Here is a 144,179-nt window from a genome sequence, read left to right on the forward strand (position 1 = left end):
TCCTCCAGTACATCTGGGAGATTGTTTGTGTCTTCCTTAGTGAAGACAGATCCGAAGTACCTATTCAACTCTTCTGCCATTTCCTTGTTGCCCATAATAATTTCACCCGTGTCTGCCTTCAAGGGACCCACATTTGACTTTACTACTCTTTTTCCCTTAACATATCTAAAGAAGCTTTTACTGTCCTTCTTTATATTCCTGGCCAGCTTCCCCTCGTACTTCATCTTTTCAGCCCGCATTGCCCGTTTTGTTTCCTTCTGTTGTCCTATGAAAGTTTCCCAATCCTCTGGCTTCCGGCTACTCTTTGCTGTGTTATACATCTTTTCTTTTAGTTTTATTCTATTCCTAACTTCTCTTGTCAGCCACGGTTGCCTCCTACTCCCCTTAGAATCTTACTTCCTTTTTGGAATGAAATGAAACGTCTTCCGGATTATGCCCAGAAATTCCTGCCATTGCTGTTCCACCGTCATTCCTGCTAGGATCCCCTTCCAGCCTACTTTGGCCAGCTCCTCCCTCATGCCTTCATAGTCCCCTTTGTTCAACTGCATCACTGACACTTCCGATTTAACATTCTCCTTCTCAAATTGCAGATTAAAACTAATCATATTATGATCAATATCAATATTGCAACCGTACAGAATTTGCCCCCACGTAGGTCTTCTTGCTGCCCGAGACCATTGTGGGGGCAAATTGTGAGACTCTGAATGAAAACTGGGTTTGTATAATGTAATCATAACAAGCCTGACCCAAAACTCCTTAGAAAAATGTAAACTAAAAGTTATTGCACAAGTTTTACTGACTGTCATGACTGAACCTCTTACATTTAAAATGAAATAATTTTGAAAATCAATTATTATCTAACTTTTTGCCTAACTCTTTATCTGCCTTAGTCCTATTTTAGTTTCTCTAATCAGCTATGCAATTGGTGCTGGATTTTTATCTGTTACCCTTATTAAATGTTGGTCCATCTTTTGATTATTTTTTCATTGCAGGAAGGAGAGCAGACGTTGAATAGAGAAAATACTGTGGTCGAAGATAGACACTAAAAGCTGGAATAACTCAACGGGACAGGCAGCATCTCTGGAGAGAAGGAATGGGTGATGTTTTGGGACCTGCTGAGTTACTCCAGCTTTTTGTGTCTATCTTCGGTTTAAACCAGCATCTGCAGTTGCTTCTTGCACAAATATGGTGGTCGGATGCTTTCCCATAAGTATTCAATTCCAAATTAACATAGACGCTGTTACTTATCAGTGTGGAAACATGGAGCTTAAGTGAATCAAATAATCAAATTACACAAATCAAAAATGAACAATGTTCCAGTTTATTGAATTACTGTGAGAAATGACAAATAATCTATTATTATAACATAATTTTAACAAATCAATATAAAAGATGACTAGAACTTCAACATTATTTGCAAGTCTTAAAAAGTTTAATTTAAAACTTGCAAGACTGAACTTTCCTTAATTCAGACAGTTTACCACAGTCAATTGCAGCTTGTTTGATCCCAATGTCGTTTGGTATTAATGAAATTAATAATCTATTTTAATTGATACAGCTGTTTCAAGCTGCAGTATTCAAATGGTATCTTGATGGTGTGAATCGGGATGCAACTGATTACTCTTTTTGGAAGGAAACAAGAGCAGCTTTCAGATCACATGGATAAACCTTAATTTACAAGAACAGATTTAACAATAAAGTTAGCATCAGACTTAAATCGCTCAATTATACACAGGTTCAGGAAGTGCAATATTTGGGTTTAGAGTAATGGCTTGTGTACAAAGAAAGTTAAAGCTGAATTTGTTTTCTTTATCCATGTAAGTAAATCCCATGGAATTAATTCATATTTTGGCTCAACCAAGCCTTTACTTCTTAATGAATCTGTTTTTCACACTCGGGGCAGGAAGGACTATACATTTACTTATTAAATGGAGAAATGTAATAGGTAAGAAAATGCTGTCTTATATACAGGAGACTGATAAAGAAAACCATTGATTGCATTTAGAAATTTTAATCCATGGGCTAATGAGTTTCCATATCAATGAAATTGTTCTATATGATTTTGCATCTCACCCAGATATGTGGCCTGGGAAATGAAAAAAATCTTATCTTGATATCTCAGTCCAGGAAATGTATTGGACACTTATTAATGACTTGGTTTTTCTTGCAGTTGAAGAGTTCTTCTAACTACAAAGGTGTGAGGTTCCCTATTTCAATTTGCAGAGGTTCAATCTTCCTTTTGTGCATTCACTGTAGGATGTGCATGTTTCAGGCACTAGAACTATGTGTGCAGTGAAATGGAGAATATGTCAGGCTTTTTTCCACCAACTACCAAATGTGAAGGGATGTCAGGAAGTGTCAGCGTTTGACTTGAAATCTATAACCATGTACTGTACGACAATGAGGATTACTTCTGTTAAAAATGATCAATGGAGCCACCTGATTGAGTTACAAGGCAATACAAAGTTTCAGTTCTTCAGATATTATCATATGAAGGCCACAGCACTGTCCCATACGCCAGCACCAAAAGCATGAGAATGGAGTGCCATTGATACTTCGATTTTCACAGCTTTTTGACGTGAGATGGAAATATTGCAGGGACACATTGTGCAAATGTGTTTTTTGTGAATGTAGGTAACCACTGAAGAATGGCACAGAGAAACAACCATGAATGATGCATTAGAAATATTCAGCACTGCACAAAGTTCCATACGGAAACACGCTGGTTTCTTGTCCCTAGGGCTTCTTGTGTGTTTCAACTGTCTGAAAGTGGTCTGACATCTTCAAAGGTGTATCTGGGTCATTTGGGTGCTTCCTGTCATGGGTCTGCTCGTTCTTGCCTCTTGTCCACGGGGGGGATTTTAAATGCGTTCCATGCGAAATAATTGGATACATCAATGGTTGGTTCAGTTCTACAAAACAAGATGGAACAATGAATGCATGATGGGCTTTAAGGACTCCAATAACCTCCAATCTTAGTTATTGCCACCAAAGTATATTTCAAATATAGAGTACAGCTTGTAAGGTTTGGAGAGGGCACTTTATTTTGCCTCGCTGAGAAGGATTCTAGTATTAGAAATATGTTGCTGGTGGGATTGCTGTGAGAAGTATTGTTTCCTTCCAGTCAAATGTAAGCTGGACCTACAGACCACAGAAACATGGTAAGTCTGCTTGTCCATAACTATGGGCCAATACTGTCTTACAAATTAAACAGGAGTTGTACTAATGTCATTCAGACAGCGGATTTGCCATTAAATATGCAATACCTTATCCAATATGAGACTATTTGCAGGCCTGGGACTCAGTTTTGCTAGGTCAGCTAACGATGGAAATCAGTTATTCTGTACCAATCTCTTAAGAAGAAGCCTGTTCTTTCTGGCTGAAAGAAAGGAACATGCTGTTCAAAATATAATTGTTGTAAACCTCAATCTTGGCACTTTAATTGATATTCTTTCAAAATAAATTATATTTCTGGATGTCTTAGTAAAGCTCAAGGGTTTAAAAACTGCAAGGCACCATTCTTTATTCAATGACTGGGGATTCAGCCTTTATTTGGCCATGAAGTTTGAATGTGATCAGAGATTTATTCATTGTCAAATGATCAGATTGGACGGATGTCAAACACCATGTGGTTCAATTGCCAAGGGGTTCGGACGATGGGACTTTGACCCGAAATGTCCACTTTTCTTTTCCCACAGATGCTGTCTGACCTATCGCATGTTTCCAGCACCGTCAGCTTTTATTTCATATTTCCAGCATCTGCACTTTTTTTAAGATAGACACAAAATGCTGGAGTAACTCAGTGGGTCAGGCAGCATCTCTGGAGAAAATTGATAGCTGACATTTTGGATTGAGTCCCTTTTTCAGATTGAATTTATAGAAAAAATCAAAATTCTTCATTTAATGCATTTATGTCATTTGTAAATGAAATTAAATCCTTTTCACCTTCAGCAGAAGGTCTCCTTGTGAGGGTTTACGCTCAACAACAATGATGTATTGGGAAAGCACTTTCAATGGAGCAAAGCATTGCTTGGAACATCGCAAGAGCTTAGGCAAACATAACTTTACACTAAGACACATAACAAAAGTTAGGTCAGTAATCAAATATAAGCAACGCTGCATTCTCTTGGGAGAAAAAGAATGAGAGATCTAGCAGATTGTCTCCAATCTCGCAAATTCTCTGGTTAAAGCAGTGACATTAGACTGTATATGTAAACGGAGTGGAGGTGGACGGAGGTGAAACCTGTTGTTTCTGTCCACTTTGACTAATGTTCAATCATTACATAGGAGGGAAATATTTTAAGTGCGATGCAGATAATATGATTTCCCCTCCCCTCTTGCCAAAATATGACAGGAATTAATGTGAACAACCAGCTTGTGATCACTGCAGATACATTTTACAATATTAGCTCACTAAACCGTGGGAAAAACAGTGCAGCTGTTTCCTCAAAGGGAAAAAAGTGCATTGTACTGAAACAACGTTTTTTTTCCCTGACACAAAGTGAGTTTGTGCACATTTTTGTTTATGTGCAGAAATAAAAATGACAGCATAGCAGGATGTGGCCCACAGTGTTTATTCTCCACACTGCCATTCTAATCCTCCTGGTTGCCCTGATCACATACGTATCTGTTTATTTAACATTCCCTCCACCACCGTTCCAATGGATCGGCTTATATTCACATGGAATTTAGAAGGATGAGAGGAGATCTTATAGAAACATATCAAAATTCTTAAGGGATTGGACAGGCTAGATGCAGGAAAAATGTTCCCCATGTTGGGGGAATCCAGAACCAGGGGTCACAGTTTAAGAATAAAGGGTAGGCCATTTAAGACTGATGAGCAAAAACTTTTTCACCCAGAGAGTTGTGAATCTGTGGAATTCTCTGCCACAGAAGGCAGTGGAGGCCAATTCACTGGGTGTTTTCAAGACCGAGTTAGATTTAGCTCTTAGGGCTAAGGGAATCAAGGGATATGGGGAGAAAGCTGGAACGGGTCACTGATTTAGGATGATCAGCCATGATCATATTGAATGGCGGTGCTGGCTCAAAGGGCCGAATGGCCTACTCCTGCACCTATTTCCTATGTTTCTAACCTTATTTCAACTCTTGATTTGATCTGCGGATCAAGCTTTATTTCTGCAGACATGTGTCCCCCTCCTTTGTGCCTTTCATTATTTACATTGTTTTTAAAAGTATTGTACAAACAACATCAAAATAAATATTTAATGAACGTGGTGGTACTTTATTCAAACAAAATATATTTATATTTTCCAATCTGAATCTAATAAAATATCTTTTAAAATGGAAATAAATTTAACAAGTGATGTGCTCATGATTTGAAAGATGATCAGTGCCTCCTTAACAAGGGCAGTTAGAGTCTGGTAAAAAATGGCCAAATCCAAAAACGATTAAATGAATTTTGCTAAGGTTTGCATTCTGCATAAATTTAAAACAATTTACGATCAGAATAGTGGCTTGTCACATGCAAATGTGTCATGTATGCAGTTTATTTGATTAATTCCAGAATACTTCTGTTCTCCATACTATTTGAAGGCTTTGGCACAACATCAGTCAAAATTCTAGTCTCCTTCATTCCAGAAAAAGGTTGCTCTTTAATTTTAGTGGACAAAAATCTGATCCCAAATTTGCTTTCTACCTTCTGTCATTTTCATCTGAAAGATGCTCATCTTTGCAGCGTTTCCTTTAGGTGTGTCTCACACAAACTCAGTCTCCACACACCTGCGAATTTGAGAGCACAAAATCTTTCTGGAAACAAGGACTGATTTGAATACATGGAATAGAAGTAGAATGAGGGACACAAAGGCATAAACAGAAGCCTGGGAAAGAGATCAAATCATTTTCCAGCATCTGATTTACAATATGTCGATTATAGGCCACCTTATTGAACTTTAAATTTTAATATCCTTTCATCTGAAATCTTTGTTCTTTTAGTTTGCTTCTTTGTTTAGGTTGTATTCTACCTTTAAGTGAGTCATCAAATATACAATCAATAGGTTTCATATTGATTTTGCTCTTCATTTTTACAATCTAGAGGCAAGAGGCAAGATCAGAGTTAGTCTTCGTCTCAGCCAATCCTCCCTGACACTGACCTGCGGATGAATCATGTGGTTGACTCTCGTCATCAGAATCGGCAAAAACCTCGGCGAGCTCTTGATCGGACATGTCAGTGAGTTCAGTCAGATCCATGAGGTCAAAGTGCACCTCGAGCGACGAGACACTGCTGAGCGGCTCTGTGAATACAAATGCAGACAAGTAGAAGCTTGATATCCAAGGGGACATCAGCAGTCACGCTCCGACTGTTTCTCAATCTATAAAACATGAACTACAAAATGCAAGACCAGTGAGAAAGCTTGTACACTTTTTCCACGCCGTTACCCCGAACAGGATGCTGCACAGAATGATACGTTGCACCGTGAAACAGAAGCTTGTTTTATAAACAGAATCTGCTTGTTACCTTGTAATATTTCACACGACTGTTTTAGAAAGATTGCACTTCAGTGTGGTGGGAGACGTGGAAAATAATATTTATCTTCCTGCGTCAGCTTTCCGCCAGGCTGCTTGTAATAGAACATAGATGGGTGACCCCATATCTTCAGGATAAATGAAGCCTCTCAGCCCATCACGCTCAGTATTTCATGGGGAACGACAAGTGAGGCCGTGCGGTCTTTTGTCAAGAAATGGTTCATCTTGAGGGAATGGTGGATTAGGCGAGAGTGCTTGATGCTAGCCTGGCCCTCACAGATGGCTGTCTGTGGAGTGGTTGTGAGGGCTTTGCACTCTTACCACTTCTCCTCTGTCCAGTCACCTAAATCACTTTCAGATTCTCTATGGTGACTTTTGTCATGGAACCAAATATGTGCGGACGGATTGATGAGAGATCATTAATGAGTTGATCCTTCACTCCGGAAAAGATGGAATTAGAACATTAGAAACAAAAGTTGGACCTGCTATTTGACCTCTCATGCCTGCTCCACCATTCACTGTAATGGCTGATCAATTACTTCTGCACCACTTTCCTGCACTCACCACTCCCACATCTTTGATTTCCTTAATATCTTAAAAAATAACAGTCTCTCTTGAATATATTCAAAGATTAAAAATGAGGAAATTTCTTCTCAATTCTGTTCTGAATTCCAAATTATTATTATGAAATTAGAGGAAACATATCCGACACCTTCACATCCAAGCCCATGAATATTGTACATGCTGCAAGGTGATTTATTATTCTTCTAGACTCAAGACTGTGCAGTTATGTTTTCTTTTTTCCTCACATTTGCCCATCTCTTGAAATGGGGTATTTAAGGTCAAATGTTATTTTCGTAATGGTAGATCTTTCATTTAAGTTGGTGTAGCACTTTGTCTAGCTTGAGTAGACGAGGATTGTTTGACTGGCCATACATAGTGAGGGAATTGTCACATTAGTAACAAGAGCTACTACATTACAAAGTGAAGTCCGTTGACTAAGGAAAGGCTATGATGCATTCATAGGTCGTTCATAAGTGATAGGAGCAGAATTAGGCCAGTTGGCCCATCAAGTCTACTCTGCCATTCAATCTCTCCCTCTTAACCCCATTCTCCTGCCTTCTCCCCTTGGGTAAGGGATAATAAGAAATTAAATAATGTTTTTAGACAATCTTCAGCAGTTTTAGTATAAAATAGAAAATGAATGAAGAACATACCCCAAAAATTAAAATATTATATTAAAGTTTACATAGAAAAATGTAGAATTGTGGAGATGATCACCATTCATTGCTTAAAATGGCAGCAGTCTGTGGAATTCTCTGCCTCAGAGGGCAGTGGAGGCAGGTTCTCTGGATGCTTTCAAGAGAGAGCTCTTAAAGAGAGCGGAGTCGGGGGATATGGGGTGAAGGCAGGAACGGGGTACTGATTGGGGATGATCAGCCATGATCACATTGAATGGCGGTGCTGGCTCGAAGGGCCGAATGGCTTACTCCTGCACCTATTGTCTATTGTCAGCGAGACATGGGTGTCATGGTACACCAGTCATTGAAAGTAGGCATGCAGGTGCAGCAGGCAGTGAAGAAAGCGAATGGTATGTTAGCTTTCATAGCAAAAGGATTTGAGTATAGGAGCAGGGAGGTTCTACTGCAGTTGTACAGGGTCTTAGTGAGACCACACCTGGAGTATTGCGTACAGTTTTGGTCTCCAAATCTGAGGAAGGACATTATTGCCATAGAGGGAGTGCAGAGAAGGTTCACCAGACTGATTCCTGGGATGTCAGGACTGTCATGAAACAAGACTGGATAGACTTGGTTTATTCGCTCTAGAATTTAGGAGATTAAGAGGGGATCTTATAGAAACTTACAAAATTCTTAAGGGGTTGGACAGGCTAGATGCAGGAAGATTGTTCCCGATGTTGGGGAAGTCCAGGACAAGGGGTCACAGCTTAAGGATAAGGGGGAAATCCTTTAAAACCGAGATGAGAAAAACTTTTTTCACACAGAGAGTGGTGAATCTCTGGAACTCTCTGCCACGGAGGGTAGTTGAGGCCAGTTCATTGGCTATATTTAAGAAGGAGTTAGATGTGGCCCTTGTGGCTAAGGGGATCAGAGGGTATGGAGAGAAGGCAGGTACGGGATACTGAGTTGGATGATCAGCCATGATCATATTGAATGGCGGTGCAGGCTCGAAGGGCCGAATGGCCTACTCCTGCACCTAATTTCTATATTTCTATGTTTCTAAGCTTGTGAAGGGAGGGACTGCATCTGCTGGCTTACACTGAAGATAGGCACAAAATGCTGGAGTAACTCAGCTGGACAGGCAGCATCACTGGAGAGAAGGAATGGGTGACGTATGAAGGAAGGAACTGCAGATGCTGGTAGGGTCGCGACACGAAACGTCACCCATTCCTCCTCTCCACAGATGCTGCCTGTCCCGCTGAATTACTCCAGCATTTTGTGTCTAGCAATGAAGCTTGTAGTGATTTATTTAAGAACAAGAATTGGAATGTATATTTGAGCTATTTGGTTATGATGCCCCGATGATGAAAATGCCACAACGTTTTATGTCCTTTTACATCTATCGACAAAATGAACATTTTGTTTTGGCATTTAACTGTGTAAGGCAAAGATGAAACTTCAAGAGTTTCCAGTGACCATTTGACCATATATATCATTAAAGTTGACATTTTGTAATGGATGCAGTTTGAAAACACAATGAACGTATCGGATTTTAGAGCTTTTGTTTTAACAGTGTTCAACATGTTGGAGAAGACTGTGAGAGCTCAGTTGCTGCGTATATTCAACAATGAAATCAAACGATTTTTGGATATTAAGTGAATCATGGATATATGGGATTAGTGGAGAATATGGTGCTGTTAATGGCTGAATGGACATGAAGGGCTAATTGGCTACTGCTTCAACTCAAACAGTTGAAAAATCACTTAAAAGTCACTTGAGCAAAAGATTTCCAGAGCTATGGGAAATGAATAGGAATATTTAAGTCTTGTTTAAGTCTTGATGTGGGCATTATGGACTGTGTAGCTACTTGCACTTGTATAAACCTAGAGCGGACAAAAGGTGAACAGGATAGATGGTTTCCTTTTACCAATGTTCCTCTCACTATAAGCCTGGCCAATCAATCTCTGATCGCGTGTTGTTTACAACAGTGAAGAAAGCTATGCTCACAGTTTGGAAAAGTGAGTAAAGGATGCAATGCCTCAACTCATATACAATGTAAAAGAGCCTTCATTAATATTTTGCATTGGAACCGGAAAGACACTGCAAGACATTTGGACATTTGATTCCTCTTACAATGAATCAGATTCATGATATAATGGCAATGTTTCAGGTGCATAGAACATGTTCGTTAATATATGACAGTAGTTAATACCTACGTCTTCTTTCCAACACCTGCAGTAATCCTGATGTGGAAATTGGGATTCCATCCTCATTCACGGGGGGGATGTGAGATTCGGACTGTCCGCAATCCTTTGGCTTCTTTGGACTCTGTTTATATTTGTCATACTCTCCTAAATTGGGGGTGAAATATACATTAATTTATTTATTTTTTGTCATAAAAAATAATTTTAAGGAGGACAATTAAAAATAATTTTAAGGGAGAGGGGGGAGAACAAAGGAGGACCTGGAACAGGGTACTTTGTAACTTTGGCAGCGCCCTTTTCGTGGTGACTATGTGCATACCTTGGGTACACAAGCAAAGAATTTCACTGTGACTTGTCACATCTGACAATAAAGAAATCAATTCAATAATTCATCCATCACTCAAACAGTTAATTCTGTTATTTCTGTTTCACCAAGTGTTAATATTTATCATATTTTATCAATGTTAAAAATATTCATTGAATTCATTGATATATTCCTATCTAAGACAGATACACACTCAAATGTACCAGTTTCATTAAATTTGGGTGTGTTTGCCTGTGTCTGGTACCGGCCGAGGAAAGCCTTCACACAATATAGTTATTGGCATCATACGGCAAAATGAATTTTCAATAGGTTAAAATTAGCATTTGTGATGAAAGCAAACCTTTAATGCTTTGGGTCATTGCTTTGCAAGACGGACAGCAGATTCCGGCACCCACACATGCAGAGTTAAACACAAAAATAAGTTAACTGCTGTCAATGACATCCTGCTTCTCAACATGATGTACTGTTGCAGTTTGCAATGCAAGCAACGGGCAATGTTTGTGCACATTTCATGCAAGAGAAACAGCAAAATACTAAGCTTTGTTTGATCAGTTGTAATTGAGTTTTTAAACAGAATATTAATTCACAATCACTATTCATCTTTGTGCTCCTGCAAAGTTAATGTTACATCTAAAGCTCCATCTTAACTTAAAAAAAATTCTAATTCAAAAAAAGTTTATTCATGTTACATCATCACTTATTTCAGTCCTGTGCATGAGTCCAAATCTATACTTTGTTTTTTGTACAATGAACAAAAGATGATTTATGATCCCAGTTACTTCCCAGTTTGTTGTCCATGAAGTTACTCGGTTTGAAACCCGTATCGTTCCTTGATTCCGCAAGTCTCCTTTGGCTGGAAATATATTCAAAGTCTTGTTGAGATTGAGAAAATCAGTGCCTGGTGCACCCTAATCTTTGTGGGAAATATAATCAAGGTCGCCTCTTCTTGCTAATCACAAAGTCTGGCCTGAAATATATTGGCATGTGTAGTGCACACACAGTTACATAGTTCACAAATGTGCCTGCAATTATAGAGGGCAAGTATACGTTAAAAGATAAGAATTTTGGAAAAGGAAAGAAGTGATAGGAGCAGAATTATGCCATTCGGCCCATCTAGTCTATCTCCGCCACTCAATCTTGGCTGATCTATCTTTCCCTCTTTAGCTCATTCTCCTGCCTTCTCCCCATAACCCCTGACACCCATACTAATCAAGAATCTGTATATCTCTGCCCTAAAAAAAATCCATTAGCTTGGCCTCCAGTATTCTGTGGCAATGAATTCCACAGATTCGCCACCCGATTAGTACGGGTGTCAGGGATTATGGAGAGAATGGGTTAAAGAGGGAAAGATAGATCAACCATGATTGAGTGGTGGAGTAGACTTGATGGGCCGAATGGCCTAATTCTGCCCCGATCACATGAACTTTCCTTTGCTCTTCCAAAACTCTTATCTTTTAAATTATACTAGCCTCAGATTCACCACCCTCTGACTGAAGAAATTCCTCCTCATCTCCTTCCTAAAGGAATGTCCTTTAATTCTGAGGCTATGACATATGGTCCTAGAATCTCCCAAAAAATGGAAAAGTGTAATTGCATCCATGTTCCTGTGGGTATGAGTGCAGTGTTTGTGGGAAAAATATAGAGAGTTCATAAATCTCATTGTGCAAATTATGAGTATAAAGCAACTGTTGGTGAACTTTTCCCTGTCTGATATGGGACAATTAATTTCTCAGCCAGTATTCATTAAATATTGATAACTGCTTTGGCAGGGAGAGCAAAATGATATATTGCCAAAATTATACAACATGGCATGAAGAAAACGATCAAACTGAATCTTCACCTATTTCAGTGATGATACATTCAATAAAAGATTCCATAAGATTCACGGGGGTTTTCATTTAAGATAAAGAAAAATAAACAAAATCCACCAAACAAATCAAAAAAGCAGCATTTATAAAATACTAAAAAGTCAAACTCATTTTCTTTGCAATAATAATTCTATTGGAAATTAAGATTCATCGGATGTTATTAATGCTGAATTCTGCTGTCATGCGCAAAAATTTCCTTCAAGAGTGACTAAAAGCATAAGATTAAACAACTACAGTGACTGATCATTCACCTCTAACAAATCAAGCTGCGTTTATGGTCATATAAACCTGTATGGTGGGGTAAAGGTTTAGTTTAGTGATACAGCACGGAAACAGGCCCATCGGCCCACTGAGTCCACACCAACCAGCGATCCCCGCACAGTAACACTACCCTACACACGCTCCTACCAAGCCAATTTACCTGCAAACCTGTACGTCTTTGGAGTGTGGGAGGGAACCAAAGATCTTGGAAAAAAAATCCATGCGGTCACAGGGAGAACGTACAAACTACGTAGAGTCAGCACCCGTAGTCGGGATCGAACCCGCGTCTCCGGCAGCAACTCTACCGTTGTGCCACGGTAAAATGAAAAACATGCTTGCAGCAGCATCACAGGCACAAAGGCACAAAACATAAATTATACATACATTACACAGAATTCTGTAAGGTAGCATAAAGAAAGAAGACTGTGCAAAAAGCAAGACATCAGCGGCAAACGCAATTACATTTGTCCAAGTATAACAACTCTGAGCTTGCTTCAGATTTTAATGAAACTATCATCAGGGTAAGTAAAACCAGATTCATTGAAAAGCATATAATCCTGAACATAATCCGGTGTCACATCTGGTTATTTATTTGTTAAATCTAGAACTAACTTTGTGATAGTAAATACTGCAAATGTACATAAGGTTTGACAGCATTTCTGTAAAGATAAGACGCATGTAGACATTTTTATTTTTGCTCGTTATGAAATTAAATCAGATAATTTTGATGGTATGGAGAGACTTTTATACTTGTGTTATTTAATAATAATATATATATGAAAACCAGGCTTGTGTAAATATGCATTAATGGAGTTTTTGTTTCCCTGTTGTACAGTCATCATGTTTTTTTAAATGACACACTTTGCTTATCCAAGGCCAGATGTTGAGAGCTGGGATAATAATGGAATTTAAAGATGGCTAGATTTCTAATCCTGGTTATTAGTTCTGTTTTTGCAATTCTCCACATGAGCACACACTTAAAGTCATTGACCTTGAACAGATCAAGTTGAGTTATTGTCAGAAGCACAACCACAGGTAAAGGAAAAATGAAAATCATGCTTGAAGCAGCATCACAAAAACAAAATCACACGTAAATGACTCAAAATTCTGTAAGTCGGCAAAAGGAGAGATGACGGCAAAAGCCAAAACATTAGCGCAAAATTACAAATTTTAAAAAAACACAAGTCCATAGTGTTCTGTTGTCGAGGTAGGTTGCGGGCTGTGAAAGTTTGTTCAAGAACCTTTCCGTTGTAGGAAAGTAACAATAATTCTCGGCAGAAATGCCTGGATTTTCTGGGTTTATCGCTGGTGTACAATGTCTGCCAGCAGCCATCACAGCTGTGGATCAGAGTGCAAGAAATGGCAACAATCTAGCCCAGTAGTCTGTCCTCCCATGGATTACTGGGATGGCTGAGATGCCACACTCTGAGTGAACCGATGTGGCAGAAATCTAGCACCTTTTCAAAGTCATAACGGGTTTGCCCTTCCATCCTTGTGCCCACTGAATGTCCTTACTGCCTTCTGCCAGCCAGGCCTGGCTTTTTCCAACCCTGCTTAAATATTGCTATTCAAATTGGACTTCAAAGTTGCCCCAAAACCATTGGTGCACAGAAAGTCCGCTGCATTCCAACAGCTATGCCATTGGCCTTGGCGAAGAACTATGGGGAAGGCTAATTCAGTAAAAGCTTTAAGGGAATGTGGGTTTAATTATCATGGGTATGCCTTGCAATTACCTCCTGTCGAAATTTAGTTGGAAATATTTGGTTTAAATGACTTAATTTTGTTTAAAATGGGAAGTGCAAGAAATACTAAGTAAGTAATGCCCCTGTCCCACTTAGGAAACCTGAACAGAAACCTCTGTAGACTTTGCGCCCCACCCAAGGTTTCCGTGCGGTTCCCGGAGGTTGCAGGTGGTTGCCGGAGGTTGCAGGTAGTGGAAGCAGGTAGGGAGACTGACAAAAATCTCCGGGAACCTCCGGGAAACCTTGGGTGGGGCGCAAAGTCTCCAGAGGTTTCCGTTCAGATTTCCTAAGTGGGACATAAGGCAGCTCTGTGGTGATAAGAACACGAAACATATCAGTTTGAGGATTACTCATCAGGTTGCTAATATGACACCCCCACTAAATTTCCCCTTTTTATTAAATCTGTCTTTGAGCAAAGGACCGCATAAGTGTGATAGTTCATGTTGGCATCCGAGTTGGCGGTGTGGTTTTCATCAAGGATGCTATTAGCCTATTGTAATTGTCCACTCGTTACACTGACATTGCATTGAACTATTCATGTCTATTCCGCAATTATTGTGGTTATATACAACACAGGAACTGGACCTTTGTCCCCACAATGTCTGTGCCGAACATGATGCCAAAACCAACTCTTATCTAACTGTTTGCAATCCATGTCTCTCCATTCCCTGTATATCCATGTGCCGTTCCAAAATGTTACTATTGCATCTGCTTCCACCACCACCCCCGGCAGCATGTTCCTGGCACCCATCACACTCTGTAAAAAAACTTGCCCCCGCACATGTTCCATAAACTTTGCCCATCTCACCTCAAAGATATGATATTTATAACCTGGGAAAAAGGTTCTGACTGTCTACCCTATCTATGCCTCTCATAACTGTATATATTTCTATTAGGTCCCCCCTCAACCTCCAGCATTCTGGATAAAAAACCCAGGTCTGTCCAAATCTCCTTGCAAGTTAATGCCTTCTAATCTAGGTATCATTCTGCTAAACCTCCTCTTTACTCTTCCCAAAGCCTTCACATCCTTCCTGTATTGGGGAGATGAGAACTGTACGCAATACTCTAAATGCTGCCGAACCAAGGTGCTATAATTCTGCATCTGACTCTTACATTTAATGCTTCAACCAGTGAAGGCAAGCAAACCTTATGCCTTCTTTACCACTCTTTACTTTAGACTTCAGAGATACAGCGTGGAAATGGGCTCTTTGGCCCACCGTCACGTCAACCAGCGATCACCCCCATACACTAGCACGATCCTACACACTAGGGACAATTTACAATTTTTACCAAAGCCAATTAACCTGCAAACCTGCATGTTTTTGGAGTGTGGGAGCAAATCGGTGACTATGTTGAAGACTTCGGGAAAATTGGACACCGAATAGTGGAGAGTGAAGATGACCTCCTTCGATCTCCTTTGACTAAGTTGAAGACTATCTATGATTACCTTCGACTACCCTCGATTATCTTTGATTGCCTTCGGTTACCTACGAATAACATGCCGACCTACTACGACCTACGTCGACTAAAAAAGTATCGATTTTTTCCATGGCGACCTTTTTTTACTCGCTGGCATTTTTCAGCATGCTAAAAAATTACTGCGACCTAGCTGAGGCCTCGAGTACGCGGGGACTACTCTCGAGCATGAAGTAGAGTTACAAAGACCTCCTAGGACCTCGTGTCGACCATGCTGCGAGTGTGAGTCGAGGGCAAAGTCTTCTAAACTCACCAATTAGGTCGCCGCAGTGGGACAGGAGGCCCTTTAGTACAAACAGCACCTGTAGTCAGGATCAAGCCTGGGGCTCTGGCACTGTCTTCTTCTTCTTCTTGCGTGTGGCGTGCACAGCCTAAAGTTGTAAGACAACTTGTTCTGTTTGATCTTCTGTTTGTGCATGCCAGGTTGATTGCATTCATCGAAACAGGGTGGACCACGTGAAGGTTGCAATCTCCCCCCCCCCCCCTCTGGTGCTGTAAGGCAACAACTCTTCCCCTGTACCCTGTCAGTGTAATGTAGGTGCCACTCTATCTACTGGTGTTTCAGGGAGTTATGGATTTGGGCCCCAAGATCCCTCTATACATCAATGCTGTTAAGGGTCTTGCCATTATTTGTATATTTTCCCCTTACATTCGACCTCCGAAGGTGCAATACCTCGCACTTGCTCAGATTGAACTCCATCTGCCTTTCTCCGCCCATTTCTGTGGCTGATCTAAACCCCGTTGTATATTTTCAAAGCCTTCTTCACAGTCCATGACTCCAGCAATCTTAGAGCCTTCTGCAAACCAAACCATCTACGCTTATGTCCAAGTCAGTTATAAATATCACAAACAACAGTGGTCCTAGCACAGACCCCTCCACTGGTCGCACACCTCCAGCCTGAATATCGTCCTTCCACCGCAACCCTGCAAATACCTTTTGGAGGCTATATTGGTGCAGTCCTGGTAACCACAATATGGAAAGGATATGGTAGTACAGTAACAAACACTCCGACATTGCCACTACCATTGTCTTTCTGCATGATAGAAATCAGGTTTCCTTTGATTTATTGACTAATTACTACTCCAACCTCAACCTGTTCCCCTGCAAGCCAGGGCCCACAGTGACACCACATTAGGATGGTGCATGGAATTTTCAGTTCCCACTGTGACTGCATGGGCTTCCCTTGAGCATCTGGCTTCCACATCCCAATCTAGAAGCAGTTTGGCAGATTAATTGTACAAAGTACAGATAGACTGTGGGAGGTAGTTGATGAAACTGTGGGGATGAATGGAATTAGTGTAGATAGGTGTTAATGATCATGATACATTCAGTGGGCTCTATAGATAGGCAATCTATAAGCATTGCCTCTGTGCAGGATTGACCTAGTAACAATCCACTAAGAAGCTAATTGTTGGGAATTCCATACTTTGTTGGTCAGCTGTCCATTCCTTGCTCCATAATAAATAATCATTTTATATTTCTTCTACACAACTTAAATGTTTCAACTAGAGAATGAATTTGTGATAATGATGTCCTGTGTCATAGCATAACTGCAGAGGAGAATGGGTAATTCACTAGCCACAGAAGTGGATCTGCAATTACACATTATAATCATTTCATTCTTTTAAATCCCTACTCCTACAGCAACATTTCTTAGTTTAACTCTGCTCACATTATTCCCTTTATCATGTATCTGCAATCAGTGAATGGCTCAATTCAATTAAATATTAACCCAAGCCTTAAGAATTATCTCATTGGTGTAATATGCTTGCTGAAACAAATCTACTTAGAAAAGGCTTGTGATGTCCGAGTGAAGTAGATGACCAAGTCCATTATCTTGCAGCAGGTATTTTACCACCAATCATTATACAAGGGGCACTGGCACATGCAGGGCACTCAATAAACTGAAGGCCCATATCACTACAATTATTCTCCTTTCTGACCTCAAATCCATTTCCAGCCTGGATTAAAATCCAGTTTGGATTTAAATCCTACATATATACCAAAGATTTAGATTTTGAATCATGTCTACAGTAATTCATTTTCTCCAAATAGGCCTGACATTCATAATTTGTGCTTCAATCAAGTTATAATACATTTAATTCAATTAAACTCATTCGATCAGTACTGCTCTAACATTCAACCACATTGTAAAATGTATTTTGATGATTTGAAAAGTGTCCCTTAATCTTATTAGCCTGACTTACTTTGAATATAGTGGTTTTAGCTGATATAAATTAATCCTATTCATGATACCCTTAATGTTTGAAAAAGCAAATTTATTTAAAGTATTAAATATTTATAACCGATAGCCCATTTCCAGTAATCTTTCAATAATGCATTTAATCATGTCTTGCAAATACCCTATTTGAATGTGAAAAATGTGTTTATTACTTTCCAAATTCCAATGCGTTACCTCAGGATTATATCCCAACACTTTGCCTTTTCGGCCCATAATGTTTTCGATCAAATATATATTTTAATGGCAACAATGAAGAGGTCAAGAGAGATGCTGAAAGTGTCGAGCCTCTACTGGAGCGCTGAAATCCAGACTACAATTCATCTGCATTTTGATGAATAATTTAAGGTAATAACCAGAAGCTTCTCGTGATAACTTGCGAAGACTGACAGAAGCTCGGATCACGCAGTTTATCTTTTACTGTCAGCTTTGGCCGAGTAGTATCCAACTGGGAGAATGACCAAGGAAATTACTGACAAATATTAGTGGAAGAGGAATAATTATGAATAAAACTTTTTCTAATGCTTCTTTCAAATTGATTCCAAAAATGTGATACACCACTTAGCACACTTGACTTTATAAAACATTTCATATATGCTGTCATATTGTAAGATACAGCACTTTTGGTTACAGTTATTGTTTGGCTGGTAACTAACTATTGTGTTTGAGAATGCAGCCAAACACAAAAGGGGCCACAGTTTAAGAATAAGGGATTAGCCATTTAGAATGGAGACGAGGAAACACTTTTTCTCACAGAGAGTGGTGAGTCTGTGGAATTCTCTGCCTCAGAGGGCGGTGGAGGCAGGTTCTCTGGATGCTTTCAAGAGAGAGCTAGATAGGGCTTAAAAATAGCAGTCAGGGGATATGGGGAGAAGGCAGGAACAGGGTATTGATTGGGGGTGATCAGCCATGATCACATTGAATGGCGGTGATGGCTCGAAGGGCCGAATGGCCTACTCCGCATCTATTGGCTATTGTCTAAAAGCAATACATTTCAGAACCACATCCCATTATCAACAAAGTATTAGTTAATTTTACTGTACTATATTTCTTAATAAACCACAATTTGTATTATCTTAGCCTAAAGGCTTCACAAGCCTTTTGAAGAAGGGTCTCGACCCAAAACCTCACCCATTCCTCTCCAGAGATGCTGCCTGTTCCGCTGAGTTACTCCAGCATTTTGTGTCTAATTTAGGCTGCACTGCATGGTTTAACGAAGGTGTTTAACCTTATGTTGCCTCATTCATTATTTGGAATTCCAGCAACAACTCAAGCTACCAAATGAATTAAGTCCAATCTTGCCGGTGAGGTCAGGTTGAGGTACTCATTTTCTACAGGACTTGCTTGGACCAGCAGGGATGAATGCTTACAGTGCTGTGAAGTAAAATTCTCCCTTTATATTTTCACAGAGCTTGATTTATATGAATCTATAGAATATGATAGATACTTATTTCTACTGAAAGCGCTAAATAAATCAAGTTGCCCTGACTTCCCTTCCTGATACCGTGGGTCTCCATATATATATTCCTTGCATATCAGTTGCTCCCGTGAGGGAGTCAAGCTTGTGAGAGTCAATGCATTATTTCTTCTCTCTGCCATGATGTGGAAGAGAGGGACCTGATTAAACCCAGTCTTCCCTCACTTTCCCTGCTGCTGCGATTAACATTACTCTACAGCGATGCACTATTGACAACGTGTTTTCCTTCTATAGGTCCTATTGTAGAGATAATGGGTTAAAATGCAACTAATAATTTAGCAAGTGCGCGAGTCAGGCAGAAAAGAGATCTCGGAAAAGGTTTGTACTCATTATGGTTTTTATTGCTTAAAAAGGGAAACAATTAGCCTTGTTGCTTCTGACTTCAAAGGATGGAAAAAATAAATCTGTAGGATAAATAAAGTGCTCGGTTCCTGAAATGCACCTGCCTGGAAACGAGTAAAAATAGAAATGGGTTCAGCTGGCGCGCCCCATCTGGTTAAACAGTCTGAGCTATTTGTATTCGTAGCTCACGTGAAAAGGGACAAAGTACAAGAAGATTACTGGTGTCCTCAGCTTCACGGAGAGGGAAAGTATGCGAATCAAGATAACATGTCCCCTCACCCACTGGTTTTGTGATTCTGTCAAATATCAATGCGGTTTTTGAACAAAAACAATATATTTTAACCCGCATTAAACATGAAAGTAAACATGAAGATACAAGGCAAACGACGTATAACGCGTACATACTTCTCCAAGGCGTATCAGTTCCAAATTGTGGGAAATCAGTAGTAAAATGGATGGTTCAATATGTAGATGGTTTCGGATGAGATCCGTATAAAGGCAATTTTCTCTGCTTGAAAAAATAAATCTTACACAATATGGATGATCTTGATATTTTGAAATTAATATTGAACGTAATGTCAGACAAGGAATGTAGAGAGAGTAAGTTTACGATAGTTTGTAGCTGATGAACAGATATATCCTCCCTACATCCAGGTCGCACTATCCATCACTTCAACTATTTCACAAATACACACATTCCTCATGTATCTAAAACAAATCAATTACAGAAATAAGGCATGATGTACACGTTCGAAAGTGCAGATTAAGAATCCTTGAGTTGCAACGGGTTAATTCTGTAAAATTCTGTAAGATTTCGCTTACCCTGAGCTACTGCCCCTCCTTGTTTCTCCATCCAGACAGTTTGAATCGATTCCGCCTTCCCGCAAACTCCACACCATCAGAGGGGAAGAGAAAAAGGTGGAGAGAGGTGAACGTGTAAAAAGAAACGGCCCGTAGCGCCAGAAATTAACACCGCCTTGCTTTCAAAGCCGGCATCCAGCACTCACTCAAAAACAATGCGATGCAAATATATCACATTGCAAATTGGGAGATTACAGTGCAAAGTAAGCATTGCATTGCAAATGAGGATACGAGACTGCACCGTCTGGCAGACAGCCCAGATTGGGAAACTATGTGGGGTGTACCATTCAGCACGCTATCTCATTCAATGGCTCCATGAATCAGCACATAATCCGTAATCACATTCTCCAAAAAAAAACCAGAGCGACTCTTTAATTATGCAGCGCAGAGGGAGAGTAGCAGAGCGAGAGAGAGAGAAAAATGTTTATCCAGCAGACTTTCAACAGAAAACTAAAAAGCTACCTCAATAATCCATGTGGACTACACCATCTTTCGTTGTATTGTCCCACGGGGATTTTTGTTAAAAAACGTCTCTCCAGTGTTTTTGAGTTTTCTCCGACTGAAATATTTCAATGGAGCGTGTGAGCCGAGGTCAGCCCTTTATTCACCGTTAAACCTCACCGCAGGTAAAACTTAGCATGTGAGCGGCAAATAAAACATTAATAAAAATTAAATATTGACCATCTATCAAAGTCGGTGCTATAACGTTGAAGGAGTGGGAGAGAGAGAGAGAGAGATGGTGAGAGGGCGGAGAAAATGTAGAATGCAACACTATTTTTGTGAAATGTGAGATAAGTGTTTGGTTTACCTATAATGAATAGACCCGCCTGCTCTATATTTGGCCTGGTACACGGACATATTTAGATATAAGCCAGTTGTTGACCCAAAGGTACATAGATAGATAGATACTTTATTGTCACGTGTACCATGAAGGTACAGTGGCATTTTTTGTTTTTTGGATACACAGCACGCAAAAGAGTCGCCACAAGGCGCAGACAAAGTTACAAAGTACTACCCTTCAAATATTGTTGGTCCCTCCCCCCCCCACCCACCACGGTAATAATAATGAGCCATTATTATTAAAATACAAGTGACTTTGCAAGTATTTTCAATTTTTATTTATTTAGCATAGTAAAACATGCCAACTTTTGAGGAGCAGTAGAAAATAAAATTTGACGGACTCTGCATAATCGGGCAGATGAACCAAACATGGCCGAGGGGATGAGGTTTTGGGTGCATACATACCAAAGGGGTTAGGAACAGACAGAGAGATTTAGGGACATAATTCCAAAACTTAGGTCATGGCAGCTGAAGGCACAGCTGTTAATGGAGTGTCCGAATTAGCTATTGAGGGGAAGGGGTTAATCCACAGATGGATTTGATGACAAGGATACGTATTTTAAAAATTAAGCATTGTTTAATTATAAGTTAATTTAGGTCAGAAAACACATGAGTGATAAGCGAAGAGGGTTTGGTGTGAACAGGGACTTGGTGTGGGGCAGAAGTTTTAAGACATCAAGCTTAGGCCAAATGGATCTAGCAATTGAAAGCTCTGGAATTGTCAAGTTTCGAGGTGAGAAGACCTGGTCCTGAGTTCCTATAATTTTTCCCATACCAGACAGTAGCCAACTATTGCTATAAATGTAGCAATCCCAAACATGGTATTTGTTCAGTGTGACAATGAAACGCCAAATATTGATAAATAACAGAGCGCACACGTAAACAATTAATTGACAGCCCCACTAAATCTGGAAAAAAAAATCTGATTTTGGTGAAAAGTCTGAGCAAGTCATCAGTATCTGGGTAAAGTACTGGGCCAGGCCAGGCCGAAACAAACCTAAATTTGAATGTTTTATCAGAAATAGACACCAATGGTGACCCAAACTCATCATAAATGGTAAAATGCCACTGGACTCAGATCCATGGGCCATGCTCTAGAATAAACTGAGACCAGGGTAAAAACAATGGATATTACAGATGGAAATATACACTCTAATTGATTGTGTAAGGAAAACAATTGAGAATATTGGAACAGCTCAGCGGATCAAGCAGCATCTGAGGAGGTGATAATGCAGATCTGTTCATGACAATGTATATTCCTTCTCCCCTCACTTTCATACTTCATTTCACAAATGTCACAACGGTATTATTGCAGAGATAGTTTTCCATTGTTACATTGGTGTTTGAAATATAACACTTCAGAGTAAAGGTTAATGAAATGAATGTTTTCAATGGCAAATGTGTTAATCAAATGAGGTATTGCATATGTGCAGGAAGGAACTGCTGATGCTGGTTTAAACCGAAGAAAGATACAAAAAGCCGGAGTAACTAAATGGGTCAGACAGAATCTCTGGAGAGAAGGAATGGGTGACGTGTGTAGGAAGGAATGGGTGACCTTTCGGGTTAAGACCCTTCTTCAGACAGTCTGAAGAAGGGTCTCGACCCGAAATGTCACCCATTCTTTTTTTTCAGAGATGCTGTCTGACCCGCTGAGTTACTCCAGCATGTTTTGTCTATCTGAGGTATTAGATAGCCGTGCAAAGTTGGAATCAAACATGAAACTTAGATTAAACTTAAAATATATTTTTTCCTACTAAATGTATTACAAACATTTCCTTCAATTTATTTCTTACATCTTTTTATTGATTTTATTTCATCTTCTAATCATCAAGCTGACTTGTTTGCTTGGGTCACGTTAGACTATTCTTATGTAAAATAACATTCATAAATAATAAATAGATAAGGTATTATTTATCAAAATAAAATGAAAAATATCACTTTTATTTAATATGTCTTCTGGACTGCTTGTCCTAGGGACCAACCTTTTTTTGCTGAAAGCTAAAGAGCCCTCAGGGCCGCAGCAAACACAGTTTAGATTCAAGTAAGAGGTCCAATGATATTATTCATGGGAGAACCAGACACTTGCACTGATCTCCTAGCCACCAATTTATTCCTTAGAATTAGAAATCAAATCTAAGGAATAATTTCCTTTCCTTGCACAAATTTCCTTGTGCAAGGAGATAAACATTTCCTAGCACAAATTGGCTGCACGATAGTCGAATACTTGGTTACCTTGCGAATGTATTTGCTAATCTTGAGAAGATTAAAAGACATCAGAGAAAGTACTTTCTTGCTAATTTCAAAGTCACATCAATACCATTTTTCGAAAGGTATTTATTTGTAATGATCGCTTGCAACAGCAAAACTGCCAATAATGAAGAATGGACCATACTGTAATCTCACAATTACGATCAGAAAGAAGGCCAGGAACTTCTAAAGCCATACCTCCAAATTCAAGAACCGTTTCTTCCCAGCAACTATCAGGCTCGTGAGCCTTGCGCACACTAACCACGACCTCAGCCAATATCATCCAATATATGTGGACTTTGTTTCGGTTGCACTACGGTTACCCAATATTACTTATTATTCATTAATGTTATTATTGATTATTGTATGTTTATTTATGCGTTATTGCATTAATGGGACATTTAAGCTGCAGCAAGTAAGAATTTAATTGTTCCATTGTTAGTATGAATATATTAAGTAATCACTCAACTTGATTATTGACTTAATTCTTGATTATGGTAAACTCATGTTGCATTCCTTGTAGATAAATATATCCTTCCTCAGATATATTTCTCCAGATATGTCTTACTACAGGTATACATGGCTATGGTGAATTTCTAATTCCCTTAGAGCCATACAGCACAGTAACAGGCTCTTCCGCCTACCATGTCCACCTAGAGTAATACATTTACCAGCATTGTGTACATGGGCTTTTACATCTTGGCTATTCAGGTGCTTCTCCAAATACTTATTAAATATTGTGAGAGTACCTGCCTCCGCTACTTTCTCAGGTATTGCGTTCCAGATTGCAATAATTTACAGCTGGATACCAAAAGAATATGCAGCATTATTTATTTTTATACTACTTAGTATTCATGATTAGAGACCCCTATTAATCTATGTGCCAAATCTCTAATGTGATTTTTCTCAGAAGCAGCTGTACCACAATTCTTGTTGATAATTCAATTACATTAAGATTGATGAACTCACATCATACATAGTATAATTAGTATAAAAAGAAATGCAACTGTTCCTTTGAGGTCATGTCCTACATAATTTTCGAATCATTTATTGCAACGTGAGCCCTGAATTTGCTGTGTTAATTTCTGCTTCCACAATCCCAGTCTGCATTAACCTTATAGCGAATACACTAATCTATAAAATTTACTCCATAATGTGACGTGAAAGATATCCCAGTGTAGTTCTAGTAATCAGTAACTTCAAATATCCTACAATTTTAACTTGTAACAAATTGAACAGGACAGTATGATGGTTTGTGTGTATTTGGGCTGTGTGGTGATCTGGATATATACTATAGTCCAGAACCAGTGGCACAATTATGCTGGATAATAAGATTGGATATGCAAATGAAAGCCGTTTAATTGAAGTGAAAATGTTATTGGCCAGAGGTGTAATGTAAAGTCTAGCTATTTACTACAGATTCGGATCCTGCAGATGTGGATGTATATGGCAATGTACATGCATGAGTTCATCACTACACCAATTTAATTTGTACATTAATACGCTATATATTAATACAAATTGTACAAAGCCCTATTCATATAGCCAAATCAATATGAATTGTGGTTTAGATACTAATGCAATAGCTTGGGCACTATTATTTGAACACAGCAATTTGCTAATGGATAAAATCACAACATAATTTGAGAATTCCGTGGGAGTCTTACTTGAATCTGTGAAAGCACTTCTACCTCTGAATCAGAAGGTAGTGGGTTCAAACTCTCCTCAAGGACTTGGATAATATAGGCTGACACCTCGAAGCAATAATGAGTGTGCTCTGATTTTCAAACGGAAGGCTAAACCAAACATCTGTCCACCATCGCATATGGGACTTTCAAAGAACAGGCACAGTCACAATGGTTTGAATGGCCTGCTTCTGTTCACTGAAATTGTATAATAATGGCAACAGCATGTGACAAAGTAAAGCTGTTCATTGATTTTAGAATGGTTTGGATAATCCTGAGATTGAGAATTACATCCTATATATATGTTTTGCTTCTTACAAAGAACAGTAATGTTAATAAAATAAAATGGCAGTGAAAGTTAAAACTGAGCTAATGTTTAATGAGCATTTTGATGACTGTATTTCCAACTGGCATTAGTTTGATCCCAGTATTATATTTTAAAAAAGCATAAGTACCCATTTAAACATCTATGCACGAAAGTTGATTGTGAATCCATCAAGGCAAAATAAATGTTATTTGATGTCTAATAGATATAATTTTTGCAGGTACGATCATGATCCTAAGATACACCACTGACACAATCTGGTATGGGCTATCCTTGTGTTGAGCCTTGTTTTAATTTTTAAATGAACATATTTTCCAGCAGTTGTTTTCTCAATATGTATTTAGTGAAATGGTGTATTTAAAGCACATCAATGTTGAGTTGTTACAAATAATATAAAGCCTACAAAATCTAAAAGTATTTAAAAAGATATGTTAACTCAATGCTTGGAAAGATGAGATATGATTGGTAAAAAAAAAAACCCTAAATTATAGGAAGATTTGTTTTCAAGTTAATTTGAAGCCTTGTCTAAATTGTCAGCTTTGTACTGGGCTTGTGGGAGATGTATTCCAGCTGCCCTGAATTGGAATTGCATGCTGACAATTAAGCTGTCTGCTGTTGCAGGCAGCTGCTGTCTCACATCACCTCACAATAGAAAGGAAACAGTGCATGTCTGGTTTCCTCTGTTCACAGTGTGTGCATCCTTAAAGAGGTTGTGCCTCAGGATTTTCAATGGTGGGGCTTTCTAATCTTAGCCAATTCATCTGAAGACAGTGTAAAATGGGAGGCGACATGCTTCTGGAGAGAAAATCAGAAGCAGGTCACCTCACATGGAAAATGTATTTATGAAGAAGAAGCAGAATTAAGCAAAATGTTTAAATGGATACATTCGAGCCCAACAATTTTTTTGGACCTCACTTATTCCGTTCTTTATTATTTTAAAGAGTTTATTCCAGTACAGATTAATGGCTCTAATTCACAATTACTGTCTTGCTTAAGATCTTGGGGTAGAGTGGGTGTTTGGGGAGTCTGGTGTTAACCTGGGTCTCAACCTGCTCCTGGAGACTACACGCGCGAACACAGCTTGCAGCGTCAAGGAGCAGTGGAGTAACGGTGGAGGATGCCTACTTGGCCAGGCTGACCCTGCATCACCACCAGGATAACTGACTATGTACTTAATCTGGGATTGTGTTTATGTGTAGATATGATTTACCAAACTACAGGCAAAAAAAGAATTTCACTGTCCCTTGGTACATGTGATAATAACGAACCATTGAACCATTGGGTATGTAACTGAGATTATCAATGAGTATCTACATGTAAATGATTAGCATTGAAGATATTTAACAAGAATTTCCAGAGTTGTATAATCTTATAGAAGAAAGAGGGTAATGGTGGATGCCCTGGGACTGCTTGGAGTTGGTAGACTGGGTGAGGTTCAAAGACTCAGCAATGGACCTGAATGAATACACCACAGCTGTTACCAACTTCAAAATGAAATGTGTGGAGGAGTTTGTTCCCAAGAAAACCATCCAAGTGTTCCCCAACCTTGGATGAACCAGGGTGTCCACATTCTTCTGAGGACCAGATCTCGGGCAGTCAAGTCTGGCGATGCAGAAACATGCAGGAAGCACAGATACGACCTTGTTAAGGCCATCAAACAGGCTAAATAGGATTTTTGCTCTAAACGATGTGATGAGGAATGTGGAGGAGTCACTGTGGTGGATGTTTATGTTAAAATGTATTTTGTGTGTTCTGCTGCTTTTTATTAGTATGAATGTATGGCAAATCGAATTGTTGCAAAACATACTTGGCTAATAAAGTATGATTATGAGTATTCAACAGCTATGGCAGGGCTTGCTATCACTTCCTACAATGTAAAACGGGGCAGCTCAAGCGACAGTGAAGTATCATTCCCAGACGAGCTCAATGTGTTCTACGCACGCTCTGATATAGAGAACACTGATTGTCCTACCCTGGCCCCGTAGCCCTCGATGGGTTATACAATCACAGTCACAGAGGCTGACATCAAAAGATTCCTCACGAAGGTGAATCCACGGAAAGTGTCCGGACCTGATGGTATACCTGGCTGCATTCTTAAAACCTGTGTAGACCAACTGGCTGGAATTTTTGCATTCATCTTCAACCTCTCATTACTTAGGTGTGACTTTTCCACCGGTTTTAAAATTGCATCAATAATACCCGTGCCCAAGAAGAATAAAGTGGCATGCCCTACTGATTGGTAGCACTCATGTCCATGTGTTGAAGTGCCTTGTGAGGTTGGTTATGGCGCATATCAACTCCTACAAGAATATGGACCCACTACAATTTGCCTACCACCACAACAGGGCAAGGAAGATACAATCTCACTGGCTCTCCACTCTGCACTGGACCACTTGGACAATAAAAGCAAATACGTCAGGCTGTTGTTTATAGACTACAGGTCGGCATTCAATACCATCATCCCCGCCAAACTGGTTACCAAGCTCACGGAACTGGGTCTATGCGCATCCCTCTGCAACTCGATCCTTGACTTCCTCATCAACAGACCACAATCAATATGAATTGGTAGTAACACTTCCTCCTTGAAAACCATCCACACAGGAGCTGCTCAAGGCTGCGTGCTCACCCCCCTGCTCTACACACATGACCGTGTAGCCGGACAGAGTTCCAACTCCATCTTCAAGTTTGCCGATGACACCATCATTATTGGACGAATTACAGATGACAAGTGAGAATATAGGAGGCAGATCAATTGACTGACCAAAAGATGCCAGAACAGCAACCTTGTTCTCCACATCAGTAAAACCAAGGAACTGATTGTTGACTTTGGAAGAGGAAGGTCAAGGATCTATACACCTGTCTTCATCGACAGGATGTTGGTGTAGAATAAACAGTTTTGAATTTCTGGGCGTGCATATCTCTGTAGATCTGTCCTGCATCCAGCACATTAATGCAATCATAAAGAAAGCTCATCAACGCCTCTACTTCCTTAGACAACTGGGGAGATTCAGTATGTCATGAATACTGTGGACATTTACAGCTGTACAGTAGAGAACATATTGACTGGTTGCATCACGGCCTGGTTTGATAACTTGAACGTCTAAGAACAAAGGTTGCAAAATTTGGTGAACACTGCCCAGTCCATCACGAGTACTTGCCTCCACACCAACGAAGGGATTCATAGGATCCTCAAAAAGATAGTCAATCTCATCAGAGACACACAACACCCAGGCCACTCTCTCATTTCAGTCCATCGGGAAGAAGGTACAGGAGCCTGAAAATTGTAATATCCAGGTTCAGGAACGACTTCTTCCCAACAACCATCTGGCTACAACCTCCAAATAGACACCAGGGAAACCCTTCTGCAGTTAACATAAAGCAACATCTCCTCTATTTAAGAAAGAACTGCAGATGCTGGAAAAATCGAAGGTAGTCAAAAATGCTGGAGAAACTCAGCAGGTGAGGCCGCATCTATGGAGCGAAGGAATAGGTGACGTTTCGGGTCGAGACCCTTGGCAGAATGAGAAATTATCTTATTAAACATACAATTTTTTTAATGGAGATGGCAGCGCAGATGCCCTGATGGGTTGTTGATAAGCTGTGATCATGGTGTCAAAATAGAGGAATGGCCATTCTGGAACAAAACTAGAAATTTCTTCAACCAAAGGCTGGAAACTCCTAGAAATATTTTCTCCAGTTCAGTGACTGAGCTTATTCAAGACAGAGATCAATAGATTTTTGGATATTAAGGAAATCAATACAAGCATGGAATAGGGAAGTGGTGTTCAAATAAAACACCACGGCCACAATGTGTGGCAGAGGAGAATGGAGAGGTTGGAGGGGATGAATAACTCACTCCTGCTTCCATTTACTTAATTAATACACCAATGGCATTTATTATGTTAGTTAAAGTTCAGCACTGTTTTCATCACACTGTAAACAAACAGTATGATGCATCCAGATGTGTTTGTGGATCAGAGGCAAGCATCATAGGAAGGAACGGCAGATGCTGGTTTAAAGCGAAGATAGACATAAAATCCTGGAGTAACTCAGCGGGACAGGCAGCATCTCTGGAGAGAAGGAATGGGTGACACTCAAGACACACAACTACATGAAAGTTAACATAAACATCCACCACAGCAGATTCCCTACATTCCTCACTGTGATGGAAGGCAATAAAGTCAAAGTCTAACTGTTGGACTAAATGACCTACTTTGAGGAACATTGGTGTCACAGTCTTTCAGTCCTTGAAAACTTCCAAGATTATCACAAAGAGCCTCTGAATTATTTTCAAGCACAACTGATCCATGATTAATCAAATGTTCCAATATCTTCTCCCCTGCTTTGGCTGGAGCCAGCAATATTTTATCACCTTTTCTCACGTTCAAGCAAGCAAGTTTTTCCACATATGTGATTCATCCGATTTGCATGTGACCTTATTTTGACAGTGGAGGATGCACGGGACAGAAAGGTTAATATGGGAGCTGCCCAAGCTTCCAGGGACAACCTGATGAATCCATTGAAATAAAAAATTTGTTGAAGGGCCTGAGTCATGGTAAATTTGTCAATACATTACAGCATTTTTAAATAGAAACCTAAACATCATGTTCAGTGCCCTCCATGGGGTGGGAGATTGCAACCTTCACATGGTCCACCCTGTTTCGACTAATGCAATCAACTCGACGTGCACAAACAAATAGATCAAATAGTACAAGTTGACCCCACAACTTTAGGCTAAGCACGAAGAAGAAATGTCCTCCATAATGTTTGGGACAAAGACCCATCATTTATTTATTTGTCTCTGTACTCCACAATTTGAGATTTGTAATAGAAAAAAAATCACATGTGGTTAAAGTGCACATTGTCAGATTTTATTAAAGGGTATTTTTATACATTTTGGTTTCACCATGTAGAAATTACAGCTGTGTTTATACATAGTCAATTCAATTCAATTCAATTCAATTCAATTCAATTCAGTTCAATTTATTTGTCATTTGGACCCCTTGAGGTCCAAACGAAATGTCGTTTCTGCAGCCATACATTACAAAACAAAAAAGACCCGAGACACAACACAGTTTACACAAACATCCATCACATCGCTGTGATGGAAGGCAAAAAAACTTATCTCTCCACTGCACTCTCCCCCCCGATGTCAGAGTCAGAGTCAAAGTCAAAGCCCCCGGCTGGCGATGGCGATTGTCCTGCGGCCATTAAAGCCACGCCGGGTGATGCAAGGTTGCGCACCGGGTCTAGTTGTTAGAGCCCCCGGCGTGCGCTCGCAAAGTCCCGCAGCCATTCCAAGCCGCGCGGGGCGATGGTGTAAGGCCCCGCTCAGGTGCTCTTCAACCCCGCAACTCGGGCGGGAGAAATCGCCGTTGCGGAAGCCCCGAAAAGCGGTCACCCACCAGGGACCCGCGGGCTCCCGGTGCCGCCGTCCGCCAAACCCGCAGTTGCAGCCTCCGAAACTCCGGGGGTCGGGCGGCAGCAGCGCTCCACCACAGCTCCACCCGCTCCGGACTCGGCCAGCTCCGTGACGGTGAGTAGTCGGCAGCTCCGCAGCTGGAACCCCAGTCCCCCCCCCCATTTCAGGGCACCATAATGTTTGGGACACATGGCTTCACAGGTGTTTGTAATTGCTCAGGTGTGTTTAAATGCCTCCTTAATGCAGGCATAAGAGAGCTCTCAGCACCTAGTCTTTCCTCCAGTCTTTCCATCACCTTTGGACCCTTTTAGTACTGTTTATCAACATGAGGACCAAAGTTGTGCCAATGATAGTCAAAGAAGCCATTATGAGACTGAGAAACAAGAATAAAACTGTTAGAGACATCAGCCAAACCTTAGGCTTACCAAAATCAACTGTTTGGAACATAATTAAGAAGAAAGAGAGCACTGGTGAGCCTACTAATCGCAAAGGGACAGGCAGGCCAAGGAAGACCTCCACAGCTGATGACAGAATAATTCTGTCAATAATAAAGAAAATTCCCCAAACACCTGTCCCACACGTCAGAAACACTCTTCATGAGTCAGGTGTGGATTTATCAGTGATTTAGATGTTTTGAATAGGGAATGAATAATGGACAAAAACATCGAAGAGAACTCTCCTGTTATCTTTCAAAATCAGCCTGGATCTCCTAAGTACATCTGAGAGAACTGATCATCCTGCAATATCACTTACATAATCACAATGTTCAATACTACTACTGCAACAGGAGTGTCAACCTCGATTTTTGTGCTCAGGTTCAGAAATGGAACACAGAACCTCTGACGAAGAGACTCGGTTCTACAATCCACTGAAGGTAGAACATCTGTCACATTAGCATTTAGCTGGGGGAGATAGCAATTATTTTTGATTTGCAACAACAGTTTAATAATTGTGAATCTAAAGAACAGTTGTAACTATCTACACAATAGCTGATTACGTTATTTTTGAATGGAGCATCAACCTTGTTTTTCTTTCAGGTCGAGAAAAATAATTAACATTGGACCATTGCAGGCTCCACCTTTCCAGAGTCATTGATGCTGACTCTGTGCCTTCTGTTCTGTGCCTTCTGTTCTGTACCTTCACATACCTCCAGTGTCCACCTTCCTGATTCCCAGTCTGATGAAGGGTTTCGACCCGAAACGTCACCAATTCCTTTTCTCCATAGATGCTGTCTGATCCGCTGAGTTACTCCAGCAATTTGTGTCTATCCAGGTCCCGCTGAGTTTATTTTAGTTTAGAGATACAACGCGGAAACAGGCCCTTCGGCCCACCGAGTCCGCACCGACCAACGATCCCCGCGCATCAACACTATATCAAGCCAATTAGCCTACAAACCTGCACGTCTTTGGAGTGTGGGAGGAAATCGAAGATCTCGGAGAAAACCCACGCAGTCACAGGGAGAACATACAAACTCCGTACAGACAGCACCTGCAGTCAGGGTCTAACCTGGGTCTCTGGCGCTGTAAGGCAGCAACCCTACAGCTGTGTCACCAACAGTGTTTTAATATTGTTTTATTTAATATCTATTAAAACAAATTCTAGTGAGTTACAGAAGTTAGCCTGCTGAATTCTAAGAATTGTGAGGGATGAGAAAGATTTACTGGCAGTAATACCTGGCATACCCTATGATGCTCAGCAGACTTTTAAAGGCTTCAACTAAAAACATTGTCACAAGCTTTTCAAATGTAATCAGAGGCAATCTAATGCTTTTACTATATACAGTACCTTGCAGACTACATGAATGATATCATCTATCAGTCTGTTGGAGGTATATAATTTTTATTCTTAAGTGTTTCTGGTTTGTACTATGCTCTAACGATTGCATCTGCTGACAGTCTGTTATGCTCAACATATAAGAAAGACCAGCCACAGTTGCAAAACCTCAAATCCCTTTACCTGCTGAGATCAGTGGGGAATGTGATTCACTACAGCTCCCGGGAAAGACAATATCACTCAGTGCACTAATACAAATGTCAGCTATTGACTAGGCAGTGGAGCTAATGTTTCCCTGTGGCATACTGTAAGATGCAAAACATTGAGGTCCTCCGAATGGAACCAGCCTTCCCTCCTGCCCCTTCAACACCCCCTTCTCTACTGTTGGGTTAGGGAGATCCAAGATTTAGACCTAGTGACAATGAAGAAATCTATACTATTACTAAAAGTCTCATCTTGACCACTTCCGGCCTACGTTGTAAATCAATTTGAGCAAAAATGATACTCTATATTGCTATGATTTTTCGCCATCTTACTCACCGTTCTCCTCTCCTCCAAGCGTCCCAAGGCTTTTTCCGATTGGTGAAATAATAGAAACGTTATGAATATTTTAAAAATCGTGGGGTCAGCAGATTGGTCTTCTCGCCTGTCAGTCACCATGATGAAGGTAACGTCCCTTCCTAGGGGACAGGAGAATAAAGCCCCAGAGGCCGGACATGAGTCAGTCAGTCCGGAAGACCGTGAATGAGAGTTGAGTCCAGAGCTGTGAGTCTACACCGTGAGTGAACTGAATTGTGAGTGCACCGTGAGTGAACTGAACTGTGAGACTGCACCGTGAGTGAACTGAACTGTGAGTCTGTGCTGTGAGTGAACTGAACTGTGAGTCTGCGCCGTGAGTGAACTGAACTGTGAGTTTGCACCGTGAGTGAACTGAACTGTGAGTCTGCGCCATGAGTGAACTGAACTGTGAGTTTGCACCATGCTGATAGAACTGAACTGTGAGTCTGCGCCGTGCTGCGTCCAGAGGCCACGCTCATTCCGGAAGTCCCGCTCAGTCCAGAGGCCGCGCTCAGCCACGTGAGTAGATTCAAGAGAGTTTTACTATCAGATATATGTTCCGTGTAGGTGTGTGTGTATGTGTGAGTGATGGAGGGTGTGAGTTATGGAGGGTGTGAGTGATGGAGGGTGTGAGTTATGGAGGGTGTGAGTCATGGAGGGTGTGAGTGTGTGTGAGGGAGGGTGTGTGTGTGAGATGGAGGGTGTGTGTGTGAGATGGAGGGTGTGTGTGTGTGAGATGGAGGGTGTGTGTGTGATGGAGGGTGTGTGTGAGATGGAGGGTGTGTGTGTGTGATGGAGGGTGTGTGTGTGATGGAGGTGTGTGTGTGATGGAGGGTGTGTGTGAGATGGAGGGTGTGTGTGATGGAGGGTGTGTGTGTGATAGAGGGTGTGTGCGCGATGGAGGGTTTGTGTGTGTGATGGAGGGTGTGTGTGAGCCTACCAGCCATGAGTGAACTGCCAGCCCACCAGCCGTGAGTGAGTGAACTGCCAGCCCACCAGCCGTGAGTGAGCCAACTGCCAGCCCACCAGCCGTGAGTGAGTGAATTGTCAGTGCACCAGCCGAGACTGACTGAACTGCGAGTCCAATAATCCATTCGGCCCACAATGTCCATACTAGCCCTCTGGAAACCAATCCCTTCGGCCCACAACACTCATATTAGTGCTGCAGAAAGCCCCCACCCCACTGGCCACCAATATTGGAATTGGTGGAGAGGTGGAATATTGTGTTGGGGGACCAGCCCTCCCGTGTGAACATGGGACCCAACGGGTCCCACTTAGTCTAGTAGTAATATATTTCCAATTCAATACAGTGGAAAGAATTGTTGTGAATCCATTGATCTTCTGTCTAATCAGCTCCACATGTCATGCCCCACAATACGAGTGACATGAGAAGTGAACTGGTGATTTATTGATATTATTGGACTATTGTTTGTTTTTATGTGTACGTATGTGCGTAAATATGTACTGTATATACACACACTGACCTTTTTTTCTCATTTATTTATCGTCAGAAAGATTTTTGAACCTGAGGGGCAACGTTTCACGTAAAGGGTGGTGGATAGGGAATAACCTGCCAGAGGAAGTAGTTGCAAGGGAACAGGTTCAAGGATCTAACTGGTAAAACAGAACAATGGCTCACTCGTCCGTTTAGATATAAATGAGTTTTATTGGCAAGAGAGAACAAAAACAATACTTGTGTAGGAAAGAACTGCAGATGTTGGTAGGCACAAAATGCTGGAGTAACTCAGCGGGACAGGCAGCATCTCTGGAGAGAAGGAATGCGTGACGTTTTGGGTTGAGATCCTTCTTCAGACAATACTTGTCTTGGTATGAGCGGGGCCCATTTTACAACAGCACATCTCTCTCTCTCTCTCTCTCTCTCTGCATCTGTCCATCGCGCTGATCGTGAGTCAGCCCATCGGTGAACCGCTCTCGCATATGAAGCAGGTTATGTCTTCCTGGCTCCTGCCTTTATACAGGTACGAAATCAGCTGTTGAAATCACTGCCGGTAAGTCATATCCAATAGTGCTGCTCCCAAATTCAAACGAATGGCAGGGGACTGCATCCGAGCGAGGCCCCTCCCCTCTTTGGGAACAAAGCGCTATCAGCCGCAGACTGGCGCGTAAAGCAATACACAACGCAATAGACTTGGCACGTAAAGGTAATACACAGCTGTAATTTCTACATGGTGAAACCAAAATGTATAAAAATACCATTTCATAAAATGTGCCAATGTACACTTTTACCACATGTGTTTTTTTTCTATTACAAATCTTAAATTGTGGAGTACAGAGGCAAATAAATAAATGATGGGTCTTTGTCCCAAACATTATGGAGGGCACTGTATATATTAAAAGCATTAGATTGCCTCTGATTACATTTGAAAAGCTTGGGACAATGTTTTCAGTTGAAGCCTTTGAAAGTCTGCTGAGTATCATAGAGTATGCCAGGTGTTACTGCAACTGAATCTTTCTCATCCCTCACAATTCTTAGAATTCAGCAAGCTAACCTATAACTCACTAGAATTCAGGCTGATTTTGAAAGAGAGCAGGGGAGTTCACTCTGGTGTTTTGCCCATTATTCATTCCCTATACAAAACATCTCTATCACTGACAAGTGGTCTTTATCCCAGTGGTGTTTGTGGGACATTGCTTGCAAATTGGCTGCTGCATTTAGGTTTATTATTGTCATGTGTAACGAGGTACAGTGAAAAGCTTTGTTTTCAATGCCATTCCATCAGGTCAACTAATATACAGTATTGTGTAATAAAGCCAAACTCGAAGACCAATGGGTAGAGCAAAGGGCAAGATACTGAAAAGGCATCATGCAGCGTGCTGGTCAACGGGTCAAGCAGCATCTCTGGATGAACCCTTCTACAGCGTTCAGGATATCGTTCTCAGAGTATATATAGTTTCCAACATTAAACGAGTCATCGTAGGTATGTTACAATACTTACCTTCAGCGGCGCTGCAATTCTGCCACTGGCCGTGTGCGCGATTTTGGCATTTGAGGGGGTGAGGGGGTTAAAACACGTTTTTTTTCCGACCTGGTCCTGAATTATATTTTGTTGGAGTGCAAGACTTAGACTTTGGGAGACTAAGACTTTGCCTCCATCACAGTGAGGATGTGCTTGGTGAACTCACTGTTGTGGATGTTTAATTTGTGTTTATTGTATGTTTTGTTTTTATTGGTTCTGTGTATGACTGCAGGCAACATAATTTCGTTCAGACCGAAAGGTATGAAAGACAATAAAGGAATCTAATCTAAGATGTTGCTAAAGAATCGTTCCGACGGCCGTTCTGTGTGTTTTAAAAAAAAATTCGCCCGACAAGTTAATCGCTGGAGTGATTTTAAAATCAGTTTCTGAAGCCGTCAATGTCGACAACGGCGCCGGATTTTATGTAGGGGACAGGTAAAAGAAAGTAGTTTATTTTTATGTATAAAAGTGTTTCTTAAGATGTATTTAATTCACATTTTAAGTTGCGAAACGTTGATTTAGCCCCCGAACGAACCGGCAGTGTATTTGCTGCCGATATGGGGGACTTAATCACAGCAACCTCAACGTTCCAAATGGTCCCGTTCCAGAAATTCCCACTTGCAAGCTGATTTAAATGGCCATTAATTTACAGGTATTAAACATTAAATTCCTTCCATTTGGCCTATAAACCCATGACAATGAGATTTTAAAATTATGTTATATTCTGAATTCTTGTGTGAATGTTATTTGGACACTTAGGCTATTTAAAAATGTTAATCTATTCTTAAGAAATGGATAGATGTTTAGATCTAGTAATTGAATTTTGTAATTAGCTACAATTAGGTAACTAACTATATGCTTTAATTTCAAGTCATCTAAGTAAGATTTTTTAATATTTGTTTCAGAATGCTTCAATCTATAATAACTGAAAATTTATTTCAGTTCTCTTAAATTTTAAGAAAGTTATGGGCTTTTAAATGTTCTCGATCACAGCTTTTGCGTTAAGTCAATGAAAAAGCAACAGGGAACAAGATGCCAATTTCCGAGTATGAAAATGGCCATAACTTTTTTAATACTGAAGATATGAAAATTAATTAGGTGTCTTTTTATTCGATATCTGATGGAATAAATTGCAGACTTGATTTATAAATCTGCCCCGCACGGCCCGTTTTTACCTTCTCCCAAAAATCCACAAACCCGGCTCTCCCGGCAGACCCATTGTCTCTGCGTGTTCGTGCCCCACTGAACTCATCTCCACATACCTTGACTCCATCCTATCCCCCTTGGTCAAATCCCTCCCCACCTATGTTCTAGACACCTCAGACATTCTCCGCCGCCTCCACGCATTCCACTCTCTGGGCCCTCACCCCCTCATCTTCACCATGGATGTCCGGTCACTCTACACCTCCATCCCCCACCACGATGGCCTCAGAGCCCTCCGGTTCTTCCTCGACCAGAGGAGCAACCTATACCCAGCCACTGACACTCTCCTCCGCTTAGCGGAGTTGGTCCTCACCCTCAATAACTTTACATTTGACTCCTCCCATTTCCTCCAAACACAAGGCGTAGCTATGGGCACACGCATGGGCCCGAGCTACGCTTGCCTCTTTGTCGGGTACGTTGAACAATCCTTGTTCGAGGCGTACCAGGGCCCCATCCCCGACCTCTACCTCCGCTACATTGACGACTGCTTTGGTGCCACCTCCTGCACCCACACACAACTGACTGACTTCATCCACTTCACCACCAACTTCCATCCGGCACTCCAATACACCTGGACGATTTCCGACACTTCCCTACCATTCCTTGACCTCACCATCTCCATCGCAGGGGACAGACTCCTGACCGACATACATTACAAACCCACTGACTCACAAGGCTATCTGGACTACACGTCTTCCCACCCTGCCCCCTGCAAAGACTCCATCCCCTACTCCCAATTCCTCCGCCTACGCCGCATCTGTTCCCAGGACGAGACATTTCATACCAGGGCATCGGAAATGTCCTCGTTCTTCAGGGAACGGGGATTCCCCTCCGCCACCATAGATGAGGCTCACACCAGGGTCTCATCCATACCCCGCAACACTGCTCTCTCTCCCCATCCCCGCACACGCAACAAGGGCAGAGTCCCTCTGGTCCTCACCTTTCACCCCACCAGCCGGCAAATACAACACATAATCCTCCGCCATTTCCGCCACCTCCAACGTGACCCCACCACTCGCCACATCTTCCCATCTCCCCCAATGTCTGCCTTCCGCAAAGACCGCTCCCTCCGCAACTCCCTCGTCAATTCTTCCCTTCCCTCCCGCACCACCCCCTCCTCGGGCACTTTCCGTTGCAACCGCAAGAAATGCAACACCTGTCCCTTCACCTCCCCCCTCGACTCCATTCAAGGTCCCAAGCAGTCGTTCCAGGTACGACAAAGGTTCACCTGTATCTCCTCCAACCTCATCTACTGCATCCGCTGCTCTAGATGTCAGCTCATTTACATCGGTGAGACCAAGCGTAGGTTGGGCGATCGTTTCGCCGAACACCTCCGCTCAGTCCGCAATAACCTACCTGACCTCCCGGTGGCTCAGCACTTCAACTCCCCCTCCCATTCCCAATCCAACCTCTCTGTCCTGGGTCTCCTCCATTGCCAGAGTGAGCAACAGCGGAAATTGGAGGAACAGCACCTCATATTCCGTCTGGGGTCCTTGCGTCCTTATGGCATTAACATTGAATTCTCCGAATTTGGCTAGCCTGTGCTGTCTCCTCCCCTTCCTTCACCCTCTAGCTGTCTCCTCCCACCCTCCCATCCGCCCGCCCTCGGGCTCCTCCTCCTCCTCCCCTTTTCCTTCTATCTTTCCCCACCCCCCACCAGTCTGAAGAAGGGTTTCGGCCCGAAACGTCGCCTATTTCCTTCGCTCCATAGATGCTGCTGCACCCGCTAAGTTTCCCCAGCAATTGTGTGTACCTTCTCGTTCCACTGTCAGCAGTCTATGCGTCATCACGCTCCCCCCCCCCCCCCCCCCGTGTCAGGAATGTACTGCGTCATCACGCCCCCCCCCCGTGTCAGGAATGTAATGCGTCATCACGCTCCCCCCCCATGTCAGGAATGTACTGCGTCATCACGTCCCCTCTCCCCCCCACGGGTGACAGTAGTCTACTACGTCATCACGTTGTCCCCCACTGGGCCCGCCGCCTCACGCCTGTCTCCATGGTGCTGCGGGTAAACACACGGCGGCGGCGGCGACATGGTGAGTGGCGGCCGTTGTTTATCCGGGAGGGAATGCCGCAGATCGGCACCCAGCCCCCCCCCTCCCCCTCCCCCGGGGGCACCGAGTCCCGCTGGGGTTCGCCTGCCCACCGGCCACCCACAACAAAACTGACCGTCTGCGAGGCATCCCATCGAGAGGACATTCACAGGCCTGCCTGCCTGGGCTGTTGTGCCCCCGCCCCGTGGCCACACATTCACCACACATTCCAGCAGACTGCATGTGGAGGAAGCGACTGCAGATGCCGGTTTACACCGAAGGGAGACACAAAATGCTGGAGTAACTCAGCGGGATAGGCAGCATCTCTGGAGAGAAGGGATGGGTGACATTTCGGGTCGAGACCCTTCATACTGAGGGCCAGGAGATAGGGAGACACAGAGATATGGAAGGATAAGGTGTGAAAAGGGCATCAAAGGAGACAGTTACCAAGGAAATGTAGAATGGTTCTGAAGGGTCTCGATCCGAAACATCACCCGCCAGAGATGCTGTCTGTTCCACTGAGCTAATCCAGCTTTTTTGTGTCTGTCTAAGGTTCGTTGTTAGCTGGGGAAGGTGACAACGAGACATACAAACAATACAATTAATCGGGAGTACATGTAAACTCGTCGGAGAACTAAGAAGCGGGATGGACGGAGAGAGAGGGGATGTAAAGGTTACTTGAAGTTAGAGAGATCAAAAGTAATACCGTTGGGGTGTAAGCTGCCCAAGCGAAATATGAGGTGCTGTTCCTCCAATTTGTGTTGGACAGTAGAGGAGGCCCAGGACAGAAAGGTCAGTGTGGGAATGGGAGGATGAGTTAAAGTGTTTAGCAACCGGGAGATCGCCTCGGCCTAGGAGAACTGAGCGGAGGTGTTCAGTCAAATGATCGCTGAGCCTCCGCCTGGTCTCGCCATTATATTGGAGTCCACACCTGGAACAGCGGTACAGTATCTGAGGTTGGACTTGGAGGAGGTGCAAGTGACCGTCTGCCTCATGTGAAAGGACTGTCAGGGTCCTTGGAAGAAGTCGAGGGAGAAGGTAGAGGGACAGGTATATCTCCTGCGGTTAAAGGGGAAAGTACTTGGGGAGGGGGTGGTTTGGATGGGAAGAGATAAGTTAACCAGGGAGTTGCGGAGGGAATGGTCTCTGCGGAAAGCGAAAAGGGGTGGGGATGGGAAGATGTGGCTAGTGGTGGGATCCCTTTGGAGGTGGCGACTGGTCCTGCTTCCCTTTCCTTCAGGCATTCAGGGCAAAGGTCCTGTACTAACCCTTAACCCAGTTGAAGATTTGAGTGAGAAAGGGCGAGTGGCTGATCGGAGATTTCCTCTGTCTTTAACAAACATGGTCTTCCCCCTGCTGTTGTGAATGGATCCCTCACCCGTTTACCGCTATGTTCTGCAGCTCTGCTCTGCTCCTCCAGAGGGAACAAGGATAGAGATTCCCTGGTCTTCTCCTTTCACCCCACCAGCATCCACATCCAACTAATAACTTCCCAACATTTCTGCCGCCTGCAATATGATCCCACTAGTTACATCTTCCTGTCCTCGCCCCTTTCCGCTTTCTGTTGAGACCTTTCCCTCCACAACTCCTTGGCTTCCCATCCAAACCACCCCTTCCCCAGGTACTTTCCCCTACAATGAAAGGAGGTATATATAACACCTGTGATTCCTCCCTTACCTCCATCCAGGGACTCCAGCAGGCCTACAGAAGGTAGTTGAGGCCAGTTCATTGGCTATATTTAAGAGGGAGTTAGATGTGGCCCTTGCGGCTAAAGGGATCAGGGGGTATGGAGAGAAGGCAGGTACAGGATATTGAGTTGGATGATCAGCCATGATCATATTGAATGGCGGTGCAGGCTCGAAGGGCCGAATGGCCTACTCCTGCACCTATTTTCTATGTTTCTATGTTTCTATGTTTCAAGGTGAGACATGCTAAATTTAATGCTCCCGACGTGACCTCCATAACATCGGTGAGACAAATTGTGGACTAGGTGACTATCTCTCGGAAAACCTGTGCTTGATCTGCCTAGGCTGGCTGGATCTCCTGGTTTCTACCCATTTTAATCCCCATCCCATTACCATACTGACCTTTCTGTCCTGGGCCTCCTCCATTGCCAGAATGAGGCCACATGCAAACAACATGTGGACACATGAGGGGCAGCACCTCACATTCCACGTGGATAGCTTACAGCTTAGCAGTATGAACATTGAATTTTCAAATTTTCCAAATTGGGGAACACCCCACCCCATTCTTACCCTTCTCTGTCTCCCCTGTCCTACTTCCTGATCACGGTGCACTCCCATTGTCCCACTAACCCACTCTCCTCCCCACCCCACCCCACCCCATCCCCTTCCACCTATATCCCTACCTCTTTTTTTTCCTTTGGTCCTCTTTTGTCATCCATTTTATCTCTCGCCTTTGCCTACCATCTGCCTATCAACCCCTCCCCACCTGCTCACCAGTATCCAACTATGAATTGCCAGGCTTTGTCGCTCCTCCAACTACCTTTCTTACTCCCACTACAATAGGTCTGAAGAAGGCCCCTGACCCAAAACATTGCCTATCCATGTCCTCTAGAGATGTGCCTGACTAGGTTACTCCAGCACTTTGTGTTGAACCTGGTTGGAATTACCTGCCACGACTTGGATCACGGATGTGGTTGTTCATGAGAAAGCACAGTATATTCTCAGTCTTTAAGTGAATTATATAAATTTGACCTGAAAGTTTTGGCATACTTAATTGCTCACATCAAAACAAATTGTAATGCTTATGAAACTTCCCCTTTAAACAGGCACCAAAAAAGAAGAAAGGAAAAGCAGGCAAGAAAGCAAAAACGCCAACGGTTATCGATGGCATTTCCACAGAGGATATGCCAAAGGAGCAGGTAATATTCTTATGTTCTGTGAAATTAAGATTCATTTGAATCGTACCCGTTGCGCAATCAATTTGTTGTTAAATCACATGTTGGTAGTTTGAGTCCAATCTTAGAAGGTAGGATTAAATTTGTTGAAAAGCATTTTGAAAAAGGGGATGAGGAGTGATTTGAAAACAAGAACACTAATTTATTGTCCCTTTCTTGAAAGGCAGTGAGATCAGATTCAATGTTAACGTTCGACGGTGATTTGGATGAATAATTGAAAAGGAGTGATTTGAAAGACCATGGATTAGAGCATGGGAGGGCCACTAATTAAATAACTGTTTCAAGGAGGAGGCTTCGGAATGATAAAGCAGGGTTGCCACAATTATTTATTTTCACAGTAAATAGTTCAAGTGTGCCAGTGGTTAGAATAACAATTTTTTGACTATTCGCAGTTGGAAGAACATATTGTGCGGCTACGTGAAGAGCTTGACAGAGAACGTGAAGAACGGAATTACTTTCAGCTCGAGCGTGATAAAATCCATACATTTTGGGAGATCACAAAGCGGCAGCTAGAGGAGAGGAAGTCAGAATTGAGGAACAAAGACCGAGAAATGGAAGATGCAGAGGAACGGCACCAGGTGGAAATTAAGGTAAGGGGAGGAATTCAACAAAATCATTGGAAAATTAACATGCAGAGATAAGAAGACTTATCACCCCACCAACCTCCACATCCAACAAATCATGGAGGCTGATGATTCCAGACTTGTTTTGACCTTTACAGTAATTAGATCACAGCAATTCTGTGGATAGACACAAAATGCTGGAGTAACTAAACGGGACAGGCAGCATCTCTGGAGAGAAGGAATGGGTAACTTTTGGGTCGAGACCCTTCTTCAGACAACAGCATTTTGTGTCTACCTTTGATTTAAACCAGCATCTGCAGTTCTTTCCTACACAGCAATTCTGTATTTAACTCTATTCGTGGGTCCTTGTGTTTTGTGTATCCTTGACCAACAAAAAAGTAATACATTTCTCAAGTTTTGAACATTTTAATTCAGTAGGTTTCTTTTTTTGTGGGAGGAAGCAAATATATTATTCCATGACCAATTATATGAAAAGGCGTTGCCTTGTAATGGCACATCTCATTGGAAAATTCCAGGATTCATCCAGGAGAAAAATAAATCTTCTATTTTTGCTAATCACTAATTCTTTTTTATTTAACATATCAATTGGAGAACCTACAAGGATTCCTTTCCAAGTATAATATATCTTTTTGAAATTTGATGCCCAACACTTAATATAAAGTCCAAACTGGCTGTTTACAATACCTTACTTTGAATTCCATCTCTCAGTAGTTAATATTTCATTTTCTGCTTTGTTACGTTTTGAATATTAATTTTCAATCATTGGCCACAATGACTGTAAGGATCAGTTTTGTATCTGTTTTGTAAGTATCAGTTTTGTAACAAAGTTTCTAAGTATTTTTTTAACAGTTTGGAGTTCAATGTTTGATTCCTCCATCAGCATCAGTAATGTATAAGGTGAAAAGTTAAGACACCAGTGCACATTTTCAAAGAACACCACTTGCCACACATTAGCAACTGCAGAGAGTTTATTTTTATTGCTGTGCCTTGTATCCAATCTCCTAGCTATATACCAATCTATTTAGTCATAGAGTGATACAGCGTGGAAACTGGCCCTTCAGCCCAACTTGCCCACACTGGCCAATATATCCCAGCTACACTAGTCCCACCTGCCTGCGTTTCGTCCATATCCCTCCAAACTTGTCCTATCCATGTACCTGTCTAACTGTTTCTTAAACGTTGGGATAGTCCCAGCCTCAACTAGCTCCTCTGGCAGCTTGTTCCATACACCCACCACCCTTTGTGTGAACAATTTACCCCTTAGATTCCTATTAAATCTTTTCCTCTTCACCTTGAACCTATGTCCGCTGGTCCTCGATCCCCCTACTCTGGGGGATTGTCAGAGTTGTACAGCACAGAAGCAAGCCCTTTGTCCACCACTTCCATGTTGATCTTTTACCCATCCATATTAATCCAATTTGCCTGCATTGGGACCATTTCCTTCTATGCTTTGTTTATTTAAGTGTCTCTCAAAATGTCTTCTAATTGCATGATTGTATCTGGCTGTACCACCTCTGGTGACGAGGTCCAAATATTAACCAGGCTCTGTGCAAAAAAACTATCCTCTCAAATCTCCTTTATAGCTCCTTCCTCTCACCTTATATCTATGTCCCCTTGTTTATGATACACCTACCATTGGAAAAGATTCTGACTATCCTAACAATGCCTCATATCAATCTTATATACTACAACAGCACCCCTCAGTCTTCTTTGTCCAGGAAAACAAACTCAGACCATCTAATCTCGCCCCATAACTAAATGAGGCAACATCCTAGTGAATTTCCTCTGCACTCTGAATCACAACCACAGCTATTTCTTCCCTCCATAGATGCTGTCTGCCCCGCTGAGTTACTCCAGCTTTTTGTGTCTATCTTCGGTTTAAACCAGCATCTGCAGTTCCTTCTTACACACAGCTTACCTGTCGCGTGGTGACCAGAACGGCACACAATACTCCAAGTGTGCTCTAACCAGTCTTTTGTAAAGTTTCAATACACTGTTCCAACTTTTACATTCTATGCCTAACCTATGAAAGGAAACATGCGTTCTATCGTTTTGCCACTTTCAGGGTACATTTCACCGTCGACATTCGTTAATGCCCAATTAATTACTGTATAAGTCGTAAAGCTATTACTTCATTCTTATCAGGATTAAATTCCACCTGCTATTGCTCCTTCCAAATTGCTGTCTGATTTATACCCTGCTGTAGCCCTAGACAACCTTTCCCATTATCCACAACACAACCAACCTTCACATAATTGGCAAATTTATTGTTCAAATCTCCTATTCAAATCAAAGTCATTAATATAGAGCACAAGCCCCAGGAGTCCCAGTAATGATCCCTCCGGTACTGGAATGTATATGGGATGGTTTTTTAAACCAATATGTAGAAGAACTGACTATATGACAGGCCATCCTAGTCTGGGTATTGTGTAATGAGGAAGAATTAGTTAGCAATCTTGTTGTGCAAGCCAACAGTGACCATAATATGATGGAATTCTGCATTAGGATGGAAAGCGACATGGTTAATTCAGAGACTAGGGTCCTGAACTTAAAGTAAGGAGACTTTGAAGGTAAGAGACGAGAATTGGCTAGGATAGACTGGCAAATTATACTTAAAGGGTCGACGGTGGAGATGCAATGGCAAAGATTTATAGACCGCATGGAAGAACTCAAGAAATTGTTCATCCCTTTCTGGCGAAGAAATAAAACGGGGAAGGCGGCTCAACCGTGGCTAACGAGGGAAATCAAGGACAGTGTTAAATCCAAGGAAAAGGCATATAAATTGGCCAGAGGAAGCAGCAAACCGGAGAACTGGGGGAAATTTAGAACTCAAGAGAGGAGGACAAAGGAGTTAATTAAGAGGGGGGAAAAGAGCACGAAAGAAAGCTTGTGGGGAATATAAAAACTGACTGAAAGCTCGTTTAGATATGTAAAAAGGAAAAGATTAGTGGTCAAATGTAGGTCCCTTACAATCAGAGACAAGTGAATTTATAATGGGAAACAAGGAAATGGCAGTTTGTGTCTTGCTCAGACTTGAAGACAGAACCAATCTCCCAGAAATACTAGGGAACTGAGGATCTAGTGGGAGGGAGGAACTGAAGGGAATCCACATTAGTCAGGAAATAGTGTTAGGTAAACTGTTGGGACTGAAGGCAGATAAATTCCCAGGGCCTGATGGTCTGCATCCCAGAGTACTCAAGGAGGTGGCCCTAGAAATCGTGGATGCATTGGTGATAATTTTCTAATGTTCTCTTGACTCTGGATCAGTTCCTGTGGACTGGAGGGTAGCCAATGTAACCCCACTTTTTAAGAAAGGAGGGAGAGAGAAAACTGGGAATTATAGACCAGTTAGCCTTACATCGGTAGTGGGGAAGATGCTTGAATCGATTGTTAAAGATGTTATAACAATGCATTTGGAAATCAGTGACAGGATCGGTCAAAGTCAACATGGATTTATGAAGGGGAAATCATGCTTGACTAATCTTCTGGAGTTTTTTGAGGATGTAACAAGTAGAATAGATAAGGGAGAGCCTGTGGATGTGGTGTATCTGGACTTTCAAAAAGCCTTTGACAAGGTCCCACACAAGAGATTAGTGTGCAAAATTAGAGCAAATGGTATTGGCGATAGGGTATTGATATGGATAGAGAACTGGTTGGCAGGCAGGAAGCAAAGAGTAGGAATCAATGAGCCCTTTTCAGAATGGCAGGCAGTGACTAGTGGGGTACCGCAAGGCTCGGTGCTGGGATCCCAGTTATTTGCAATATATATTAACGATTTAGATGAGGGAATTAAATGTGACATCTCCAAGTTTACAGATGACACAAAGCTAGGTGGCAGTGTGAGCTGCGATGAGGATGCTAGGAGGCTGCAGGGTGACTTGGATAGGTTGGGTGTGGGCAGATGCATGACAGATGCAGTATAATGTTGATAAATGCGAGGTTATCCACTTTGGTGACAAGAACCGGAAGGCAGATTATTATCTGAATGGTGTCAGATTAGGAAAAGGGAGGTGCAACGAGACCTGGGTATGTTTGTACATCAGTCACTGAAAGTAAGCATGCAGGTACAGCAGGCAGTGAAGAAAGCTAATGGCATGTTGGCCTTTATTGCGAGAGGATTTGAGTTTTGGACCAAGGAGGTCCTACTGCAGTTGTACAGGGCCATGGTGAGACCGCACCTGGAGTATTGTGTGCAATTCTGGTCTCCTAATTTGAAGAAAGACATTATTGCTATTGAGGGAGTGCAGCGTAGGTTCACCAGGTTAATTCCCGGGATGGCTGGACTCACATATGATGAAAGAATGGGTCGACTGGGCTTGTATTCACTGGAATTTAGAAGGATGAGTGGGGATCTTAGAGAAACATATAAAATTCTTAAAGTATTGGACAGGCTAGATGCAGGAAAAATGTTCCTGATGTTGGGAATCCGGTACCAGGGGTCACAGTTTAACAATAAAGGGTAGGCCATTTAGGACTGAGATGAGGAAAAACCTCTTCACCAAGAGAGTTGTGAATCTGTGGAATTGTTTGCCACAGAAGGCAGTGGAGGCCAATTCACTGGATGTTTTCAAGAGAGAGTTAGATTTAGCTCTTAGGGCTAAAGGAAGTAAGGGATATGGGGAGAAAGCAGGAACGGGGTATTGATTTTAGATGATCATCCATGATCATATTGAATGGCAGTGCTGGCTCGAAGGGCCGAATGGCCTACTCTTGCAGCTATTTTTCTATGTTTCTATGCTACACCACTACCCTCTGTCTCCTCTCAACTCTAGCGTGTTTGTCGGCAGTAATAGATTACTGTGGTAGATTAGCTAGTAGTGTAGTGGCCCATCCATCACGTCCACATTGACTGTTCGTACATGGTCAAATATTTAGACTCCCTCTTGTGGATTAGAGATTCTAGTTTCATCCCACATTTCACTTGAGGGCCTGAACTGTAGGGAGAGATTGGGCAGGCGATGATTTTATTCCTTGGCGAGCAAGAGGATGAGGGATGATATTGTCAAGGTGTATAAGATCATGAGGGAAATAGATAGGATAAATGCACAGTCTTTTTTCCTAGAGTGGGGGAATCAAGAACCAAGGGACGTAGGTTTAATGTGAGAGGGAATGATTTGATGGAAACCTGAGGGGCAACTTTATCACATAAAAGGTGGTGAGTATTTGGAACAAGCTGCCAGAGGGGGTAGTTGAGACAGGTATTATAGCAACATTTTATAGACATTGGGACAGGTACATTGATAGGAAAGGTTTAGAGGGATATGGGCCAAACGCAGACAGGTGGGACTAGTGTAGATGCGGGATCTTGGTCGGCATGGGCATATTCGGCCGAAGGGGCTGTTTCCATGCTGTATGACTCTGACTGTATGACACATTCAATGTCAAACCTGTGGTTTAACCTTCAGTTTAACCTATGCTTAACTTGGATTCATCTGCTTCTTTAAAGTACACTGGCATTTGAAAATTTCTAGCGCAAAGACACACTTCTTGAATCCCAAGGCTAGTAAAAAGCATTGACTGATTCATCTGCAATTTCCTCACCTATTTCCACGTTCTGGAGTGGAAACTAAAGAGTACTGAATATTTGTCTATCTTATCTCCAGTTATTTTGTCTATCATCTCCTTGTTATATTAAATTCATTAAGTTCTCTTTGAGATTTTTGAGGTACAGTTGTACTAGTGGTACTATGACTCCTTTTCTGCCACTTAACTTTATTAATTACTGTGGCCAATTAGAAATGTTCATTTTCTTAATATTCAACATAGCCATGCTATCATTAATGAACCTATATTGCCATTTGTCATTGGTAGACAAAAGTGCTGGAGAATCTCAGCGGGTGCAGCAGCATCTATGGAGCGAAGGAAATAGGCAACGTTTCGGGCCGAAACCCTTCTTCAGACATTTGATGTTGCTTTTGAATTTATTTTTCAAATTCCTTTCTTAATCTTTTATTAGCTTCTTTGTAGCAGTTTTTTTAATGCTTCCCCTTTTCGCTGGATTCCATTTTTCCCGGGATCCTTACAAGATATAACCCCTTTTTATAGTTGATTTTTTAGTTGTTAACTCCGATAATGTGCAATCCAACTCTCTTTGGAAATCATAAGGGTTTACCATCTGGCTCCCAGGTGATGTTTCGTATTCTCCTTTTCAACTCAGCTGGGCATCAGTTCCTGGGCTCCTTCCCAATTCACTGGGCTCCAGTTCCTCTCCCCTTTCCCGATTCTCTGGAACCCCAGTTCCCGTGCTCTCTTGTGACTCTCTGAAGCCCCGGTTCCTAGATTCCCTCCAACTTATAGGGACCTTGGTTCATGCACTCCCTTCTGACACACTTGGTCCCCTAATTCCCATGCTCCCTTCCACCTCACTGTCCTGCTTTCTTAAAACAGCCCAGAATCCTGTTTTTCACACTGGTTTTAAACATTGTGGGATCACTGGAAAATGTAACATTTAAAAATAAATATATGACAATGTGAGGTATTAATAGGAATACCATCCAATAGTCCAAAAAATATACTCTGCATGCATCATTGAAGTCCAGAGCATATCAGATTGGGGTGGAATGAGTGGATACTTTGCTTTTGAGTAATGAACTTGCTTGCTCACCGGAGGAGGCGCTGTCCTGAACGGCGGCCTGTCCTGCAGCTGTCCGTTTTTTTCCCCTTCTTTTTTATTATTTTTAGTACGTTGAGCATGTAGTCAGGGGGCCTAATCTTTTTATGTGTGGGGGGTGGTGGGGGGGAAGGGGGAAACTGCTTTTCGAGTCCCTACCTGGTCGGAGGGGTTGCCTTCCTCCGAGCAGCGACTTCGATCTGTCCTTGCGGCCTACCAGCGGGTCCTGGAGCGACGTTTCCCTGAGGGGACCTGGCCAGAACATCGGCTTTGGCGGCGGCGCAGAACATCGGCTTTGGCGGCGGCGCAGAACATCGGCTTTGGCGGCGGCGCAGCGCTGGAGCGCTATTGCGGAGCGGGCGATGCCTTTCCTGGGTCGCCGCGCTGGGACTCCGGTATGCTGGGACCGCCGATAAGAACATTGTGGAGCCGCGGTTCTGTGGAGCGGCCAGCTGCGACGTTGAACTTTACATCCCGGAGCCTGGGATCTCTCACCGAGATCGCCAGTGTGCAGAGCTCCGTCCGGCGCGGTCTGTTGGCTTGGAAGCCGCGGTCTCCGGTGGGAAGGCGGCCGTTCCTGGCACCCCAAGCCGCTGGGGTTCTCCTGACGCCGGAGTAACATCACCTGGCGAGAACATTGGGCGCCGTGGCGGCGACTGTGGAGGCCTCAATAGGCCCGACTTTGGGTGGACAAGAGGATGGGGACTGGACTTTGTGCCTTCCCCCACAGTGGGAATCACTGTGGGGGGATGTTTTTGTGTTGAACTTCTTTTTGAATGCTATGTTGTATTTTTATTAGTGTGCTGCAAGGACATCAGAATTTCCCCTGAATAAGGGGATTAATAAAGTTTAATCTAATCTAATCTAATCTAAATCTAATCTTATATTATGTCAAATATGAAGTTTAATACCTTCTATTGTTTTTCTTTTGGTTGTTCTACACAATTTATTTTCTTTAGGTTCTATACGTTAGGCAACACAATTTATTTATCATTACTTTCTAGTTTTGTATTCTTAAATTGTTATCCACAATTTGCAATCTTCCTTCTCCATCGAATGTCAATTTCTATCAAATTGACACTGTTTGTAATTCACTTATTGTAAATTGTTTTAGTAATTTGTCATTCATCATTAAATCCAGTATGGTCTACTTCCTTAGCAATTCAGAAGCAAATGTTTTAAAATTTCACAAATACATTCTATAAATGTTACAACTTCAGATGTTCCATATCTCCCAGTCATTGTGCACGTTAAAGTCTCTTGTAGATAAATTGTTTCTTTTACCTGCTTCCACATTCTCGGTGCGTATATATCTTCCAATGTCATCACTATTTTGAGACGGGCTGTTGACAGCTTTTGGAGGCAGGTCTTGCACTATTGCAGTTCTTTATCCACTTTGATTTTACTATAATAATCCTGATTGAATTTAAAATCTTTGTCAGAAGATTAAAAAAACAACATGACACTCTTTAAGCAAATATTTAATTGTAAATAGCTTGTTTCAATTTACACTTTACATAAAGATCTAAGCAAGCATAGAGTCCACCGCAACATAATTTGATTTCTCATTCTTTACTGTTGCAAATATCTTGCAGGTTTGGTGAATCAGAATTTACCAAGTACTTGTTCTATAAATCCCACATCATTTTGCCTTCTTGAGAACAGATAGTTCAACCACTCCTTGGACAGTGAAGGTCCCTGGGGTCTTTGCTGCATTTTGTTTTGAAGAACACTTTCATTATAATGTAAATAATTTTCAAATAATAGGAACTTATTTTATTAAAAGTAAATAGTTGATTTAACTTTTCTATATATGACATTCCTATATATGCTCCATATCCAGAAGTAGGCACTGTTTTTTGCTGTTTTTTTTAAACTTATGCTCTAGGACCTTGAACAGTGGTGGAAAAATATCCACGAATATTGACAAAAATAGCGAGCTTATAACTTCAAAATATTTCCAGTACATGAGATTTCTAACAATGGTTTTTTTTTCCCAATAGGTCTACAAGCAGAAAGTCAAACATCTTTTATATGAACACCAGAATAATCTTGCTGAGTTGAAGGCAGAAAATACAGTCACCATGAAATTGGAACAAAAAGAGCATCGTGACCAGGAGCATTTCATAGTTAGTAATACAAAAAACCTCAAACTGGAACTGAAGGAACAGGAGCTCTCTAATGAAAACATGGTGAAAACCTTGAAACTGGTACGTGTTTATAGAGTTAAAGGTTAAGTCAGCATTATATATTTACTGCAATTATATCTAGAAATGTATAGATGATATCGTCAAGATTATCTATCTGCATTTCAGATGGGTATTTGGAAGCACACAACGTCCAAACCAGTAAATAAAATGGATAGTTGTTGAACTATTGGTCAATGTGGAGACGTTGGTGAAATGTATTTTAATATGATATTTCAGAATGAACAATATTGTATTTGATTGTTCTATGTCACTTTGAGGATAAAAAAATTTCCAAGATGTCTAACATCCAAGATGTTTTCTAAGCTGGAGACTACAACATTTTGGCAAATATTAAGAAATTTGATTGAACTAAGTACCATTGTTCTGCAGAAAATCTGCAGAGAATTTGAGACCCAGGCCAAATGTAAGTGTATCAAATGCAAATTTGAGTTTAGGCAATATTTGGTTCAATAAAATTTGGAATGCATCATTCGAATATTAATAAGCTATCCCTTTGGTTATCCCAGCCATCAGAGCACTGGCATTTATGCTTGCACTTTGGCTCAAAACAGCCTTTAAGGCACCACAAGTTTACCTCGGTAGCCCTATTACTAGTGACCCATCGCCGCTAACCTGCGATCCCTGCACACTTACACTATCCTACATACACTAGGAACAATTTACATTTTGCAGAAGTCAATTAACTTACAAACCTGTATGTCTTTGGAGTGTGGGAGGAAACTGGAGATCCGGGAAAAAAAGCACCAGGTCGTGGGGATAATGTACAAACTACATACAGACAAGCACCTGTAGTCAGGATCAAACCCGGGCCTCTGGCGCTGTTAGGCAGCAACTCTACTGCTGCTCCACTGTGCCGCCATGGACATTGAACTGGCAAATTCTTTGGTCAAGCATTTGAGGAATGGTTTCTGACTGTGGCCTTATAAGTAAGTCTGAGTAAGAAGGAGAGCAGTGTGCATGTTTGGCCTGCTGCTGGTTGAGAGCATCATGGTGAGTGGAAGTGGTCCACTGGCTGTAGGTTGGGCACTAAAGTTGTACATACAGTGCCCTTCATAATGTTAAAGTGCACATTGTCAGATTTTAATAAAGGCCATTTTTATACATTTTGGTTTCACCATGTAGTAATTACAGCAGTGTTTATACATAGTCCCCCCATTTCAGGCACCATAATGTTTGGGACACAGAAATGTAATGTAAATGAAATTAATCTTGTTTAGTATTTTGTTGCATATCCTTTGCATGCAATGACTGATTGAAGTCTGCGATTCATGGACATCACCAGTTGCTGGGTGTCATCCCTGGTGATGCTCTGTCAGGCCTGTACTGCAGCCATCTTCAGCTTATGCTTACTTTGGTGGCTAGTACCCTTCAGTTTTCTCTTCAGCATATAAAAAACATGATTAATTGGGTTCAGATCGGGCGATTGACTTGACCACTCGAGAATTCATCATTTTTTAGCTTTGAAAAACTCCTTTGTTGCTTTAGCAGTATGTTTGGGATCATTGTCTTGCTGTAGAATGAACCGCCGGCCAATGAGTTTTGAGGTATTTGTTTGAACTTGAGCAGATAGGATGCGTCTATACACTTCAGAATTAATTATGCTACTACCATCAGCAGTTGTATCATCAATGAAGATAAGTGAGCCAGTACCTTCAGCAGCCATACAAGCCCAGGCCATAACACCCCCACCACTGTGTTTCACAGATGAGGTGGTATGCTTTGGATCTTGGGCAGTTCCTTCTCTCCTCCATACTTTGCTCTTGCCATCACTCTGATATAAGTTAATCTTCGTCTCATCTGTCCACAAGACCTTTTTCCAGAACTGTGGTTGCTCTTTTAAGTACTGCTTGGCAAACTGAAACTGGCAATCCTATTTTTGCGGCTAACCAGTGGTTTGCATCTTGCAGTGTAACCTCTATTTCTGTTCATGAAGTCTTCTATGAAATCCACACCTGACTCCTGAAGAGTGTTTCTGACCTGTCGGACAGGTGTTTGGAGATTTTTCTTTATTATAGAGAGAATTCTTCTGTCTTCAGCTGTGGAGATCTTCATTGGCCTGTCAGTCCATTTGCGATTAGTAAGCTCACCAGTGCTCTCTTCTTAATGATGTTCCAAACAGCCTAAGGTTTGGCCGATGTCGCTAACAGTTTTATTCTTGTTTCTCACTCATAATGGCTTCTTTGACTTTCATTGGCACAACTTTGGTCCTCATGTTGATAAACAGCAATAAAAGTTTCCAAAGGTGATGGAAAGACTGGGTGCTGAACTCTTTTATACCTGCATTAAGGAGGCAATTAAACACACCTGAGCAACTACAAACACCTGTGAAGCCACGTGTCCCAAACATTATTGTGCCTTGAAATGGGGGGACTATGTATAAACACAGCTGTAATTTCTTCATGGTGAAATCAAAATGGAAAAAAATACCCTTTAATAAAATCTGACAATGTGCACTTTAACTACATGTGATTTGTTCTATTTCAAATCTCAAATTGTTGAGTACAGAGGCAAATAAATAAATGATGAGTCTTTGTCCCAAACATTATGGAGGGCACTGTAGCTTTCAATTATTGATAAAATGAGAAACTGACTTTTGAATTGTGGAATAAACGTAAAAATGCTAGAACTCCATCATTAAATGTTAGTTATTCACTATTGCTTGACATTTGTTTCATGTTCACAAACAGAAAACTGATGAAGAAATCACAAGATTGTGGAATGACTTTGAGAAACAAACAGAAGGTTGGTTTGGTTTATCTTAAAATGAAACCCAGGTTGATCACATTGAACAGTTTAGGTCTTGTAAAATACAAAAGGCCATTGCGTTCTAATTTGTCAATATAAGAGAAGGAGTTATGATTGCTCAATCTAATTGCCTAGATGAAACGATGAGGGAATAAATAAGCAGCAGTCAAACTTTTAAAACATGTTAGTAAATTGTGTGCATTGGAATAAGACATTTAAGTGAATTTGTGAGACCTTCTCTCCAGTGAAAATTGGTAACAGTGTTTGGTGCATTCTAGCCACCAGATTGGATGGTTGTTGTTAATTTCCTTAAAGTTATTGCTGTGGTGCCAGAAGCACCATCCAAGGCAGGCTGTGGACCATTTTACATGATTATTAGAATCTTATGATAGGCAAAAGACCATTGAATTATTATTTTAGTAGTTGTTTGAGACATAAAAATGCATCAGTCATTATCTGTGGTGGTTCAGTTGGAGCAGTCCAAAATGAATCTCCTTTCATTCCCAATAATGGACACTATTTTATCCATCCACTAAATCTATCCATGCCAACCTGAAATGTCCTGCTCTCATCAGCATTGCTCATCAACTGATCATCTTCTGGATCAACTGATCAACTTTAGGCTAAACTACTGAAATGACAATTATGGTATTTTGCCTAATCATTTTTGCTTGGTTGCATGAGGTTTAGATTCATATTTAATAGCAGACTGAGTTATAAATATTACTCCCACATCATTTAAGGTATGTAGCTGGGTGAACAATTTCAATTTGGTTGGGTATTAGAGTAACAGTTTGTTTGTTATAAATGTATTGAATTAATCTGATGTGTAAATTCCAATCTTTGTCTGTTCCTTTTTCTTTCTCCCCTCTTTCTGTAAAATGTTTTAAATGGGAACAGAATATTGCACTTTTCTTCCTGATTGCTCTCTGTGGAAATTCCTGGTTGGAAATGGCTACACAATGAGTCTTCTGCCATCTCTATTACTGGATTCTAGTGATCCCTTGGAACTGATATCTGACCGTGAGCAGCATCAGAAAATGACAGAGATCCCTAGTTTTTGTGGGCAGATCTCTTTGAGGTCAGAGGCATGAACCATTGCATTTGTCAATGACTTCTTCTTCTTCTTGCGTAAGGCGTGCACAGCCTAAAGTTGTAGGACAACATGTTCTATTTGATCTTATTTGATTGTGCACGGCAGGTTGATTGCATTCGTCGAAACAGGGCGGACCACGTGAAGGTTGCAATCTCCCACCCCAATGCCAATGACTGTATGAATGTGAGAGGTTTTCTTGTTAAAGAAATTCAATATTGTCCAACCATGTCTAAGATGATTTCCACATTAAGTTAATTTACTATACCTTGCTGAAACCTACTACTCTTTAAATACTACTTACTTACTTACTGCCGATTATGCCTCCTGGCATGCAGGGCAGCACGAAGGTCCTCCACTCCTGTCTGTTCTGGGCTAGCTTCTGGACATTACCCCAGGTCAGGTATTCATCCTAGCATCTGTCAATGGCCCTGGAAGTCCATCACGCCCAGTAGTGTTGATTCCTTCAGTTGCTGCTTCCGTAACATATTTGTTTTACGAGACAGGGTTGTTAGCCCTGTGCTCAACCTCTAACCTGGAGGACCAGTGGATCGCTCTTCGTCTCACCTCTACCCTTCGACCTGTCCAGCATGGGAGACCCTAACAGGAGACAAATCTCCCGGTGGCATAGCTCTAGGGGTCACTGAGACCCCGACCACGACAAGGTTGCAATCCAACGGGGAGACTCTTTAATAGGGGTACATAATATGTAAACTATGATATGAACTTTTGTCTTTCAAGCATTTTTTCAAATATATTGCTTTTGGGACTTTTAGAATTTAAAAGGTAATGGGTCTTGCCCTGCTGTCAGAAATATGGTGGGGTGAGCCTTCACACAGCTGGTAACTTGAATATATGATCACATCTCTTACTCCAAAAATGGGGTGATTGTGATGGCTGGCCTGTGATAATCGAGCCCAGTGAACACTGCAAAATTTAAACTAGTAACTTGCCTCTCTAAAAGGAATTGAGACCAGTCTACTGTGTTCGGTTTTGGTCACCCTGCTACAGAAAAGTTGGCATTAAACTGGAAAGGACGCAGAGAAGATTTATGAGGATGCTGCCAGGACTCGATGGTCTGTGTTATAGTGAGAGGTTGGCATGCTAGGACCATTCTCGGAGCACCAGAGGCTGAGGAATGATCTTATAGAGGTGTATAAAATCATGAGGGGAATAGACAGAGTGAATGCGTCATGTCTTTTTCCCAGTGTAGGGAAATTAAGTACTGGAGGGCAGTGATTTAAGGTGAGAGGGAAAAGATTTAAAGTGAAATTGAGGGGGAAATATTTCACACTGAGGATCATGGGTACATTGAACGAGCCGCTAGAGACGGGTTGAATAACAATATTTTTAAAACATTTTTGTCCAAAGTAAAATTTAATTAGGATTAAAAATATATACAGAACATAAAATGTACAAAACCTCTTTACATGTTCTTAGTGACTATACTTTCAATAGTGTTTGGACTTATAGACAATAGAGAATAAGTGCAGGAATAGGCCATTCGGCCCCTTGAGCCAGCACGGCAGTTCAGTGTGATCATGGCTGATCATCCACAATCAGTACCCCGTTACTGCCTTCTCCCCATATCCTTTGATTCCGCTATCTTTAAGAGCTCTCTGTCTAGCTCTCTCTTGAAAGCATCAAGAGAACCAGCCTCTGAGGCAGACAATTCCACAGACTCACAACTCTCTGTGTGAAAAAGTTTCTCTTCATCTCCGTTCTAAATGGCTTACCCCTTATTCTTAAACTGTGGCCCCTGGTTCTGGACTCCCCCAACATCGGGAACATGTTTCCTGCCTCTAGCGAGTCCAAACCCTTAATAGTCTTATATGTCTCAATACGATTCCCTCTCATCCTTCTAAATTCCAGGGTGTATAAGCCCAGATGCTCCATTCTACCAATGTATGACAGTCCCGCCATCCCGGGAATTAACCTGGTGAACCTGCGCTGCACTCCCTAATAGCAAGAAAGTCCTTCCTCAAATTGGGAGACTAAAACTGCACACAATACTCCAGGTGTGATCTCACTAGGGCCCTGTACAACTGCAGAAGGACCTCTTTGCTCCTATACTCAACTCCTTGCGTATGGTGTGCACAGCCTAAAGTTGTAGGAGAACTTGTTCTATTTGATCTTATTTGATTGTGCACACCAGGTTGATTGCATTTGTCAAAACAGGGTGGACCACGTGAAGGTTGCAATTTCCCACCTCCTCAACTCCTCTTGTTATGAAGGCCAACATGCCATTTGCTTTCTTCACTGCCTGCTGTACCTGCATGCTTGCTTTAATTGACTGATGAACAAGGACCCCCAGATCCTATTGTACTTCCCCTTTTCCCAACTTCACTCCATTTAAATAATAATCTGCCTTCCTGCTTTTGCCACCAAAGTAGATAACCTCACATTTATCCACATTAAATTGCATCTGCCAACTCACCCGACCTGTCCAAGTCACCCTGCATCCACTTATCTTTAAACAATACCCCCTTACCACTCATGAGGCCGCCCGGGTGATATCCCTTCCCTTCTTTGAGGGGTATCCAGACTGTCCTTCATTGTTCATCCCGGGGGAGCCTGGGCTGCACCAAGCTTCAGTGAATCCCTCAGCACGTACTCCTGCAGTCTGGAATAGGCCAGTCAGCAACATTCCATGACAGACATCTCGCTGTTCTGAAAGGCCCACAAGCTTTGGAAATTCCCAAAAGCATCTTTCACTGAGTTATTGATCTTGCAGCAGTACTTGATGTCCGTCCCCGAATGTGTCCCTGAGAACAACCCGTAAATTGGAGAGTCCTCTGTTACGGAGCTGTTCAGGATGAACCTTAAAAAGGACCCTTGCATCATGCTCCAAGCTCTCTTTGCAAATCTACACTATGAAAAGGTGCGCAACTATTTCCTCTCCATAGCAGCCATCCCGAAGGGCAGCATGTAAGACTCCAACGATACAGGAAGGATCTGACTGGGAGGCCCCCTTTCACCACCTAACAAGCAAGATCTTGGTGCTTGTTGGTGAGTTCTGCTAATGAGCCATTTCAGTCTGCTCAGGGAATCACATGGCAGGATTGAGTCCTTGTCCCCCAGTTCCTATAGGATGTTCCATTCTGACCACTGCCTGATGGATTTGTGGCCAAAGGTGTGGGTCTGGAAGAACTTTTCCTTCATGGACAAATGGTGCAGCAATGTCCAGCTGACTGGCACATAGCGCAGCAGCAGAGCCAGACCCATCCTTCGCAACACAGGGGACACTTTGAACCTCAGCAGGTAATGACACTTGGTGCCCATCTACTTTGGCTCTACACGCAGCCTGATGCAGCCACGCATGAAGGTGGCCATCAGGATGAGGATGACGTTGGGCATGCTTTTGCCCCCATTGTCTGAACAGGCACATGGGTAGGAAAAGTTTATAGGAATATGGGCCACACCTGGACAAATAAGATTAGTTTGGTTGGGCATCTTGGTCAGCATGGACGAGTTGGAATGAAGATCCTGTTTCCATGCCCTATGACAAGGTTTTACCAGAACTTATAAAGACAATTGCTGCTGGTATTGTAAGGAAATTGGATGCCTCTAATCTTATCATAATGGTGACACTTAGAGAGGATCTGTCCAACTCTCACTCTCCTGCACCTCAGCAACTCTGGGCTCTCAGATCTGATGTTTGTAATTGAATTCTAAATTTTCTGGTGAAAAATAATTGAGGGTTTTCTTTCGGTTTGGATAATATGACAATTTATTTCATTTACTGTGAGAAAATCTTTTAAACTATAATTTCATATTAGACATCGAAGCAAAGTACCAGAAGAAGATGGATGTGCTGCGTGAAGAGATGGAATTGAGAAGAAAAACGGAAATTCATGAGATTGAAGAGAGAAAGAATAGTCAGATCAACGCACTGATGAAAAACCATGAAAAAGCTTTCAGTGATATCAAAAATTACTACAATGACATCACTCTTAACAACCTGGCACTCATCAATTCATTGAAGGTTAGGATGTTCCACATCATTAAACTATCTGTCCTGTGGATGATTGTATATTGGTATAATTAAATTCATAATGGTATGACGTGTTGTTGAGTGATATAAAAATTGAATTTCTACAAGAGAACTAACTGCATGAGTTTGTATATTCTCTTATTGACTTGGATCTGTGTTCAATTCAAGTTCTTTTTGAAGTAAAATCTACTTTGTAAGTATCTACAAGAAAATAATGTGCATACTTTGGACACAATTTTTATTAATCAGGTTTCTAAGTCATTATTCTGTTCCTAGTGGTTGAATTTGCATTGGAAACAATAACACATGAGAAATCGTGAGCTTCTTCCTCAGGGTGGCGTTGAGGAATGTCAAGCACCAATTGAAGGATTCTGATCTATGCATTTGTGCTTGAAGCATTTTTCAATACTAAGCCCTCTTTGAACATTGAAAAAAATGTAGATTTTCCCAAGGAACATATTTCATCTCTGGACCATATAATGTAGCAATGTTACAAAATTTTGAGATTTTAAAAATCAAGTCTGCAATTTATCTCATCAGATAAAGCATAAAAAGAAGTTTAATTTGACACCTAATTCACTTTCATATATATCTTCAGTATTAAAAAGGTTATGGCCATTAATTAGCATCTTGTTCCCTATTGCTTTTCCATTGACTTAACTCAAAAGCCGTGATCGAGGACAAAGCCCATAACTTTCTTAAAAATTAAAAGAACTGAATGAAATTTTCAGATTATAGATTGAAGCATTCTGAAACAAATATGAAACAATCTTACTTGGATGACCTGAAATTAAAGCATATAATTAGTTAGTTACCTAATTGTAGCTAATTACAAAGTTCAATTACTAGAACTAAACATCTATCCATTTCTTAAGAAAAGGTTAACATTTTTAAATAGCCTGTGTCCAAATAACATTCACACAAGAATTCACAATATACATGATTTTTAAATCTCATTGTTATGAATTTATAGGCCAAATGGAAGGAATTTAGTGTGTAATTCCCGTAAATTAATGGCCGTTTAAATCATCTTGCGAGTGGGATTTTGTGGAACGCGATTGTTTGGAACGTTGCGGTTTGCGGTGAATTTAAACCCCATATCGGCAGGAAAAACACTGCCCGTTCGTATGGGGCCTAAATCACCTTTTCACAACATACAATTTGTATTAAAGTAATCCTAAGAAGCAAGTTTATATGTAAAATAAACGGCTTACCTTTATTTGTCCTGTACGGGAGATCTGTCCCATTGACGGCGTTAGAAGTCGAATTTTATTTTACTCCGGCAATTAAATTGTCCAGCGATGTTTTTAAAAAACTTCAGTGAATGGATGTCGGAGCGATTTTTCTGCAGCAGCTGAACCTTTGGTTTAGATGCTGGAAAATCGAAGGTAGACAAAAATGCTGGAGAAACTCAGCGGGTGCAGCAGCATCTATGGAGCGAAGAAAATAGGCAACGTTTCGGGCTGAAACCCTTCTTCAGCATCTGCAGTTCCTTCCAACAGTATGTTATGTCTTGTGTGTGATTTATAGCTCTACCAGCGACTCCACTGTGTCTTTTTTTAGTGTGAAGAGTAATTTTTTTAATTGTAAATGTACATTATGTGAGAGCTAGCTTGCATGTTTGAAGTTTTTAAAAAGATCCTCAAATGATACTGCTGTTGCTAGCAAGGTCATGATTTAATGGCAACCCCTAATTGCCATTGAGGAGATGGCAATGAACCACAGCACTATCTGTGGTGCACATATTCTTACAATGCCATTAGGCAAACATTTTCAGAATTTTTACCCAAAGACAATAAAGGAATATGTTGGACCTGAATGAAATGAGTAAGATATTATCATTTTCTTAATTACATGTAAGACCCTCATAGTCCTATACTTTATAATAGATATTAATGTTCATTTGAATAGAAAATAGTAAGTTATGTTGAAGATAGACACAAAAAGCTGGAGTAACTCGGCAGGACCTTTCTTTCTCTCCGGAGATGCTGCCTGTCTCACTGAGTTACTCCAGCTTTTTGTGTCTATCTTCAGTTTAAACCAGCATCTGCAGTTCCTTCCAACAGTATGTTATGTCTTGTGTGTGATTTACAGCGAATAAAATAGCTGTTTGCTGTTGATTTTGAGAGAGTACCTATTGGGGAGTAATGATCGTCAGATTTTGCTCTAATTCCTCAGGAACAAGTGGAAGAAATGAAAGCAAAAGAAGAACGAATGGAGAATGAAATGGCGGATCTTCGTTTTCAGAACAAGCGTCTGACAGAGCCTCTGGATAAAGCGCGGGACGAGGTTGCAAGACTTACTAAACTTTTGGCCAACTATGAGCAGGATAAATCTTTTCTTACAGTAAGTATCTTGATAACTAGGCAATTTGATCACTAGATTGTCACTTTTTTGTGCTTACTGATTTAGTAATGTAATTTTGTTTATGATACCAATATTTTTTTAAACCAATATTAATTTTCTTTGGTGTAAATGCTGATCTCTGTTATAAAGTATTGTAATTTAATATTTCTCATGCTGCTGTACTAAATCTATAGCCCATTATCACAGTGGAGCGGAGTGTGAAGAAGAGTCTCAACCCAAAACGTCACCCATTCCTTCTCTCCAGAGATGCTGCCTGTCCCGCTGAGTTACTCCAACATTTTGTGTCTACAGCCCATTATCATAGTATCAATGAACATAAATATCACATCAAAAACAAATGCAGAATTATTTTCAGTGTCTTTCCTAATTTTCAATTTATAATTTTAGCTGTTGATAACGGAACATGCTATTAATTGTGAAATTCTTGGAAGTATTCCAAGTCTATATGTGTAAAAGATCACAGTGCCACCGTTTATTTTCTGTGGATTGTTGTGGGTTTTATCCCCAAGGCTGATAATTATTGACCATTATGGCTATACTAATAATATGGTGGAGGGCAATGAGAGAGTGAAGTCTGTGTGGAAAATACAGTGCATTCAGAAAGTGTTCAGACCCCTTCACTTTTTCCACATTTTGTTACGTTACACCCTTATTCTAAAATGGATTAAAAAAAAATTTAAATCATCAATCTACCCACAATAACCCATAATAAAAAAGCAAAAACAGGCGTTAGAAATTTTCGCTAAGTAATTAAAAAGAAATAACTGAAATATCACATGACCTTTCAGAGTATTCAGACCTTTTACTCAGTACCTTTTACTGAGGCACCTTTGGCAGCGATCACAGCATCAAGTCTTCTTGGGTATGACGCAACAAGCTTGGCACACCTGTATTTGGGTAATTTCTCCCATTCTTCTCTGCAGATTCTCTCAAGCTCTGTCAGGTTGAATGGGGAGCGTCGATGCACAGCTATTTTCAGGTCCCTCCAAAGATGTTCAATTGGGTTCAAGTCCGGGCTCTGGCTGGGCCACTCAAGGACATTCACAGACTTGTCACGAAGCCACTCCTGCTTGTCTTGGCTGTGTGCTTAGGGTCGTTGTCCTGTTGGAAGATGAACCTCCGCCCCAGTCTGAGGTCCAGAAAGCTCTGGAGCAGGTTTTCATCAAGGATCTCTCTGTACTTTGCTCGGTTCATCTTTCTCTCAATCCTGACTAGTCTCCCAGTTCCTGCCGCTGAAAAACATCCCCACAGCATGATGCTGCCACCACCATGCTTCACCGTAGGTATGGTATTGGCTAGGTGATGAGCGGTGCCTGGTTTACTCCAGACGTGACGCTTGGCATTCAGGCCAAAGAGTTCAATCTTGGTTTTATTAGACCGGAGAATCCTTTAGGTGCTTTTTGACAAACTCCAAGCGGGCTGTCTTGTGCCTTTTACTGAGGAATGGCTTCTGTCTGGCCACTCTACCATAAAGGTCTGATTGATGAGTGTTGCAGATATAGTTGTCCTCCTGGAAGGTTCTCCCATCTCCACAGAGGAACTCTGGAGTTCTGTCAGAGTGACCATCGGGTTCTTGATCATCTCTCAATCTTGATCATCTATCAATCTTTATCCCCTGTACCCGACTCCCCAACATCTACTCCACCACCTACCAAGGCCCCTCCTTTCAACATCTCCACTGACCTCCTTACCCCTCCTCCACACTGCTTCCTCTCCCAGTTTGACCTGGTCACCCCTATTGAAATCTCCAAACTCATCAGCTCTTCCAAACCCACTACCTGCTCCCTCGACCCTCTCCCCACTCCCCTGCTGAAGTCCTGCCTCCCCGTTCTCTGCCCCTACCTCACTAATCTCTTCAACTCCTCATTGTCCCAAGGAATTGTCCCCTCCGCTTTCAAAACTGCTGCTGTTACACCAATCTTAAAGAAACCTGGTCTTGATCCCTCCTCTCTCATTAACTACCGCCCAATCTCAAACCTCCCCTTTCTTTCAAAAACCCTGGAGCGTATCATTGCGTCGCAACTTCATTCACACCTCCTTGCGTATAACCTACTTGAACCCCTCCAATCTGGCTTTCGCCCCCTCCATAGCACAGAAACTGCTCTCCTCAAAGTCCTCAACGACCTCCTCACCTCTGCTGACACTGGTTCCCTCAACATCCTCATCCTCCTCGACCTGAGCGCAGCCTTCGATACAGTGAACCATAACATCCTGCTCACCAGACTCAAAGACCTCGGCATTGAAGGCTCTGCACTCAGCTGGCTCCGTTCCTACCTTTCCAACAGATCCCACTTCATCTCTCTCCACAACCACACCTCTGCTACAGCCACAGTCACTCAAGGCGTTCCCCAAGGCTCCGTACTCGGCCCCCTCCTCTTCATCATCTACATCCTCCCCCTTGGTCAGATACTCCGCCACTTCAACCTGGACTTCCACGGTTACGCTGATGACACCCAGATCTACCTCGGCACCAAATCCCCCCACAACCCCCCCCCTCTCCCATATCAACTCCTGTTTGTCAGCTATAAAAACCTGGATGCAACATAATTTCCTCAAACTCAACAGCGATAAGACAGAATTCCTCCTCATAGGCTCCAAAGCCACACTCAGCAAAATCAATAACCCCACTCTCACCATCGACGGCACCACTGTCTCCCCATCTCCCCAGGCCCGCAACCTTGGCGTGATCTTTAATTCCACCCTCTCCCTTGAGCCTCACATCCGCCATGTCATTAAAACCTCCTTCTTTCATCTCCGCAACATCGCCAAACTCAGACCCTCTCTCACACCTCCCGCTGCTGAAAGACTCATCCATACCTTCATCTCCTCCCGACTGGACTACTGCAACTCACTTCTCCTTGGCATCAGCTCCACCTACATCAACCGACTCCAACTGGTCCAGAACGCAGCCGCCCGACTCATCACCCACACCAAATCCTGGCATCACATCACTCCAGTCCTCAAACAACTTCACTGGCTTCCCATCTCCCACCGGATCAACTACAAAATCCTGATCCTCACCTACAAAGCCCTCCACCATCTGGCCCCCCCATATCTCACTGACCTCCTCTCCCCCTACCAACCCTCATGGTCCCTCAGATCCACATCAGCCGGTCTCCTCTCCATCCACAAGTCCAACCTCCGCAGTTTTGGGGACAGAGCCTTCTCCAGGGCAGCTCCCAGGCTCTGGAACTCCCTCCCCCAACTGATCCGCAATTCCGTGTCCCTCACCATCTTCCAGTCCCGCCTCAAGACCCATCTCTTCACCTCTGCCTATCCTTAGCCCCACGTCCCCCACCCTTTTCATCTGTGCATTAATTGCCTCATATTGTGTTTTGTATTGAATTCTGTCTTTACTTTGTGTACTAGTCATGTCTCTACTATTTATTTCATTCCCCTTACATGTTTTTCCTCTACCTGCTAAATTTTTGTAAGGTGTCCTTGAGACTCTTGAAAGGCGCCCATAAATAAAATTTATTATTATTATTATTATTATTATCTCCCTGACCAAGGCCCTTCTCCCCCCATTGCTCAGTTTGGCTGGGCGGCCAGCTCTATTAAGAGTCCTGGTGGTTCCAAAGTTCTTCCATTTAAGAATGACGGAGGCCACTGTGCTCTTCGGGACGTGCAATGCTGCAGAAATTGTTTTATACCCTTCTCCAGATCTGTGTCTAGACACAATCCTGTCTCGGAGGTCTGCGGACATTTCCTTCGTCTTCATGGCTTGGTTTTTGCTCTGAGATGCACTGTCAACTGCAGGACCTTATATAGACGGGTGTGTGCTTTTGCAAATCATGTCCAATCAATTTAATTTACCACAGGTGGACTACACAATCAAGTTGTAGAAACATCTCAAGGATAATCAATGGAAACAGGATAAGCTCAATTTTGAGTGTCATAGTAAATAGTCTGAATACTTATGTAAATGTGATATTTCAGTTATTTGTTTTTAATTACTTTGCAAAAATTTCTAAACGTGTTTTCGCTTCATTCTGGGGTATTGTGTGTCGATTGATGATTTTTTTTTAAAGTGGAAAAAGTGAAGGGGTCTGAATACTTTCTGAATCACTTTATATTCCCTCAAAGCTGTTGTGTAAAGAGTTTCAAGATTCTGATATCACAACTCTGACTTTGGATCATTACTTGTATTAGAAACATAGAAACATAGAAATTAGGTGCAGGAGTAGGCCATTCGGCCCTTCGAGCCTGCACCGCCATTCAATATGATCATGGCTGATCATCCAACTCAGTATCCCGTACCTGCCTTCTCTCCATACCCTCTGATCCCCTTAGCCACAAGGGCCACATCTAACTCCCTCTTAAATATAGCCAATGAACTGGCCTCGACTACCCTCTGTGGCAGGGAGTTCCAGAGATTCACCACTCTCTGTGTGAAAAAAGTTCTTCTCATCTCAGTTTTAAAGGATTTCCCCCTTATCCTTAAGCTGTGACCCCTTGTCCTGGACTTCCCCAACATCGGGAGCAATCTTCCTGCATCTAGCCTGTCCAACCCCTTAAGAATTTTGTAAGTTTCTATAAGATCCCCTCTCAATCTCCTAAATTCTAGAGAGTATAAACCAAGTCTATCCAGTCTTTCTTCATAAGACAGTCCTGACATCCCAGGAATCAGTCTGGTGAACCTTCTCTGCACTCCCTCTATGGCAATAATGTCCTTCCTCAGATTTGGAGACCAAAACTGTACGCAATACTCCAGGTGTGGTCTCACCAAGACCCTGTACAACTGCAGTAGAACCTCCCTGCTCCTATACTCAAATCCTTTTGCTATGAAAGCTAACATACCATTCGCTTTCTTCACTGCCTGCTGCACCTGCATGCCCACTTTCAATGACTGGTGTACCATGACACCCAGGTCTCGCTGCATCTCCCCTTTTCCTAGTTGGCCACCATTTAGATAATAAATATTCTCCTGGTGTTTTTCCACCTTTTGGATGGCGAGTAAGAGGTGAGCCACTTACAGAAAATTCTACCTCCTCAGAGGTGCATGGTGCAAACATGATGTTGATGTGATTTGTCCTGAGCTTCTGGTGACCCTCATGACCTTAGTGGGACAGAACCTGATGATGACAATATAGTTAGACTGTCACTAGAGCCATACAGCATGGAAACAGGCCCAACTTGCCCCTGCCAACTAAGATGCCCATCTAAGCTAGTTCCATTTTGTCTGCGTTTGGCCTATAAAACCTTTCTTATCCACATACCAGTCCAAGTGTCTTAAATGCTGTTATAGTATTGCCACTTGGTGGTTCAACAACTCCCTCTGTTCACTAATCATCTTATTGTACCATGGGTTCCTGTTTGAAAATGAAGGTGTTGAAAATGATTTGTGAATTGGACGTTATAAAAGTTATAGTTTATCGGCACTTTGCAGTTGTGGCACTTGGGTATTTGACTGGAGCAAGTGTTTACTTTATAGAAATAGTTCCTTATTTTTACTTAAAATACCAATCTATTTCTACATACAACAATTTAATTAGTGCCATGTTTCGAAAACATTTGAGCATTAATTGCTTCAAGTAGAAACAAATTATCGATCGGCTGAACAGTTTCTCAGTTATGGGTGGATTATCAGATATAATATCCCAAAGTCATACAGTTCCATCTTGTGGTTGAAAAATTGTGCACATTTGCCAATGAAACACTTCTGCCCAGTTACTAAAATATTTGAGCCCTGGTTGGTCTATCTCTTGATTTCAAGGGAAAAGTGCCACTGGTAAAGCATGCACCATTTAACAGTTCAATCAATTGATTTTCTTTTTTCCAGCGAGCTAGAGCGAAGCTTAAAATGATGGACAAAGATATGAAGCAGTTCCGGTGGGAACATGAAGTACTGGAGCAGCGTTTTGGCAAGGTTGGTTACCGTAAAATTATTTATTGAAATCTGGCTAATAACTGAAGCACTGCAATAGTCTTGCATACCAGATCTGATTAAAGATCAACATGTTGCCAACATAAACAAATCTCATCTGCCTGCACATGGTCCATATCCCTCCATTACCTGCATATCCATATGTCTGTCTAAAAGCCTCCTAAACATTACTATCGCATCTGCCTCCACCATCAACCCTAGCAGCATGTTCCAGGCACCCAAGACCTTCTGCATATAAATAAATAACAACTTATCCCGCATATCTCCTTTCAACTTTGCCCCCCTCACCATAAAGGTGTGCTCTCTAGTCTTTGAGATTTCCACCATGGGGGTAAAAAGGTTCTGACTGTACAATGCCTCTCATATTTTTATATACATCTATCAGATCTGCCCTCAACCTTTGGCATTCCAGAGAAAACAATCCACATTTGGCCAACCTCTCCTTATAGCTAATACCCACTACTCCAGACATCATTCTGGTAAATCTCTTCGGCACCCCCTCCTAAGCCTCCACATCCTTTGACCAGAAATGCATGCAATATTCTAAATGTGTCCTACCAACATTAACACATTCTGACTCTTGTACTCAATGTGCTGTCCAATGAAGAGAAGCATACCACATGCCTTCTTTGCCACTCTACCTACTTGTGTTGAAACATTCATGGAGCTATGGACTTGGACCCAAAAACTCTTTATATGTCCATGCTGTTCATTGTATAATTTCCCATTGCATGAAACCTTCCAAAGTATAACACCCCACACTTCCTTGGATTAAATTCCATTTCTCTACTATTTTTTTGGAGATGATCTACCTTCAACAGTACACTCTGACAACCATTATAATGTGATACCAATCAGAAATCCCTTCTTGGGAAATTGCAGTGGAAATGGCTGTTGTGCAGGTAACAATACCAGAGCACAGGAACGGGAATCATTTAAGTTCCTCGAACCTCCTCCATGTCCTGGCCCAATTAGCTCATGGTTATTCTGAACCTGAGCTGTATTTATTCCTCTTAACTCCATGTCACATAATACCCCAACAGAACAAATTAGACTTTAGTAAATCAACCCGAGTCTGCTGGGTTCTAATTACATATAGTGGGATTGCAGTCTGGCAGTAAAAGAATTATAAAAGTCCTTGGCCTGGAGTCCTTTCATGCTGGGCTACTTCTTCATTCAATAAATGCATTTTATAAAATAAATGCATTTAATGCATATCAGCCAGAATTTATACCCATATTCGGTACTTTATTTAGAACCTGGCTATCCAACCTGAGCTTGATGGGTTCCATCTATTTGAGTTTGGTTTGGGATTCAACAACATCATAAATCATTGGCTTAGGTTGAGTTCAGTCCGGCTAGTTTTGAGTTGTGTTGTAATGCTAGACACAAGCAGATCCCATTGTCGGTCTGAGTGAAGTGAAAGGTGAATTTAAAGATTATTGTTATTAGTAATAATAATGTATGCACCAGACGTGTGCCAAAGTAAACTAATCTCCTCTGCCTGCATGTGATCCAAACTCCTGCATATTAATGTGCCAATGTAAAAGCCTCTTAAAAGCCAGAATGCTATTAGTTTATTATTGTCATGTGTACCGAGATATAGTGGAAAAACTGTTTTACTTGCTGTCTAGTCAAATCATACCATACATGAGTACAATGAAACCATACAGCTACTGAATACAACACCTACAGTAACAGATAACGTGATTTTTATAGAGAACAAATCAATTCAAACAAGGGAAAAATACATTTTGACATGTTAATGCATATCTCCCAGAATGTATTCTGTTTTATTCTGTTTTATCCTTATTCTGTTTTAATATGTTTTGTTGAGGTTCAAGAAGAGCGGGATCAGCTGTACAACAAATTTGAGAAAGCTATTCAGGAAGTTCAGCAGAAGACGGGTTTGAAGAATACAATCCTTGAGCAGAAACTTTGTGTCCTGTCCGACTGCTTGGAAAAGAAAGAAGCACAACTGAATGAGGTCCTCGCTGCTTCCAATCTGGACCCAACTGCGCTCACGATGATCACTCGCAAGCTGGAGGTACTACAAATCTCTCTCATTTACTTCTGTATTTGGGTAAATGGACAATTAGTTTGGAGATACAGCATGGAAACAGGCCCTTCGGCCCTCCGAGTCCACGCCAACCAGCGATCCCCGCACATTAACACTACCCAACACACACTAGGGACAATTTATCATTATACCCAGCCAATTAACTTACAAACCAATACGTGTTTGGAGTGTGGGAGGAAACGGAATATCTTGGAGAAAACCCACGCGGTCATGGGGAGAACATAAACTCCATACAGACAGCACCCAAAGTCGAGATCGAACCCGGGTTTCTGCCGCTTTACAGCAGCAACTCTACCGCTGCGCCACCATGCCGCCTGGCTTGTCTGACTGGTACATTCCTTAATGCCTCCTTAAATTAGTTATAAAACATAATACTAGAACCTTTGCCATGATTCCATGAATAAATGGAGGATAAACACGGCATGGTGGTGTAGAGGTAGAGTTACTGCCTTATAGCGCCAGAGACTTGGTTTCGATCCTGACAATGGGTGCTGTCTATACGGAGTTTGTACGTTCTCTCTGTGATCGCGTGGGTTTTCTCCGAGATCTTCGGTTTCCTCCCACACTCCAATGACGTACAGGTTTGTAGGTTAATTGGCTTGGTGTAAATGTAAAATTGTCCCTATTGTGTGTAGGGTAGTGTCAATGTGCGGGGATCGTGGTCGGTGCGGACTCGGTGGGCCGAAGGGCCTGTTTCCGCGGTGTATCTCTAAACTAAAAAACTAAACTAAGTAAGCAAAATTCTTTGTGAGATGTCAACATATTAACATCATATTAAAGCAGAATATTGCAAATACTATAAATCTGAAATGGAAATAGAAAAAGCTGGTAACACCCATCAGGTCAGGCAGCATCTGTGGGGAGAAAAACAGAGTATATGTTTCAAGTTTTTTTTTTTTTTTTAATTTTTTTTTTTTAATTTGTTTATTTTATTAGAAGTTAATACAGTACAAAACAATACAGTGGAACCTATTTTTAGGTGCCAACTATGTCATACCGTAATCCATTCTATGTGCAACCTCTAGTTTTATGTTATGAGAATGAAGTAAGCAAGACAAGAAAAAGAAAACAATAGAAAGGGGAAAAAGTGGAAAAATAGACGGTAGAGAGTAGAAAAACATGAAGTGTGTATATAAAAAATAAATAAATAAATAAATAAAAGTGGGAAGTAGAAATAGAAGAGAAGGCCCCTTAAAAGAGAATTTTTCAAATCTGTATTCGGAGATGTAGATCTATCCACGTCATGAACTGAAATCAGCAATCCTTATGGTACCGCTGCATCACATGATTCCAAAAAGTCGATGAAAGGAGACCAACTCCTTAAGAATTGGTCATATTTATCTATTAGTAGGAGTCTCATTTCTTCAAGGCGTGCTATGTCCATCATATTCCTAATCCACATTTTAACAGTCGGTATGGTTGTATTTTTCCAAAATTTAAGTATCAATTTCTTTCCAATTATTAACCCATAATTAAAAAAAACATTTTGGTCTTATTTAAATTGGTATCTTCTCCTATTATTCCAAATATAATCCATTCCATTTTGGGTTCTATTCTTGACCTGAAAAGCTTTGTAAATATATCAAATATATCACTCCAAAATTTATTCAACTTTGTACATCCTACAAATGAATGTGTTATATTAGCGTTTTGAAATAAACATTTATCGCATCTGGGAGAGACGTTTGGATAAAATTTATTCAACCTCGTTTTTGAATAATATAGTCTATGTAATAATTTGAATTGAATTAAATTATGTCTTGCATTAATAGAACAGTTATGTGTATTCATCAAATACTTTTCCCATCTATCCTTCGAGATCTTTATCATTAGCTCATGTTCCCAATCTTCCCTTAGTGCTTCTGTTGAGGGTGATTCTCTATATAATATATTATTATAAAAGTATGATATTAATTTTTGTGAATCAGCCTTAATATTCATTGCTTCTTCTAAAGGGTCTAAAAATATAGTTTGAAATCTATGTGTATATTTCTTCATAAAGTCACATACCTGTATATATTTAAAATATTGATTATCCTTCAATTTGAATTTGAATTTTAATTGTTGAAATGATGACAGTTTGCCCAATTCATACATATCCCCTACTTTCCTAATCCCCAGTCTATCCCATTGTTGATATGTGTTGTCGATGAGAGAAGGTTTGAATGCGGGGTTGTTCAATAGTGGGGTTAGTACTGATAAATTATTTAATTTCAAGGATACTTTTATTTGTTTCCAAATTCTTATTATATTGTGAATAATTGGGTTCTTCTTATATATTATACTATTCAATTTTATGTTTCAAGTTAATGACCTTGTTTCTGTACTTGGTAAGATTGGGAATGAAAAGGTTTTAAGATATAAAGAAAGGCAGGAAGTAAAATTGGATGGATGGCTGGATAGATACTTGACAAAGGGATAATAGTCCTTTGTGCTCTTTTCTTTATTAAGAAATGTAGAAACAAAAGAAGCAATGTCATTTCAACTTGAAAAAAGACGTATGCATTTATTAGATGTTATATCTTAGTGCATTATGCATATTTGTTCTTAAGATAAAATCGTATCCTCACACAAACAGAAAGAGGTCATCAGGTGGACATTAAGTGCGCATAGTTTGCTTAGAATCGCTCAATCTACATCCTGCAAGTAAATAAAGATTGCTGAGAAATCAAATACTGCCAAAGGCGTATGCACAGTACATTCAGGTTAGGTATTTGAATAAGTAGGTGAATTGGAAAATGCATCTTAAGGAACAGTAAGGGTTAAGATAGAAATAAGGCAGACAACATTCTGGTCAGTGTTAATTGGATGCGAAGCAAGAAAACCTAAAACACTAGTTATGATTAGCTAATTTACCTTAAGTTTAGCTCTTATTGTCCCTTATGAACAAGTGGATTTCATGGATAATAGGTATTTATGGAAATACTGCTTATTTTGTGACTGAAACATCTTTGTTAATATTTATAGTCGCTTTTTTAGCTTTTGAAACTTATGTCGAGCTACTTCACTTGTTTGGTTCTTTCTCAGGATGTTCTGGATTCTAAGAACAATGTAATCAAGGATTTGCAATATGAACTGGCTCGGGTTTGTAAGGTAAGTTATAAATGAAATGTAACACCATGTTCAACAATTGAATTAATCTCAGCATGCCAGTGATCATTTATTTAACTAGAAAATGTACTCACTGACATCTAGTGTTCAGATAAGGTGTTTGTTCCTTCCTGTGTTTCTTTAAACGACTGCAGTGTCTTTGATTACACTACCGAACACCAGGCACTTATCATTGGAATTCTCTGCCTCAGAGGCTGGTGGAGGCTGGTTCTCTGGATACTTTCAAGAGAAAGTTAGATAGCGGAATCAAGGGATATGGGGAGAAGGCAGGAACGGGGTACTGATTGTGGATGATCAGCCATGATCACATTGAATGGCGGTGCTGGCTCGAAGGGCCGAATGGTCTACTCCTGCACCTATTGTCTATTGTCTATTGATATGCACTGAAAAAATTGTGTTTATTTTAATAACCCTCTATAAAATTCTAATGAAACTTTATAATCCCTACATTAAGTTTAAAATATATATATATATTCTGTAAGAAGAATTCCTGTGACAAACTGTTGTTAAAGACAGTTGATAATAATGACTGTAACTTTAGTAACAGTCCATTGATGTGTTGATACAAGAAGCCTATGTTGTAAGTAGAGATGCTGTTTAAATTATTTCCACTTTGGAAATTCTCTCAAGGGATAAAACAGTAACAATTCATTAGCAAAAATAACCATATTTGGAGGGTCAATCAACATCTGTGGAGGCAAAGAACTGGTTGGCGTCTTAGGTGGAGACCCAGCATCAGGACCAGAGTACAAGCCGAGTCTATCCAGTCTTTCTTCATATGAAAGTCCTGCCATCCCAGGAATCAGTCTGGTGAACCTTCTCTGTACTCCCTCGTCAGATACTGACATATTTTGTTTTATTTCAAAGACTAAGCTTAAATGTTGCTGGAAGTACCATTTTGGATGATAAAACTGCAGCACTTTCTGCTGGTTCAGTGTTAACAATTCCATACTACAATATGAAAAGCAGGAATTTCTCCTGATGTAACACCTAACTTTGCTGGCTCAAACAGCACTATCAATAAAACATAAAGATTATTAGTTGACTTCCACTGAAATTAAAGTAGTTGCAGAATTATTTATGTAGCAATTGCTACATTTTAAAATAGTTCCATTATTATTTTGTCATCATATACAGTGGCTTGCAAAAGTATTCATACCCCTTGAACTTTTCCACATTTTCTCACGTTAAAACCACAAACGTAAATGTATTTTATTGGGATTTTATGTGATAGACCAACACAAAGTGGCGCATAATTGTGAAGTGGAAGGAAAATGATACATGGTTTTCAATTTTTTTTACAAATAAAAAACTGAAAAGTGTGGCGTGCAAAAGTATTCAGCCCCCTTTACTCTGATACCCTTAAATAAAATCCAGTGCAACCAATTGCCTTCAGAAGTCACCTAATTAGTAATTAGAGTCCACTTGTGTGTAATCTAGTCTCAGTATAAATACAGCTGTTCTGTAAAGGCCTCAGAGGTTTGTTAGAGAACATTAGTGAACAAACAGCATCATGAAGCCCAAGGAACACACCAGACAGGTCAGGGATAAAGTTGTGGAGAAGTTTAAAGCAGGGTTAGGTTATAAAAAAATATCCCAAGCTTTGAACATCTCACGGAGCACTGTTCAATCCATCATCCGAAAATGGAAAGAGTATGGCACAACTGCAAACCTACCAAGACATGGCCGTCCACCTAAACTGACAGGCCGGGCAAGGAGAGCATTGATCAGAGAAGCAGCCAAGAGGTACATGGTAACTCTGGAGAAGCTGCAGAGATCCACAGCTCAGGTGGGAGAATCTGTCCACAGGACAACTATTAGTCGTGCACTCCACAAATCGGGCCTTTATGGAAGAGTGGTAACAAGAATGCCATTGTTAAAAAAAAGCCATAAGAAGTCCCGTTTGCAGTTTGCCACAAGCCACGTGGGGGACACAGCAAACATGTGGAGGAAGGTGCTCTGGTCAGATGAGACCAAAATCGAAGTTTTTGGCCTAAATGCAAAACGCTATGTGTGGCGGAAAACTAACACTGCACATCACCCTGAACACACCATCCCCACTGTGAAACATGGTGGTGGCAGCATCATGCTGTGGGGATGCTTTTCTTCAGCAGGGACAGCGAAGCTGGTCAGAGTTGATGGGAAGATGGATGGAGCCAAATACAGGGCAATCTTGGAAGAAAACCTGTTAGAGTCTGCAAAAGACTTGAGACTGGGGCGGAGGTTCACCTTCCAGCAGGACAACGACCCTAAACATACAGCCAGAGCTACTATGGAATGGTTTAGATCAAAGCATATTCATGTGTTAGAATGGCCCAGTCAAAGTCCAGACCTAAATCCATTGGAGAATCTGTGGCAAGACTTGAAAATTGCTGTTCACAGACGCTCTCCATCCAATCTGACTGAGCTTGAGCTATTTTGCAAAGAAGAATGGGCAAACATTTCAGTCTCTAGATGTGCAAAGCTGGTCGAGACATACCCCAAAAGACTTGCAGCTGTAATTGCAGCGAAAGGTGGTTCTACAAAGTATTGACTCAGGGGGGCTGAATACTTTTGCACGCCACACTTTTCAGTTTTTTATTTGTAAAAAAATTTGGAAACCTTGTATCATTTTCCTTCCACTTCACAATTATGCACCACTTTGTGTTGGTCTATCACATAAAATCCCAATAAAATACATTTACGTTTGTGGTTGTAATGTGACAAAATGTGGAAAAGTTCAAGGGGTATGAATACTTTTGCAAGCCACTGTAACATGCTTTGAGGTGCCTGTACCAACATACAATTGTTTACATACAATTCTGTCAATTTGTCGTTTTTTTCATATTGTTGGGCATATTTAAACATGCATGATTTCAGTGGGAAAGCCAAAAGTATTTATTTTCTAAGTAATACTGTATAAAAGATTGCCATTCTGCTTGTTGTACAGGCTCACAATGACTTGCTGCGAACATATGAAGCAAAACTTACTGCATTTGGAATTCCAGTAGATGAGCTTGGATTCAAACCACTGGAAACAGCCTTGTGTGGACAAACTATTGGGCAAGGTCCAGCTGGACTGGTTGCTTCAGGGACATAACCTAATTGTAGGTTATACTTTTCTGTGATTACCAATAGGTATAATTGGTAATATTGTTCATTTTGATGCAGTGGACATTCATTTGAAAATCTAATGGTCACATTATAGGCTATTGTTGAAAATGTATTACTAAGGAAGTGCCGCTGAAGTGAGGTGCCATCTTTTGATTACGATAACACCCATTGTACATTCTGGCAGTTCAGGCGAATGTTAGAGATACCATGGTTTTATTTGAAGAAGAGCTTGAAGATCTCTTGATTCTGTGCGCAAAATCTATTTCTCAATCAGCACTTCCCAAAGGAAATGAATGATTATTGATCTCCCAGATTCTGGTTTTCCTAAAATAGCTACCCAGTTGTCCAGTTTCTTGAAATGAAAATGAACAAAATGTAAAAATACTTTGTTTTTGTAACTTGTTTTGTCTTTTTAAAACTGAATAAATCTTTCATATTTACATTTAGAGAAAAAAAAAATCATAGTATGGTATGATTAGATTCTTGTTACCCTGAATGAGATTTTTTAAATTGGAGAATTAAAAAAAACCCTTGAAGTGTTTTGCTACCATCTAGATTATGCTGCTGACTGAATACTAAATGCAATTTTATTCCTACAACTTCATTCATCGTGCCTATTCTGTTGTTGTAAAACCCTATAAAGAAGGACAGAATAATGCCATTCTTTATGTGCTTCTTGTTAGAACAATTCAGAACTACGCCTGTGGCCTCACTTGCAATGCACCTTCTGCTGCTTCAAATATTTCATTAATCTGCTACTAAAAGATTTAATCATTTCAACCAATCTCATCAGTCTTTTATTAATCAAATTGAAAACTCGTTGCCCTATTGACCAGAGACCATAATCTTTGATGATACTTGCAATGAAAGTAATTGAATGTTCCATGCCTATGCTTCAACTGGCTCCAGTGGACTAATACCCAAACCTCAGATTTCTTGTAACTATTGTCACCCTGCCTTGATATCTTGGTGAATCTATGTAATACACGATCAAGAATATAATGCCCTTTTCAGAGTGGGGCATTCAAAATTGCTAATTATGCACTGTTACCTGTTCACAGTCACAAATCACACATAGTACATCAAACAGCACAGCACAAGCACAGTCCCTTCATCCCACAGTCTACCACACATGATGCCAAGACCAACTCTTAACTGTCTGCACATAATTCGATGGTGGAGAAGTCAGTATCATTGATTGACTGGGCATTGCCCACCACGTTTTGTGATCTTCTTTATTCCTGGGTGATTGAGTTGCCAAACGATGCCATGATGCAACCAGTCAATATGTTCTCTACCATGAACCTGTATAAGATCACGAGAGTACTTGTCAACATACTGAATCTCCTCAATCCTCTAAGGAAGTAGATTAAATGAGCTTGTTTTTTTCATCTAGGGAAAAATATTCCGACTGGCTACCCCATCATTTTATATCATTCTATGAGGCCTCCCTGCATCTTCTGGCATTCCAGAGAAAAAAAATCCAAGTCGGCCCAACCTCTTCCTTTAGCCCTAAATTGGGCATCACCCTAGTAAACCTTCTCTGCACCCTTTCCCGTCTCAAAATCTTCCTGTACTGTGGAAACTAGAACTGCACGCAATACGCCAAATGTGGCCTAACCATAACCCTATAAAGTTGCATCAGGACTTCTTGATTCTTATGGTCAGGAGTGTAAAAGCCACGAAGTTCAGAAGCAAGTATATCATATGCCTTTTTTACCACTCTATCTACTAGTGTTGCCACTTTCAGAGGTTATGGACATGGACGCCATATCCCTCTGTACATCAATGCTGTTAACGGTCATGCCATGAATTATATATTTATGGGCCTGTCCCACTCAGGCTATTTTTTAGGTGACTACAGGCGATTAGGCTGTTGTCACATGGTCGGCAGGGTGTCGCCTGTATGGTCATGAGTAGTCTCCTCAGTCGCTCAATGAGTCGTTGCGTCTTTATGGTCGCCGCTGGATTTTCAACATGTTGAAAAACTTTCGGAGACAGTCGGCGACAGTGGGTTTGATGCCAATGAGCGTAGCTTGACTTCTCCTGACGTAGGTGCTGTCATAGTTGTCGCCTGGTTAATGTAGGTTGTCGCCAGGTGACATAGGTGGTTGCCGGTGCTGACTTCAGATTTTTTTTGTTGTTAAAGTAAAATGTTTCTATTTCCAATTTTATGTCGAAGGGGGTCCAGTCGCCAGTTTTTTCAGCGACCTTTGACAGTCGCCGGCAGTTGCCTAAAAATAGCCTAAGTGGGACAGGCCCATTACTCCTTACATTTAACTTCCTAAAGGGCAACACCTCACACTTGATCGGATTAAATTCCATCTGCCATTTCTCTTTTTCGGCAGCTATATCTGATCTATATCCCACTGTAAACTTTCACAACCTTCTTCACAGTCAGCGACTCCAGCAAACTTGGTGTCATCTGCAAACTTACTCCTCACAGATCTCCAGCATGAATATTGTCCTTCCACCACAACCCTCTGTCTTCAGTAAGACAGTTTCAAATCCGTACAACCAAGTCACTTAAACCTGTGCATCATAATCTTCTGGATCAGTGTACCGTGGGCGACTTTATCAAATGCCTTACTCAAATCCAGGTTGACAACATCCACTGCCCTACCCTCATCGATCATCTTTGTTACCTCCTCAAAAAACTTAAATCAAGTTATAAGACAGTATATGCCGTGTAGAAAGCTATGCTGACTGTCCCGAATTAATCAATTTTCTTCCAAATGGGAAGAAATATTAATCTGATGAATTATCTCCCTGCCACTGAAATGAGGCTCATTGCCTTTCATTCCCTGGATTCTCTCTACTTACCTTCTTAAAAAAAGAAACAACATTAGCTACTCTCCATCCACTGGGACCTTGCCTGTGAAGACGCAATGATCTTTGTCAAGGGTCCCCAATCTCCTCTCCTGCCTCTTTATTTCACTTTTTTTTTTAAATTAAGTCACTCCTATACTGAAGGGATACAGGTTGCTTCAGAAATGTAACCTCAAACTCTCACTTTCTTGTGAATTTGTGATACATTCCCAAGGTTTGTACATAATTTTTCCAAAACATAACACACACTACTTTGGGCAGGTATTTATAAATTAGAAGAACATGTAGCTAATGTACAGCACCCTCCCTTTGGTGTAAACAAAAGCCAAGATTTCATTAGTCTAGTTGAATCTATTGCTAAAATATCCTGTGTAGGAAAGAACTGCAGATGCTGGTTTAAACCGAAGATAGACACCCTACTCTTCATTGAGAAAAATCACACAATATTAACATGCCAAATGTTATTTTATCATAATGTGACACTTGATGCACAATCCACCTTTGCATTGGTGAGGACATTTAGGATCCTCGGTAGGTAGTATACGAGAATGGATTCAAGAGAAGAGCAATGTGGTATTTCTGACTTGCATCGGAAATGTTGAAGACAACCTAAGAAACATGATGAGAGAATTAGTGGTATAATAATCCAGTCAAACAAGCTTATTTTGGAGCAATTTTCTGTGCAGAAATAAAAAAATAAAAAATAAATGGAGATTTGCATAAAGGTAAGCAATTTGCCAACAAACATTTTACATCACCACACAATTTTGAAATCACCTCATATCAAATTAGTTAAAGGGAAATGTTTAAAATCTACCCTAAACTGAATCCCTATGCAAAAATAAAGACATTTTGCAAATAGGAAATAAAAACAAAAGTGATGAAAATACTCAGTGGGTCAGGTGGACAGGGTCAAGGAAAGGGCGTTCACGTCGCGGCCCTGTTTCCACCAATCTTTCCGCCACCACGCACAAGAAGCGACAAGAAAGACACCATTGTATGCAGATGCCAAGAAGTGTGTTCAGCTCTGGCTGAACAACATCTAATCTTGTGTATGGACTTGATAAGAAGATCAGGTGGACAACATCTACTGAAATGTTAACTTGGTTTTTGTCTTCACTGGATGCAGTCTGACCTGCTGAATATTTACAGCAACTATTTATCAATAAATGTTTATGAAATAAAATTCTTCAAAACATAAAATTTAGACATTTTGCCTCTGGTGGATAAATGCATTGCCAAATGAAAACATGGTTTCATTACAATTTCATTTACATGTTAACCTAAACTCCTGGCAGTGGCTGGTTCATTAATTTTTGAAGCGTCACAAGTCATTGTCTTCCCATGTAAATCTTGCATGATAAATTTCACTTTTCATTTTGAATTGTGTGATTTCTATAGATGAGAAGAGCAAAATTATTTTTTTTAACACAGCAGATTTTACTGTTATTACCTCAATGTATGGGTAGAAACTTGCTCTCTCTAATGATTGCCAATATTTGTCTGTTGCAAATTTGATCTTGTATATCCCAGGAATAAAAGTCTGTGACGTAAGCAGACCTGGGCATCTGCCATCTGAATTAGTAACCCTACAGACACACAAATGAAAAGAAATTACATTTTTTAAGAAATGTAACAATTTTCCCCTTGATTATTAATTTCCTTTAATTTGTTTCAATTACATTTTAAAACAAACACGCAGTTGTTGCATAATTCATCCCTCCTTAATCCTTTAAACTTTTTTGTGAAAAAATATACTGCATCGTAAAATTTTCAATCATGTTCAATATTTGTCAACAGTATTTGAACCAATGAAGTAGCAGAGACGGAAAACTGATTCTCTAAATATGCTTTCTGCAAAAAGTTATTTTGACAAAACTGCGAATTACATTGCAAACTATTTACAAATAAATTTCCACGAGGGTGTAAATTTAGAATGGGCCAGGTAAGCAAAAGGATTTGAGTATAGGAGCAGGGAGGTTCTACTGCAGTTGTACAGGGTCTTGGTGAGACCACACCTGGAGTATTGCGTACAGTTTTGGTCTCCTAATCTGAGGAAAGACATTCTTGCCATAGAGGGAGTACTGAGAAGGTTCACCAGACTGATTCCTGGGATGTCAGGACTTTCATATGAAGAAAGACTGGATAGACTCGGTTTGTACTCGCTAGAATTTGGAAGATTGAGGGGGGATCTTATAGAAACTTACAAAATTCTTAAGGGGTTGGACAGGCTAGATGCAGGAAGATTGTTCCCAATGTTGGGGAAGTCCAGAACGAGGGGTCACAGTTTAAGGACAAGGGGGAAATCTTTTAGGACCGAGATGAGGAAAACTTTTTTCACACAGAGAGTGGTGAATCTGTGTAATTCTCTCCCGCAGAAGGTAGTTGAGGCTAGTTCATTGGCTATATTTAAGAGGGAGTTAGGTGTGGCCCTTGTGGCTAAAGGGATCAGGGGGTATGGAGAGAAGGCAGGTACAGGATACTGAGTTGGATGATCAGCCATGATCATATTGAATGGCGGTGCAGGCTCGAAGGGCCGAATGGCCTACTCCTGCACCTATTTTCTATGTTTCTATGTAACTTAAAGGTTGATCAAGTGTTGGGGAAGGAAGGTATGAAAGGATTGGGCTGTAAACTCTAGTGCAGAACTGTCAATAGTAAGCCAATGGAATGGAATTGGCTTACTATTGACAGTTCTGCACTAGAGTTTGTCTGGATGATGGATTAATCTGAAACCAGGGAACAAGTCTAGCAGGACATAGATGGTGTGTGAGGAAGAGGACGATTTGCTCGGGTTAAGCAAGGTCGGCATAATCAGAAAAGAGGCATTCAAGGGACACAAAGAGGTAAATCCACCCTCCCTTACAGGCACAGATTAATGTTGAATGATCATTTTTTAAATTTTAGATCTTTGGTAATCTGGAACTCGTGTTGATCTGTTGGATGAGACAGAAAGAGTAGATGTAATAAAAATGAACTTCAGATGCTGGCGTATACCAAAGATAGGCACAACATGCTGGAGCAACTCAGAGAGTCAGGCAGCATCTCTGGAGGAAACGGGTAGGTGGTGTTGCTGGGAAGGTCGAGACATCTTCAGATTGATTGCGGGGGGGTGACTGGAAGCAAAAGATGAGGTCTGGCGACAGGTGACATTAGGTGGGTGTGATACAGTTTTGACTAGAATAGGGAATATACTCTGCAGTGTAATGTTCCTTTTTTCTATTTCTTAGCTTTAACATGATTGTTAAAAATTGTTAAAGAGAGAAGAATTAAACTGGAACAGCAGTGACTTAAATGTTTTTCTTTTTTCACGAACCCCTTCTGTTTGTTCAAAATGCTAACTCTACCCAGGACTCTGTCTTTCCCCACAAGCAACTGCTGCAATTACAATTGATAAAGGTGTATCACTGGTGAGTACAATAGCAAGCGCCATATTTGATTTCAAGGAGGGCTTCGCTACTTTCTCTTTGATTTCACTCACCCTTTGGCCATCTCTTTCCATTCCTCGTTGTCCAGCCTGTGAACGCTGACAGGGAGTCGAGCAGCAGGGATACCTTCGGCAGTGTTGAGGGCGTGGGTGGTGAGTGGGCTCAGGGACATACTGACCGCCCAGGAGTTACACTGTGTGGAGGAAAAGTTGCTTAAAAGTTAGCCAAGCGTATCCTATTAAAGTAATTTACTTTTATCCCAAGAAATACAATTGCAAACGCCGCCAGACCCTGTTGAATATTCGCCTCGCATATTCCTCGGCCGTTTCCCTCTGATATTCGGCCGGTGTGGCGAGTCCCAAGTGTGTGTGTGTGTTTCTAACCCAGGTCAGAAATATCTTTCTACTTTAACGATCCGAAATCTCAACAGTTCCCGCATTAAATAAGGACACTGGCTGGGGGACACATACACTTTTTTGGCGGCTGTGGCTGTTGGTTCCACCTCGATCTTCCTAGGATCACGCAGAGTTAAACAAGAATAGTGTAACAGCAGCTAACACCGCTGATGTTTCCCTTCCCGCAGCTTAATATCACCTCCTGCCTTGATGTGTCGCGCAGAGGAACGAAGCAATTCTCTTGGGAGGGTGTGGACAAGCGACATTTCGGGTCGGGACCTCTTCGGACTGACCTGAAACATCTAACCATACCCCCCACCACAAACACTGTCTGGCCTGCTGAGTGGGTTCCTCCCATACCTTGTGTTTAGCTGAGGATTCCAGCATCTGCAGTCTCCCGTTTCTCACTTTGGACTATAATGGTTCTCGGATAGACAAGCATTAATTGCTTGTCTCAAGTCAACCAGAAGGTGGTGTCATCGGTCCCAAGATTTTAACCCAGTATCCATAATAAATGAGTGGAACCGAAGGTTTGGTGCGAATTGGGAAGGAACCAAGTTGAGTTCCCATTGTTTGTGCTGTCCTGGTCCTTTAAACGCGTGGCTGCATGTTGTCCCACCATCAACTCGTCATAAGACTAAACTTGCGACCAGCATCATCTTGAGTCGGGTTACCACCCTCTCTCTAGCTGTCTATTTATTACTGAAAAACGAGAGGCTGGTTGTATAGCTTTGAACTATTTGTTTAAGAAGGAACTGAAGATGCTGGAAAATCGAAGGTAGACAAAAATGCTGGAGAAACTCAGCGGGTGAGGCATCATCTATATCGTTGAACTATATCGTTGGAACTCAATCCTGGCATCTACAAACCAAACATCACACCTCAAAATGAAGGGTTGCTGTTCAGAGACAAATGTCTTCATCTCTGCAAATCTTTGGACTTTCTCACTTCTTCACCCAAGGGGACTGTGGAGGCTCAGTCAGTTAGTATGTTCAAAGCAGGGATCCATATTGGGAATTGTGGAATATTGGATTTGTGCTGGAAAGTGTTGCTGAAGTAAAAGATCTGCCGTCATCTTATTGAACAATGAAACAGACACAAGGGGTCAAATAACCTGTTCCTGAATCTTTTTACATTCTTGGATTCTCTATCAGTTGATGATTTGGATACATGCCCAATAACATTGGCCTAAATTTGAAGAAGATGCTAAAATCAGTAAATATTCTGAAGGTAGACAAAAATACTGGAGAAACTCAGCGGGTGAGGCAGCATCTATGGAGCGAAGGAAATAGGTGACGTTTCCTATTCCTTCGCTCCATAGATGGTGCCTCATCTGCTGAGTTTCTCCAGCATTTTTGTCTACCTTTGATTTTTCCAGCATCTGCAGTTCTTTCTTAAACGTAAATATTCTGAGTATCATCTATCAATACGATGGTGGAGTGAGGAATAAGGTAGACACCTGTGTTGTGATAATAGCATTGTGTCATCAAAATAACAAAATATTATTTGAATTTACAAACTTCCGTGAAGTAAAAGAGCAGAAGGTTTATGGAATAAGAAAACATGCTGGGAGCATTTAGCAGGTCAGGCAGCAGTGTTAAAAGAAGCAATCAAGGTGTAGGAATGAGGTACTGCATATGTGTAGAAAGGAACTGCAGATGCTGGGTTAAACTGGAGATAGAAACAAAAAGCTGGAGTAAATCAATGGGTCATGCAGCATCTCTGGAGGAAAGAAATAGGTGATGTTTCGGGTTAAGGAGGATGTCTCGACAGAGAGTCAGGGGAAAGGGAAACAATAGATATAGACAGCACATAGAACAAATGAATAAAATATATGCAAAAAGCAACGGTGATCAAGGAAAGGTGGAGCCCACAATGGTCCATTGTTTGTTGTGTTGTAGAGGTGATAACAAGTTATGCAGACAGTGAATCTCAACAGAACAACAGTGAAACTAGTACAATGACTAGGGTGGGGGAGGGGCAGAGAGAGAGTAGGTTCATACCACTGGGTTGTAAACTGCCCAATGCGAAATATGAGGTGCTGTTCCTCCAATTTTCATTTGGCATCACTCTGACAATGGAGGGGGGGGGGCCAGGACGGAAAGGTCAGTGTGGGAATTGGAGATACAGTGCTTGGTAAAGGTGAAAGGGGAGGACTAGGGGGACTCTGTCCCTGTTGCAACTGGGGGGAGGGGAAGCAGGAGTGGAGCTGCGGGGTACCGAGGAGACATGTGTGAGGGCCTCATGTATGATAGAGGAGGGGAACCCCTGTTCCCTAAGAATGAGGACATCTTGGAATGCAGAAGATGGTTTACACTGACTATAGACACAAAATGATGGAGTAACTCTGCGGGTCAGACAGCATCACTGGAGTGAAGAAATAGCTGGTGTCAGGCCGAGACCTTTCTTTGGATTGAGAGTTAGTCAGGGGAGAGGGAAACTAGAGGTATGAAAAGGTGCAGAATAGATTAGAGCCGACACCGATGAACAAAGAGCCCACAATGGTTTATTGTTGGCAGCTGAGGAGGTGATAATGAGGAGATACAAACAGTACAAGTAGCAGGACACTAGGGTAGGGGAGGGACTGGGAGAGAGGGAAAGCAAGGGTTACGTGAAATTAGAAAACTTAATATTTATACCGCTGGGGTTGTAAGCTGCCCAAGCGAAATATGACGTGCTGTTCATCAAATTTACGTTTGGTATCACTCTGACAGTAGAGGAGGCCCAGGACAGCGAGGTCAGTGTGGGAATGGGAAGAGGAGTTAAAATGTTTGGCAACTAGGAGATCGCGTAGGCCAAGGTAGACGGAGTGTAGGTGTTGAGCGAAACGATCGCTGACTCTGCACTCGTCGAGGTCATGGCCCTTGGAACTGGGAAAAAGAGGAAACAAGTTGTTTAATTGCAGAGAAGGTGGGAGGGAGAGATAGGATAACGAGAATATGTCTGGGAGAATGAGACCAGTGTTGGCACAATGATAAACTAACATCTGGATGATAGTATCAATGAAGTTAATTAGAGAACGCGCTCGGGATAAAGAGAGAAACAAAGGAACCGGTGAAATCTGTGAAATATTGGTCAATGCTGTAGGAGATGCCCTGCAGATTAGATTTATGATCAACAGTTTCTCTCTCTCCATCCAGGGGTTGTGGTTCAGCTGAGAATGTTGCACCTTGTGCCAACTCTCTCACATTCACCCCCCACCACTCTCTGTCATTGGGGTTCAACTAACTTCCTGTGGGCCTGCAGGTGTATTGAAGCTCTAGGCATTGCTGCCATGGCTGCCCTGAAAGTGAAACCGACCAGGAGTTGTAACTAGACTGCACGTGGCAGATCCTGGGACTCCACCCCTCTACCATCCTGATGGCCATTGACAGCGTAAGAAAATTCAAACCATATTTAGGAAGGAACTGCAGATGCTGGTTTAAACTGAAGATAAACACAAAAAGCTGGAGTAACTCAGCGGGTCAGACAGCATCTCTGGAGAAAAGGAATAGGTGACATTTCTGGTAGAGACCCTTCTTCAGACTGTCAGACCAGTCTGAAGAAGAGTCTCGATCCTATTCCTTTTCTCCAGAATTGCTGCCTGACCCGCTGAGTTACTCCAGCTTTTTGTGTCTATCTTTGAAATTCAAACATAGAAACATAGAAACATAGAAATTAGGTGCAGGAGTAGGCCATTTGGCCCTTCGAGCCTGCACCGCCATTCAATATGATCATGGCTGATCATCCAACTCAGTATCCCGTACCTGCCTTCTCTCCATACCCTCTGATCCCCTTAGCCACAAGGGCCACATCTAACTCCCTCTTAAATATAGCCAATGAACTGGCCTCGACTACCCTCTGTGGCAGGGAGTTCCAGAGATTCACCACTCTCTGTGTGAAAAAAGTTCTTCTCATCTCGGTTTTAAAGGATTTCCCCCTTATCCTTAAGCTGTGACCCCTTGTCCTGGACTTCCCCAACATTGGGAGCAATCTTCCTGCATCTAGCCTGTCCAACCCCTTAAGAATTTTGTAAGTTTCTATAAGATCCCCTCTCAATCTCCTAAATTCTAGAGAGTATAAACCAAGTCTATCCAGTCTTTCTTCATAAGACAGTCCTGACATCCCAGTCTGGTGAACCTTCTCTGCACTCCCTCTATGGCAATAATGTCCTTACTCAGATTTGGAGACCAAAACTGTACGCAATACTCCAGGTGTGGTCTCACCAAGACCCTGTACAACTGCAGTAGAACGTCCCTGCTCCTATACTCAAATCCTTTTGCTATGAAAGCTAACATACCATTCGCTTTCTTCACTGCCTGCTGCACCTGCATGCCCACTTTCAATGACTGGTGTACCATGACACTCAGGTCTCGCTGCATCTCCCCTTTTCCTAGTCGGCCACCATTTAGATAATAGTCTGCTTTCGTGTTTTTGCCACCAAAATGGATAACCTCACATTTATCCACATTATACTGCATCTGCCAAACATTTGCCCACTCACCCAGCCTATCCAAGTCACCTTGCAGTCTCCTAGCATCCTCCTCACAGCTAACACTGCCCCCCAGCTTAGTGTCATCCGCAAACTTGGAGATATTGCCTTCAATTCCCTCATCCAGATCATTAATATATATTGTAAATAGCTGGGGTCCCAGCACTGAGCCTTGCGGTACCCCACTAGTCACTGCCTGCCATTGTGAAAAGGACCCGTTTACTCCTACTCTTTGCTTCCTGTTTGCCAGCCAGTTCTCTATCCACATCAATACTGAACCCCCAATGCCGTGTGCTTTAAGTTTGTAAACTAATCTCTTATGTGGGACCTTGTCGAAAGCCTTCTGGAAGTCCAGGTACACCACATCCACTGGTTCTCCCCTATCCACGCTACTAGTTACATCCTCGAAAAATTCTATAAGGTTCGTCAGACATGATTTACCTTTTGTAAATCCATGCTGACTTTGTCCAATGATTTCACCACTTTCCAAATGTGCTGCTATCCCATCTTTAATAACTGACTCTAGCAGTTTCCCCACTACCGATGTTAGACTAACTGGTCTGTAATTCCCCGTTTTCTCTCTCCCTCCCTTCTTAAAAAGTGGGGTTACGTTTGCTACCCGCCAATCCTCAGGAACTACTCCAGAATCTAAAGAGTTTTGAAAGATTATTACTAATGAATCCACTATTTCTGGAGCTACTTCCTTAAGTACTCTGGGATGCAGCCTATCTGGCCCTGGGGATTTATCGGCCTTTAATCCATTTAATTTACCCAACACCACTTCCCGGCTAACCTGGATTTCACTCAATTCCTCCAACTCCTTTGACCCGCGGTCCCCTGCTATTTCCGGCAGACTATTTATGTCTTCCTTAGTGAAGACGGAACCAAAGTAGTTATTCAATTGGTCCGCCATATCCTTGTTCCCCATGATCAACTCACCTGTTTCTGACTGCAAGGGACCTACATTTGTTTTAACTAATCTCTTTCTTTTCACATATCTATAAAAACTTTTGCAGTCAGTTTTTATGTTCCCTGCCAGTTTTCTTTCATAATCTATTTTTCCTTTCCTAATTAAGCCCTTTGTCCTCCTCTGCTGGTCTCTGAATTTCTCCCAGTCCTGCTGCTTTTTCTGGCTAATTTGTACGCATCATCCTTCGCTTTGATACTATCCCTGATTTCCCTTGTTATCCACGGATGCACTACCTTCCCTGATTTATTCTTTTGCCAAACTGGGATGAACAATTTTTGTAGTTCATCCATGCAGTCTTTAAATGTCTTCCATTGCATATCCACCGTCAACCCTTTTAGAATTAATTGCCAGTCAATCTTGGCCAATTCACGTCTCATACCCTCAAAGTTACCTTTCTTTAAGTTCAGAACCATTGTTTCTGAATTAACAATGTCACTCTCCATCCTAATGAAGAACTCAACCATATTATGGTCACTCTTGCCCAAGGGGGCACGTACAACAAGACTGCTAACTAACCCTTCCTCATTACTCAATACCCAGTCTAAAATAGCCTGCTCTCTCGTTGGTCCTCTACATGTTGATTTAGATAACTATCCCGCATACATTCCAAAAAATCCTCTTCCTCAGCACCCCTGCCAATTTGATTCACCCAATCTATATGTAGATTGAAGTCACCCATTATAACGGTTTTGCCTTTGTCGCACGCATTTCTAATTTCCTGTTTGATACCATCTCCAACTCCACTACTACTGTTAGGTGGCCTGTACACAACACCCACCAGCGTTTTCTGCCCCTTAGTGTTTCGCAGCTCTACCCATACCGATTCCACATCCTGCAAACTAATGTCCTTCCTTTCCATTGCGTTAATCTCCTCTCTAATCAGCAACGCTACCCCACCTCCTTTTCCTTTCTCTCTATCCCTCCTGAATATTGAATATCCCTGGATGTTCAGCTCCCAGCCTTGGTCACCCTGGAGCCATGTCTCCGTGAACCATTGCAAGTGGTGAAATCTTCCATAAGATTCATTTGCAAATCTACCATTACCAACCACACTTGCACTTCAGTGAAACTAACCACCTTACCTTTCTTGGGACCAGGTGATCTTGAATGTGCTGAAGTCGCGGTGCAGTCATTTAATTATACGTCTCTCTGAGGTGACTGGGTATCAGTGGTTGTAATCCTGAGCTATCGAATAGAATAATATAAACAACTCTGGATTTTGATCTTATGCCCCTTTTGAAGGCCAAAGTGTTTGCTTTTTTCACAACGACAGCTACTGTCAATATCCATGACCTTATACCTTCTGAATCTATTGGTCAGCTACGATCGCATTTGCAGAAAAAGCTAAACCGAGTTAATATTTTATTTGCATTGCAAACAACTCCAGGACTGTTTGGAGTCTGTAGACTGGGCAATGTTCAAGGACTCGGCAACGGACTTGAACGAATATGCCACAGTCGTTACAGACTTCATAAAGAAATGTGTGGAGGACTGCATCCCTACAAAAACCTTCCGAGTGTTTCCCAATCAGAAACCTTGGATGAACTTTGAGATCCGCACTCTCCTGAAGTCCAGACACAGGGCATTCACCTCCGATGATACAGTGGCCTACATGAAGACCAGATACGACCTTGGTAAGGCCATCAAAAAGGCAAAAAGGGACCTGCTCCAAACTGGAGGACGAGACAGATGTTCGGCAGCTGTGGCAGGGTCTGAATGCAATCACCTCCTACAAGGCAAAACCAGGAGGCAGTTCGAATGCCGGTGTAACATCACTCCCTGACGAGCTCAATGCGTTTTACGCACGCTTTGACAGGGAGAATACTGATGTGCCTTCCCGATCCCCCATTCGCTATGATGGCATTTCAGTCTCAGTCACAGAGGCCGATGTCAGGAAATCCTTCAGAGGGGTGAACCCCCGAAAAGCACCTGGTCCTGATGGTATACCCGGTCGTGTTCTAAAAACCTGTGCGGACCAACTGGCGGGAGTTTTTACGGACATTTTCAACCTCTCACTTCTGAGGTCTGAGGTCCCCACCTGCTTTAAAAGGGCATCAATTATACCGGTGCCCAAGAAGAGTAAGGTGACATGCCTCAATGACTATCGACCAGTGGCACTAACACCGGTGGTGATGAAGTGCTTTGAGAGGTTGATCATGGAGCAAATCAACTCCTACATCGACAAAAACCTGGACCCACTGCAGTTCGCGTACCGCCACAACAGATCAACGGTGGATGCGATCTCGCTGGCCCTCCACTCCGCACTGGACCACTTGGACAACAAAAACTCATATGTCAGGCTGTTATTCATTGATTACAGCTCGGCATTTAACACAATCATCCCCTCCAAACTGGTTATCAAACTCGCAGAACTGGGTCTCTGCGCATCCCTCTGCAACTGGATCCTTGACTTCCTCGTCCATAGACCACAGTCTGTTCGTATTGGTGGAAATGTGTCAGCCTCAATAACAATCAGCACAGGAGCACCTCAAGGCTGCGTGCTCAGCCCCCTGCTGTACTCACTCTATACCCATGACTGCGTAGTGAACCACAGTGCGAACTCCATCATCAAGTTCGCTGACGACACCACTATTGTGGGGCGTATCACTGATGGCGATGAGTCAGAGTACAGAAGAGAGATCGAGCAACTGTCCATATGGTGCCAGCGCAATAACCTGGCTCTGAACACCAGCAAAACCAAGGAACTGATTGTGGACTTTGGAAGGAGTAGGAGGGGGACCCACAGCCCCATTTATATCAACGGGTCGATGGTTGAAAGGGTCAAGAGCTTCAAATTCCTGGGCGTGCACATCTCTGAAGATCTTTCCTGGTCCGAGAACACTAATGCAATCATCAAAAAAGCACATCAGCGCCTCTACTTCCTGAGAAGATTACGGAGAGTCGGATTGTCAAGGAAGACTCTCTCTAACTTCTACAGGTGCACAGTCGAGAGCATGCTGACCGGTTGCATCGTGGCTTGGTTCGGCAATTTGAGCGCCCTGGAAAGGAAAAGACTACAAAAAGTAGTAAACACTGCCCAGTCCATCATCGGCTCTGACCTTCCTTCCATCGAGGGGATTTATCGCAGTCGCTGCCTCAAAAAGGCTGGCAGTATCATCAAAGACCCACACCATCCTGGCCACACACTCATCTCCCTGCTACCTTCAGGTAGAAGGTACAGGAGCCTGAAGACTGCAACAACCAGGTTCAGGAATAGTTACTTCCCCTCAGCCATCAGGCTATTAAACCTGGCTCGGACAAAACTCTGATTATTACCAACCACTTTCTGTTATTTGCACTATCAGTTTATTTATTCATGTGTGTATATATTTATATCATGGTATATGGACACATTTATCTGTTTTGTAGTAAATGCCTACTATTTTCTGTGTGCTTAAGCAAAGCAAGAATGTCATTGTCCTATACAGGGACACATGACAATAAACTCACTTGAACTTGAACTTGAACTTGAACTTGAATGAGAACAAAATGGGCAGATTTGCTATTATACAGTGTGCTTTTATCAACAATAAGAAATATTGTTTTATTGTGGAAAGTTTAGGTGAGGTGAAGAGGTGAGAGGGTTTATGGAATAAGAGAATAGGCTGGAAATGTTTAGCACATCAAGCAGCACCAGTGTAAAGAGAAATAGTGTTAACGTTTGAGATTGAGGCCCCTAATTGGAACTGGGGAAGAGGAAATAAGGCAACATGGAAAGGTTTGAAGGGCATCTCGATCCTTTGACATCTATTGCCTTTCATCATTCTTTGGCCCATGATATCTCTCTTAGTTTAAATTCCCGTGTCCCTAATGCTTACCTTTTAGTGAATGTTACCTGGGCCCAATGCTCAACTCATAACCTGCTTCTTGTTTTCATCAAAGACAGACACAGAATGCTGGAGTAACTCAGCGGGACAGGCAGCATCTCTGGAGAGAAGGATTGGGTGACGTTTTGGTCGAGAGCCTTCTTCAGACTGAGCTCAGTCTGAAGAAGGGTCTCGACCTGACACGTCGCCCATTCCTTCTCCCCAGAGATGCTGCCTGTCCTGCTTAGTTCCTCCAGCATTGCGTGCCTATTTCCTGTTTTCATCAGGTGAGATAGATCTTTGACTTTCAGAAATTCATCTCCACATTCCCAAAAGTTGACACCGTTTCCACACGTGACTACAATATTGATGGAAAAGAGTTTTGACTCTGATCAATGATGTAAATTAGAAGGCAAGTTTATTGTCCAATTCCCCTCGTTACCTGCTGTGAAACTGTATTCAGATTTAAATGGAAAGTGACTTCCGTAGGATTAATACTGCATGACATGGGAATGCAGGGACTTTCAGAATATAGTGTTTTCTGATCACTTAACTCTACTTTCAGGAAGCATTTCATTCAGTTCTGTTCATAAACGGAGCTTGTGACACAACAACTGCTTTCTCAGTACAGTTTAAGCCACTTAACGTTCAAGAATTTGCTCATTAACTGTAGAAACTGCTCGTATAAAATAAGCAATGTGGCATTATTGGGACTTTTCCATTAGCAACTTCCCCTTTAGCTATTCTGTACTTTCCCCAGCATGGTGACTCACGGTTAGGAGATGGTAAATGACAATAACAAATTGCAATTGATACACATCTTTAATATAGGAAGATATATTGGAAACAGGATAGCAGGTCAGGCAGCAACTCTGGAGTGAAGGAATGCGTGCCGTTTTTCAGACCTTTCTTCAGACTGAGAGTCAGGGAAGAGGGAGACATTGAGATTTTTGGGCAAACAACACTAGCTAATCATTCTGTCGCATCTTACATTCATGGACCTACCTAATGTAGAAAGTGCTTGTCAGTTGTTTACACAATACACGCAGCTTTTAAATACAATTTTAACGTAAACATAGGATAATTGGATACCTTATCTCATCTGGACTCATTTTGGAGAGATCAAATATTATGGGTGAGGGGGGGGGGGGGGGGGGAGAAGGATATTTTAACACTTCCCAAAATAACTGAATGTCTGATTTGATTTTGGGGGAGGGGTGAAGTTAGGGTTTCAGTTTGCTATTGTCATGTGTACTGCTTTGCATGCTATCCAATCCGATCAGATAATATTAAACAGTAGGACTGGCACGATTCCTATATTTTAACCATGTAGATTTTGGCCTTAAAATTATTTACAAAATATCAGAATCTGATTTTAGCAAGCTGCGACTTACATAAACAAGTTCAAGTCTGCTCACCACAAACCATAGTAAGTGCAGCTGAGGAAGGCAATTTTCAGGCCATATTATCTATTTACACACAAATATTATCTATACATTCACTTTTACAGGATCCTGCTTGCTCTGCCCCTTACAAATAATTGTTCTACATCAATTGTCAAGTCCAGTTCTGGACTTGATGGTTGTTGTAGAACAATTATTTGTCATGTTATGAACAGTTGTTGCCATGTGCACTGAGGTAGAGGGGATGGGTGAAAAATACAGTGAAATACATTCTAACATATATTGCAGTTACCAAGGGCCTACCTTGCTTGAATTAGTGCATTTCTTGATTAGTACAGGTGTCAGGGGTTATGGGGAGAAGGCAGGCGAATGGGGTTGGGAGGGAGAGATAGATCAGCCAACTAGACGATGGGCCGAATGGCCTAATTCTGCTCCAATCACCTATGAAGCTTCCTTTTTATCCTCCTACTACTCCAGCTGTAATTATCATTTAAAGGGAAGCCTTATCGGACTGATGGCTAATCCCAGTCATCTGGCTACATCGATGTATTTCTATGTGTAAAGTCTGAGTACAATTAACTATCAATGTCGTAAAATCTTCATTATTTGACGGTTAAAAGGTAAACTATTATGTAAATAATTTATCTAAATGCTATGAAATCTATGTACGTTTGTTCTCTTTCACTGAATAGCATGAGGATACTCACAAATTGCTGGACTAACTCAGCGGGTCAGACAGCATCTCTGGCGAAAAGTCCCAGGTGACGTTTCGGGTCAAGACCCTTCTTCACGCTGGGAGTCGGAGGAAAGGGAAACTGAAGATCAGTCTGAAGAAGGGTCTTGACCCGAAACCTCCCCTGTTCCTTTTCTACAGAGATGCCGCCTGACCCGCTGAGTTACTCCAGCGTTTTGTGTCTATCTTCTGTGTAAACAGGCATCTGCAGTTCCCTTCTACACACCTGAGGATTCTGTTGGTGGAGCACAGTTGTCCAGCGAATAACTGTGGCATTTTGTTCAGAGTAGATTGGAATTATTGATTTTTGGCCTGGATTAATGATTTGCATATGGATACAGTTTCTTAGTTCCTCAATTTAGGCTTGATCGTCACAAGAAATTCCCATCCTCACTTTTCCTCTTTGTTAACCAACAATACATTTTCCCATCTGAAGAAGGATCTGACCCAAGGCATCATCTGTCCATTTCCTTCCATTGATGCTGCCTGGTCTATTGCGTTCCGACAGCAGATTGTTTTATGTACAAGATTCCTGCATCTTCACTTTCTCTTCTGTATATGTTTTTTTCCAAGACGAAGCACATATTTTAATGTGGACGTAGGTAATCTAGGTCAAAGACACAATCCATCAGCAGAATATTCTTTACAGGAATCTTAAATGTTACCATGATATATTGTGGTTCCTGCAGCAAATCTCCACTGCTTCACTGCACTACCTAGTCCATCCACTAGGTGATACTGTGTATTAACAGACAACATTGGTCGGGTTAATGTACACCCTTCCCATAGCAAGGGCACAAACCAAACCAGGAACAGATTTACCGTAACATATTTTCATTTCATTAAATAAGTTGGGAACGTGTAGATTCATTGCATTTATGAATAGAACTAAAGAATACGGAAGCTGAGATGTTATTCAGAGTTTTTATCTCGGAATCATAGAAAATTTATTTCATTTAGCCTTTCATATTTTGCTTTTGGAAAAGAGCTCTGCAGCTGATCACATCTTAAGGCAGTGATAGATAGATTCTTGATTAGTACGGGTGTCAGGGGTTATGGGGAGAAGACAGGAGAATGGAGGGATAGATAGATCAGCCTTGTTTGAATGGCGGAGTAGACTTGATGGGCTGAATGGCCTAATTCTGCTCCTATCACTTATGAATTTATGAATCTTCTGGACTACAGCCATAACCATAGCCTTGCAGGTCGCAGAATCTCAAATACATGCCCGTAATTGTGACGTGGGCTTTTGCCTTTACTAAGATTCGAGACACCTACCACCCCAATCCCCCTTCCAATCCTTTTATATATTTATATATATGAAATCTATAACCCTGGGTTTTTGTCCCTTCTGCTCCGAGAAATTGGTCTTTCCTATTTGCTCATTCTAGACTCCTCATAAGTTTATACACCACAATTAAGTGCCATCCGAGCTCATCACCAAAGTAGTGGGACTTGGAGTCAGCACCAGTCCAGTATCTACAACTGGATCGTCGACTTCCTGACTAACAGACCCCAATCAGTGAGGATAGGGACAAATCATCCTCTATGATAATCCTCATCACTGGCGCTCAGCAAGGATGTGTTCTCAGCCCCCATCTTTACTCCTTGTACACCCACCACCGTGCAGCCATCTATAAATCTATTTCAATTTTCAATTTCACAAACTACACCACCACTGTGGGCCGGATATCAAATAATGATGGGATGGAGTACAAGGAGGAGACTGAGAGCCTCGTATCCTGGTGTCGCGACAACTTCGGGAAGCGAAACGGTACACGAACCCCATTGACGGTGTCAAAGTAGAGGTTGAGGTTGAAAACTTCAAATTCCTAGGAGTCAATATCACCAACAACTTCTCCTGGACCACCCATACTGAAGCAGCGACCAAGAAAGCACACTGACGCCTCTACTTCCTTAGAAGGCTCAGGAAGTTCGTCGTGTCCCCAACAACTCACACCAACTTATACAGATGCACCGCAGAAAGCATTTTATCAGGATGCATCACAGCTTGGTTTGGAAACAGCTCATTCCAAGACCACAAGAAATTGTAGGATGCAGCCCAGACCATCACACAAACCAACCTCCCTCCCATTGGCTCCATCTATACCTCACACTGCCTCAGCAAGGCCAGCAGCATAATCAAGGATGGGTTGCACCCTGGACACTACCTCTTCTTCCCTCTCCCGTTAGGAAAACATCCAGATTCAGGGACAGTTCCTTCCCAGCTGTTATCAGGCAACTGAACCATCCTACCACAATTTGAGAGCAGTCCTGAACGGCTATCTACCTCATTGGTGACTGTCAGACTGTCTTTGATCGGACTTTATTGGGTTTATCTTGCACTAAACGTTATATCCTGCGAATGGCTCAATTGTAATTATGTATTGTCTTTCCGCTAATTGGTTAGAGCGCAACTAAAGCCATTAACGGTACACGTGACACAAAACTAAACTAAACTAATCCTCTTAGCCTCCTCCGTAGTTGATCCAATCTTTTCTCATAGTTACAGTTTTCCAGTGCTGGCAGCCTCCTTGTACAGTATCACTCTTTAGTAAATCAGCTGGAGTGTCGGGTTTAAATCTGGACACCATCCTTCAGACAATCTCCAGAGGAGATCGCAGATGATTCATTGGAATGATAGCAGGGATGAGAAACTTTAGGTAAATGGTGACTCAAGAGGCTGGTACACACACAATTTCAGCTATTGGAATCAGACAATGCAGATTTAAGATAATTAGCAAAAAGATCTAGAAGTGTGATGTTGAGACTCTTTGTTTTAGCCCTGCAGGCACTTTCAAACAGACAGTCTTTTGTGCCGAAGATAGATACAAAATGCTGGAGTAACTCAGTGGGACAGGCAGCATCACTGGAGAGAAGGAATGGGTGATGTTTTGGGTCGAGACCATTCTTCAGTTTCTTCTTTTGTGCCGTAAGGTTCTGTGAATTCGTGAATAAATTTAAGTCGAGGAAGGAGCCTGCACCCATAATAAAGATAAAGGCCTGCAAATGTGACAGAGAAACTACTGGATAGATGCAACGTTCTGCCGGAATCTCTAATGTCTTGTCTTTTCTGGTCCAGACCCATAACAGCACGGCTAAGATTGAATGGTCTCTGCAAAGGCCTCATATGTATTTAATTTCAGGGTGTAGTTAGTCAACTCCACTGACAAAACTTGGCAAAGCCCTTCTCCATCTTTCTTCAAGCCCCCCCACCTGCAATCAGTGTGAAGAAAGGTCTCGACCGGAAACGTCACCTACCCATGTTCTCCAGAGACGCTCTGACCTGCTGAGTTACCCCAACACTTTCCTGGAAAGTTATAGGTAGATACTGTTGAGTTGGGGGGGGTCAAGTCAAGTCAAGTTTATTTGTCACATACACATACAAGATGTGCAGTGAAATGAAAGTGGCAATGCCTGCGGATTGTGCAAAAACTACAGAACAACAGAACAGAATAGAACAGAAGCAGTATTTACATTTTAGAATTTTTTTTTAAAAGACACAACGCAATAATAAATTAGTCTCTGGTGAGATAAGTTTACAATCCTGACGGCCTGTGGGAAGAAACTCCGTCTCATCCTCTCTGTTTTCGCAGCGTGACAGCGGAGGCGCTTGCCTGACCGTAGCAGCTGGAACAGTCCGTTGCTGGGGTGGTAGGGGTCGCTCATTATGTTGCTGGATCTGGATCTGCACCTCCTGGTGTATAAGCCCTGCAGGGGGGTGAGTGTAATTCCCATAGTACGTTCGGCCGAACGCACTACTCTCTGCAGAGCCTTCTTGTCTTGGGCAGGGCTGTTCCCAAACCAGATTGGGATGTTTCCGGTCAGGATGCTTTCTACAGCCCCAGAGTAGAAGGACTGAAGGATCCTCGGAGGGACTGTGAATTTTTTCAGCTGCCTGAGGTGGTAAAGGCGCTGCCTTGCCTTACTCACCCGCGCCCGCGGCAGTGTGTGTTGTAATAAGCAGATGGTTGGAGAAAGGCCAAAGATGAAAAGACAAACGGTGTGAGATAAGGATAGAACAGGTGAGAATTATGGAGCCAGAGGAAGGAGCATAGGGGGAAGGGAAGTGGGGGGGGGGATGTGTGCGAGAACAGATGGGACACGGGAAATAACATTGGAGAATACAATATTCATGTTGTTCAGTTGTAAGCTGCCCAAGGTGCTGTTCCTCTGGTTTGCGTGTGGCCTCAGTCTGCCAATGTAGGAGGCCCAGGACAGAAAGGTCAGCGTGGAAATGGGAAGAGGGGTTAGCAACCAGGAGATCCAATAAGCCTTGGTGGACTGGGCGTAAATATTCAACAAAATGGACACCAAGTCTAATCTTGGCCTCACCGATGATCAGGAACACCATATGCAGTGGATGAGGTTAAAGGAGGTGTACGTGAACCTCTGTCTCACCTGGAAAAACTGCCGTGGTCCCTGCATGGAGGTGAGCTAGAGGGCTAAAGTTGCAGAGGGAATGGTCTCTGCAGAAGGTGGACAGGGGTGAGGATGGCAAGATGTTACGAAGGTGGGATCATGTTGGAGGTAATGAAACTGTCGGAGAATTGTGTGTTGGATGCGGAGGCTAATGGGGTGAAAAGTGAGGACCAGTGGAACTTTATCCATGTTCCACTTGGGGGGGGAGGGAGAGCAGGCGCAGAACAACTGGGTTACAGAGGAGAACTGGGTAAGGGATCCATCTAAGACAACAGGGGGGGAAAGACACATTTGCTGAAGAAAGAGGACATCTCAGATGTCCTACACGGGAAAGCCTCGTCTTGGAAGCAGTTGCAACAGAGGCGGAGAAATTGAGAGTAGGAGATGTTGTCTTTGCAAGAGGCAGGGTGGGAGGAAGTCTAGCCCAGATACCTGGACCACACTTGGCGGGAGTTGGTGGATTTACTGTAGATGTCAGTCGATAGTCTGTCCCTGTGATGGAGACAGAGAGATCAAGGAAGGGGAGGGGAGGGGGGGGGGGGGGCAAACACCCCCGTGTTTTGTGACCTGGGCGCTACAGCCAGTCCCAGGTGGGCTCGCTTGCCCCAGGTGTGGCTGTAGCGCCCAGGTGGGCTCGCCTGCCCCACACTCCAAAGACGAGCAGGTTTGTAGGTTTAGTGCTTCGGTAAAATGTCCCTAATGTGTCGAATGGTGCTAGTGTACGGGGTGATTGCTGGTCGGCGCGGACACGGTGGGCCAAAGGATCTGCAGTTCCCAGGTCGCCTGCCCCAGGTCTGGCCGTAGCGCCCAGGTCGCCTGCGTGCCCCTGGAATGGCTGCAGTTCCCAGGTCGCAAAAACTAATTGGAAAAAAAAGGATTTGATTTTGGGTTACGGGCCGGATCCGGCCCGTGGGCCGTGGGTTGCCGACCCCTCTCCTAGATGCCAGGCCTCATTGTGTCGTCCCCCCCATGTTTTAAAAGCGATTTCCGCCCATGCCTGTGTGAGAATCTAGGCGGATGTAGGGAGAACCATTGAACCATTGATGGTGGAGTTGACGTGTAGAACTGAAGTCCTGCCTCCTCTTTCAGATGCATGTGAAAGAGCCTGTGGCATAAATTGAAGATAAGTAGGGAACTTTTCCTCTTGCCTGAGTCAATGCACTCAATCTCTCAATCAACTCAGCTCAGTCTGAAATTTGAAGAAGGGTCTCGACCCGAAACATCACCTATTCCTTGCCTCCAGAGATGCTGTCTGACCCGCTGAGTTACTCCAGCTTGTTGTGTTTATTTTCACCTCCAACAACATCTACTTCTGATCTGTGCGTCAACGATCAAAGCAAATTCCCTTCACACAAGGCACACTATTAAATATTGCTGGAGGGAACCGACAGCAGCTGCAATAAGTCCGTTTCTATAATAATAATAATAATACATTTTATTTTTGGGCGTCTTTCAGACATCTCAAGGACACCTTACAGAGATTAACAGGAATAAAAAACATATAATCAGAATAAAATAAATAATAAAGACATCACAGAAACACAAATTAAAAACAGAATTCAGTCCAAAAACAAAAAATCAAAAACACAATGTGAAGAGAGAGCAGCGGCAGCCAAAGCGCGCCAGCGTCCACTCTCTCTTCACGGCAGCCATCTTGGACAAAGACTAACAGGATTACGTAGGCAAAAAATCATCCCCCCACAATGGATACCAATTGTGGGGGAAGGCACAATGTCCAGTCCCCAACCCCAAGTTCACCCAAAGTCAGGCCTATTGAGGCCACCGCAATTGCCTCTACGGAGGCCTGATGTTCCTGGCCGTTCTCACCGGGTGGTCTTGCCCCGGCGTCGGGAGAGTCCTCTCAGCGGCTGGGCCACCTGGAACGGCCCCTTCCTAGCTAGAGACCGCGGCTATACTGAAGGGACATTGAGATTTTAAGCTCCTACCAGAACTGCTGCTTCTCAGATGAGCCTTTTGTTTCTCAAACTATTTTCTGAGGCCCAGGAAATATGTGCAATTCACATTAAATTTAGATCCAAGTTAAAAGCAATATCTCCAGAGATGATGCCTGACTTGCTCAGTTACTCCAGCACATTGTCTCTTTTTTTTTGGAAACCAGCATGTGAAAATAAAAAGAGTTCTATTTCCTAATGAATTTATGGAGCCAAAAGAATGCTTGTCCAAGTCTGGTTCTTCAATTTCCCACTTCGGCTTTCTCAGCAGTACACAAACAAGTTTCTGTTAGAACCTTCTCTATTCCGGCTCCAAAAATGATATTTTCACAGGTATACAAAAAAGCTGGAGACATCAAGACTGGAAATAGGCAACGTTTCGGCCCGAAACGTTGCCTATTTCCTTCGCTCCATAGATGCTGCTGCACCCGCTGAGTTTCTCCAGCTTTTTTGTGTACCTTCTATTTTCCAGCATCTGCAGTTCCTTCTTAAACAACATAGTTGTCCCAGTCCACTGTCCTTGATGTTAAAATTTCCCTCTTGTAGTTGATTGTCATATTTGGGAGAATTGTTCCATTAAAAAATTATTTTATCAAAGCATCCTGATTGTTTAAAAAAAAAAGTAATATAACAAGGTAAAACTAGCAAAGTCTAATCAGGTATAGTCCGAGGAACACCAGTGAGGTAGATAGTAGTTCAGCACTGCTCACTGCTTGTGGTAGGATGATTCAGTTGCCTGGGGTGGAAGATTGCAACCTCAAATAAGATCAAATAGAACAAGTTGTCCTGCAACTTTAGGCTGTGCACGCCATACCCAAGAAGAAGAATAAGGTGCCTGATAACAGCTGGGATGAAACTGTCCCTGAATCTGGAGGTCTGTGTTTTCACACCACTATACCTTGTGAGTCCTGACCCAAACAAATCTGTTGTCTTCTGGACTTAGTTGAATCTGCCATTCTTTATAATTGTGCCTTGTCAATTGACAGGCTACTTAATAATATAGGAAGAAACTGGAAATGCTGGTTTAAAGTGAAGATAGACCCAAATAGCTGGAGTAACTCAGCATCTCTGGAGAAAACTGCTCAACAGGATATACTTGGAATGTTTTTGAAACGTGCCACCGTTCATATCAAACATTTAGAAAACTGATGAAGTGCTGTTGCTTTGCACGCCAGTCTGTTTTATCCTCTGTGCTGCTTTAATTCCAGAATTCAGTGACAGTTCCGACTTGTATAGCTGTCTGTTTCTTCACCTAGACTTAAGGAAGCATTGCTTTTAAAATCAGATCTCACAAATGAATGAGATATGAATCATTTAGATTCAGTACACTGACATTCTTGCTCTCAATCTTATATTCCTCTGCCCTTCTGAATATCGGTGTTCAGTTAGGAGTAGAGTTGTGTGAAATTCTAAAAACCATTGTGCACCCAAAATATAATTATGTTAATTAGAAGTGTTATTAATAACTAGAGATATTATAAATTGATGTTGACTTGACTCGACTATAAATTGCATCTGACTTTTCATTTTCCCTCCTCTGACTGGGATATGGATTCCTCGTAGCTAAAAGTTAATAGCCTTTTTTTTAAACAGAATATAAATGACTCCAGCTTTTTGTGTTGTAAGCGATGAGTATTGGCAGTGTGTAATTGCAACTGAGCGATGAGTATTGGCCGATGAGTATTGGCAGTAATTGCAATTGCAATGTTGCATGTCCTCAAATAAAATAGTTCCAGTGGGAAACTTAGTTAAAGTTGCCGCCTCCAGACTTGGCCCTACCCTGGTTGAAATTGGATGACTCAACATCAATCTAGAAAAAATTAACCCATTCATCTAAACGACATATAGTGCATTAACATTACATCATTGGGAGAACACTCAGTCCGTTCTTAAAGTGTTTGTTCCCAGAATGGAATGTATCGGTTTTTGTTTGGACTGATTGCCCATTGGAACAACAACTTAGAAGTCCTTGGAATTCAGAAGTCCTGATTCTAATCATTCCTGGTGCTATAATTTGCACTCCACCCTATTTAAATTATAGGATCCCATAGTCTGCCTGTTTTAACTCCCCTATATGTAGCTAACTGCAAATTTCCACTCACTATAAATGTTATCCACAGAAGTAATTGCTAACTCTGGTACAGCTTCTACAAGGAGTAGACCAGGCACCTGAAATGTGAGGATAATTGGAGAAATGTGGTGTGGATCAAACAAAGTGAAATCCCACCATACCGGTGAACCAGCCACACCTGTTTTAAGTAACAAGGATGGCAGTTTTCACAATGGGAAACGGCCTGGGGCCAGCAGTATCCAGCAGATCAACTTCAATAAGAGCCTCGCACCTGTGTATTAAGGAAGAATTTTAATTGTCACTTAGATTTTAATAACATCATCTGAGGAACTACTGCTGCAGAAGGAAGACATGTCTCTATTTTTTTGTTCTTTGTTTAAAACAACATGACCACACAGTAAAAATAAACTAAAGATAGACATTAAATGCTGGAGTATCTCAGCAGCATCTCTGGTGGGTGACATTTCGGGTCGACACCCTTCTTCAGACTGAGCTAAATTCCTTCCCTTCCATGTTAACACTTGCTTGCTAGAGGAATGGAAAGCAATAGTTCACTTCAACCACCCTTTTGGCCCTTCACCCTTTTGCTGACCAGAATGTGTAATCAGTTGGTATTGGTGTTCTCACATGCACTAGGATACAGTGGAAAACGTTGCATGCTATCTCAAAGCAAAAGCAATATCAGAGTGCAGAATATAGTGTTACAGAGTTGGTGAAAACATGTTAAACTTCTTTAGTCTTCTGAGGAAGTAGAGATGTTGATGTGCTTTCTTCACCGTAGCTTCAGTGTGGTGAATCCTGGACCAAATTGTTGGTGATATTTATGCTTAGAAACTGGAAGCACCTGACCAACACTTCAGCACCATTGTGGGACCTGTCCCACTTGGGCGTCATTTGCGCCTCATTTACGCGTCTTGTAGAAAATTGGTCGACGAGTCGTGACGCGTGGGTGACGCGCGCATAGCACACGGTGAGGCGTGGAAATCGCATGGAGTGGCACGCGGTATAGCACGGCGCTCCAGAATTTCATAGTGTACCGAAATCCTTGTGCGCCACCTGCGTGACGTATTGCTCACGCACGCTGACGCATTGGCGTTGCACGCTGTATCGCGTGGTGACGCATGGTTACATCACTGCGTCAACGTCCGTAAACATGCGACGCCGTGCACCGCCCATACTTCCTGGGTTTCTTGCATGCCTTTCTTGTTGTACTCCTGCCTGGCTGATCTGTAAGTATGAGGGCTGCTGCTAATAGAAGTCTCTGTTGTTGCTGTAGCAATACAATCTGTATCCCTTCCACGATGGTCATGATACAGAATAGGGAAGCAGGGTATTCTAATGACGTCACGCTCACCAGACGGCTGTGCTGACGCGTGATGACGCGTGATTTGCGCGCAACAGTTGCGCTTCAGTCACTACCGGCCTGTCGCGTTAATGGACGAGCAAATGACACCCAAGTTTGTACATCACCTCAAGTAGGACAATTAATAACATCTTGGCTGATCTTTTTACCTCTTACCTATGCTAATCCTTAATTACTAAAAATCCGTTGATCTTTATCAGAACAATCATTATATGCTATCCAAAATATATCTTTACTGAACATGGAGGTGAAAGAAATATTCTGAGTTAGCCGGGAAATGTCAATCTGCTAATGAGCAATTACATCATTTATTTCAATGTTAACAAACCTCCAGTTCCAGGAAGTCATAAATAGTAGACACTCCCATTATTTGTCATACGTATAAATATCTGGATCAGCTTTATCTTAAACAATGAAAATACAACAAAAGTGCTGGCATCCGTTTCTTCCCTGTCTCCCAAAGTGGATAAATGAGAAATTATGAAGGTTAATGGGCAGTACTGAGACTATTCCACACAAAGGATAGCTGCTCCAAGGACAAAAATGCTCAATGCCATATTGTACAGGAGATCATGGTAGCAACATGAAAAGATTTCTCATATATCTGAGGGCCCCATCTCTGAGGGAGGATGTACTGGCTCTGGAGAGGGTCCAGAGGAGGTTTACAAGAATGATGCCAGGAATGAGTGGGTTAACATTTGAGTGTTTAAGAAGGAACTGCAGATGCTGGAAAATCGAAGGTACACAAAAAAGCTGGAGAAACTCAGCGGGTGCAGCAGCATCTATGGAGCGAAGGAAGTTAACATATGAGGATTGTTTAACGACACTGGGCCTGTACTCGCTGGAGTTTTGATGGATGAAGGGGGAACCTCATTGAAACTTACCGAAAAGGATTGGATAGAGTGGATGCGAAGAGGATGTATCCACTAATGGGAGAGTCTAGGACCAGAGGTCATAGCCTCAGAATTAGAGGGTGTTCCTTTAGGAAGGAGATGAGGAGGAATTTCTTTAGTCAGACGGAGGTGAATCTGTGGAATTCTTTACCACAGACGACTGTGGAGGCCAAGTCAGGGTGTCAGAGGTTATGGGGGAGAAGGCACGAGAATAGGGTTAGGAGGGAGAGATAGATTAGCCATGATTGAATGACGGAGTAGACTTGATGGGTCAAATTGCCTAATTCTGCTCCTATCACATGGCTTTATGGCCTTATGATCGTGGAAAGAATAGCCTTCCGCAATGCGTTAGTATTTTGATTTTAAACATTTTTTAAAGTATCCATTATGTTCAGGCAAGAGAGATTTCAGGGTTAATGATTTTGACTGATAGCTTAAATTGGAGCAAGGTTGAGAGCGAAAAATGCAGAGATTGTTAAGTTGGGAGATCCTGCTCCAGGCTGAGTTATTCTGCTAAAGTTAATTAAGATGGGCACAGAATGGGCACAAAAAGCCGGAGTAACAGTGCATCTCTGGAGAGAAGGAATAGGTAACGTTTCGGGTCGAGACCCTTCTTCAGACTGGAGAATGGTCTCGACCCTAAGGTCACCTATTCCTTCTCTCCAGAGACGCTGCCTGTCCCGCTGAGTTACTCCAGCTTTTTGTGTACGTCTATGATTTAAACGAGCATCTGCAGTTCCTTCCTATACAGTGAAGATGGCACACTTGGGGAAGGTTTACAGTGTTTCTTGTAAACGGTAATGATATTGATTTACACAAGTGAATCCATCTACAGTATAACCTCATTATTAAATAATGCAGCTATTCAGCTCCCAGCAAGGCACTTTATGCCGAGTGTTTATTTTGTCTTTTTGAGAGATTGAAGAAATTCTGTGTGGATGTCCTGAATATTCAGTTCTGTGTAAAGCAAGTACTCGAGATAATGGTCTGCTATTGCTTTTTAATGGGCAAGATCTACTCAGACCTTTAATGGATAAGAACTTGGACATCCTTAATATATACCTTATTCTCTAACCAATTGTACATGAGATTCTGAAGAGAAATATATGATTTTAGTGGACATGTTATCTTCTCTGGTCTAACAAATTATTTTACTTCAGGGCCTGTCCCACTTACACGACCTAATTCACGACCTCTGCCGAGTTTGCCCTTGACTCATACTCGCAGCATGGTCGTCACGAGGTCGTAGGTAGGTTGTGATGCTAGTCGTAGGTATTCGTGGCATCAAGTAGGTCGGGGCGTTTTTCTAGCATGATGAAAAATGTGCACGAGTAAAATAGGTCGTGAATTAGGTCATGAAAGTGGGACAGGCCCTTTAAGCTTCAGTAAGCAGACATTTATTTGGATACAAAATTCTATTGTAGAAATCTTTAACATTAAGCAAAATAGTGGAAAATGCCATATTGATCTGCACAGTTATTAGCCAACAGGAATCAATGACTTACCATCATTGTGATTGAAGCCCTTGCTTTCACTTGTATTGGTCATAGTGCACCATAGATGGGACAAAATGGAAATGTAATTTAAGTCCAAAATACTAAATCAGATTTTTTTTGTTTTACTTGACAACTAAAATAATGTACAATTTGATTCAATGTGAGAAGTTGACAGTCTCTGGTTGATTCTTTAGAATTCTATACCAGGAGGGCTGTGGAGCCTTATGCCCCTGTCCCACTTAGGAAACCTGAACGGAAACCTCTGGAGACTTTGCGCCCCACCCAAGGTTTCCGTGCGGTTGCCAGAGGTTGCAGGTAGTGGAAGCAGGGAGGGAGACTGACAAAAACCTCCGTTACACCAATCTTAAAGAAACCTGGTCTTGATCCCTCCTCTCTCATTAACGACCGCCCAATCTCAAACCTCCCCTTTCTTTCAAAAACCCTGGAGCGTATCGTTGCGTCGCAACTTCATTCCCACCTCCTTGCGTATAACCTACTTGAACCCCTCCAATCTGACTTTCGCCCCCTCCATAGCACAGAAACTGCTCTCCTCAAAGTCCTCAACGACCTCCTCACCTCTGCTGACACTGGTTCCCTCAACATCCTCATCCTCCTCGACCTGAGCGCAGCCTTCGATACAGTGAACCATAACATCCTGCTCACCAGACTCAAAGACCTCGGCATTGAAGGCTCTGCACTCAGCTGGCTCCGTCCCTACCTTTCCAACAGATCTCACTTCATCTCTCTCCACAACCATACCTCTGCTACAGCCGCAGTCACTCAAGGCGTTCCCCAAGGCTCCGTACTCGGCCCCCTCCTCTTCATCATCTACATCCTCCCCCTTGGTCAGATACTCCGCCACTTCAATCTGGACTTCCACTGTCACGCTGATGACACCCAGATTTACCTCGGCACCAAATCCCCCCACAACCCCCCCCTCTCCCATATCAACTCCTGTTTGTCAGCTATAAAAACCTGGATGCAACATAATTTCCTCAAACTCAACAGCGATAAGACAGAATTCCTCCTCATAGGCTCCAAAGCCACACTCAGCAAAATCAATAACCCCACTCTCACCATCGACGGCACCACTGTCTCCCCATCTCCCCAGGCCCGCAACCTTGGCGTGATCTTTGATTCCACCCTCTCCCTTGAGCCTCACATCCGCCATGTCATTAAAACCTCCTTCTTTCATCTCCGCAACATCGCCAAACTCAGACCCTCTCTCACACCGCCCGCTGCTGAAAGACTCATCCATGCCTTCATCTCCTCCCGACTGGACTATTGCAACTCACTTCTCCTTGGCATCAGCTCCACCTACATCAACCAACTCCAACTGGTCCAGAACGCAGCCGCCCAACTCATCACCCATACCAAATCCTGGCATCACATCACTCCAGTCCTCAAACAACTTCATTGGCTTCCCATCTCCCACCGGATCACCTACAAAATCCTGATCCTCACCTACAAAGCCCTCCACCATCTGGCCCCCCCATATCTCATTGACCTCCTCTCCCCTTACCAACCCTCACGGTCCCTCAGATCCACATCAGCCGGTCTCCTCTCCATCCACAAGTCAAACCTCCGCAGTTTTGGGGACAGAGCCTTCTCCAGGGCAGCTCCCAGGCTCTGGAACTCCCTCCCCCAACTGATCCACAATTCCGTGTCCCTCACCGTCTTCCAGTCCCGCCTCAAGACCCATCTCTTCACCTCTGCCTATCCTTAGCCCCACGTCCCCGTCCCTTTTCATCTGTGCATTAATTGCCTCATACTGTGTTTTGTATTGAATTCTGTCTTTACTTTGTGTACTAGTCATGTCTCTACTATTTATTTCATTCCCCTTACATGTTTTTCCTCTACATGCTCAATTTTTCTAAGGTGTCCTTGAGACTCTTGAAAGGCGCCCATAAATAAAATTTATTATTATTATTATTACAGGGGCATTAGTTGCTGAATATACTCATCATGAGATCAATTGATTGTTGGATATTAAAGGAATCGTGGGGTCATAACAGCAAAGTGGTGCTGAGCTGCAAGATCAGCCACGATCCTAAATAATGGCCAATTCTTGCTTCCATTTCTCATGTTCCAGCATATCCCCAGCCAGGCCTTATGCCAGTGAGATGTCATTAGGCTGTACTTGGAGTGGGAACAGTAACCCTGGTTCTTTCTCCGAATATCTTCTGCTGGAAATCATAGGGTCGTGAATTCTATATGAGTAACAGACTCTTCCATCATGGTTTCCATAGACTGATCCCTTTCCAATCGTGCGTGAGAATATCCAACAGTGAAGCCCTGGGCATACTTGATCCAAGATGGCGACTCTCTGTGTGCCAGTCTCTCCTTCTGTTGTGTGCTTTAATTTAGTAATCTATTTTTCAGGTTGTATGTCAAGAGGATCTGCAATCATCCATTACAACCATTCCACTGTTTTAAATCTTTATTTATCCATTATCCTTTATCTGTGGATGATAAAGGAAGGCAAACGCAATGTTTGCATTTATTTCAAGCGGGCTAGAATATGAAAACAGGGATGTAATGCTGAGGCCATATCAGGTGCTGGTCAGGCCGCATTTGGAGTATTGTGAGCAATTTTGCGCCCCATATCTGAGGAAGGATGTGCTGGCTCTGGAGAGGTTTATGGGAATGATCCCAGGAATGATTGGGTTAGCATATGATGAGCATTTAAAGGCACTAGGCCTGCACTCGCTGGAGTTTAGAAGGATGAAGGGGCACCTCATTGAAACTTACCGAATAGTGAAAGGCTTGGATAGAGTGGATGTGGCGAGGATGTTTCCACTAGTGGGGGAGTCTAGGACTAGTGGCCATAGCCTCAGAATGAAAGGACGTTCCTTTTGGAAGGAGATGAGGAGGAATTTCTATAGTCAGAGGGTGATGATTCTGTGGAATTCTTTGCCACAGAAGGCTGTGGAGGCCAAGTCAATGGATATTTTTAAGGCGGATATAGATAGATTCTTGATTAGTACGGGTGTCAAGGGTTTATGGGGAGAAGGCAGAAGAATTACATTAGGAGGGAGAGATAGATCAGCCATGATTGAATGGTGGAGTAGACTTGATGGGCCAAATGGCCTAATTCTTCTCCTATCACATGACCTTATGGCTTGATTTTAATCATATAATAGACTAAGCACGGACCCGTTGGGTACCGTTCCCCCAACGCAATAGTCCACCACTCATCCATACACGACACGATGTTCAGTCAAAATATCGATCCCGGCCCGGCAAGCCTTCCCCAACTGCGCACGCAGATACTGGGCCCACTGTGCACGTGCGGGGAGACGGCGTCATTTCGCGCAGGCGCAACTTCCGCGTTCAAAGTTGTGCCGTTGACGGCTGAAATTAAGTTAAAGTTAATAAAGTGAAGAGAGGACCCGTGGAGGCATTTGTAAAATGGAACAAAACTTACCCGATAGGCAAAAGGGAAAAGAAATGGTGATCTGAAAATCAGAAAAGGCCCCAACTGCGCAGGCGTGGCTGACATGTTCCCCTTGTGACGCCTGAGATCCCCATTGTGACGCGCATGGGAACTCTCCCCCAACTGCGCAGGTGCGGGCGGCAAGTGGAGGTGCAGTTTTAAGTTAAATTAAGTTTAAAATGTCTATAACTTGAAAAATATAACATCAACCTGATCGAAACTTGGCTAATGCACAGCACAGGGCAATGGTGAGTAAGGTGGTTAAAGCTAGCTTCTTTCAGCTTCGGACCATAGCTAAAATAAAACAATTCCTCCACTTTGATGACCTCGAAAAGATCATCCACACATTTATCTCCTCCTGCCTAGATTACTGCAACTCTCTTTACACTCTCATCAGCCAATCTTCCCTGTCCCGCCTGCAACTGGTCCAAAATGCCGCAGCGAGACTCCTGACGGGCACCCGAAAAAGGGACCACATCACCCCGATCCTGGCCTCTCTCCACTGGCTCCCTGTGCGGTTCCGTAAACATTTCAAGATCCTCCTCTATGTCTACAAAGCCCTCAATGGGCTTGCCCCCTCCTACATTAAAAGTCTTCTCACCCACCACTCCACCTCCAGGTCCCTCAGATCAGCCGACTTGGGGCTGCTGAATATCCCGCGGTCTAGGCATAAGCTTAGGGGCGACCGCGCCTTTGCGGTTGCAGCTCCTAGACTGTGGAACAGCATCCCCCTTCCCATCAGAACTGCCCCCTCCATCGACTCCTTTAAGTCAAGACTAAAAACTTATCTATACTCCCAAGCCTTTCCTGACATCCACTGAGCGAGGGTTATATGTATATATGTATGTAGTTTGTTTGTTTATACTATTCTTATAACAAATGTAAAGCACTTTGGCCAACGAGAGTTGTTTTTTAAATGTGCTATATAATAAATGTGACTTGACTTGACTTGACTAAGGTGGGTGTAAAATTGTAGCGCTATTGTGTACCGTTTTGGCGGGTTTCGGGAACACACAAACATACAAACACGATGAGAGTTTTAGTAATATATATATATATAGAGAGAGATAGATAGTCTTTTCTTTCACTGGATAACATAAAAAAAAGTTTTTCATTGTGTCCTTGGTACATGTGACAATAACAAACTAAACTAAACTAAACTAAACTGATCAGCGGCTGTTCATCCATTTACAGCATTAAGGGCCTGTCCCACTTGGGCATCATTTGCGCATCACGCAGGTGGCGGGTGAAGATTTTGTGAATACCATAATCCTGGGGCGCCGTGCGTGACCGCGCGTCACTGCCTATGTCACCACGCGTCATGTGCGCGTAATGCATGCCATGCGCGCGTCACGTGCGCGTCACGACACCCGCGTCATGCGTCATGACGTGTAAACGATGTCGCGTAAATGACGAGCAAATGACGCCCAAGTGGGACAGGCCCTTTAGTCAGCAAGCTTGGGAGAGTATACAGTTGGTAATGAAGGAAGTATACAATCTATGGCTGGGAAGGATTATCTTGTCAAATATACAATTGATTTATGTGAATAAAGTACTATCTCCCTTTTCTGTCTTGTGCTTTATTTTAGTCATTTATTTTTCGGGTTGTCACCCGAATGCCACCATTTGGTGCCCATCGTATGTTACTTTCAAAAAGGTGCTGGCAAGGTAAACACTTAAATCGTTGTGATGCCTCAGTGATGTTTGAATAGTAATGCCATTGGGTCGGGAATTTTAAACCAGCATTTGCAGTTTCTTCCTATGAATTTCTATCTGATCTGTTTTTTCTCCAGTCTCGAAGGACTGATTCATATGTGATTATTAGATTTGCATGAATCCTGGGCACCATTTGGTACATTATCCTGAAAACTATTCATGTTGTTTGCAGGGGCAGTTACATTTGATTTGTTCCTGTGCTGATTCAACATCCACGAGGACATTTTGCAAAGCCATCACAGTGAAAATCCTGGTTGTCATCTTGGCCTTTTCTTTGCACAGTGAAATGCTTGTGTTTACATACAACCTTAATGAATGTGGATTGTTTCAAAGGGCATACCAGCTTACAATCCACATTTAAAATCATGAGTTAATGTCTAATTTAGTTTAGAAATATAGCGTGGAAACAGGCCCTTCGGTCCACCGAGTCCACACCGACTAGCGATTCCCACATATTAACATTATCTTACACACACTAGGGACAATTTACATTTATACCAAGCCAATTCAGAATCAAATACACAGGACCAGATGTTAAGAAGTCCCTTGTGCCAATGGGTGGGGAGCATTTCACGACATTCGTTGATTGTTGAGAGTGGTAGATGCTCAACATCGGTGGGGGGCGGGGGGGGGGGGGATACGTATATCTTGGCCTGGGTAACCTCCAGGACAGTTGGGCACAGGACACATCATCAGTAGTGTACCCTTGCATCACTGGGTGTTTCGGCCTTTTAACACTATACACCCTCCACAAGGGCGGCCCGCTGCAGGATGATCAGCCCTCAGCGCGTGTCCCGTGTCAAACCGTCCCAAAGATTCACCCTGACGTACTTGGGGCCCAGCATGGGTCTTTCCGCTTGAGCCAAATCCACCGGCTGCTTCGTTCAGCCGCCTCTGAGAGTGATCTTATGGTCTTCCGCAGAGCCTGACCGTGGATTCCAAGCTCCTTCAGCAGTCTGATGGTAGATGACGCAACAAATCCTCTGCATCCCACTTCAACTGGATAGACTTTGGTGTTCCAGCCACGCTGCGTTGCCTCTGCTGCAAGCTCTGCGTAACGCAGCTTCTTACGCTCATAGGCCTCCTCAACAGAGTTCTCCCATGGAACTGTGAGCTCTATGATGTAAGCAGTCTTCTGTGAAGGGGACCAGAACACCAAGTCTGGCCTGAGGTTGGTGGAAGCAATTTCAGGTGGAAAAACTATTTGTCGGCCGATGTCCGCCAGCATCCTCCAGTCGCGGGCCCTGCATAGGTTTCCTTCTTCTGATCCGGTGGAAGGATGTTTAGATGTTTTCTGTCCTTCTCGGACAAAGGTTGTTGCCCTTAGGTGGGGGGGGTTGCTTGCTCTCGGAGGCAAGGAGTTGGTCGCACACCGCCTGTTCTCAAGGGCTGATGCCAGGCTTTTTAGTGCCTGATTATGCCGCCATGTGTATCTCCCTTGCGCGAGGCTGGTCTTGCAGCCTACCATGATGTGTTTGAGGGTCGCTGGAGTTGGGCAGAGGGCACAGGTTGAATCCTCGCCGTACCACTGATGGAGGTTCTTTGGTGATGGAAGCACGTCATAAGTCGCTCTGATGATGAAGCTGATCTTGCTTGCTTCCATTTCCCATAGTTCTTTCCAGCTGATCTTCCACCGTTCCACACCTTCCCACTGCATCCATTGCCCCTGTTTGGCAAGAGAGACCGCCTTTGCACTTCTTGCGGCCTTCTCCTGTCGCCGCACCTCCTCGACCACCAATGTCCTCCGCTCTGATGTTGTGGCCTTTCGCCAAGTTGGTTTACTTGTCGTAAGGCCAAAGCCTCCTCTTCCCTGCTGGACTTGCCCCACGATGTCTTTGTGTCTCAGGGCCGATGAAGCTTGCTGTACTGCATCAGATGGTGTCCACTTCCGGCCAGTTACTAGGGGCGGCGCAACAGCACTGATGGTCTTGTCTCTAGAGTCCCTCAGTGTCATCTGGAGTCTTACTTTAGAACACTTGTATTCCTCTGTTAGACTAGTGAGAGGTAGTTCCAGGACCCCTTTGCCATATAGGCCGATGTTAGTTAGACATCGTGGGACCCCGAGCCATTTCTTCGCGTATGAAGTTATGGTTCGCTCCATCTTCTCCACAGTTGTTATTGGGGCTTCATAAACGGTCAGTGGCCACATTGTCCGAGGAAGGAGTCCAAACTGTAGGCACCAGAGCTTCAGTTTCCCAGGCAGTAGGGTCTGATTGATGTTCTCCAGGCCGTTGACACTTTCTTGCCTTAGTTGTTGCACCTGCTCTTTGTCCTTGAGACTTGCGTTGTACCATCTGCCCAGGCTTTTAACTGGCTGCTCAGACACTGTTGGTATTGGGTCGTCACCGATGCAGAACCTTGACAATTAACCTACAAACCTGTACACCTTTGGAGTGTGGGGGGAAACCGAAGATCTCAGAGAAAACCCACGCAGGTCACGGGGAGAACATACAAACTCCGTACAGGCAAGCACCCGTAGCCAGGATCGAACCTGGGTCTCTGGCGCTGTAAGACAGTTGCTCTACCCGCTACGCCACTGTGCCACTCAACTCTTGTACTCACTCAGGAAAACACTGTAGTCATTTTGCACAGAGTAAGGTCCCAATTAACCACTGTGTGCTGATATCTAGATCATTATGGTTGAGGAATGGACATTTAACAAGACGCAAATCAATTTTTGAGCATCAAACTACTCAGGTGTGGCTCAGGTCTAAAGCTGAAGAATCATGTATCTGTCCTTCATTGTAGGAATTATGTTCATATTTACTTGATTGAATACGGCCTTGGTTCATATAGTGTTACTATCTCCGTCAAATGTAGAAGCCATTATTGATAGCCCTTCACGTAATCCAACTGCCAACATTAATCACATTGAAAACAGCAGACGAGCTCCGTCTGCCAACTAACCTTGATGTTGGACATGGTACACAAAATTGCTGGGGAAACTCAGCGGGTGCAGCAGCATCTATGGAGCGAAGGAAATAGGCGACGTTTCGGGCCGAAACCCTTCTTCAGACTGATGGGGGGTGGGGAAAGAAAGAAGGAAAAAGGGAGGAGGAAGAGCCCGAGGGCGGGCGGATGGGAGGGTGGGAGGAGACAGCTAGAGGGTGAAGGAAGGGGAGGAGACAGCACAGGCTAGCCAAATTGGGGGAATTCAATGTTGATGCCATAAGGACGCAAGGACCCCAGACGGAATACGAGGTGCTGTTCCTCCAATTTCCGCTGTTGCTCACTCTGGCAATGGAGGAGACCCAGGACAGAGAGGTCGGATTGGGAATGGGAGGGGGAGTTGAAGTGCTGAGCCACCGGGAGGTCAGGTAGGTTATTGCGGACTGAGCGGAGGTGTTCGGCGAAACGGTCGCCCAACCTACGCTTGGTCTCACCGATGTAAATCAGCTGACATCTAGAGCAGCGGATGCAGTAGATGAGGTTGGAGGAGATACAGGTGAACCTTTGTCGCACCTGGAACGACTGCTTGGGACCTTGAATGGAGTCGAGGGGGGAGGTGAAGGGACAGGTGTTGCATTTCTTGCGGTTGCAACGGAAAGTGCCCGGGGAGGGGGTGGTGCGGGAGGGAAGGGAAGAATTGACGAGGGAGTTGCGGAGGGAGCGGTCTTTGCGGAAGGCAGACATGAGGGGAGATGGGAAGATGTGGCGAGTGGTGGGGTCACGTTGGAGGTGGCGGAAATGGTGGAGGATTATGTGTTGTATTTGCCGGCTGGTGGGGTGAAAGGTGAGGACCAGAGGGACTCTGCCCTTGTTGTGTGTGCGGGGATGGGGAGAGAGAGCAGTGTTACGGGGTATGGATGAGACCCTGGTGTGAGCCTCATCTATGGTGGCGGAGGGGAATCCCCGTTCCCTGAAGAACGAGGACATTTCCGATGCCCTGGTATGAAATGTCTCATCCTGGGAACAGATGCGGCGTAGGCGGAGGAATTGGGAGTAGGGGATGGAGTCTTTACAGGGGGCAGGGTGGGAAGACGTGTAGTCCAGATAGCCATGTGAGTCAGTGGGTTTGTAATGTATGTCGGTCAGGAGTCTGTCCCCTGCGATGGAGATGGTGAGGTCAAGGAATGGTAGGGAAGTGTCGGAAATCGTCCAGGTGTATTGGAGTGCCGGATGGAAGTTGGTGGTGAAGTGGATGAAGTCAGTCAGTTGTGTGTGGGTGCAGGAGGTGGCACCAAAGCAGTCGTCAATGTAGCGGAGGTAGAGGTCGGGGATGGGGCCCTGGTACGCATCGAACAAGGATTGTTCAACGTACCCGACAAAGAGGCAGGCGTAGCTGGGGCCCATGCGTGTGCCCATAGCTACGCCTTGTGTTTGGAGGAAATGAGAGGAGTCAAATGTAAAGTTATTGAGGGTGAGGACCAACTCCGCTAAGCGGAGGAGAGTGTCAGTGGCTGGGTATAGGTTGCTCCTCTGGTCGAGGAAGAACCGGAGGGCTCTGAGGCCATCCTGGTGGGGGATGGAGGTGTAGAGTGACCGGACATCCATGGTGAAGATGAGGGGGTGAGGGCCCAGAGAGTGGAATGCGTGGAGGCGGCGGAGAGTGTCTGAGGTGTCTAGAACATAGGTGGGGAGGGATTTGACCAAGGGGGATAGGATGGAGTCAAGGTATGTGGAGATGAGTTCGGTGGGGCACGAACACGCAGAGACAATGGGTCTGCCGGGAGAGCCGGGTTTGTGGATTTTGGGGAGAAGGTAAAAACGGGCCGTGCGGGGCTGGGGAACGATGAGTTTGGAGGCTTGGTCAGGTAGGGCGTGGGAATTGATGAAGTCGGTGATGGTGCTAGAAATGGTGGCCTGGTGCTCGTCACTGGGGTCATGGTCCAAGGGTAAGTAGGAGGAGGTGTCCGAGAGTTGGCGCGTGGCCTCAGCTTTGTAGAGATCGACGCGCCAGACTACCACGGCACCTCCCTTGTCGGCTGGTTTGATGACCCAGTCTGGGTTTTTGCGGAGTGATTCGATGGCAGTGCGTTCAGAGGGGGAAAGATTGGAGTGAGACAGGGGAGTGGAGAAGTTGAGGCGGTTGACGTCGCGGCGGCAGTTCTGAATGAAGAGTTCCAGAGCCGGGACTTTCTGAGGGGGGTTCCACGAGGAGGGGGTGCGTTGGAGACGGGAAAAGGGGTCATCATTAGGGGGCGAGGACTCCTTCCCATGGAAGTGCGCTGTGAGGCGGAGACAACAGTAGAAGCTCTCCAAGTCATGGTGGGCGCGAAACTCATTGAGATGGGGACGGAGGGGGACAAAGGTGAGACCTCTGCTGAGGACAGACCGTTGGGTGGGGGAGAGGGGGAGGTCGGGGGGGATGGTGAACACCCGGCAGGGGTGGGAGTTGGGGCCAGAGGAAGGCAAGTGGGTAGACTGGGGACAGGGCGATGTGTGGGGGGGGGGGGGTTGTGGGTGTTGGAGGGGTGGTGGGTGGTCAGGGGGTGGGGGGGGAGAGAGGGATGTAAGGTGGGTGGGGAAGAGCGGGTGTGACATGGTTGGGGGGGGATGGGGGAGGGTCAGTGGAGCAGCCACTGAGGTTAGCAAGGCTGGGCAGACGGGCGCTAGGACCCGGTGGAATTAAGTCCAGCAGAGTGGGAGTAAGCAGCGTGAAGGCTGCAGGCCCAGTGCAGAGTCCAGGCTCCAGGTAAGGCGACGGCTGTGGGTTGCTGGAGGGGGGTGGAGTGGCGCGGGTCAACGGACCCGATGGTCGGAGTCCAGCGGTGGTTGAGTCGGGGTCCGCGGGCGATGCGAGGGTGGTCCCGGTGGGCGGATGGTCGGCGGGTCGGCGGCGAGATGAATCGGGTGCGTAGCGGCGGCCATGTTGAGATAGCCCCGGTCCGGCGGCGTTGTCGGGTAGTTGGGGTCGGGTGGCGATGTCGGAGGAATCGGCGAGGGGGAGCGAGTCCAAGTTACCGTTGAAGCTGGGAGGCTGGGCGTCATCGGTCGGCAGGTGAGGGTCGGCGGCGGCATCGATGTAGAGGTCGGTGAAGGCGGCGTCCCGGTGAGTATGGAAGTCGCTCCTCGTGGCCAAGATGGCGTCGCGGGACTCGGGCAGGCGATGCGGGCCAGGGTTGGGGCCCGGAGTCTGCGGGCGGTCGAGTCGCGGAGTGTAGGCGTCGGGAGCGGCCTGGAGTCGGGATAATTTAAGGTCCTTGGTGGAATTAAGGTAGGCCAGGAATTTTTTAATAAAGAGTTGTTGGACATGTTTTGGTTGGTAGCCAAATCTTTATTCTGAAATTGACCATGGACTTAACTGTAGTTTTTTTTAGTCAATTTAGATTTCCATCAAATTCATTTTTTGCGTTTTTTTCCGTAACTGTTCAGTTATGTCACATCTTTGAAGTTTTGTTGTAGAATAATTTATAATTGATTTCACCTACAATTTGATTCACTCTAAATGTCACACTGCAGCTGCACTTTGCTCAGAGGAAAATGTGGACCTTGAATCTGGATTTAGCAGCGACAGTTGCTTGAATGTTGTGGGAACTGAATGGAAGTTTAAGTCCAATGTGCACACATTCATTTAGTGTGTGAATCTTGCTCTCCAGAGTATCAGGAAGCACTCTGGAAGCCGGCACTTCAAGCAAACCGTGACGTGCAATGGACACACTCAGCAGGTCAGATAACAGCTGTGGACAGAGAAATCGAGGAGATGTTTCAGGCCAAATGTCTTTTTGACAGAGTGAGCCTAAACACAAATTGGAGGAACAGCATCCCATATTTTGCATGGGCAGCTTACAGCCCAGTGATATGAATATTGATTTCTCTAACTTCAAGCATTCCCCCTCTCTCCATCCCTTCCCCACCCAAGTCGCACCAGCTTCTCGTTTTCACCTAATAAACAGCTAACAACCCATTCCTTCCCTCCAGAGATGCTGCCTGTCCCGCTGAGTTACTCCAGCATTTTGTGTCTATCTTCGATTTAAACCAGCATCTGCAGTTCATTCCTACACGATGGGTCATGGGGATGTGTACGCCCAGGGACATGAATATATTGATTTTCTTTCCTCCAGTGAAGACTGGTGCATGGTCCGTCGGATTTCCGTTCCTGAAGTTAATAATCAGCTGCTCATGCTAACACTGCACACAAGATTATTATTCTGGCACCACTGAACCAGATAATCGATCGCCCTCCTGTACTGTCTACTCGTGTTACCATTATTCGTCGATGGGGATACTAACAGCAAATGTAAAGGTGGCATTGCAGCTGTGTTTGGATACATGCCATGGGTATAGAGGAGAGGAGAGCTGGGGATTGAACACACGGCCATGAGGTGCTCCTGCGGTGATGGTCAGTGAGGAGGAGGTGTTTTTCCAATCCGTACTGATTGAGGTCTGTCAATAAAGTCGAGGATCCCATTGCATTGGGAGGAGCAGAAACCCAGTTCTCTGAATCTAACAAATGAGTTTGGAAGGAACGATGTTGAAATATACAACAACCAATGACACAATAAATTAGCCTGGAGATGCCTTTGATGGTGGGGAAGTCAATACTGGCGGTGGACTGGGCAATGGCCAGCGTTTTCTACAGCCCCGTTCATCCCTGGGCATTTGAGTTACTGAACCAGGCCATGATGCAACCAGTCAGTACGCTCACCACATCAGTCGAAGTTTGATTGAGTAATCGGTGAGATTCTAGTGGCCTTGATGAGGTTATTTGTGATTCCATCAATGTGCTGGGCCCAAGCCAGATCTTCAGAGAAATGCACACACAACCAATGTATGCCGTTGACTTTCCCCACTGTCTTCCTGTTGATGAAGATAGGTTCATGGATCCTTGGACTTCCCTTCCTGAAGTTAACAATCAGCTCCTTGATCTTCATAACATTGAGAGCAGGATTGCTGTTCCAGCAGCGTTCGATCAGATGATCCATCTCCCTTCAGAATGATGCACAGATTGTCGTGCAGTCTGCAGAAGTGTAAACAATAATACTAAAGTGCAATGATGGAACAACTGAATGAGTCGGGGTTAAGAGTGTGGCAGCATCTCCGGGAAGTGGGAAGAAATTGTTCTTAAGGCTGTACATCCGGGATTTCAAGCTCCTGTATCTTCCCCCAGAAGGTAGAAGAGAGACAAAGGAATGGCCAGGGCGGCCAGGCATCCTTGACGATACTTCCGCCCGCCCTGATGCAACCATTGTGCAAACTGGCTGTCTGCGAGGGAGTGAAATGCCTTTGGTGGACTGGGCTAAGTCCACTTCTCTGTGGTTCACGTGACCAATATCAGAGTGGTTGTGATCCCAGGCTGAGATGCATCCCATCAGAATAGTTTTATTATATGACTGCAGAAATTCAAGAGAATACTCATGGATCTGCAACATCATCTCCGATGCCAAAGAAAGTAAATTCATACGTTCTAAGGAGCAGAATTAGGCCATTGGGCCCATCAAGTCTATTCCACCAGTTAACCATGGCTGAATTATCTTTCCCTTCCCTTCTCCCTGTAACTTTTGACACCCTTATTATTCCTATCAATCTCTGCTTTAAAAATGTGGAATTCATTGCCGTCTGTGGCATTGAATTCCACAGATTCACCACCCTCAGGCTAAAGGAATTCCTTTTCATCTCATTTCTAAAGGTACATCCTTTTATTGTGAAGATAGACACAAAATGCTGGAGTAACACAGCGGGACAGGCAGCATCTCTGGAGAGAAGGAATGGGTGAAGTTTCGGGTTGAGAGCCTTCTTCAGACTGATGACAGGGGCGAGGGAGATACATGGATAAGGAAGTGTAAGGTGTGAAAATAGAAAAAAGGGAATGGAGATCAATGAAAATGTAGAATTAATCAATGTTAGTTGGGAGAAGGTAACAACAAAGCAAACAGATAAAATGGAGTCAGAGACAGTAAGACTGGCTGGAGAACTGGGAAGGGGGAGGGGATGGAGAAGAAGGGGAAGTAAGGGTTATTTGAAGTTGGAGAAGTCAATGTTCATGCCGCTGGGGTGCAAGCTGCCCAAGCGAAATATGAGGTGCTGTTCCTCCAATTTGTGCTGGGCCTCACTCTGACAGTGGAGGAGGCCCAAGACAGAAAGGTCAGTGTGGGAATGGGAGGGGGAATTAATATGTTTAACAACTGGGAGATCAGGTAGGTTTAGGCGGACTGAGCGGAGGTGTTCAGCGAGACGATCGCCGAGCCTGCGCTTGGTCTCGCTCATACACAGGGGTCCACACCTGGAACAGTGGATACAGTAGATGAGGGTGGAGGAAGTGCAAGTGAACCTCTCTGCCTCACCTGAAAAGACTGTTGGGGCCCTTGATGGAGTCAGGTGTTGCATCTCCTGCGGTTGCAGGGGAAAGTACCTGGGGAGGGGATGGTTTGGGTGGGAAGGGACGAGTTGACCAGGGAGTTGCAGAGCTAACGGTCTGCGGAAAGCTGAAAGGGGTGGAGATGGGAAAATGTGGCGGGTAGTGGGATCCCGTTGGAGACGGCAAAAATGGGGGAGGATTATGTGCTGTATGCGATGGCTGATGGGATGGAAGGTGAGGACAAGGGGGACTGTCCTTGTTATGAATGGGGGGAGGTGGAATAAGAGCGGAGCTGCGGGATATAGAGGAGACCCTGGTGAGAGCCTCATCTATAATGGATGAGGGGAAATTCCCTAAAGAATGAGGACATCTCCGATGACCTGGTAAGGAACACCTCCACTTGGGCGCAGTTGTGGTGTAGATGGAGGAATTGGGAGTAGGGGATAGAGCCTTTACAGGAAGGAAGGTGGAAAAAAGTGTAGTCAGGATAGCTGTGGGAGTCAGTGGGTTTATAATAGATGTCAGTTGATAGATTGTCTCCTGTGATGGAGACGGTGAGATCTAGAAATGGTAGGGAGATGTCAGAGATGGTCTAAGTGAATTTGAGTGCAGGATGGAAATTATTTTTAAAGTTAATGAAGTCAGTGAGTTCTGCATGGGTGCAGGAGGTAGCACCGATGCAGTCGTCAATGTAGCGGAGGTATAGTTGGGTGATAGGGCCAGTGTACGCCTGGAACAGTGATTGCTCGACATATCCTACAAAGAGGCAGGCATAGCTGGGGCCCATGCGAGTGTCCATAGCTACGCCTTGGATTTGGAGGAAGTGGGAGTAGTCGAAGGAGAAGTTGTTGAGGGTTTTGACCTTCTCTGCTAGGCAGTTGAGACTATTAGTAGACGGAAATTGGATGGTTCTGCGATCGAGGAAGAAACGGAGGTCTTTAACACCTTCCTGGTGGGGGATGGAGGTGTAGAGTAACTGGACATCCATAGTAAAGATGAGAGAGTGGGGGCCTGGAAAACGGAAGTCATTGAAGAGACGAAGAGTGTGTGAGGTGTCTTGGACATAGGCATGGGGGGATTGGACCAGGGGGGATAGGATGGAGTCGAGGTATGTGGAAATTAATTCAGTGAGACATGAACAAGCAGAAACAATGGGCCTGCCAGGGCAGTTCTGTTTGTGGATTTTGGGGAGGAGATGAAACGGGGCCGTGCGGGGCTGCGGAACGATAAAGTTGGAGCCTTCGCAGGGCAGACGGCTGGAAGTAATGAAATCTGAAATGGTGTGTGAGATTATAGCCTGGTGCTCATCTGTGGGATCATGGTCCAAGGATAAGTCAGAGGAGGTGGCTGAGAGTTGTCGCCTGGCCTCAGCCCATGCTAGACTCCCATCTTGTTTAGAAGCCTCATGTGCGGCACCTTATCAAAGGCCTTCTCAAAATCCAAATAAACACCATATGGGCGGCACGGTGGTGCAGCGGTAGAGTTGCTGCCTTACAGCGCCAGAGACTCGGGTTCGATCCTGACCATGGGTACTGTCTGCATGGAGTTTGTATGCCCTCTCCGTGACCTGAGTGGATTTTCTCCGGGTGTTCTGGTTTCCTCCCACACTGCAAAGACGCACAGGTTTGTAGGTTAATTGGCTTTGGTAAAATTGTAAATGGTCCCTAGTGTGTAGAATAGTGCTAGTGTGCGGGGATCGCTGGTCGGCCCGGACATGGCGGGCCGTATCTCTGTATCTCTAATCTAAACTAAACATACAAAATTCTGTTACCTGACACAGTATTTTATACACTAAGCAACTGAAATGTATTTATAGGAAGCACGACAAGAGACAAAATATTACAGTCTCCAGTGGTCTTAATGCTGAAAATAAATGAACACTAATAGTTAGTTTATCGAGCGATATCCAGTCAACACCAACATGAAATTTGCCAAGAAGGATTGCCGTTTCAGTTTATGCTGAGAGTCAGGGTGGATGAAATGTTATGATCAATTCTAACCGACTGATGGCTGGAGTCAGGAACTCCAGAAGAGCTCGTAAGAGTTTAGAGCAAAAAAACAATTTGCTGGAAGAACTCAGCGGGTCAGGCCGCATCTGCGGAGGGGATAGACGCATGGCATTTTGGGTCAAGACTCTTCTTCAAACTGAATAGATTAAAGTTTAACAGCAGTAAGAAATTAGAAACAAGAAACAAGAAAATACATCAGTGAATTTATTTTCAAAGTAGATAAAGCTTAAGGAAATGTTAATGTAAATATTTATATAACATTTTAATGTAGACCCACACTGATTACCAAATGTACCTTAGATTGGCAATCTGCCTTTGACAAACTACACAGAGTTTAGTTTAGTTTAGGTTGGGGATGCAGCAGGGAAACATATACTTCACTATCTTACACACACTAGGGATAATTTACAATTATACCAAGCCGATTAACCTATAAACCGGTATGTCTTTGGAGTGTGGGAGGAAACCAAAGGTCTCAGAGAAAACCCACGCAGGTCACAGGGAGAATGTACAAACTCTGCACAGGCAAGCACCCGTAGTCTGGATCGAACCCGGGTCACTGGCGCTGTGAGGCAGTAGTTCACCCAATGTGTATTTGCTTTGTTCTGTATCTTCCATTGATATTCAGAGTTGATTGTTTAATGATTAAAATGGAGGGTAAAGCTAATATTTGATACCTTATCTGTAGTTTCTAGAAATTCTGATGTAACTTCTGAGAGGCATAAAAATACATGTGGTCATCAGTACGTGGTAATATTAAAATGTTATATAAATATTTACATTAAAATTTCCTTAAGCAATGGGTAATGAGCACTTTATGCTGAATCATGGATTTGAGAGTGTGTCTACCCTCAGCTGTTCGGCATCAATGGATCTCTCTATCCACAGATATGGCGCTCAGCATAATTCCACAGAGCTATGATATAAACAACACCATACAATAGAGGAGGGAAATTGATCTGCCAACAGTCATACTAACACAAAATACATGAAACATGAAATTAAAGTGACGAGTGGAAAGGCTTGGGGGGTGTGCAAAGATTGGGGGGGGGGGGGGATAGCCACAGGGAGGAAGGATCTCCTGTGACGTTCTGTCCTGCATCTTGGTGGAACCAGTCTGTTACTGAAGGTGCTCCTCAGGAGGACCAGTGTGTCATGGAGGGGGTGAGCTGTATTGTCTTAATACCTGTCTTAAGAAAGATACATTTTGTCCGTTGGGGACCTTGCAGTGAACTGGTGCAGGCCTTTCGTGTTTTGATGCAGCCTTTCAGCTGTGGAACAATTTCCAGGCCTCAGTCTATGCCTCTTGTAGAATCAACGAACGGCTAGTCTACAACAAGGTCGATGCAGGATTCAGCCAAGGATAATTCTGCCTTCAGCAAAAATGAAAATCATTGCATTATAAAAATTTAAAACCAGTTTATTGCCTCTTCACTTTCTTCCCACATTTCAAATCAGAATTTTATATTTACCGAAATCCATTGGTTGAATGTTTAAAAAATCATCTGCAGAATCATGCATTCTTCATGTGATCTCGAGTTCACGTCTGAAAGAGGCATGAAATCTTTTGTGGTCATAACCATGAATAACCTTTTGTTAAATAATTACTTTGTCTATCAAAGCTTTCTGTGTATTTTAGTATCATCCAAAGGAGACTTTAACGGGCTCCTTTGTTTGTAACTAAGTGTTATTTTCATTTTGTAACATGCAGTTGTGATGGGCTTCTGTGACATGACTACAATGGACGTGGTGATCTCTTTTACGATCTCCTGCTTCATCTTTCATTATTTTGAACATTGTGAAATATCATGAAATATTTAAGTCATTATCTTTTTGAAAGACAAATTGTTCCTGACCAAGGCAGCAACAGTCAAAGGAAGCCATGTGACGATGTGATTATTGATCTCTATTTTCTATGTAAAATTACGCTTCCCATTCCCAGGTTCAAAGCTGGGCTGGGATATTAACATTCACCCGCAGTGGGAATTCTGGAACGGCACTGTGGCACAACAGTAGAGTTGTTGCCTAACAGCGCCAGAGATTAGTGCGGGTGACTGTTTATGGGGAGAAGGCAGGAGAATGTGGTTAGGAGGGAGAGCTAGATCAGCCATGATTGAATGGCGTAGACTTAATAGAAAATGGCATAATTCTACTCCTATCAGAGAGTTAGGTTTAGCTCAGGGCTAACGGAATCAAGGGATATGGGGAGAAAGCAACAACGGGGCACTGATTTTGGAGGATCAGCCATGATCATAATGAATGTTGGCGCTGGCTCGAAGGGCCGAATGGCCTACTCATGCACCTATTGTCTATGTGTCTATATGTGTCCAGAGATACTGCCTGCCCGCTGAGTTACTCCAGCTTACTGTGTCTATCTTCGCTCAATGGATGAGATGGGAGCCAAATAGATTGCCAGGTGGTTCTTCACAATACTCAGCTCAAGTTAAATTCAATCTCATTATTTATTCTTTTACATTTTGTGTAATATTTATTATCTAACTGTGGAAATTATGGGACTGGAACTCCGCAAGTCTTATAGTACAACGGAAAATGTTTGCGCATTAATATTTTGGAAACTGGGATGCTCTGTTAATAGTTTAATATTTGCAGTTTTTTTCTGAATTTGTTGTTGAATCTCTGCATTTCTTTCCTTCTAACTTGTCATTCTATTGCTCAACATGACAAGATGTCTCCCACTGTAGGCTGCACCATCAGGGATAAACTACACGGAGATAAAATCAGATTTTATTTGTTTTGTCTTCTCGTGTACTTAGTGGCAAGTCTTCAATATTGGGTAGATCTATTCAGATAATGGTTATACATTTAATTATGGTTTTTTTTAATGTTTGTGATGACACTAAATGCAGAAATCGTGGTTCAGTACTGAGAATAGTAATTCAGAGCCATATTTTACTGTGATAATGACAATGGTTTTCAAGTGTAAATGTGGTAGCAACTTCCAGTGACTGCACGTGGGCCGTTAGATACAGAAATGCTGCCGTATCTTCCCCATAGCTTTAGAATCTGTACTACAACAGTATCTTCCTCGTACGCTTCACACAGAAATGGCTTGGATTAGCATTTTTTAGCATTACACACAGCAGAAAATTTGGAGATTTCAGTTTTGATTACAGCCAAATAATTAGTTTGTGCTGCTTTATAAATGTAGAGCCTTGTTCTTTCAGATTTTAATGACTGTTGAAGAATTAAAATTCGTTTTGTTTTAATTAATTAAATTAATTTAATTTAATTTGATATTGAATTTATTGACGTGGTCCTTGCTGGTTCAGCCCCTTGATCTTTCCAACCCCTTTTTCAATGGGATTGTTTCAGGAAATGAGCTACTGCTTGGACTGTTTTACCCAGGATCTATTGTATATGCCTTAAGAAAGTTCTGCAATGAAATAATCTCTAATTAATGCAAAATCTCACAGAAACGCAGTGAGCGAGTGTAAGTGCGATTAATGACTTGTACTGTCATGTATTGTCTTTCTGCTGCCTGGATATCACGTGACAAAAGCTTTTCACTGTACCTCGGTACACGTGACAATAAACTACACTGAACTGTCTGACGCTGTTTGACATTTAGAGCCAAATCCGACCTTTCTTTTCTCATGAACTATAGGAAAAAAATATATATAGAAAATATAGAAAATAAGTGCAGGAGGAGGCCATTCAGCCTTTTGAGCCAGCACCGCCATTCATTGTGATCATGGCTGATCATCCCCGAACAATAACCCGTGCCTGCCTTCTCCATAGAAATATAGAAAATAGGCTAATGTATATAGTATAATGTTCCTTATTTATTTCTAAAGTAAGCATTCACCACTATGATTCTGTACCATGGAAAGCTTTCCTCTGCAAATGTTTGCAAATTGATATATACTGTAAATCAAACAAATGAGTTGTTCCCACACAGACCACTTCTCGGAATATCATCCCCTGTGTGAGCTACTTCACTTTAATTCTGTGAAAGTGTTTCACAATTGCATGCGGCCACATTCTCAGATCTCTCTCGAGTCAGCACTGGTCGGCTGTAATGTGTAGGAAGGAACTGCAGATGCTGGTTCCACTCGTTCCATTTGCCCCTCATCCACTGCGAGAAAAAGTTGCCCCTTGGGTTCATGTTATAACCATATAACCATATAACAATTACAGCACGGAAACAGGCCATCTCGGCCCTACAAGTCCGTGCCGAACAATTATTTTCCCTTAGTCCCACTTGCCTGCACTCATACCATAACTCTCCATTCCCTTCTCATCCATATGCCTATACAATTTATTTTTAAATGATACCAACGAACCTGCCGCCACCACTTCCACTGGAAGCTCATTCCACACCGCTACCACTCTCTGAGTAAAGAAGTTCCCCCTCATGTTACCCCTAAACTTCTGTCCCTTAATTCTGAAGTCATGTCCTCGTGTTTGAATCTTCCCTATTCTCAAAGGGAAAAGCTTGTCCACGTCAACTCTGTCTATCCCTCTCATCATTTTAAAGACCTCTATCAAGTCCCCCCTTAACCTTCTGCGCTCCAGAGAATAAAGACCTAACTTATTCAACCTATCTCTGTAACTTAGTTGTTGAAACCCAGGCAACATTCTAGTAAATCTCCTCTGTACTCTCTCTATTTTGTTGACATCCTTCCTATAATTGGGCGACCAAAATTGTACACCATACTCCAGATTTGGTCTCACCAATGCCTTGTACAATTTTAACATTACATCCCAGCTTCTATACTCAATGCTCTGATTTATAAAGGCTAGCATACCAAAAGCTTTCTTTACCACCCTATCTATATGAGATTCCACCTTCAAGGAACTATGCACGGTTATTCCCAGATCCCTGTTCAACTGCATTCTTCAATTCCCTACCATTTACCATGTACGTCCTATTTTGATTTGTCCTGCCAAGGTGTAGCACCTCACATTTATCAGCATTAAACTCCATCTGCCATCTTTCAGCCCATTCTTCCAAATGGCCTAAATCACTCTGTAGACTTTGGAAATCCTCTTCATTATCCACAACACCCCCTATCTTGGTATCATCTGCTTACTTACTAATCCAATTTACCACACCTTCATCCAGATCATTGATGTACATGACAAACAACAAAGGACCCAACACAGATCCCTGAGGCACCCCACTAGTCACCTGCCTCCAACCCGACAAACAGCCATCCACCATTACCCTCTGGCGTCTCCCATTCAGCCACTGTTGAATCCATCTTGCTACTCCTGCATTTATACCCAACAGTTGAACCTTCTTAACCAACCTTCCATGAGGAACCTTGTCAAAGGCCTTACTAAAGTCCATATAGACAACATCCACTGCTTTACCCTCGTCAATTTCCCTAGTAACCTCTTCAAAAAATTCAAGAAGATTAGTCAAACATGATTCCAGGCACAAATCCATGTTGACTGTTCCTAATCAGACCGTTTATCCAGATGCTTATATATATTATCTCTAAGTATCTTTTCCATTAATTTTCCCACCACTGAAGTCAAACTAACAGGTCTATAATTGCTAGGTTTACTCTTAGAACCCTTTTTAAACAATGGAACAACATGCGCAGTACGCCAATCCTCGGGGACTATTCCCGTTTCTAATGACATTCGAAATATTTCTGTCATAGCCCCGGCTATTTCTACACTAACTTCCCTCAATGTCCTAGGGAATATCCTGTCAGGATCTGGAGACTTATCCACTTTTATATTTTTCAAAAGTGTCAGTACTTATTTTACTTTGAAACTCATAGTATCCATAGCTACTCTACTAGTTTCCCTTATCTTCCCCCTCTCACCTTAAACCTGTGCCCTCTACATCTTCATTATTCTACCATGTCCAAAAGACTCTCTGCATTCACCCTGTCTATTCCTGTCACAATTTTACACACCTGTATAAGATCCTCAGCCTCCTGCGCGCTAAGGAATAAAGTTCTAGCCTGCCCAGTCTCTCCACATAGCTCAGGCCCTCGAGTCCGGGCAATATCCTCGTAAATCCTCTCTACACCTTTTCCAGTTAATGGTATCTTCCCAGCTTCCAACCCAATAATCCAGTAGTTAGACACAAAATTCTGGAGTAACTCAGCGGGACAGGCAGTATCTCTGGAGACAAAAGATATAGATATAGAGAGATATATCACCGTCTGTATCTCTCATTTACCTTTCCCCTGACTCTCAGTCTGAAGAAGGGTCTCGGCCAGAAACATCAAGTCAAGTTAATTTTATTTCTATAGCACATTTAAAAACAACTCTCGTTGACCAAAGTGCTTTACATCAGTGCAGTTACTAACGTGCTACAAACAGTGGTACATAGATCTAACAATACATACATAAATACATACATACAGTGTTCCCTCAGAGGCCCTTAAGAAAGGCTTGTGAGTAGAAATAAGTTTTAAGTCTAGACTTAAAGGAGTCGATGGAGGGGACAGTTCTGATGGGAAGAGGGATGCTGTTCCACAGTCTAGGTGCTGCAACCGCAAAAGAGCGGTCGCCTCTGAGCTTATTCCTGGACCGCGGGATGGTCAGAAACCCCAAGTCGGCCGACCTGAGGGACCTGGAGGTAGAGTGGTGGGTTAGCAGATTTTTGATGTAGGTGGGGGCAAGCCCGTTAATGGCTTTGCATACATAAAGGAGGAGCTTGAAATTGATTCGGAACCGCACAGGGAGACAGTGGGGACAGGCCAGAATCAGGGTGATGTGGTCCCTTTTACGGGTGCCCGTCAGGAGTCTCGCTGCGGCGTTTTGGACCAATTGCAGGCGGGACAGGGATGATTGGCTGATGCCAATGCAAAGGGAGTTGCAGTAATCTAGGCGGGAGGAGATAAATGTGTGGATGATCTTTTCAAGGTCGTCAAATTGGAGGAATGGTTTTATTTTAGCTATCGTGCAAAGCTGGAAGAAGCTAGCTTTAACCCATTCCTTCTCTCCAGAGATGCTGCCTGTCCCGCTGAGTTACTCCAGCATTTTGTGTCTACCTGGTCAGCTATAAGTTTGTCTGGAGTAATTTATTCTTGCTTTTGTTTTGCATATTTTTGTAAATTTGAGCATAGCAGCAGGGGGCAAGGGCACAGATGAGCGGTAAGGACAAGCGCTCAGAAAGAGCAGTGACTGATCCAGGATCACATTTTAGATCAGAGATGGTATCACAACTATGTTTCGCAATGGCTGGATTTCTAAACTTCTAGCTGACAAAAGGCTGCCAACAACCAGATATTTCAGCTGCCATAAAATGACCAACCAAGGTTTAAGGGGTATTTTTAATGCAATCTTTTTTTGGCCAATGAGTTTTATAGGTGAGAATTTCAGTCTAACATCTTCACAAAAGCCTGAAAAAATATTCTAAAGATGATCTTGCAAAATAGGAGCAGGTGCACCAGGCAATATTTTGAGGGTGATTCATAGGATTAGTTTAGTTTAGTTTAGTTTATTTTCACGTGTACTGAGGTACAGTGAAAAGCTTTGTTGCGTGCTATCCAGTCAGCAGAAAGACAATACATTATCAACATTGAGCCATTTAGAGTGTTTAGCTGCAGGAATAGAGATTTAAGTGTGGTGCCATTGTAATATGAGTTTGTTGAGCCGCTTCTGTGGCTAGCACGCAAATAGTTGCCTGGGTTGGGCGCCATCTTGGAAGCAATTAGGAAGGATTAGGCAGGGCTGCCAACTCTCACGCTTTGAGTGTGAGACTCACGCCCTCAAGCAAACTCTCACGCCCTCACGCTGATCAGAAATTTCTCACGCTCAGTGGTGAGAAATTTTGTGATCAACGAAAATTTCAAAACTCGGATAAATTGCATGGTCCGCGGGTGTTGGAGAGCAGGTGCTGCGGGAGGGATGGGAGCAGAACCAGCAGCGGGAACAGATGCGGGGAGCCGGGGCTTGCGATGTGTTTGCGGCGCTGTCGAGTGTTTGCGGGGCTGACGCTGCAGCTCCGGCCATGGAGCACTCCGGACAGTGCAAGAGTCCCGGGCCGCGGAGCCGTCGGAAGCGTTGCGCCGCTGCCGCGAGAGTCTCTGTGCCGAAGGGACAGACTCTCAAATGGAGGTGGAGAGAGAGAGAGGGGAAGGAGACAGGGAGACAGTGGGGGGAGAGAGAGGGGGGTGAGAGGAGAGAGAGGGGAGAGACAGAGGGGGCGTGAATGGAGAGAGAGAAGAGGGAGCGGGGGAGAGAGAGGTAGGGGAGAGAGGGGGAGAGTGAGGTGGGAGAGGGGGGGAAGAGAGAGAGGGAAGAGAGAGAGGGAAGAGAGAGAGGGAAGAAACAGGGAAGAGAGGGGGTGGAGAGGAAGGAGAGGGTAGGAGAGAATGGGAGAGAGGGTGGTAAAAGAGAGAGGGAGAGAGGGGGAAAGAGAGAGTGATGGGGGGCAAAGTGAAAGAGGAGATAGAGATAGAGGAGAAAGAGAGAGGGTAGAGAGAGCCAGGGGGAGTGAGGTGGGAGGGAGAAATGGGGGAGAGAGAGGGGGGGGGGGGAAGAGAGAGAGGTGAGAGGAGAGACAGAGAGAGAGAGGGGAGAGTGTGTAGAGAGGGAGAGAGAGGGAGAGATAGAGAGGGAGGGAGAAAGGGAGAGAGGTGGAAGAGAGGGAGAGAGAGAAGAAAGAGGGGGAGAGAGAGAGGGGGGAGAGAGTTAGGGGAAAGAGAGGAAGAGAGTTAGGGGAAAGAGAGGGGAGAGAGAGGGGGGGAGAGTGGAGAGGGGACGAGAGAGAGGGGGAGAGTGAGGTAGGAGGGAGAGAGGGGGAAGAGAGAGAGGGAGAGAGAGAGGGAGAGAGGGGAGAGAGAGGGGGAGAGAGAGGGGAAGAGAGGAGAGAGAGAGAGGGGGGAGAGAGGAGGGGGGAGAGAGAGGTATGGGAAAGAGGGGAGAGGGGGAGAGAGAGGAGAGGTGACTAGAGAGGGGGAGCGTGAGGTGGGAGGGAGAGAGGGGGAAGAGAGAGGGGAGAGAGAGGGGAAGAGAGAGAGGGGAGAGAGAGAGAGGGGGGGAGAGAGGAGAGAGGGAAGGGGAGAGAGTGAGAGGGGTGAGACAGGGGAGAGAGGAGAGAGAGAGGGGGAGGAGAGAGAGAGAGGGGGAGGGGAGAGAGAGGGGGAGAGAGAGGAGGGTTGAGAGGAGAGAGAGCGGAAGAGAGGGGGAGAGAGAGGGGAGAGAGGGATGAGAGTGAGGTGGGAGGGAGAGAGAGAGAGGGGAGAGAAAGAGAGGTAGAGGAGAGAGAGAGAGAGGAGAGAGAGAGGGGGGGGGAGAGAGGGATAGAGAGACAGGGCTGCCAACTCCCATGCATTGAGCGTGAGAATCACGCATTTCACCAAATTCTCACGCTGATCACAAATTTCTCTCGCTCTGTTGTGAGAAATTCTGTGATCAACGAAAATTTCAAAACTCATATCAACTGCATGGGCCACGGGTGTTGGAAGCAGAAGCAGCGGCGGGGACAGATGTGGACGGGGAGCGGGGCTGGCGAGTGTTTGCCGGGCTGGCGAGTCGCTCACTGCAGCTCCGGCCATGGAGCAGCCTCAGTGCAAGAGTCCCGGGTCGTCGGAGGCGTCGAAGCATTGCGCCGCTGCCGTGAGAGTCTCTGTGCCGAATTCGCCCAGGTGACCGGCATGGATCAGGCTGCGGCTCGGTGCATCCTGGAGGACAACCAGTGGCTGCTGGAAGTAAGTACCAAGCACTGGGTAGATACGGTGGAAGATAGTGGACTTCAAATGGGGGTAGTTGGTGAAAGCATCCTGCTTGCCTGCTAGATTTTCACTTACTGTAACTGCAGGAAAAATGTTCCCGATGTTGGGGGCAGAACCAGGGGTCACAGTTTAAGAATAAAGGGGGGGCCAGTTAGGACTGAGATGAGAACAAACTTTCTTCACGCAGAGAGTTGTGAATCTGTGGAATTCTCTGCCACAGAAGGCAGTGCAGGCCAATTCACTGGATGTTTTCAAGAGAGAGTTATATTTAGCTCTTGGGGCTATCGACATCAAGGGATATGGGGAAAAAACAGGAAAGATGTACTGATTTTAAATGAATAGCCATGATCATATTGAATGGCAGTGCTGGCTCGAAGGGCCGATGGCCTATTCCTGCACCTATTTTCTATGTTTCTATGCTTGAGTATATGGCAATAAAACTCGATCACTTGATTTTGAAGCATTCATGCATGGTGGATGTATAATGTAGTCATAGAGTGATACAGTGTGAAAACAGGCCCTTCGGTGCAACTTGCCCACACCCGCCAACATGTCCCAGCTACACTACCTGCTTTTGGACCATATCCCTCCAAACCTGTCCTATCCATGTATCAGTCTAACTTTTTTCTTAAATGTTGGGATGGTCCCTGCCTCCACTACCTCCTCTGGCAGCTTGTTCCATTCACCCATCACCCTTTGTGTGGATAAAGTTACCCCTTTAAAAAGTTACCTCTTAAAAATACTACATACAAAAAACATTGAAATCATACTTCTACAGTGCATTAAAACATGATTTTAATACATCAAATTTCATAAAGTTCATACCCTGGGAGGGGGGACACCCTTCTTCCACATCCTCTCCCCACTCGGTTGTTCCACTCCCTCACCAGGTACTCCCAAGGCCAGTGATCAATGATCGCACAGCCTCCCCCTTTTCAAAAACGCTCCAATCCAATTTAAAGCATATATATTGCATTCAAGTGTAAGTTAAAAGACTCGCTACAGTGTGCACCATATTGCACAATTTCAAGCTGAAAAATGCAAATGTTCCGTACCAATGGGAGAGGGACACCCTCCCCCCCCCCCCGGTCGCTATACTCCCTCGGGCTTGGTCTCTCGCAATTTCTCACTCCCAACTCGCACCCAATGTTGGCAGCCCTGGATTAGGGCATACAACAGACTCAGGGCTTTCAGCTGTAGCATGGCCTTGAAGTAAATTCAGTTTTCAATTATGTGGAAAATGCGACTTAATTGCAAAACCAGAGCCTAGTTTGACAGTGGAACATCGTTGGCAATTAACATGTGGAGCACTGAAAACTTTGCACAAATGTTAAACCTGTGATGTAGACGGGGCCATGTTGTGTAGATGGGCCCTGTGGAGTAGACGGGCCCTGTGGAGTAGACGGTCCCTGTGGTGTAGACGGTCCCTGTGGTGTAGACGGGCCCTGTGGAGTAGACGGGCCCTGTGGAGTAGACGGGCCCTGTGGAGTAGACGGTCCCTGTGGTGTAGACGGGCCCTGTGGAGTAGACGGGCCCTGTGGAGTAGACGGGCCCTGTGGAGTAGACGGGCCCTGTGGAGTAGACGGTCCCTGTGGTGTAGACGGGTCCTGTGGTGTAGATGGGCCCTGTGGAGTAGACGGGCCCTGTGGAGTAGACGGGCCCTGTGGTGTAGACGGGCCCTGTGGTGTAGACGGGCCCTGTGGTGTAGACGGGCCCTGTGGTGTAGGCGGGCCCTGTGGAGTAGGCGGGCCCTGTGGAGTAGACGGGCCCTGTGGAGTAGACGGGCCCTGTTGTGTAGACGGGCCCTGTGGTGTAATCGTGCCCTGTGGTGTAGACGGGCCCTGTGGTGTAGACGGGCCCTGTGGTGTAGACGGGCCCTGTGGTGTAGATGCGCCCTGTTGTGTAGACGGGCCCTGTGGTGTAGACGGGCCCTGTAGAGTAGACGGGCCCTGTGGTGTAATCGTGCCCTGTGGAGTAGACGGGCCCTGTGGAGTAGACGGGCCCTGTGGAGTGGACGGGCCCTGTTGTGTAGACGGGCCCTGTGGTGTAATCGGCCCTGTGGAGTGGACGGGCCCTGTGGTGTAGACGGGCCCTGTGGAGTAGACGGGCCCTGTGGTGTAATCGTGCCCTGTTGTGTAGATGGGCCCTGTGGAGTAGACGGGCCCTGTGGAGTAGACGGGCCCTGTGGAGTAGACGGGCCCTGTGGCGTAGACGGGCCCTGTGGTGTAGACGGGCCCTGTGGAGTAGACGGGCCCTGTGGTGTAGATGGGCCCTGTGGTGTAGACGGGCCCTGTGGTGTAGACGGGCCCTGTGGTGTAGACGGGCCCTGTGGTGTAGACGGGCCCAGTATGTTGCTTTTGCTGAGCTCCACTGGACTCGAGAATCACGGTGACACGTCATATCTGCATATAACAATAGAGGGGGATATTGGTAATTTGCGTGTAATTCCCTGGGCAGGCCATGAGTAAATAATCTTAGCAGAGACTTTATTTTTGTTATCTGGTGATCATTCATATTTTTAGCAGGAGTCATGGAGAGAGCAGAAAACCCCAACTAATATTTACAGTCTGATTCCAATCCCAGTTGCAGAACCCAAACCTTGACAGAACATTTAGTGCAGATTAAATGGAAAGTGAGGCCCCTTAATGGCAAAATATTGAAGAAAAATATCTATTTGCCACTTAAATTTTCTAAATTGTCCTAAGAGTGATTCCAAATGCAACATGTTAATCGACTTGTTAAAGAGAACAAAGAATGAATCTAGTTATTCACATTTACAAACATAAAGGCCGAAATGAAACTGGTCCCATGTGTAAGTTAAAAAGAACACAAAAAAATTCTTCTCAACCCACCCCTCCTCCCCATAATAATCAGCCAGGTGTTAACCTTGGGAGACATTAACTGTAGTGATATTAATATTCAGTTTAACAATCTGAAGATTGCATCAATCATAATTTCTATTACTCTTGGTTTAGAATTACATGTGAAAGATGACAAGGTGCTTCAGGGGCTGCAGACACATATGAAATTGTTTCCTAACACAAGATTAAACCAACAGGAGAGGTAGAGGTAGACATGGAACTTGCAAACATGGCGACCTCCATTGATTTCTGCTCTCTGTCTTGGTTGCGTCTGGATGCAGGGAAATCAAAACCATCCAATAGTTATGGAGGGAAACATTGAGACTTTATATTTGACTACTGTTCAATCAATCCTATTGGAAAATGCATGGGAGCTTGGAGTGGGACAAGATCAATCTTATTTCATGTAAAATAAATATGTGCATGAAGAAACACATTATGTACGAATGTCGTACAATATTGCAAGGCATATAAAAACACCCCTGTTAATGACTAAAGTTATTATATATAATTGGGAGATCCTGATAGAAATAATGCTTGGACCCAACGATCCACACCGGAAAGTGTGCATTGCAATGAGTTAGTCAGGTGGGAATAATCTGATCAAATTGTATTGTCAATGTGATTAAAACACTACAAAGTAAGTTGGCTTCATTGCATCATAGATACATACAGCACAGAAACAGGCCCTTCGATCCAACTTGTCTATACCCACCAAGATTCCTCATCTAATCTGGTCCTAGTTTGCCCTCTGAACCTTTCCCATCCATGTACCTGTCAAAATGCCTTTATAAAAAAAAAAGCATATTAAATGTTGTAAGTGTAACATGTTTCAAACTATTTCCTCTGGCATCTCGTTCCACTTGCCCATCATCCACTATGTGAATAAACTGCCCCTCGGGTTCATGTTATCTTGCCCCTCTCACCTTAACCCTGTGCCCTCTACGTCTTCATTCTGCTACCATGTCCAAAAGACTCTCTGCATTCACCCTGTCTGTTCCCTTCACAATTTTACACACCTGTATAAGATCCTCAGCCTCCTGCGCGCTAAGGAATAAAGTTCTAGCCTGCCCAGTCTCTCCCCTTGCCTCAGGCCCTCGAGTCCTGCCAATATCCTCATAAATCTTCTCTGCACCTTTTCCAGTTAATGATATTTTCCAAACTTCCAACCCAATAATCCAATAGATAGACATAAAATGCTGGAGTAACTCAGCGGGACAGGCAGTATCTCTGGATAGAAGGAACGGGTGATGTTTCGGGTTGAGATCCAGTAGTATTTATCACATCACAGGAGGTCTATGTATATATTTTGTTTCGGTAACTTGTTCTTTGGATTCTAAATTATGATCATGAAATACAACTCGCTGGAGGTAATTCCACTGTTTACTAGATTAGATATCTATGATTGTATATTAGCCTGCTTACAACATTGAATATTGTCAATATCCAGAAACTTTCCAGTATTCAAAAATTGCCAACGTGTATAAAATAATAAATAAAACGATGAAAAATCAATCAAAACATTGCAAATGGAACTGCATTTCTTATATTACAATAGAGACTGCATTTCAAAAGTGTTGTACTGACTTATTGTGATGTTGCAAGGGTGGCAACGTAAATGCATGCCTTCCCCCTTTCAATGCGTTCTTTTTATACCTGAGCCAATAGTACGTGTATGTTACTGGAATCATGTTAATAAATGACTCAAGTTTCACTGTGACACCATTAAAGTTTCTGTGCTTATTGTTCTACATCAGGCAGCCTGAGGTACATTCCTTTTGCCTGAACACATCAGCTGCATGCATCAGCTTGGCATGTAACCACATGCCACTTCCTTTACAAGTGACCAGCTGCTTCTCCTGTTATGCATCTGGTTTACAGTTTGGCGTCAGTTATCGAATGTTACCCTACTTATAAGAAACATTAGAGAGAGGGAAAACTGGCTACACAGCAATTAGCCTGCCATGTATAAGATGGGAAATATGAGGAATCACAAGCACATATCCCAGTTGTTAAACACTTTAACTCCCCCTTCCATTCCCACACTGACCTCTCTGTCCTGGGCCTCCTCCTTTTCAAGAGAGAGTTAGATTTAGATTTAGGGATATGGGGAGAAAGCAGGAACGGGGTGCAGATTTTGGATGATCAGCCACGATCATATTGAATGGCGGTGCTGGCTCGAAGGGCCGAATGGTCTACTGCTGCACCTATTTTCTATGTTCAATGTTTCCATTGTCAGAGTGAGGCCCAGCGTAAATTGGAGGAACAGCATATTTAGCTAAGGCAGCTTACACCCCAGCGGTATGAATATTGACTTCTCTAACTTCAAGTAACCCTTGCTTTCCCTCTCTCTCCATCCCTCCTCCTTCCAAGTTCTCTGACCAGTCTTACTATCCCTGTTTACATTTTATCTGTTTGCTTTGTTGTTACCTTCTCTGAGCTAATAATGATCTATTCTACATTTTCCTTGATATACACCCCCTTTTGATCTCATTTCCTTTTCTCTGTATCTCCCCTTTCCCCTCTCCTGACTCTCAGTCTGAAGAAGGGTCTCGACCAGAAACATCACCCATTCTTTCTCTCCAGAGATGCTGCCTGTCCCAACTGAGTTACTCCAACATATTGTGTCTATCTAGAAAAAATATGAGATTCTATTATTAAAGAAGTCTTAGCAGGCCAGTTAAAAATAATGGAAGAATTGAACAGTTAATATTGATATGGAATCTTTTCATTATCCATTATTTTTTCAGGATCTGGGCATCATTGGCAAAGCCACCATTTACTATCTGTTCTACCTTCTTGGAACACTGTTGTCCTTCGGGTGAAGATATTTTCACAATGCTGTGAATTAGGACATTCCTGGATACAAGGAACAGCAAGAGTCAGGCCGGTGTGTGCCTTGCAAGTTGAATACAAATTATGTCCCTATTCATCTTGTGTCCTTGTTTCATCTGAAACTTGAAGCGGTTGTAGATTTGGGAAGTGCTGTCTGAGCAATCAAGGCATGTAGCACCATATCTGAGGAAAGATGTGCTTGCTTTGCAGAGGGTCCAGAGGAGGTTTACAAGAATGATACCAGTAATGAATGGGTTAATATATGATGGCCGTTTGATGGCACTGGGGCTGTACTTGCTGGAGTTTAAGATGAGGGGGGACCTCATTGAGACCTCTAGTGGGTGTGTCTCGAACTAGTGGTCATAGCCTCAGAATTAAAGGACGTTCCTTTAGGAAGGAGATGTGGATTTCTTTAGTCAGATGGTGGTGAATGTGTGGAATTCTTTGCCCCAGAAGGCTGTGAAGACCAAGTCAATGAATATTTTTAAGACAGAGATAGAAAGATTCTTGATTAGTACGGGTGTCAGGGGTTATGGGGAGAATGCAGGAGATAGGGTTAGGAAGGAGAGATAGATCAGCCATGATTGAATGGCAGAGTAGACGGCTCCTATCATGACCTTATGACCAGTGTATTTTTTAGATGTATTAACACATTGCTGCCAGTCTGTGCTGTAGGTGATGACAGGAATTATGCTTTATGGGCCTGTCCCACTTAGGTGATTTTTCAGGTGACTGCCAGCGACTGTCAAGTTGCCAGCAGTCACCTGAAAAACAGGCAACTGGAACGGCGACTGTCAGAGTGGAACACACACACACACACACACACACACACACACATCGCAGGCGGGGACAGGGCCAGTGGGGGGAGCGTGTGTCTGAAATTCACACAAAGCCAAGGTGATACAGACACACACCGTGATGAACAGGAAGGTTGGCGATGTAATTAAGATGGCTAAAGCACAGTGTACGGTAAGTCCTTTAAAATAGGGGGGGGACAACTTTTAAGAAGCCAGACAACACTTAAGAAGCCAGAGATACACGTCTGTGAAGCTTGGTGGACATTTAACATTACCGGTCGGTTAACCTTGGTTCTGAAAACAACTGTTTTTTCCCAATGAGCCAATGAAATTCACTGGTCAGCACCGGCTACAACCTACAAGAACCTACGAGAACCTTCAACATCCTGGCAACCCACTAGGACTCCTGGCGATCCACCTACGGCACGAGAATTCTCGCTACTCTCCATGGCGGCTTCATTCTAGTCGCCGCTAACTTTTCAACATGTTGAAAAATTCTCGGCGACCATAATGAGGCCACAACTAGTTCCCAGAATGCGGGAACTCCTCACGACCTTGAAGGCGACTCCCCGGCGACCACCCACGAACATGTGGCGAACATGTGGCGACTGCATAGTCTCCTGCAGCGCCTAAAAAGTTGCCTCAGTGGGACACACAAATTAGGTTGTGGATAGGGTATAAATCAAGTAAGCACCAAGCTTTCGGATATTTATTGGGGCTTCACCACCCAACAAGGGGAGACTGGCCATAATGCTCCTTGTATAGGGCGTAGGGATTTCATGAACTTTCAGGATTCATTGTTAATTGTGATGATATTAATTATTTCATTGTGTATATAGGAGGTATGATAGGTAAGTATGCAGATGACACAAAACATGCTGGTATTGTGGAAAACAAGGTAAGTTATCTAAGGTTTACAGCAGCATAATGATCAGGCAGAAATGTGGGCCTGTTCCTGTGCTGTACATTTCTGTAACTCTAAGACAATTGTAGTAATTAACTAGCTGGATCGGATTTACGTACTTGTTCTTTTTATGAACACGACTGATCTGGATTATTCTCTGCTCTATAGGGTATGGCAGGCCATGCGTTTACTGGCTGTGGAGAAGTACTTTCTGCTGGTGCTAATCTCAGGGATGCTCAGTTGTGAGCTGCTGAATCTTTTCAAAATCTATTCCATTTAACAGGTTGGTGGTGCCACACCACATAATGGGAAGTGTCATTGGTATGGAGGCAGGAGTTTTGGCTTCATAAGGATTTTGTGGTGGTCTCTTCTATTAATACTATCGTGGACAGATGCATTGTCCACAGACAGGTTGGTGAAGGTAATGTCAAGTAGGTTTACTGCTTGTCTTGGTTCAATCGGTACCTGCCATTGTCTAGCAACTAGAAAAGAACTGCAGATGCTGGTTTAAATCAAAGGTAGATACAAAATGCTAGAGTATTTCAGCGGGACAGGAAGCATCTCTGGAGAGAAGGAATGGATGACATATGTAGGAAGGAATTGCAGATGCTGGTAGGGTCTCGACCCAAAACATCACCCATTCCTTCTCTCCAGAGATGCTGCCTGTCCCGCTGAGTTACTCCAGTATTTTGTGTCTATCTTCTTCAGACTTCTTCTGGTAACTAGTCTGGGAGGACTCCATTTAAATAATACATCCCCCTTTTTTTGATGCATTTGTGTGATTATTCACCTAGCATCCAATATCTATCTCCCTGATATGTAGTAAAGTGAAATAATAATTTAACATTTCTGCCAGATGTCTCTCACTACTGATAGTAGTTCCATTCCTTTTTGATTAATATTTTTTTAATCCAGTTAATTATTATCAAGTGTTTCTTGATAAATTAATGTCTTTGTTTCCCTTTCCTTCCTAAATGTTATTTTGACTTGTCCCTTAATCCCGTAGTATTGCCTCTTATTCTGCACGCCTTTGCTGTCAATGTCCTTAATGTATGCCTTAACTTTGTTCTTTCCTTTATATTTTTCAGTTTAAATAGTTCCCATTGTTGTTTGCCAATAATTTGCCTATTTTATGTTCACATCTTTCTTCAATCTATTAACTTTTTTGTTACCATCGTAATATTCTCTAACATCAAATGACAGTGTGTCATGTAGTAAATTCTCTTGCCCGGATGGTCCTCTACTCATACTTCTCTTATCTGTTCTGGTTTGTCACTCATTACATGATTTAAAAACACACCTTCCTCACTTGAGTAGTTTGCATAACGATTAGAAGACCTCTGTATATATTGTACACAGTGTCCACTCCATCACCCTCTTTGACGAATGGGCCCGTCCCACTCAGGCTATTTTCAGGCGACTGTCGTGCCCCTTCGACATTAAATTTGAAATAGAATCATACTTTAACAACAAAGTAAACACAAAGTCAGCACCGGCGACAATCTACGTCATCCTGGCGACAACCTACGACAGCACATACGTCTGGAGAAGTCAAGCTACGCTCATTGGCGTCAAGCCCACTGTCGCCGACTGTTGCCGAAAGGTTTTGAACATTTCAAAATCCAGCGGCGACCAGAAAGATGCTGCAACTCTTTGGGCGACTGAGGAGACGACTCACGACCATACAGGCAACACCCCGGTGACCATGTGGTGACAGCCTAGTCGCCTGTAGTCGCCTTAAAAATAGCCTAAGTGGGACAGGGGCATAACACTTCCATCCAATTAACATTGGGATTTTTGAAATCCACCATTAGTATTATTTCATGTTTTTACCCATCTCACTAATTTGTTTAAATATTTTTTTTCTCCACTGTAGACCATCGGCCGTCAGTGGATGTATTTTAATATAAGAAGTTTGATGGGTAAGGCAGATGAACGAGGGGATGGACACAAAATGCAGGAGTAACTCAGCGGGTCAGACAACATCTCTGGAGAAAAGGAATAGGTGACGTTTCTGGTCAAGATCTCGCAGATGTTTTCCTTTTCTATTGTGTCCCTTTTCTATTGTCATTTACCTATTAGTACCACGATTACCTTCCCTTCTTCCCTCCACTTTCTTCATACTATGTTCTACCCTGCAATTTTTAATTCCACCTCGTAACTTTTCTGTTGCCATATCTTGGAAATCCCCACTGTGCTTGGCTTCTCCCAATGCATAATTGTTGCTCCCCTCATTCACCATGCATGGTCTCTGTAATGCTATACAGATAATTCACTATTTTTAATATGATCTCTTCCCATATCGTAGGTTTGTGTTGTATTACTGTTCCGTGTCTCCCTTTGTTCCCCTGTCATCATTGCATTCACTCTCTTTAATGTGGTCTCTTTTCCTGTTTCTAGATTACTTACTTTAACTGTAGATCCCTCCCCTATCTTCTCACGAATGCAAAGCTTTTGTCACCCCCTTTTGTCACTAGTCCCATTGTGGATCGGGTGGGGCATACCCTATTGCAACAGCTGATTCCTGCTGTAGACCCAGTGCAAATGTCCTTTGGGAGAAACAAACTTATTTCCCTCATCAACTCTCCAGCAATGTTAATCCTCCACATCTGTCTGCTCCTATAAAACATCTACGACAATTTGCATATCAAGTTTATACATTATTATCCTTGTGGTCCTGTTTTTGTTTATTTGCAGCTTAAGGGCCTGTCCCACTTAGAATCTGAGGAAGGACATTATTGCCATAGAGGGAGTGCAGAGAAGGTTCACCAGACTGATTCCTGGGATGTCAGGACTGTCTTATGAAGAAAGACTGGATAGACTTGGTTTATACTCTCTAGAATTTAGGAGATTGAGAGGGGATCTTATAGAAACTTACAAAATTCTTAAGGGGTTGGACAGGCTAGATGCAGGAAGATTGCTCCCGATGTTGGGGAAGTCCAGGACAAGGGGTCACAGCTTAAGGATAAGGGGGAAATCCTTTAAAACCGAGATGAGAATAAATTTTTTCACACAGAGAGTGGTGAATCTCTGGAACTCTCTGCCACAGAGGGTAGTCGAGGCCAGTCCATTGGCTATATTTAAGAGGGAGTTAGATGTGGCCCTTGTGGCTAAGGGGATCAGAGGATATGGAGAGAAGGCAGGTACGGGATACTGAGTTGGATGATCAGCCATGATCATATTGAATGGCGGTGCAGGCTCGAAGGGCCGAATGGCCTACTCCTGCACCTAATTTCTATGTTTCTATGTTAGGCTATTTTTTAGGCGACTGTCATAGTTGTAGCAGGTCACTGAAAAACCAGCGACTGGACTCCACTTCAACATAAAATTTGAAATAGAATCATTACTTTAACAACAACAAAAATCGGTCAGTACCAGCGACAACCTTCGTTAACCTGGTGACAACTACGACAACACCTACGTCAGGAGAAGTCAAGCTACGCTCATTGGCGTCAAACCCACTGTCGCCGACTGTCTCAGAAAATCTTTAAACATGTTGTAAATCCAGTGGCGACCAGAAAGACGCTACGACTCTTTGAGCGACTGAGGAGATGACTCACGACCATACAGGCGACACACCGGTGACCATGTGGCGACAGCCTAGTCGCCTGTAGTCGCCTAAAAAATCACCTAAGTGGGACAGGCCCTTTACATTAAGACTCTTACAGCAAGACTTTCACCTGCACTCGTCTTAGTTGTTTGTTCTCGAGTGAATCTTGATAATAGAATCTAACCCCTCCCTTTTTCCAAATTCCTTTCCTCCAGATAGCACAATCTTTCCTTGTTCCAGTACCAGGCACTCCTCAATATTCATGTTCCTGACACGGGTCAATTGCTCTCTCTGAAATACGTAGCAGAGATGAAATCTGCTTTCACCAGGGTAAATCAAAGTAGACAAGATTTACAGATTCCCCTCTGTCGACTTTAGCAAATTCATCAAGCAGGATTGACCTTTCATGATACCGTTGGCTTGGTTTGATCACCTTACATTAATTCTAAATAATGAACTACCTACTTGAATTGAGACTTGGCAATAATTTTAACTTTCCACGCATTGACTGTGAATTCCATTGTGCAACGGGCTTGGACAATTTGTCCATTGTCTTGCCACGACAGATGGACAGATTGAAAGGTGTGAAGCTAAAACATTTGCTTTTTGCTTTCCTCCCTTCTTGTACTTGTCAGAACTGAACGAGGAGGAGGACACAAATGCAGGCTCAGACACAGGGCAGATCAGTCTTCGGCGTTTAATCGGTCCAAGTCAGTAC

General features: G+C 43.2%; 3 protein-coding genes across 8 annotated transcripts; 1 reads left to right on the forward strand and 2 right to left on the reverse strand.

Moving 5' to 3' along the window:
- Positions 1–1,301: 1,301 nt before the first annotated feature.
- dbndd1 (dysbindin domain containing 1) lies at positions 1,302–25,387 on the reverse strand. The gene is made up of 5 exons (XM_033035683.1): positions 25,377–25,387; positions 20,419–20,602; positions 9,878–10,012; positions 6,111–6,251; positions 1,302–2,912 (listed from the first exon to the last, which is right to left on the reverse strand). The coding sequence occupies exons 2-5, from the start codon at positions 20,447–20,449 to the stop codon at positions 2,737–2,739; spliced, it is 483 nt and encodes a 160-aa protein (XP_032891574.1). The 5' UTR covers positions 20,450–20,602; positions 25,377–25,387; the 3' UTR covers positions 1,302–2,736.
- A 14,045-nt stretch (positions 25,388–39,432) lies between these two features.
- On the forward strand, positions 39,433–76,674 carry gas8 (growth arrest specific 8). Its single transcript, XM_033035685.1, has 11 exons — positions 39,433–39,524; positions 42,313–42,405; positions 42,834–43,031; positions 51,639–51,845; positions 54,533–54,587; positions 59,463–59,668; positions 61,856–62,023; positions 67,827–67,913; positions 69,769–69,978; positions 73,039–73,104; positions 76,052–76,674. Exons 1-11 carry the CDS (start codon positions 39,522–39,524, stop codon positions 76,199–76,201), a joined length of 1,443 nt encoding a protein of 480 aa, XP_032891576.1. The 5' UTR covers positions 39,433–39,521; the 3' UTR covers positions 76,202–76,674.
- A 213-nt stretch (positions 76,675–76,887) lies between these two features.
- Positions 76,888–89,571, reverse strand: LOC116982456 (5-hydroxyisourate hydrolase-like). Of its 6 annotated transcripts, XM_033035687.1 has the most exons (5): positions 89,391–89,571; positions 82,526–82,665; positions 80,498–80,633; positions 79,544–79,653; positions 76,888–77,520 (listed from the first exon to the last, which is right to left on the reverse strand). In XM_033035687.1, the coding sequence occupies exons 1-4, from the start codon at positions 89,439–89,441 to the stop codon at positions 79,564–79,566; spliced, it is 417 nt and encodes a 138-aa protein (XP_032891578.1). In that variant the 5' UTR covers positions 89,442–89,571; the 3' UTR covers positions 76,888–77,520; positions 79,544–79,563. The 6 variants fall into 6 exon arrangements, with proteins under 6 accessions (XP_032891578.1, XP_032891577.1, XP_032891579.1 ...); XM_033035686.1 differs by lacking the exon at positions 76,888–77,520 and having other exon boundaries at positions 79,467–79,653; XM_033035688.1 differs by lacking the exons at positions 76,888–77,520; positions 89,391–89,571 and adding an exon at positions 83,228–83,365 and having other exon boundaries at positions 79,467–79,653.
- Positions 89,572–144,179: the final 54,608 nt, after the last annotated feature.

This window comes from Amblyraja radiata, chromosome 17, assembly GCF_010909765.2.
Source record: "Amblyraja radiata isolate CabotCenter1 chromosome 17, sAmbRad1.1.pri, whole genome shotgun sequence".
Lineage (NCBI taxonomy): Eukaryota > Metazoa > Chordata > Chondrichthyes > Rajiformes > Rajidae > Amblyraja > Amblyraja radiata.

Coding starts and splice junctions, on each gene's coding strand:
- gas8 (XM_033035685.1), top strand. Junction 51,846..54,532: donor TGGTGAAAACCTTGAAACTG/GTACGTGTTTAT, acceptor GTTCACAAACAG/AAAACTGATGAAGAAATCAC. Junction 59,669..61,855: donor CACTCATCAATTCATTGAAG/GTTAGGATGTTC, acceptor CTAATTCCTCAG/GAACAAGTGGAAGAAATGAA.
- LOC116982456 (XM_033035687.1), bottom strand. CDS start 89,441: ATGACTGCACCGCGACTTCAGCACATTCAAGATCACCTGGTCCCAAGA. Junction 80,634..82,525: donor TGGAAAGAGATGGCCAAAGG/GTGAGTGAAATC, acceptor GTGTGTCTGTAG/GGTTACTAATTCAGATGGCA. Junction 79,654..80,497: donor GTTTCTACCCATACATTGAG/GTAATAACAGTA, acceptor CATGTTTCTTAG/GTTGTCTTCAACATTTCCGA.
- dbndd1 (XM_033035683.1), bottom strand. CDS start 20,449: ATGGAGAAACAAGGAGGGGCAGTAGCTCAGG. Junction 10,013..20,418: donor AGGAGGGGCAGTAGCTCAGG/GTAAGCGAAATC, acceptor CCCCCAATTTAG/GAGAGTATGACAAATATAAA. Junction 6,252..9,877: donor GCAGGTGTTGGAAAGAAGAC/GTAGGTATTAAC, acceptor TTGTATTCACAG/AGCCGCTCAGCAGTGTCTCG.